This window comes from Lissotriton helveticus, chromosome 6 (genome assembly GCF_964261635.1).
Source record: "Lissotriton helveticus chromosome 6, aLisHel1.1, whole genome shotgun sequence".
In the NCBI taxonomy this organism is placed as follows: Eukaryota; Metazoa; Chordata; class Amphibia; order Caudata; family Salamandridae; genus Lissotriton; species Lissotriton helveticus.
In genome coordinates this window covers 2,101,784,108-2,101,928,286 of record NC_136067.1, presented here as the reverse complement: position 1 = coordinate 2,101,928,286, position 144,179 = coordinate 2,101,784,108, and the positions used below count along the sequence as shown (strand labels likewise).

The 144,179-nt window shown below is 47.1% G+C and overlaps 2 protein-coding genes across 4 annotated transcripts; both read right to left on the bottom strand.

Moving 5' to 3' along the window:
* Positions 1-17,098: 17,098 nt before the first annotated feature.
* On the bottom strand, positions 17,099-26,487 carry LOC144763058 (uncharacterized). Its single transcript, XM_078648363.1, has 4 exons — positions 24,996-26,487; positions 24,688-24,711; positions 20,332-20,345; positions 17,099-17,261 (listed from the first exon to the last, which is right to left on the bottom strand). Exons 1-4 carry the CDS (start codon positions 26,224-26,226, stop codon positions 17,172-17,174), a joined length of 1,359 nt encoding a protein of 452 aa, XP_078504489.1. The 5' UTR covers positions 26,227-26,487; the 3' UTR covers positions 17,099-17,171.
* Positions 26,488-80,299: 53,812 nt separating this feature from the next.
* LOC144764049 (uncharacterized) lies at positions 80,300-143,966 on the bottom strand. 3 transcript variants are annotated; one of them, XR_013596303.1, is made up of 3 exons: positions 143,811-143,958; positions 83,289-85,890; positions 80,300-81,581 (listed from the first exon to the last, which is right to left on the bottom strand). XR_013596303.1 is itself a non-coding variant. In XM_078650197.1 (2 exons), exon 2 carries the CDS (start codon positions 85,384-85,386, stop codon positions 83,662-83,664), a length of 1,725 nt encoding a protein of 574 aa, XP_078506323.1. In that variant the 5' UTR covers positions 85,387-85,890; positions 143,811-143,966; the 3' UTR covers positions 80,300-83,661. The 3 variants fall into 3 exon arrangements, 2 of the variants coding, with proteins under 2 accessions (XP_078506323.1, XP_078506324.1); XM_078650197.1 differs by having other exon boundaries at positions 80,300-85,890; positions 143,811-143,966; XM_078650198.1 differs by having other exon boundaries at positions 80,300-85,890; positions 143,761-143,888.
* Between the last annotated feature and the right edge of the window lie 213 nt (positions 143,967-144,179).

Here is a 144,179-nt window from a genome sequence, read left to right as displayed (position 1 = left end):
GACGACGAAGGCTGCTGGCGGACAAAAGACACAAACAAATGGTTACTACCTGATTCATACCTGATTCCCATACTGGCTATGGCACACTCCCCTGCCCACATAGGATCAGCCCCCATGATTGAACTCGTCTCCCGAGTTTGGCACAATGATAAAATCACAGATTCCGCCAAACGTCTGGTCCAACAATGCTTGATATGCCTGCAACACAACCCCGGGAAAGGAACTGTAGTGCCCCGGGGAGGATTTGGGGTCCCAAACCACCCATTTGAGGTCCTGCAAATGGACTACATCCAGCTAGACAGGTGCCAAGGCCTGAAGTATGTACTTGTCGTGGTGTGCGCCTTTAGCAAATGGGTGGAAGCATACCCAACCCGTGACAACACTGCTATGGCCACTGCAAAAGTACTATTAAAGGAGTTTTTCCCCCGTTACGGCCTTTGTCGTATTTTATGGAGCGATAACGGCCCCCACTTCATAGCCGAAGTCATCCAATTCATCTTACGGGGGTTGGGCATTAAACAGAAATTCCACGCAGTCTTTCACCCCCAGTCCGCTGGACTTGTTGAACGACACAATGCCACACTAAAACTTAAACTGGCCAAGATAGTAGCTACCACGGGTTTGAAGTGGCCAGATGCCCTCCCACTGTGATTGCTATCGATGCGTTCCACCCCCACCAGACATCACCTAACCCCTTATGAGGTTGTTTTTGGCCGACCCATGAGTATCTGGTCTGCACCAAAACCAACTTCCATTCATGACGTCCCAGACGTCCTAATGTCTGACTATCTGTATAAATTGACTGAAACTCTGTCTGTCATTCATCAGCAGGTGCAGCAGGCCATCCCCGATGCTTCCAGGGGTCCGGGTCACGCCATCCAACCTGGGGATTTCGTGCTGATCCGGAATTTTCAGCGGTCAAAGAGTTTGGAACCCCGGTGGACGGGCCCCTGGCAAGTGTTGATCACCACTCGGGCAGCTCTTCGAGTGGAGGGGAAGAAGCACTGGCTGCACGCCCATCACTGCAAAAAGGTCTCCTCAGCCCTGGCCACGACAGACAACGTCAGTACCCAAGAAGAGCTCCTTAACAAAGACCGACCAGCATTGAGCTGCTATCCCGACACAGAGACACTTGAACTTTCAAAACATTCTGATCCCACTGTGCCATCTCGAGAAGGGTATTTCCTGCGTCGAAAGGAGGGAGCTTCGGCTAAGTAGGCCACTGACTAGGTTAAAAAGTCTCAGAACGGTGACCCCAAAACTACCAAGGGTTACCTGGAGAGAAGCTAAACTAAGTCTGTGGTTCTGCCCACTACCGAGCACCTTGAAAATGAAGATGATGGAAGCGCCAGATAAGAAGATGATGGAAGCGCCAAATAAGAAGATGATGGAGGCAACAGGAAATACCCACTACAGAAACCCAAGTACAGACAGACTCCACAGCTCAAAGACAATTGCACTCTTCATCGCAATCCTTTTCTGCTTTCTCCTCATGACCACACTCTGGATTGTGGAAGAAAATGCACCTGCCCACGAAACATTCCTGACCACTGCTCAGCCTACCACCATGAAGGAACATTATCTGATTCGCTCTCTCCTCAGCTCAGAGAGAGACGAAAGGAGTTTTGGAATAACTCTTTCGTGCAGCTCCTTCACCAGCACAATCTCGCCACCAATGCCACCAACTGTTGGATCTGTGGGTTGTTACCCCACGCCACTGGACACTCTATACCATTCATCCCTTCACCCTTCTCAGTTCATGGCTCCTGCCTTGCTTGGCTGATCCTCCTGCAAGAAAGCTATAAGGACAATACCACCTCCAGCAAAACCGCAACGCATTTCTCCCACGGAGTCAGGCGAAACAAAACCAAAACACACTTCTGCCCGCAGACCTCCAACGACTCAGCCCAAATGGACATCCCTGCTAAAGAGCGAGTCGAAATGCAGGTGTTCAACAATCCAACCAGGCCCACCTTCTCCTACCTGCGGAAGCGAACGGCCGCCACCTTGACTGTAGCCCTGTCAGTCATCAACGTCACAGGCCACCTGTGCATAGAAGGACTTGGGACACAGCTGGTGGGCCACAGTGCTTGCCGTTTTACCTGAACTTTGGACTCCATGGATCCACCTTCCTTTGTATCGTCCCCGAACATGTATTTCGTCTGTGGCACAAAAGCCTACACCTGGCTCCCCAAAGGCTGGGGGGGCACTTGTTTAATCTCTTTCATCCTTCCTCCGACTTATGTGGCTCCAGCGAATCACCATAGACAAAGACGCGCCAAGGACATTAAGCAAGCCGACTCAACTGGGGCGCAGTTCCTCGATGCTATGAAGGGACTTGTTCCTCTCTTGGGCCCGATGGCGAACAGCCGTGCCATCCGACATCTAACCCAGGCAGTTGAGACAACAATGAACATCACGGCTGGTATCTTTGCTAACAACACCGCTGAACTCCAAGCAGTCCGCTTGGTGGCCCTTCAGAACCGCCTTGTCCTGGATGTGGTTCTTGCGGACCGTGGTGGAGCATGCCGCATTATTGGGTCCAGCTGCTGTACATACATTCTGGACAACTCGCCCTCAGTGTACAAGGCCATCGAACATCTTCACAGACTCTCTTCAGAAGTCCACCAGGAGCAGGAAGAGTGGTCGCTTGGTGGTTGGTTCTGGAACACTGTTAAGACCTGGGGCTGGAGACTGTTCACCATTATCCTGATTCCTGTAGTTGTAATATGTGGTCTATGCTTAGGAATCCAATGTCTGCCACCCCTGTGTTCATTATGCGCAAACTGTATTTGCCCTAAGACTGTGGGCTTTGGAAACGAACGCATGGGAGTTTTATATGACGCCGAGGTTAAGAATTTGATGAAGATTGACATTGAATAGACAAGTTGGCTAGATATGTTAAAGGGAGGACTGTGGAAAATTAATATGCTTTGGTAAACCTTATCTGCGCCATCTTGCCTTTTCCCCGGATGCCACACTTTTGTCGTGCGCGCCCGCCATTTTAGGTGCCTCGATCAGAACAACCCTTTTGCACGCCGCGGACCCCCGGCACAGCCCTCCTCCCTCACAAAGCCTGCGCTCTGACAAAAACCCCCCGCTCGCACATGCTTTGGGTCATAAACCCCTCTCCAACGCAGCTCTGCCTCAGAACCCCATCCTGTTCCCAGCGCGACACCTCCCTTCATTCCTTTCATGGTCCCAGATCCCTTGATGCAAAAACCCCCCTTTTCCTGTGCCCGTTTGTCTTCCTCGTTCCCAGGCCGACACCTAGCTCTGCCGATACTGTTTATTGCCCCTCCCGTACAGTAGGAAGCTCCCCCCATCAAAGGACCCTCGAGTGGATCAAAGCCCCCACCCTACGAGATCCGATCGAACCCCTCACATTCCGTGAATCGGCGGAATATCCAGCTGCGCGATAATTATCACCTGTTGTGACCGGGGTGGGACTTCAACTGTAAATGTGTGTGGGAACGGGCTTGGAGCGGGAATCCCGAGAATGTCTTTCCGTACATCAAAGCTTCGCCATGAATATGTAATATGTAATAAAGTAATAAAACTGGATATAAGAGGCCAGGCCTCAGGGATGCGGGTAGAGCACCTCATGACGATACCTGCTGTCTGATTTGTTGTGTTCTCCTCCGGAGAGAATAAACCTTGTTTCCTGCCTTCCAGTCTCCAGCGCCTGCCTCTTCATTGATTAATAGTTCGTGGGTTACAGAGGCAATACCGCCGGGCAAATATCGATTGTCCCCGACCTTAGTTTCTACATAGTCATAGAAGGAAAGAGAACTAATTACCGTAATGACTGGAGCATGGCCATGTGTCATAAGTTACAAAAAGAAACACAAATCCGCTGTTATGTATGAAACATCGCCTTACATCAAATAGCATGTTCAAACGTGCCCATCTCTTAGCAACTGTCAATTGTAACGGCCTGTAATCTTAATGAGTTCATGGCCAGTCCCAATGTCACTCCTCCAATCGTAAGCAAAGATTTACCTGATCTGAGACCTTGATCTTTGTCACCCTGGATGTAACCAGTTTGTATACGTGCATTAAAAAGGAGTTTGGTGTAAAGGGGCTACAATTCTATCTAGGACAAAGGACGGCAGATCATTATTCACATAATGAGGTCTTGCTGGAAATAACTGATTTTATTCTGTCAAAAACTTACTTTCTTCATGACTCTGCATGGTTTAATCAAATCCAGGGCACAGCAATGGGCTCTAGGTTTGCTCCCGCTTATGCCGGGCTCTTCATGGGCTGGTACGAGCGGGAGCACGCCTAGGGCCGCCATGCAGCGAGGTGGATGGAGCAAGTGATCTTCTGGGGCAGGTACATTGATGATGTTATCCTGCTCTGGGATGGACCTGCCCCAGAACTTTGGTAGTACCATGCTTATCTAAACGATAATACGTTTAATGTCAAGTTTACCATCAACTATAGTAATGAAAAAATTATTTTCCTAGATGTCACCTTCTTTATACAGGACAATCACATCCAAAGTCAAACACATAGGAAAAGCACTGCCTGTAATAGTACATTACATTTTCAGAGTGCTCATCCTCATCATCTGATTAATTACATCCCTGTTGGACTGGGCCCTTCTGGCAGGTCCACCCCTGAAGTTTTGCTTGTTAAATGTGACCTGGGGATGGTGATTCCCACTCTGAGTGCGTGTAGATGGGTGAGGACTGCCCTCCCATATGAATGCATGGGGAATGTGTGTGTCCCCGATAGTCCCTGGTGCGTGAGGGGTACAGGCTCGAGTCTGGTATGTATGGACTCGTGTGATTGAATGCTACAAGATGATGTATGCGGCGTGTGTGTGTCTAGAAGGGAAGTGCCACTTCTAGACATCGGTGTGTGTGTGCAGTAAGTATGCTGGCGCGTGATTGGCTGAAGCCAGCTGGGGAGCCTGACTCCAGGAGTCTGTGTGGGTCTGCCCCGGTTGTGAATGGAGAGATTAACATGCTGATGTGAGGGAGGGGCTGTGCTTGTGTCCTGTATGGGTCTGGGCTTTCCCCCACAATGCTGGCTCCACCCACCTGGGGTGCGTCTGGTGTCCTAGCCTGGCCAGTAACAGGAAATTCCTTATAACCAGTTCTAGCTGGTTCTCATCCTGCCTGCCCCTTTTTAGACAAAGGGATCTCATGTATAAAAGGAGGGTGTGCCCTCTTCTCGCTCGCTCTTGCCTGCTTGTCCTGACTGAATCCTGCCAGGGGCATGCTGCTGCTTGGGCTCAGGGGAAGGGCTTCCCTCCCTGAGCCCTGCCCTGCTCCTGGACTACTGGGATCCTGGACTTCCTTTGGACTCTGCTATCTATGGCCCTAGCGCTTGGGAGCGCTTTCCTGATATCCTAGCGCCTTGGGTCGCTTCATTCATGCTTCTAGTGCTTGGGAGCGCTTTCCTGCTGTCCTAGCGCCTTGGAGCGCTTCATCCCGGCTTCTAGCGCTTTCCTGCTGTCCTAGCGCCTTGGGGCGCTGCCTTCCTGCTCCTAGCGCTGGGAGCGCTATATTCTACAAGCCGGTGCCCACCCGGCATTTGCCCATTCGTGGGAGGGGGCCTGAGCCCCCAGCGAGTGCCTACCTCGCTTGCCCCGTCATTGCTGCCCTTATCGAGGGAGCCTGGCCCTCGTCAATTTCCCCCCGAGTTCACCGTCGCAGCCCGGGACCCCTCGTGAGGCCCGCCCCCGGGCCGCGCTCTGATTGGCTGCCGGCCTGGGCTGATGACGTCTCCCCGGGCCGCGCTCTGATTGGCCGGCGGCCCGGGGAGCTGTGGAGGCGGAGGAGTGAGAGCCGAGCAATGCAGGGGGCAGCGGGAGCCTACTCCGCGCCCCTGCGCCACCCCAGGAGAAGTGCCGCGTCCCCCCCGGGGCCCCCAGGAGCGAGAGGGAGTCCCGGAGAGCGAGGAGAGACCGGCACGGCCGCCGACCGGTGAGTGCTGCCGGAGGGGAGGCGGGGCGTCGGGGCACATTGACGGTGCCCGCCCCTCCCCTCCAGCGCGAGCACACATGTGCTTGAAGGCCCGTGGGGCCCCCAGTGATGCCGGGTCCCCCGAGGGGGGCCTCGCCTGGCCATACCTTGCCCCCTGAGCCCCGAGAGGCTCCATCTGCATTTCTGGCCTCTGAGCCCCGAGAGGCTCCATCTATATTTTATTCCCTGAGCCCCGAGAGGCTCTAGCTGCATTTTTAACCCCTGAGCCCGAGAGGCTCCATCTGTATTTGAGTCCCCGAGCCCCGAGGAGGCTCCCCCACGTGGCCCAGTGTCCCGAGCCCCGAGTGGCTCCACCACGTGGCACTTGCCCATTTCGAGCCCGCGAGGCTCCGCCCAGTTGTCTCGAGCCCGAGAGGCTCCCCCGTTTGGCGCCCTTTTTCTTCAGAGATTGCGAGGCTCCCACCATGGCCCCATCCTTGCTCTACAGCTGCCCAGCACTTCGTGGGCAGCTGCTACGTTTAGGTTTATTGTCCCTGGCTACCTGCAGCCGGCCCTGACATCGTGACATTGGGCGTCCTAGCCCCCGGAAGGCCCGTTGGCCTGTGAACGCTAATGGTTATTATTAATGTGATTGTGAGAGTTATTACGTGTTGCCCTTCTGATGATGCCTCTGTTGTGCTATGTACCTTGTCCTTCCTTCCCTCCTGAGTACCCGATGTCCCATGCATGTAATCCTGGGTAGAGTGAGTTCTACCGCTAGTTCCCTGAAGCTCCTGGGTGTAATGTGTTCTAGTGCTATTTCGAGGAAGCTCCCAGGGGTTATGTGTCCAAATGCCAGTTCAATCATGTGCATATCCCTGGCAGGGGCCCATGGCCCTGCCCTGTATATAGTCCCTTGTAAACCCTGCCCGTGCCCCTGGCACCTTGTAAGTTGTGTATTCCTGTCTAAGTGTGTTCTTCAATACAAAAGCTATTTTCATATATATCTTGTGTGGAGTCCTTTTGTGGGGGGGGCCGGGAGGTTGTTGCTGGGGGTGCGTGTGCAAATGCTTTACACATGACCTCCGAGATAGGCCTGACTGCTCGTGCCAAGCTACCAAGGGGGTGAGCAGGGGTTGTCTTGGTGGGTGACTTCCCTACCCTAACTAGAAATGGTGATTTCTGCCTGGCCTTGGCTCAAGCCTCGGCCAACCAGGGATCCCATTTCTAACATCCCCTATGGAGAAATGATTTGGCTGAGCCGTAATTGCAGCACTGAGGAGTCCTTCTTGCAGAATATCGTGGAGACAGAGAAGCGTTTCCTGAATAGATTGTATTCAAAAGTGACACTGAAAAAGCACATAAGAGAGTCATGAAATTCCCCAGGGTAAATACATTGACACTGAATTCGGTCAGTAGGGCCAAAAAAGCACCAATTTAATTTAACACGCAATACAATGACTGTAGTAGCAAGGTATATAATGTCCTGCAAAAAACACGGCACTTACTGACAGATATACCAAGTCTCCAAGGAATATTGGCTACTAAATCAAAGGTGACGTATAGAAGAGGACAGAACTTACGAAATATGTTATGTCCTAGCTATGTCACCACCCCTAAACCTCAAACCTGGCTCACGTCAGCTATGATGGGTTTCTTCACATGTAGTGAATGTAGTGTTTGTAGGCTGGGTAGGAGCAAGACGAAGACCTTCTGCTTCAATACTAATCGGAGATACAACATCAAACATTTGATTATCTGAAAAACTAAATATGTGACGTACATTTTGGGCTGCCCATGTGATAAGATCTACGTGGGCAGCACCAAAAGAGCACTGAAAATAAGAATTCAGGAGTACTTATGTGCACTTCGCAATGGGGATCTTAGATATCCGCTCACATTTCACATGTAGGAGAACCATGGAGACAATGAGGATCTCTGGTTCATGGGGATTGACCACATCCCGGACCACCCAAGAGGTGGGAACAGAGAGCTCTAAGAAAGATTGAAGCAGGGTGGATTTGCAGACTTCGGTATGTTGAATTGGGGCATAACAGCGATAATGAAATGCATTATTTCCTGTGAAATGATGGAATGTACCACCCTCCCACTCCCCCTCCCATTAAATATGTTTTTTTTTTAAATTCTGTATATGCTATAATTCCTCTGCATGTTAAGAATTCAGAGTACTTCTTGTCCCGTCAATATGCCCATAATCAAATATTGCCATTATATTACCTATATGATGTCACTATGCCAGCTGGCATAGTGACTTCATATAGGGATGGCCCTGAGGATGGGAATATATGTCTCTGAAAATATGGTTCTGAAAATACATTATGTTATGTTATGTTAGGGGGAGTCTTGTAAAGCGCTCAGCTACTCGGGCAGAGTGTCCCGGCACTATCAGACCTGTAGGGCAAAACCGTAGATTGCAGAGGCTACTGTCCGAACAGCCATGTTTTGAGCTCGTTCCTGAAAGAGAGCAGGTTGTCTAGCTTCCGAAGAGACAGAGGCAATTTGTTCCACAGTTGGGGTGCCAAATGTTTATATGAGCGTCCCCCAATGCGAGCTCGTTTCATAGCCGGGACAGTGGCCAACGCTAAGGAGGCAGATCGTAGGGATCTGGAAGGATGGTTAAAACCTACTCTTTTCCTTAAATAAAATACACAAGTGCCATGGAGAGCTTTAAATGCCATAGTGAGAGTCTTAAAGAAAATGCGTTTGCGCACCAGCAGCCAATGAAGTGATTTTAAAAGAGCAGAAGTCTTGGACCTACGACTGAGGCCAAAGATTGCTTGTGCAGCCGAGTTTTGAACCGATTGTAGACGGGTGAGAAGATACTAGCGAAGGCCCAGATATAATACATTGGCACAATCAAGCCGTGAACCAATCAAGTACTGTACCGTGATCCTCCTGTGGGCATGAGACAGAAAAGGAAGAAATTACCTCAGAGGTTTCAAAAGGCCGAAACATTGTCCAACTAGACCCAAAATCTGAGGTTTGAGAGTAAGCCCATTGTCAACATTAAAAACTAGACAGCACTAATTATGTCGTGATTGTTTGCCATCCCTGTACGTACTGAACTAGATGTGATCATGGTTGCCGGTATGTACTGTGTTTGATACCCTGACAATGCTGAGTTCCTTTCAAATGAGCGGGTCTGGTCCTTTCTCTCTTTCTTTTTATATCATTTTTCTCATGTCCCACTCTTCCATCCCTGGATTATTATTTTCCTTCCGATTGCCTCTTTTGAACCCCTGGTAATTAAACAGTATGTAACAATAATCCTACGCACTCATACAAGATAATACATCATGTGGATGAGTTTCAAAGCAAATGGAACGGATCCAGCGCTGAGGTCTTTGATCTGTTTAATCGGTCATCAAACACAATACACACAGCCAGCCGACACATGTTTCATCAGAGAAATTATTCCCCGAATCTTCAGGGCTCTATGGCTGTATCCAAAATCAGTAATATCCCCCAGCCGGTGATAATTCCAACCGGAGAGGTATTCTAGGTCTCAGCAGAATGCGTAAATTGAAGCAAATGCTTCCTGTTCAGTCCTGGTAATGCCCGAGTACGTGCTGTCCAATCCTTTAGTTACAAATCAAGGCTTGCATCCTGGCATATTCACTACAATCTGGGAATGTACGTGTTTTTCGCATTATCAATCTTACTAATTCCCGCTTTTTACTCGCACTGGCGTCAATCCTAATAGTACATTTGATTAGCTTGTTTTTTCACTTTTTGGTATACCTTCGTTCTGCTGAGATGACCGATTAAACAGATCAAAGACCTCAATGCTGGATCCGTTCCATTTGCTTTGAAACTCATCCACATGATGTATTAGCTTGTATGAGTACGCAGGATTATTGTTATATGTTATTGTGTTTGGTTTTCCATCACAGAGTGAAGGGTTTTAGGGTCTCCCGTCCCTAGCAGCACCATACCAAATTCTTTTTTCACTTACGAAGTAACGTAGATATTACTTGAGTGCCAACTCTTCCTGTCTACGAAAACCCTGTTCGATTAACCAACTAAACAGTATGGTTCTAGACTGTACAAAATATATATTGGTCCGAACTGCTAATATATACCGTTCGCAAAGCTTTGCTTACGATTGGAGGAGTGACATTGGGACTGGCTATGAACTCATTAAGATTACAGGCCGTTCCATTGACTGTTGCTTAGAGATGGGCACAGGGCCGGACTGGAAACCGAAACCGGCCCTGGCAAAGTGCTCGGCCGGCCCCCCTCCTCCCCCCAGGGGGTTGGGGGGTGCGACCGCGCTCTTTGCTAGGGCCGGTTTTCGGCCGATTTTGTTACAGTGCCGTTTTTGCAGCTATGCTGCAAAAAACGACCCTGTAACAAAACCGGCCCCCTGGGGCCCAAAACCGGCCCCCACCCTCGCAGCTGACCGGGGGATTGCCCGGTGCCTGCAACGGCCAGTCCGGGCCTGGATGGGCACATTCGCCAAGCTTTGCCTACGATTAGAGGAGTGACATTGGGACTGGCTATGAACTCTTTAAGATTACAGGCCGTTACAATTGACTGTTGCTTAAAGATGGGCACGTTTAAACATGCCATTTGATGTAAGGCGTTGTTTCATACATAACGGACGATTTGCTTTTCTTTTTTGTAAATTATGACACATGGCCATGCTCCAATCATTACGGCGATTTGTTTTCTTTCCTTCTATGAGTATGCTCATGATAAGATGGCCGCCACATAGTTGCTTGGACAGCTCTACCACAGCTGCCTGGTCCATTATAAATAAGCAAGTATCTAATGCGTTTTATGACATATGGCCCTCTCCTCTCCAAACCATCGGCTATTTTAGCATTTACATCGCGCATGTATTTGAAATAGGGGTAAGGGGGTTTGAATGCACAGGGTGTGGGACTCTATATGAGGTAGCCCGAGAGTGGGGAGAAATGGGTGCAAGCACGGGGGGACTGTCATCACAAGCAGTACCTGTGTTGACAGGACGTTGAGAACTTGCAGTGGAAGCTATGCCCGCCGGCTTCTGTACTTATTTTCCTCTTTACTTCATTTATAGGACGCTGGTCTCTTGCGCATTCTGTATAATACTTACTTGATGAGACACATTTTGGGACGCCGTTTCATGTTGGCATGGCCTTGGGTACGATGTTTGATGTGAGTATGAGAGCTTTGTACTGGGGCACGTTGGTAGATCTAAACTTAAGGTATTAATCTTAGGCAATAAAGGGCTAGATAAATGATTGATGGATAATTAAAGTGTCAATAAAAGTGTGTTCATTTTTCCTTGCTAAGTTGTAAAATGAGCACTACTGCAATACACATAGGAAATAAATAGCATTTAACAGCAATATGAAAATGCATGAGGCTACAACAATTGTAAAAGAAACTTACCTTAGATACCAGTGAAAACGGTGGTGAAGTAGGAGCAGCAAAAGAGGGACCTGGACAACGGTGTTCAAGCCAGAAACGGAAGTGGAAAACAGTACGTTTACACCTCATTTCCTTCTAATTCACCAACTCAAGGTAGGAGGTATCCCTGTCACAGTTGCCTCGATGGACAGGCACATCTTGATTAGCTCAGAAGCAATCCTTGCTGGACTTCCTCCGCTGACAGCCGCTTTTGACTATGATTCCGTCTATGCAGGCGAAAATTCCTGGTGGAGTCGGTGGGACTCGGACGGTCTTTAGTATATAGACCTGCCAAAATCTCAATACAGCGGGCAGACCGCCAAGTAGGTGGGCGGGCAATCTGACATCAGGACCATTGTTCCCAAGATCTAAATCAGGCATTTAATAGGAGTGCACAGTGTGTTCTATATGAATCTAGGACCCTAGTGTAATATTCCCGATTCATGCCCATATATAGGTATAAATCACCCTATCCTTATATAGGCATAGAAATCATAACCATATTTAGACTTAGCCTATGCAGTCCAAATACGGCATGGCTACTTCCACTAGTTCCGAGAATCCACAACGATTTCTTTGAAAAACCCGCCTTCAGCAGTCAGGGACTTCCCCTTGCTTGAATATTGATTTATCCAAGAACTCAAGGAGTTTTCAAAGAACTGAGTCTTTGATGACGTTATAATGTCCAACCTTAAGCCAATCTCTGCACCTTTAAGGTATAAATATGCCCAAACTTGCCCAGGCAAACACACAGTGGTTTGGAGCAGTTCGACTATCTACTTGCCCGACATAGCTCGCTGAAGCAAGTGCCGAAGGAAGCCGACCCTCCAGCAGATGCACTGAGAGAGACGCTGTCTTTTCTCCTGCCAAGAAATCCAGCTCCACTGTTTCCAGGCTACCCTTGGGAAACAAAGTTGTCATGTTTATGCGGTTATCAGAAACTAATCCCTTCTTGTCTATTGGAGAAAGTTTCTAGTGATCTCTGAGCTAGCTGGCACTCACAATTAAGTCTAGTATATTCGATAGAGACCTAGTAGACCTCAGTCCTACGTCAAATCTATAGGATATACTATTCCAATGCGCAGAGCCTGTTGGGAATATAGGAACTACACTACAAGTGGCTCCCTTTGAATGGTTCTAGCCATGCCCAGGTAACCCAATCTAGATACATAGGTTTACCCTTGGCAGGAATATATGCAGAGGCAGTGTAAAGCTCTGCTTAAAAATCTCTAAATTCCTGTAGAATTTCAATGGAGTGGGAGCTATACGCACCATACCGGGTTTCTATCGCAAACATGTCTGAAGCCACCCATGCTGGGCGAATGACATCGGGCAGTGTACAGCATAGGTATTCCCGCCCCCACATTGTCGCACCAGCGGGAAGAAGTATGCTTATCTAGAAATTTACCTTCACAATCCACCTTGCCCCAGAAATCCAGCCTTTTTAGATTTAATATAGCTTGGGTCATCGAAGTTTCGCCCATATGTATTATTCAATGTGATGTGTGTCGAACCTGACAACCCCTGCACATCCATGCACCGGCCCTCTCTATCACAGAACATGTCTAGAGGCCTGAACTGTAAGCCTCGTTTAACCAAGATGGCCACTCCCCTAGAAAAGGAGGAATAGGAAGAGTAACAGAGGTAGGAGCTCCAGCGTTTGGCATAAGAACTCCCACAGAAGCAGCATATGCCTCCTGAATTAACCCATCATCCACTTTAAGCCTATTCAGGTGTGTGGTTACCTGTCGGGCTTTGTGGTGGTCATTCACCCCTCTCACATTCCAGGCAAGCAAAGCAGCCTAATCTTACATCCAGGGCTTGCCCCAGTCATATGTGTTGTGTCTGCAGTTTCAACTCTCTCTTTCCTCTAAGCTTATCTGTCAGATCATAAGTATTTCTGTCATCAAACCACAGTGCCACCTGTGTTCTAGTAATAGTCGCCCAAACAACTCTTGCAGCAAACCCCTACCTACATTGCCTTATTAACCTTAGAAGAGCATTACGGTCTAGCCTGCAGGTGGCTAAACTGGCATCAATCACATTGATGACCAGACTAAAGTGATGCTCCGTAGTGTTAGATATACCAGTAGTGTTCGAAGCCTGTCCTTCTTGCATATCGATGAGAGATGTAACTTATCTTGAGTCTGTGGGTGGTTATTCGAGGATTAGTAGCTGGTGAATTGTGTCCAGGGGAGGCCTTTTCTAGCTCACACACGGAGTGCCTCCCTCTTTTACAATCTTTAAAGCATGAGAGCAAGCCTTGTTCACTGTGGAATTAACAACAGTTCGCCTTTCATACACGAGTGAAGAGAAGCCTCCAGTTTTTAATAGTCTCTATCCAAGTATCGATGTCTTCAGGATGGTGCAACAACGACCTATTAATTGCCCCCTTCTGTCCATTCAAGGACTGAGGATTTTTCTTCATATTTTTCCCACTAAATGAGCCCATTCACTTCAGTAATATAATTTTTTTTATCATTGTTATTATTGTTATTAGGTGGGAGCCCAGTCGGAGTCCAGGTTGGACGGGAGTGTGATACAACGCTTTTGCATTTGTCATGACGTTTTTTTATAGTCGCCCTGGAACAGGAAAAGGGCTTTGTCCAGCTGCTTCATGACCATTAGTCGGCTTTGTTAAAAGGACACATCACTGGATATCTATCCCGTCATCATTACCAGCAGTGACACTCTAGTCCACCTCAATCTAAGTACACGGGCATACAGTTCATAAAATTGATACAATATCTCTGTTGTGTTGGGTTGATGGTTTAAAAGTTGTATTACCCGTATGCATGTAACAGCACAATTTTTTCCCATGTACAGTGTTCTTATGATTTTCGGTCATGTTTGTGCTTTATAAGACCTTCTAAATAAAAAATAAACAAATAATTATCGAAAAGATCGTGATTGAATATAATGTCTGCCACATCAACATCATTGAAAATACCAAGGGGGGGAGGGGATACTAGAGCATGTACTAGTATCTGGTTTCTTACTACATTGGAAGAAACTACGTGGGTCCATCGACCAGGAACTCACATTTATAAGACTAAGGGGTAGGGTGAATAAAATTGATACTTGCATAGCGCACTACTCACCCGCAAGGGTCTCAAGGCGCTTGTACGAATACCGCTGTGGAACCCATCCTGGCTTTCCCTGTGAGGTGTCTACTCCTGGGCACCCCCAAGGTGGAGGCCAGGCATCCTTAGCGTTGTGGGGGCCGTTGTGGAGATTAAGCAAGCTATTGCCCAGAGTTGCAGAGTGGGACTCCATGATTGGAATAGGCACCGAGGCAAGAATTATCAGGTCCGTGGAATTTTTGAGCCCAAGACCCGCCGAGGCAGGGAATTGAACCCTGGTCCCGGGCTAGACCTCTGCATCAGGGTCTGCCGCTCTAACCATTGAGCCACACTTTTCCACACTACACATTGCTGACATTTTGAGTCCCTCTCCATGACCTCTTAACATAGATTCTCCATTTGAGTCTCCTCATTAACCCCCTCCCATTTTCCCCCCCAATGGTGGCCACAGAGTTTATCCTTTTGGAAGATGGTTCGCGGAGAGATAAGACCTTTGCTTTGTCTTGCCCTATTTAGTCAAACAGATTTATTTGTTTTCTTTCTATTGCACGGGCATAGCCTGAATGGACAATAGAGCACTTTAGAAAAGTAAATAACTATATACACTGTACGGTATAAGAACGTTTACTGTGTTCAAACATCTAGGATTGCAGTTGGCAATTTCAGCAGATGTTCATTTTATTCCAGATCAGCATGTTAAGAAGATAAACTGTACAGAAGTAGAAATAATACAATTGTTTCCTCCATGTGAGATATAAGATTGTAATCAATGCCCTAAGTAGAGACCTCTTATTCACAGGTTGTCCAGCAGACTGTCCTGCAATGTCTGTACATGTGGTAGCAGCTCCTGACAGCATGAAACCATAAACCTGATGCACATATACTTCGGGGGTTGCAAACCACTAAGACCAGTGGCATCTTACTTCCAACTGACCGCAAAACTCCACTTGTCCTCCCCCAACTAGTAGTGTTATAGATAGAAACAAAATATCAACGATAAACAGCAGGAACATAAGATCCTATGTAAAAAACTCGGAATTTTATAATCACCAATGCCAACAAATGTCTCAAAAACTGTGGACACGAACTCTAGAAGGTCTTACAGAACAAATCCCACATAACTGAATAAATAAGCAGAGCCAGGTTTTATTACGAGCCAGTCAAAATAGTCATTATTCCACAGTAGGCTGGGAACAGGGAAAGAAATCTAGCTGTTGCTTTCTGTAATATTTGTATTCTGTCAGAGTTTGATGCTCTCTGGAGTTTGTGCATTGTCACCTCTGTGGGAATGGGTTTGTTGGGACCTTTTCTGGACTAATCCTTTAGCACCTACAATGACTAACTATTTCTGTTCCTTTGTTCCACATTTTGTTCATGTATTCCATGACCCGATATCTGTGTACAAGCATGTGTGGATTATCTGACGTAGCAACCGACGACTTTTTCTAAATCAAGACTTCAATATCAGTATATCTTAAACCAGGGTGGCCTTTTCGATAACTCAACTTAGAGCGTTTGGTAGGAAATGCTTTTACACATTTATAATATTCAAATGGCTTCTCCCCAGAATATAATTTCTGATCAAGCATTAACTATTCCTTTGTAATGAATGTCTTGTTACACTGAAGACAAATGTTTTTCCCCTGGAATGCACATTAGGTTCCTCCTCTGAAAAAACCCTTTGCATGAAAAAGTTGTTTCTGCCAATACAGACTATCTGATCAGCACCTCGTCACATTTATTGCTTCAGTTATTCCTAGTCTGGATTTTCAGATGTTGCATTAACAGTCCCTTTGTAATGATGGCTCTGTCACATTCAGTACATTCCTGTGCAGGCCTAAAAAAATCATAAAAATGTTACTAGACCTGAAGGTTTGTTGACTTAAATAATCTACTCAACCTAATTGCAATGCTCTTGATACACAAAGTGGTTTCAAATGTGATCCTGGGCAAATATTTTAATTCACTGAGCCTCCATTTTATTCATTGCTAAATGTGAGAGCACCTTCGAAAACGCGAGTTCAGCGTGCATACTACACAAACAACTATTTTTATTGATTTATTAGGCTACACTTTTTCTTCAATATATAATGAAAATCTAGCCACAAACAGGATACAACAGACCCCTGACTTGCCTCTCTGTTCATTAACAGCATTATCACCCGAGCGGGGCCAGGAATGTTTCTCACATCATATTTAAAAACTATTACTTTTAATAAATAAATAACTAAAGCATGAAGTGCTAGCAAACTATCATTTGTAATCAGCAGATTCTCCATGGAATTGGTATAAAATTTCCCTCGAAATTAAGTTTCTGCAAATATTTATCAATTGTACATCACCAAGTAAAGTGTTCTGATTATTTTGCTCCAATTTAACTCTTTGTTTGCATCACACTTCTGAATTTAAAAAAAATGTTCTTTTGAAGTTCCTGATATATTTTTGAATATTTGTCTTATTCATTTGCTAGCTATTTAAATTTTGTGATAGAAAAAAAAACTGACATCCTACAGCCTTTTCTTTCACAATGATTGTTAGACAGTTCACTTGACAAAAAACTAACTAGTAAGAAAAAGACAAGTAAAGACAACTTTCCTGGATAGGCAGCATTTATTAGACAGACAAATTGACATTTGACCTCTGTCCTTGAACAGACAGCACATGTGTTAAGATAAGGGATTTAAAGGCATCTTTACAGCTCATTCACTTTCTGAATAAACAGAACATCTGTTTCTTTCCAGCTTAAGTTCATTCACCAGAACAAGACTAGTATGTAGTAAAAATAGCCCGACCTGATAAAATCTGACTCTTCATAGCGAGTGGGCGAGTGGATTTTAGAGCCCTGCTATGGTGTTGCTCCCAGCGTGGATTTGTTGATGGTTCTTTGTGTTGATGCTGCTTGCCTGGAGGTGTTTTGGCGCCTTGTCGCTCGTCGCTGGGCTCGGAGCCGCAGTGCTTGGTCCTTGGTGCGGCTGAATTCGGTTGACACAGCTGACACAGCAGGAACGCGGTCGGAGCGGCCGGAGCTGCAAGCCTTGTTTCTGCGCGCGACTCTGCTTGGGTGCGGCAGGGGCCGGGGGGCCGCCCTCCAGCGGGGCCAGAGCCGTGGGCCTTGTCTCAGCACGGCTGAAGCCGCAAACTTTGCTTGAACGCGGCCGCGAGCCGCCCTCCAACACGGCCGGAGCCGCAAATCTTGCCTCAGCGTGGCTGGAGCCGTGATTTTGCTTGGACACGGCGGGAGCACTGGAGCCCTCCCGTGTGGCTGTCTCAAACAGCAATGAGGGACTGTATTGACCCAGTCCACGTTTTGCAGAGTACCAAGACAGAGTTTGAGACCGAGACCACACGTGTGGCTTGTGGCTTTCCGGTCTCTGGTTCTCCGTTTTCCGTTGCCGGTTGCCAGGCTGGGCTGGGTGAGAGTCGCCCCCCATTCACGGAGCCCGAAGACGCAGAGCCCGGTGGTGAGCGTTGACGGGCAGGCGGCGTGGCGTGCAGCTTACGGAGGGCCTGCAACAGCAACAGTGAAAAGGAAAAGGAAACGGTGAGCAGAGACTGCGGCCATAGCCAAGGAGCCGCTGAATCACCGTGGAGCTTCCGTGGAGCCTCCGGGGGGGGACTGGACAGGCGACTGGAGACTGAAGTGTGGCTTTGGAGCTGCCGGGACAGTGGCCAGGTGAACTGTGACAGTGAGCATCACGGGGGGAGAGTGGGGGGAGAGTGTTATTTCTTTTGAGCCCCTGAGCCCCGAGCAGTGGGTCTGAGTTAAGGAGTAGAGGAGAACAGAGAATAGAGGGGGTGTGTATAGCCGGAGAACTGGTTGGAGAGGCTAATAGCCAACTGAATGGTCTGTGCAGAGCAACAAGTGGAATCACCCCAAAAACTCTAAATATCCTCTACTAGGAGATCCTGGAGGGATTGAGAGCGGGGAAGCCAAAAGCCAAAAATCACAGTTAACGATCCAGGTACAAAAATAGGAAAAGGGATCAGCAGTACCCAATATCTCGGAATAGAGGGGGAACTATGCGATCAGGTAAAGAGAGGACGTCCGGACCAATTACAAGACGTGCAAAGAAAATACAAATGCCGAAAGCGGTAAAAAAGGTAAAAGCTAACGCCGTAGGAGTAAATCAGTCACTAATATCACCGATTGCAATAATGTTTGAGAAATCGGGAAAAGTGCCAGATAAATTTCACTTCATGAAAGATCCAACCGGAGTTTTAATGACAATGCAAATAGATGCAGAAAAAATTAAATTACAAACACCAATCAAACCTATTAGTAGTGAAAAACCAAGTAACCAAGTCATACAATCCATTCAACAGGAAGAGGAGTGCAACTCACAAATTAAGATTGATGAAGTAAAGGATAACGAATTCCAACTTACAGATCAGGATGTACTAAGCGCAACTTCACCTTCACCTTTCAATGCAAATCAACAGGATAATCCAAAGGAAATGGATGTAACAGGTGTATTACATGATGATATAAATCACTACACAAGTTATACTGATGTTAATCAGAGCGGTATTAATGAAGGAAAACTGCCACCTAGGCCAATGGTACCTATAGAAGTAAACGTAGAAATCATGAAAAGACATCAGACAAGCACGGAGGAAAGAATGCCTAGTCAATTGATTAATCAAAACTGCAATTTAGGGAGTATCATTCATGAAAATGATGATCTTAATGGAACAAAGCAGTACAAACTAAACTGGGGGGATGTCTCAGGAAATAAAATAAAGGGAGGTACCAACTCAAAAATAAATAACATGGCCATGAATGAATATTCAACTTCATTAACCATTGAAGATCAAAATGGAGAGCCAACACAAGTTAATCGAACAGGAATAAAAGAACAAGACAAGTGGGACGATTTGGGATATTTTCTACCAAACCTCTACTCTGACGTTAGAAGCACTAGCATACCAATCTAATAAAATGGATATTCAAATAGATCTACTTATAGTGATGGCAAATGCAGTCGCGGGGATCGATAAAAAACTTGCCCAACTTAATGGCCTGATAGTTAGAGCTCAAAGTGACAGTGAAAAAATGGACACAGACTGCATTTGTACACCTATTATAGACAAGCTATCAACAATACCAGAGGTATTGTACACAATAATTGAAGATACTAAAAAGACCCTTCAAGGGAAGGAGAAAAAGATAATGGAAAAATGAAAGAAAAAACTAATTGCAATATGAAGACCGAGAAGGAATATACCACCTGCGTTGAAAGTATTGATGGACCAGAACAAACAACAGCAAGAAAGTTGCAGATAATCTCAAAACACAAGACGAAAGAATAACATCAATAGACTTCGAAACAATGGATCAGGCATGTGGTGAAATAACCAGTATAGAAATCAAAGACCAGATACCCACGGTTTTACCATGTCAAAACGTCATAGGAAAAAATTACGTAAAGCAAGAAAAAAGGCTAAACATCTTAATTGCGCAGTAATACAACCGGATGAAGTGTTGTTAACATCTATGGACACTCAAGGATATGAATCACGGAATGAACTACCAAGGGAAGAAAAAAAGAGCTCACCAATAACAAAGAGTATGAACAATAAATATTTTTCCATATTTGAAAAAGAATTATCTACTGAACAAATGAGTGCACAAAAGAATACAGCTAATATGACAGCCAAAGTGAGCCAGTTGGGGAAGGAAAATAAAAAAATAGAGGAAGGTAATAACCTGAGAAAAATAAAATCATCTGATAATGGGCTCAATATAGAGCAGGTGCCGGTGCTCATAAAAAGTAAACAGCTAGAAGAGTCAGCAAAACAAAGGATTACAGCAAGCCCACTAGAACCTAAAGACAACTTACTAGAAATAGAGGCGGAAGAACGTGATACCTGCCTGACCATCTATAGATCTCAGGTATGGAATGATAGCTCACCATTAAAAGCAAAACTATAAAAACAAGTCAACAACAAATTCAACATGTTGATGGAAAACTAGAAACACACAAGAGATATAATACAAATGTAGAGGACGGAAGAAATACATTAAACAAAAGCAGACCTAAAAACAAAATTGCCGGACTGGGATCAACTTGTTATCGAAAATCGTGATGGGGTAAAGCAGATTACCTTTAAGGCAAAACAAAATATGGAAACAGATAGATACGATGACCATCTATCTAATGAGAAGGTCCAACTTATTTTTAAACCAGAATTTGACTCGAGAGGCAAACAAGACATATTAAATAGAGGGAACATTCATCGACTATTTAAATCAATCCCGTCTCTAGCTAAAATCACGAGTGGAGATATCGACTCCATCTAATTTATGATTAATAAGGATGGTCTCCAGGCACCAACATTAATTACACTAAACTCAAGATTAATAGCAGAATAAGTTATAAATGAAATGAAAATATTTAATGCCTGGGGCATAGTTATTAGTAAGCCAGCACCAAAGGTCTACCCAACACCACTCATTAGTAAGGTAGATCAGGCACAGAAGGTAAAGTGTAACATGCTAAATTGTACCGTACTAAAAAATGCCCGGGGTGGATCTACCTATAATGTAGAAGCAACATCACCGTAAAGGAAAATGGAAAAAAATTCAGGAATAAATGAAAAATGGATTGCTCTGGCATTACATAGCAATAAGGATCTATGACGGAACATAATCACTGTCCCGACAAAGAACGGAAAAGATCTTGGAAAAATTATGATTTGTTCATGGAACATAAATGGAGTAGGAAGTAAGATCTATAATACTCACATAAATTCTATTCCACACCCATGCCAGATCATCCTATTACAGGAAACATGGGAAACCAATCCATTAATACTACAGGGCTACAAAAGTTACTTTGAATACGCAAATAAAATTCATAAATATGGCCGACCAAGTGGGGAGCTAGCAATATTTATCTCTAGTGACCTTCTGGCTGAACACAAGCAATTGGACTCAATTAGCCCTGACATTCTAATAGTCAAGCTGAAATACAAAACAAGTAATCAGAAAACAAAGACCTTAACTTTGATTAATGTATATATACATCCAATAAGAAGTAGTAGAAAATCATCGTGTGTAACACTTAATAACTTGTTGCTAGAACAAATGTTGGATGACCCAGTAGCAGACTACATGATGATGGGGGACTTTAACCTGAATTTATTAGCACCTTTTATCAGAGACGATATTACCCAATCACAAGATCATCAATGGGCAATTCCCCATCAGGATTTAGGAATGGAAACAAACTCCTCACGAGACAAAATCGGAACACAATTTGTCAAGGATATAGAAGCGATGGGTTTACGAATCCTTAATGGGAGATTTAAATCAGATACTCCTCCAGCATATACGTATCACTCGCACAATGCAAAGACAAGGATTGACTACACAATGGGATTACTTAACATCTTTCGTAATATCTCCTCATACCAACTGGAGAAGGTTTCAGACAGCGACCATTGCCAACAGATAATTATTACAAACATCAGGAGTAATACATACCAGCTATACCAAACTGTGTGAGGTCAGATTGGAACAATAAATCATAAGAAACTTATTTGGAGTGTCCTGAACAAGGACGAGATGAATGATCTAGTGCAGAAACTTATAGAGATTTGCTTTAATGATAGAACGTCAGAGTCGCCGATTGAACAGTGGGTACATTTCACACGGAAGCTGGTCAAGCCTCAAGCTCGCACACAAATACATAAGAGGAACCAAACTAAGCAAGGAGTCGAAATGAAGCTATATATAAATCTTCCATTTACAAGAACTAAATTGAAAAGAACTCGTAATAAGTTAAGAAGACAAATTACAAAATTTACGGATAATGACGAAATACTGAGTAAATTAAAAACTATAAATCAAAACTTGAAGAAACTAATATGGAATGGAAAAAATCAAGCTAAACAAGTGTTCTGGTCAAAACTATTTTTTGCAAGCTATCAAGCAAACTCAAGAGAATTCTGGAAAATTATAAATAGCCTAGTGCGACCAAATAAATTGGTGGTATCATCGACATTAACGGAGCAAGAATGGGTTAGTTTCCTTGATAAACATCTAAATCTAAAATAAAAAATAAAAACAAAGGACGAAACACAGCCTATAAATAGACCAGAGTATGAGATTGAAGATCAAATTGATATATCAAAAACTCAACTAATGAAATTAGTCAAGAAACAAAAAGACGGGGCACCAGGACCAAATGGAATTCCGTTTGCTCTCTATAAAGAAAATCCGGATCTATGGTCAGGATATCTTGTAAAAGTATTTAAAGAAATAGTACAGACAGGCGTTATTCCTGAATCATGGCGAGGATCCTTAATCTCGCCAATCTTTAAAAAAGGAGACTGGGCGCTCCCTGAAAATTATAGGCTTATCACCCTACAAGATACAGATGCTAAATTGTTTGCAGGGATTTTACTTATCAAATCTAAATGAATGGGCAATAGAAAATAAGGTATTGCCTCCGAACCAGACTGGCTTTATTAGAGGCCTCGGAACTACAACAAACATTCTAGCATTATCTCTATTAATCGACAAATCAATCAGAGCCAAACAGCCGTTGTATTTATGTGTTGTAGATTTTAAATCTGCCTTTGATTGCGTCCAAAGAAACCTCCTATAGAAGAAGCTGCAGCAAAAAAATATTCCACCACAATTAATAAAACTGATTCAACTTCTCTACAGTAAAACTTGGGTCAGAGCAAGGATGGGGGATGGCCAAACATTAACACAAGAAATCCCAAATGTAGGTCTTAAGCAGGGATGTGTATTGGCCCCCTACTTTTTAACTTGTTTCTAGCAGATCTGACAGTGCTCCAGGATGAAACAAACCCACACCTGCCGAAACTAGCCTGCAAATAAATTTCTAATCTATTATATGCAGATGATGCCATCCTTCTAAGCCAAACTAAAGTTGGATTACAGCGTCTAATTAATTGAATATCCATATACGCAAAGGAAAACAGAATGGTGATAAATGAAACTAAAATCATGGTGGTCCCTAACAATTTAAATTTAAGACACAAAAGCAAATGGTATATGGATAACACCCAACTTGAGTAAGTTGAAGTATATAGGTATTTGGGTGTATTATTCGACGAAAAGGGAAATTATCATCCACAAAAAATGGACATACAAAGGAAGGCAAATGCTTTGACAGCAGCATTCAGCATCCTGCAGAAATCACTTGGTAATCTCACATATCGTCCCCTTTTAAAGATTATAGCGGCAAAACTTCTTCCGACCCTTACATACGGTAGTGAGGCATTAATTGGGAAAGATTCGGTAATAATAAATAATGCTCTATCCAAAACATTTAAATCTCTTTTTTATCTTCCAAACAATGCCTCGCCTGCACAAATTAGACTAGAATTTGGGCTAAATAACCAGTACTATGCAAGAATGGGCCAATTTATCAAAACATGGAATCGGAAAAAAACGACTAGGAGAATCAGTTGTCACAGTTACTATGGCAAGAAATAAATAACAATGCAAAGTCACCAGCCTGGAATTATCTTAAAAAAGCGCTAGAAGAGTTTGCGGTAATGCCAATTTGGAACAACACAATAAGCAAAGCATCATTCAAAAAGATAATTAACCAAACAACAAACCAACTGTCGCTTGTAAATGACAAAGAAATGCTGGCAATAAGAAAACATGCATGGCCAATAATAAATGGATATACAAAAAAGAAGGTACAAGAGTATCTGGAAATACCTTGGTCAGAAAAAAATAAGCAAGTTCTTGTTAAAGCAAGATTTGGCATACTCCCGGGCCTTAGTCATCTTCCCCCGTGGAAAAAAATGGAGACGTGTACAGTTTGTAGATTGTGTAAAAATGGAGAGGAGAATATTGTCCACCTGCTATGTATCTGACCTGGGCTTCAGATTGAAAGAAAAACTTTACTGAAACCATCTTTTAATATACGAGGAATAAGGACATGAAGGCACGCACTGATAAGGTGTCTGCACTCCAACGATATAAGTATGAACTCTGCCTTCGTAAATTTTTTACTGAGAGTTAAGGCAAAATTGGGAGACGAAGTCCAAATTTGAGGCTTAGTAAGTTGTAATGTTTTTTTATGTAATTGTTTTTAATGTTTTTTAAGATTATAGTATATGTTTTGTATCGGTAATATTGTAAGATTTTAAGTAATCAAACAATAAAGAATAAAAATAAGTGTTGGTCTTCTTTCTGCACAACCATATCACATTCCATACATTGATATGGTTGCTTTGTCACATTCAGTACATTCATAGGGTTTCGCCCCGGTGTGGACTTTCTGATGTTGCATTAGATTTGACTTTTTAATAAATGTCTTGTCACATTGCGTGCAGTTGAATGTTCTCTTTCCAGGGTGGACTATTTGATGTCGCTTCAGCTCTTTATTTATTCTAAATACTGAATCACGTCCTGTACATTGATATGGTCTCTCTCGAGTGTGGATTTTCTGATGTTTCCTTAAATCTCCATTTTTTATAAATGCCTTGTCATATTCTGTACATTCATATGGTTTCTCCCCAGTGTGGATCATTTGATGCCGCCATAGATTAGTCTTCCATTTGAACACTTCACTACATTCTGTACATTCATATGGTCTCTCCCGAGTGTGAATTTTTTGATGTTGTTTTAGATGTCCATTTGTTATAAATGCTTTGTCACATGTTGTACATGGATATGGTTTCTCCCCTGTGTGGATTTTCTGATGTTGTTTTAGCACTTCATTTCTTATAAATGCTTTGTCACATTCTGTACATTGATATGGTTTCTCCCCAGTGTGGATTTTCTGATGTTGCTTCAGGGCCCCCTTTGTTATATATGCGTTGTCACACTCTGTACATTGATGTGGTTTCTCCCCAGTATGGATTTCCTGATGTTTCCTTAAATCTCCATTTGTTCTAAATGCCTTGTCACGTTCTGTACATTCATATGGTTTCTCACCAGTGTGGATCATTTGATGCCGCCATAGATTTGGCTTCCATGTGAACACTTTATTACATTCTGTACATTGATATGGTCTCCCCCCAGTGTGGATTTTCTGATGTTGTTTTAGCGTTCCATTTGTTATAAATGCTTTGTCACATGTTGTACATTTATATGGTTTCTCCCCTGTGTGGATTTTCTGATGTTGTTTTAGCACTCCGTTTGATATAAATGCTTTGTCACATTCTGTACATTTATATGGTTTCTCCCCAGTGTGGATTTTCTGATGTCTCTTCAGCAATCCATTTGTTATAAATGCTTTGTCGCGCTCTGTACATTGATATGGTCTCTCCCCGGTGTGGATTTTCTGATGACGTTTTAGATCTCTATTTCCTACAAATGCTTTGACGCACTCTGTACATTGATACAGTTTCTCCCCAGTGTGGAATTTCTGATGACGTTTTAGGTCTCCATTTTTCATAAATGCTTTGTCACACACTGTACATTTATATGGTTTCTCCCCAGTGTGGATTTTCTGATGTTGCTTTAGCTCTCTATTTGTTATAAATGCTTTGTCACATTCTGTACATTCATACGGTTTCTCACCAGTGTGGATCATTTGATGCTGCTTTAGAGTTTCCTTCCTTTGGAAAACTGTTTTACATTCTGTACATTGATATGGTTTCTCTCCAGTGTAGATTCTCCAATGTTGCTTTAGCTCTCCATTTGTTATAAATGCTTTGTCACATTCAGTGCATTTATATTTTTTCTCCCCAGTGTGCACTTTGTGATGTTTCATTAGGTCTTCTTTGGTAATAAATGCCTTATTACATTCTGTACATTTATAGGTTTTCTCCTCTACGTGGACACTCGGATGCTGCATTAGGGCTTTCATTGCAAGGGACACTTTTCCACAGTCAGTCCATCAATATGGTTTTTCTCCAGCATGAAGTTTCTTATGTCACACTTGCTCTTTCTCTCTCTGTCTAATAAATGTGTTGCCACATTCTAGATATTCATACGGTTCCTCTTCTGAGTGTTATTTCTGATACCAGGTTAGCTCTTCCTTCGTAATGAGCAGCTCAGTCTTGCTTTAGTATGTCAGTGTGTTATGTCTGCTGTGCATATCAGCTAATGCCTAACATCCAAGTACAGACCTCACTGGGCAGTTTGGGTTTTCTGCTGTAGAAAAAGACTTTGACGAGGCAGCCTTCAAGGGAAGATATTTCAAGGTATGCTGTTTTTAAATCACTTCCTACACGAGTGAGGTTTAATGCCTTTACCGTTTGTGTTTATTAAGGCATTTATTTCATCTGTTAAATTAAGAAAAAGAAACACTGAATAAGCAGAAATGCAGAGTCCAGCACAAAAATCTATTGCCATGTAGTGAAACATTTAAATCATCATATAGACATGTGTGTAGAAGCAATTCTAGATTACACTGTAAGTGTGAAGATGCAATAGGCAGAGTAAGGTCCCCTTCTATCAAGGAGTGTGGACTAAAGAGTAACCAAGACACCAGAGTAGATTCCTTGTTCAGCGAGTGAGACCCTCTCCCCACAACATACTACAATGTTAAAATCTTAGCGACAAGATGCCTCCTTTCTTATCCAGGGAATGCTTTCTATTATCACATAGCCTAACAAATAAGACAAGATGGAGCCTTTTCCAGTGACTGGACCATGCAAGACAGAGCATCACCATTATGGAGGGAAACATAGGCAACTGCTAAAAAGGGAGCCCTTAATACCATCAGACAACCTGGGATAGGACTTGGACAGGTAATCTGAGCATCTTCCACAAATTGTAACTCCAGAGAGCCGAGGCTCTGACCGGAGCTACACAAGGAACAGGAGGTTTACAACCATTTTGCAACAACAAAAGAGTTCCAGAGGGTCTATAGGTGCGGTGAGTTAACAGTGCAAGTAACCAGGAAGCACAGAAACCTACCAACTAACTGAGAAAGGTGGTAACCAAAGACACCCTGGTAGATGGTCTAAGGTACCCATCAGTCACCACTCGGAACCGCCCTTCATCATTTGGGATTCCTTTATGGCCATATACCCAGATGTACTATTCTCAGGAGAAAAGGTGACCAAGATGGTAAAATGGTCCCTTTAACTGAAATAGAGGGTAATATGGTCTTACACTTCCTTGTAGAGGTAAGTGGTAAATCGTACGGTGACCAACAGTGTGCAGCGCAAAAGGAAACAAATACAAAAGAATAAAAAAGTGCAATTAAAATTGGATGACGGAGTAATGAACAATTTTATTCAAGTGATACTCGCTCTACCAATGTTAAAAATTTTGCCAAGGCAGGTTGAAAAATAGCTGTCTAGAAGTGGTACCAGGTCGACATGTTTCAGCAATGGGGGACGTAGTTGTCCTTGCTTTTTTCAGGACCCAACAACAAATATTGCTACTGCAAAAACTAATAATAAGATGTAAGTGAAAAGTGATAGTAAGAAAACAAATATAAAGACAAGTATAGAGATCACCTGAAGGTTTCTAGGTGTCGATTCTTGTCTTATTCTTACAGGTCATGTGTTTTTCACTGGAAGGAGTCAGAGAGACGAAGGTAAGTGCCACATATATAATACCATCAGACAACCTGGGATAGGACCTGGACAGGTAATCTGAGCATCTTCCACAAATTGTAACTCCAGAGACAGAGAGCCGAGGCTCTGACCGGAGCTACACAAGGAACAGGAGGTTTACAACCATTTTGAACACACATTGGAAAGTCAGTAAGACTCACCTTTTAGATGTATAGGCTTTCCCAATGATGCATTACATCTAGAAAGAAAAATAAAAGGTGCAACCATGTGGCTACTGTTGCATCATTCTGTAGGCATGCAGATGTTTCTCCATAAATGTGCACACTTACAGAATGACATGGGCACCTTTTCCCATTTTTGGTCTTGTGTTGACCAAGATATTTTATTTTACACAAATGACATGTATACTATACTTACTTAATGGGACTTGAAGCTCCCCATCCATTGGTTAGTTCTGGTTCCATTCACATTTTGCTTCTGCCCACTACAGAATACAGCATGGGGCAGTGTGTCTGCCTACTTCAGCCACTGGCTAACTTCAATTTAAGTGACTGGATATTACTATTTCACAGGGAGGTAGTTCCCTTCAGTGCCAATGTTTTTGTTTGTACTTAATAATTACGTTAGCGTTGCCTCTGTGTTTAAAGCCTTATGTTATAGCAGGACACTTTCTACCAGCTCTTCACAACACAGGACACATTTCAGCTTTATCAGTTCCTGTCTCCTGGTAATGATCTTGTAAATTCCTTTAGAAACTGCCTTTGTTTATCTGATTGCTGCTATATCAGAGTATACCAGAAGGTGCACATATAAATCTATTCTTTATAAAGTAATTTACTTTTTAGAATGCACGCAATAAAATGCATTTATAACTGCACTCCTGCATGTATTTTAATTTTAAATCACTTCCTACAGGAGTGAGGTTTAATGCCTTTACCGTTTGTGTTTATTAAGGCATTTATTTCATCTGTTAAATTAAGAAAAAGAAACACTGAATAAGCAGAAATGCAGAGTCCAGAACAAAAATCTATTGCCATGTAGTGAAACATTTAAATCATCATATAGACATGTGTGTAGAAGCAATTCTAGATTACACTGTAAGTGTGAAGATGCAACAGGCAGAGTAAGGTCATACATCCCTCCATGATCCCGTTCCATCAAGGAGTGTGGACTAAAGAGTAACCAAGACACCAGAGAAGATTCCTTGTTCAGCGAGTGAGACCCTCTCCCCACAACATACTACAATGTTAAAATCTTAGCGACAAGATGCCTCCTTTCTTATCCAGGGAATGCTTACAAGACCACAGCTGGTCTTGTAAACCAACTTAGTCTGTATGTCCTGCTTGTATATCTTGCTAGTTTGCTTTCAGTGTTCTTATTTGTGCTGCTGATATAGATATTTAACTATTAAATTTCTAATTTAATCTGCACTGTGCCGTCAATCTATATTTGCAATCCTATCTATCTACCTCTGTGTGTGTGTGTCTGAAGATGTACGTGCCTACCTGTCCGTCTATGTCTGTATCTACCTATCTATCAACCCAACTATCTATTGTCCCTCTATCTACTTGTTTGACCCTATATCTATGCAACTTCTGTATTTGCAAATCTATAATTCTATCTAACAATCTATCTTTTCAAGTGTATCCATCTATTTCAGCACGGTTATCTCTATCAATCTATTCACCCAGCCGTCTGCCTGTCTTTGTGAGCCGCTCAATCTATGTTGCAAGCCTCTCCAGTTATCTATCTTTTCAACCTTGTCTATCTATTTGTAATAAAGATATACCATTAGCAAAGGCAAGAAGCTGGAAGCCAACACCAGATCAATCGGCTTGCTTAAGTTATTTGACCTTTTGATGTTACCAAATTTATGTAGAAAACATAGTTACTTATAGTGGCTTTCAGTCAGACGTCATCTATAAGTCTGTTCTGTCATTCACATTTTAGTAAGTTTTCTTTTACTTAATGTGTTTTAGATTGCTGAGGGCCCGGCAGCTTCCGCAACGATAACATTTTGCAAAGATGATAACAGAACAAATCAAGAATTACCAGAGTCAAAAAGCTGGCAGCCAACACCAGATCAGTTGGCTTGGACTGCAGCATTTATAGCACCATCCACTAGAGTGACAACGAAACACATCTTCATGCCTGGACTGCAGTAATCATAGCGCCATCCACTAGAGTGACAACGAAATACAGCTTCAGGCCTGGACTGCAGCAAGTTATAGTGCCATCCACTAGAGTGACAACGAAACACAGCTTCAGGCCTGGACTGCAGCGTTTATAGTGCCATCCACTAGAGTGAGAATGAAACATAGCTTCAGGCCTGGACTGCAGCAATCATAGCGCCATCCACTAGAGTGACAGCGAAACACAGCTTTAGGCCTGGACTGCAGCAAGTTATAGTGCCATCCACTAGAGTGACAACGAAACACAGCTTCAGGCCTGGACTGCAGCATTTATAGTGCTATCCACTAGAGTGAGAATGAAACATAGCTTCAGGCCTGGACTGCAGCATTTATAGCGCCATCCACTAGAGTGACAACGAAACACAGCTTCAGGCCTGGACTGCAGCAAGTTATAGCGCCATCCACTAGAGTGACCACGATACACAGCTTCAGGCCTGGACTGCAGCAATAATAGTGCCATCCACTAGAGTGACAACGAAACACAGCTTCAGGCCTGGACTTCAGCGTTTATACTGCCATCCACTAGAGTGAGAATGAAACATGGCTTCAGGCCTGGACTGCAGCATTTATAACACCATCCACTAGAGAACAGCTTTCCAAACTGTGTGGCACGACATGTTACTGTGTCGCGCCTCATGCGTAGGTGTGTCGCGCAATGACGTCAGGGGCCGATATTAGGGGAATGCGTTGTGCGACTCCAGCCTCACTCAGTGTTTGCGACGTGCAAGACGGAGCAAAAGCAGAGCAGGAGTGGAGCGGAGCCTCGTGGTCAGGAGCTCGATTCAGCGGCGGTCTCAGCGGCCTGGATACAGCGAGAGGCCAGTGGAAGTATGGACCTCCCCCCTCCACCTCCGGGAGTGCTACGACGCTGCTCAGGGCTCTGATGAATCTCCCTGTCTTACAGGCCTAAAGCTTGACCATGCACGAATATTTGGGCACATTCACTTCGACGCAGTTAGCATGAGTAAGGAAAACATGTCTGCAGTGATTAGTTACATTAATATGCATTTTTCACTGATAGTAAAAGGGCTAATGTTGGGTATTTGAAAAGTCAATCGAATCATCATTGTCCTCATCACTAGATGAATATGCCCGTCTAAAGACTGGTGCACATCTTCAGAGTTTTGTTCACTCTCCGTCCTGCAGTCAATCCCTTACTAGCCTGGATATAGTAGGGCAACCTGCCCGACTGTTCTGAGGTACCATGTCACACTGGCAAGGTAGAGAGCTACATAAATGTGGTGTTGTCGTGTTAGCCTCATCTTTTTTCCAAAATGATGTTCACTGCCCTCTCATTGACAAGCAGAAAGACAATAAGGTAGTCTGCCCCCATGTGCCACAGCACATCCCTTGGGGGTGGGTAAAAGGGGTAAGAAAGGAAAGTTAGAGCCAGAATGCTCTCTTCCCACCAGTCACCTGAGGTTAGACTCCACCTATACCTACCCAAGCTGTTTTGATCCACGCCACTACCTGCCTAGATGAAAAATCTAAATTCTAAGATTGCATGTACTTAGTACAGATAGAAAACACAATCAGACTCATATTTCTGAATTTTTATATGCGATGAACACCATCTGACTTGTACTTTGTTGTGTACATAATGTTGCTAAGGAGAGTGTTGTATGTATTTTGTTGGTGTAGGGTACATTTATACCTGGACCTTCAATTCCTAAAGAAGAGAAGAGGCCTTGCTCAGCCAGTTCTACGGATTTGGTGCAATGTTGGCTGCTGTGGCGTAGCAAGGTTGCCCAAGGTCCTAATACTAGCAAAGAATATGAGACCCTGTCCCCCACCCTGGGAGATAAAAGATAGCTACATTAAAGTTGGACTAGGCCCTTTGGTATTTCCTTGGTGTTCAATGGTTATAATGCGCAATGTTGATTTCCTGTCACTATTAACTCCTTGGTTCTGTACTGGAAGTGGATTATTTTCTGCGCTACGAACTTCAACTGTACTGTTTCACTGTGCCTTGGTTATTGCACAGAGCATAATATAAACATGTTTAGATAAAAATAGAAAGGACTGGGCCCCTTGCACCCCTGATAACCACAGTGGCATCGGAGCCGCCTCTACCCCACCATCCCAGCCACTCACTCTGTAAGTAAGTACTTGCTTACACTCAGTTTTGCCAGTCACTGTCTTTGTTAGAACAGATTAACAATTGCTTTGTTAACCTTCCTCCTTTCTCAAATTTGCTTGGAGATGCACCATTTGCCCAATACTTTTTCAAAAAGTGTCTCCCCTTAGGTGGTTCAGGCTCCTCCGCTGCGCTCGCTCGTGTTACCGTGTCCCTAAATTGTTTTTGCCTGAAAGGTGTGTCACCAACATGACAAGTTTGGAAAGCTGTGCACTAGAGTGACAACAAAACACAGCTTCAGACCTGGACTGCAGCATTTATACTGCCACCCACTAGAGGGGCAACAAAACGTGGCCTCAGGCTTAGACTGAAGCATTTATAGTGCCATCTACTAGAGTGGCAACGAAACCTGGCTTTAGGCCTGCCTATGTAGCCTGGTTGGAAGGGACAATGGAAAAGAAAAAGAAAAAAAACTACATATGGCCTCCGCACCCTTGAACAGTAATACCAGGGAGTGAGGGAGGGGGTCATTAGTTTTCTTAATAACTACATCTGGAGTTTGCTTTTGGAAAACAAGCAATATTATATGTTTAGTGAATGGCTGTCAAAACCAACAACAACTGGCTAAGAAACATTTTTTATATTGCGGGGAACTGCTGTGACTGTGATTTTTCTCAACATACTTGTTCACCATTTCAAACACAACAAAAATATTTTAAAACACTAACTTCTCAAAAGCTACTGAATAGATGTATACCAATCCAAGAAAAGTTCCTTGAGTGAAGTTCTATGTTCATGCAATGTGTTATGTAAATCCTTTAAAGTTTTGTTTCTGTATAGAGAGCAAAGGTTACTCTGGGAATTAAACTGGGAAAGACCACTTGTGTTCCCCACTTGAAGGGTCTGCACAATGCAGAACCCAAAATCGATGACCTTTTATAGGAAAGTTTTGTGCAGATTCGTTGACGGTATTACCCCTGCACTTGGGGGCTCCACATTATCATCCAGTAGGAAGATGTGCGTGTTTCAGAGCATTTCAAACAGAGCCTTTCGTGAGATGGACCAACCTTTTCACAATCTAAACTCAACCTGTGCACTCAAATAAAGACCCTCATTTCAAGAATGGTTCCGCTCATGGCACAAACTCTGCATTGGTGGGTGGTGTTTCTCTGTACAGACATACAACTCGTGGCGCAAACTTCCAAAGAAAATACGGACCATCAATACTGATCTAGATTTCAGAAAAGCAATAAAGACCTAGCTATACCTAAAATCATGGCATCTTTTTACAGCAAAATCAAAAACCGGGGGAGGCAGAGGGAATTGCTTGGTCCACCCTCCTGATGCAATAATAGACCTACAAAATCCGAGATATGGATAGGAACCTAGCAGAAAAAGGAAGGGTTTTTGCTTAATCTGAGTTAGAAAATCTGTTAGAAAGGAGAAATCTTCTTTGCTGAGTCCCGCACTCACCAGGGTTTCCCCACAGTGACATGCTTCATCATAGGGTCCATCTCAATCCGCTGCGGATTGAGACGTGCTACGACTTGCGACGTTACGTAGGAGCACTATATAGTGAGGAGCTATGTGTAGTGCAGTGGTGTCGTGGAGTGGAGCGAGTTAAAAGTACCTAACTAGTAGGCGAAATAACTTTGTTCTGGCTACTAGTTGGTATATTAAAAATGGGGTGAGTTTCTAGGGGGCCTATCTATAATGAGTTAGGGGTCCCTAGTCAGTATCAAAACAAAATACCCGTGCACACTCTAAAAATACGTTAGGCACAAGGAGGAGTCGAAAGGGCTGCAATGCCTCATGCCAGCTATGGCGCTGAAGCTGATTAACCAGGAGAAATTAATTTGGCAGCTATGGTGTCTTTGGGGAACTTTTGTTTTCTTGGTTTCCAGCTTTTGTTTGGCAAATGTTTCCTTTTCATTTGCATAGCATTCTTGTCTGAGCTCAGCTTAGCTGCAATGCTGTTTCTGTAAGCTGGGCTTTAAATCACAGTATTAGCTCCATCACATTTACAAGGCCCTTGCCCCACTAGTGTTTTATTTTTAATCCTTCCTCAGGCCAACTGCTGTGCTCGGTTCTGCTCTCCTTGCCGCTGGGACGGCCTCCAAACCTTCCTGGCCACGATTACTTCCTCGGGTCTGCCTGCCATGCTGAAGGTCCTCACGCCCTCTGCATATATATATATTTTTTAACTTTCCATCCTTGTTTAAGAAAGCTGCTGAGCTGGGAGCCCCCTCCAGCCCCACGCCAGTGCCATGGCATCGCCAGGAATGCCTCGGCCATGACCATATACAACAAAGGCATGAGCAGGAACTAAGAATAGACAGGGACGGGCGAGGCTCCCCTATGACATCCTAGCGTATTTTTAGCATTTCTGATTCAGTACAGAGCTGTGGGAGACCACTGTACTAGCCCCTGCTCCCTGTGAGCAGCGGTGATCACACCAGAGCACTCAGTTTGTATTGACACCATAGCTGCCAAATTAATTTCTCCTGGTTAATCAGTTTCAGCGCCATAGCTGGCATGAGGCATTGCAGCCCCTTCGACTCCTCCTTGTGCCTGGTGCTCCCGTCCCTCACCCATCTCACCATGTTACTGGTTTCATTAAGCAGTTGCTTCTAGAGCTTCCGCATCTTCACGGTGTATAAGAGGAACGCAAAACATTCCCAGAAGCATTGACTGACGTCAGAGCAGTATTCCTCCTCCCAGCGATCAAAAGAGCCTGGAAACTCATTTCTCAACTCAACACAATTAAACAACACACCACATACATCCGAATCACACCACAGAATTCCACATCATGCCACAAAATTCAACATCAGACCACATAATTAAACTCCACAACATACCACTCACAACACAAAATGCTATTCTGCATAATTACACTCTATGACATACAATCCCACTCCACATAATTCCAGTACACTCAATACCACATAATTATTATCCACATATTTCCACTGCACACCAAATCACATAATTCCACTACACACATCCACTCCACACTACACAATTCCACAGCTAACCATTCCAAACCAACCCACATAATTCCACTCCACACCACATACATCCACTCCAATCTATACGAGTAAAACACATTGTCATTTACAACACCAATACCTCTAACTCTCACAAATACACGTTCAAGACAAATTTGCATTGCAAATGCCTGTTTTTTTATTTGGCTTTAGATGTGCTTTATATGTTGATTGTAAGTTTGCTCCTGCAGCTCAGAATGGCCTAGAATGTAATTTAAATTGGCATTACAATTCTACAATAAGGGCTACTACCTTAAAAAGTAAACAATAATCTCTCCTTTGGCAGTCAGGTGAAATCCTTGACTACATTGACTTTCTTTGTTCTTAGAAAGAGTAAAAGAACCTTAAATTTCATTCACTCCCAAAGAACTGTAATATGGGCCTTGATTTTGGCTAGGATACATCACTGCAACAGTCTGTATATGAATATAGAGCAACAACACCTGAAGAAGTTACAGGTGCTGCAAAATGCTGCTGCAAGACTTCTGTTGCGCACCCCCAAATTTTGTTGAGTGAAAAATGTTATCCAAAAACCAGTGAGAAACAGGGTAAAGTTTAAAACGCTCTGCATTGCCTACAAGGTACTTCAAAACTTATCTTACTCAGAAGCTCAAATGGTATGTATCTAATAGGGCACTTCGGCTAGTGCTAAATCTTTGGTGGTAATTAGGTGTAAGCTTCTGCACAGGCACGATGAAGGCCTGGAATTAACTACCCTTAGCAATCCGCCCTGCCGCAAACAGGTTGGCCTTTAAAAAGGCCCTAAAAACCTGCCTCTTTCACAATTAAGATCTCAAGTAGGTCTTGATCAGAAAGCTAGTTAGAGGACATCCCAGGGTAACAGTGTGCTCTAAAAGTTCAATTAACATTTACATTAACAAGAGGAGCAGGGGAGTACACACTAGTGCAGGGGATCAGATGGAATTAATACCATGCGGCCAAGCCACCAATGTGGAGAATGCGCAAGAAAGCAGAAATAATTTTACAAAATTTACATTCACTATCTAATACTGGGGAAATTGGATATTGGGCCTATGCACTGCCCTCTTGGGAGGGCGGGAGATCAGAAACCAGGGCAAAACCTGCAATACAACGAAAGCCTAAGAGATTGTACACGCAAGCTAAGACAGGCAAAAAGCATCCACCAAAAAACCAGGCCCACTAGATTCTAGGAAAAGGTTAATAGAAAACGCTGTAACAAGAAATAAAAAAAGAAGTAAATCGAGGAGGAATGGATTAAAGTCTACAAACTATCCAAGAGCCATAAACATAAACAATCCTAAGAATATGTTGCCCGTTTAGAAAATGACAAACAACAACAGATGTATTTCCTTGACTGTTCAAGCACGGCTAACTCATGTAGCAAACATCTATACAGAAAACCACGTGGAGACCCAACAAGTTAAGAATAGATCTCCAGGTGGTGGAGCAGACGGTGATTACACCCCTCGGGTGGAAGAAGCAGGCTAAAAGCAGGAAGTACCCGCCGTTAGGAAAGTCATTTTAAACAAGCATTTGCAATGCAATAGGTGTCGCTATTGCGAGATTTTGGGCTACTGGCACTGTAAACGGCAATACCTTTTATTTATGTGTTTAAAAAACCAGCAATAGGAGGAGGAGCCACGCGCGGACCAAGATGGCCGTGTGAGACCTTAGCTCCGTAGAACCCGCTCCTCCATCAAGTTTATCCTGTCATAATCCTGCTACCTGAGAGTCGTACTCGACGCCCGAGTTGGTGGAGATACCGCCAGGCAAAAAAAGGAGCAAATTCCGACATTTCTACCCCTCAGGAGTGGCATCGGAAGTTTGGGCCCGACGTCTTCCGGGACCCGGGGCCGAGGTATAGAACTGAGACGGATACTAATGCAACAACAGGGGCTGGCCTCGACCGGAAGTACCGGCCCGGCCCCGACATCGACCTCATTTGCGTCCCTCTATAGTCCTGGAGCTGCGACGTCTGGCGCTGCATCACCATAACGGAATACGACGAGAGCACGCGGCAGAAGAGCGAACTACGGCTCAAGGTGTGATATTTGACTCTGACTCGTCTGAGAGCCGGCCATCACGAGACCACTCATGGCGTCAAAGCCCGACAACGAGAAGGCGCTGTCTTGGAGTCATAGAGTCATTAAAAATCTGCAAACTAACAAAATTGATAAATATGCCCAACCTAAAGGCTCGCCGACGGAACGGAATAGTCCCCCCCCACCTGGGGGACACTCCCCGGGAGGAACGGAGGCGCCGACGTTGGTAGATGTCATGGCAGCCATGAATAAAGTGCAGACGTCCATGGAGGAAAGGATGGACGCTCTCGATTCTAAATTGGACACAGTGAAGATTGAAATGAATCTACTGAGAGCGGACCATGCCAAGACAAGTGAGAAGGTTAAATCCTTAGACATCAAGACTTCTAGTCTGGTTGACGACGTGGCGGAGATGCAACGTGAGGTCCGGGCCCTGCAGGCGGCCCGGGAGGGCACGCGGCGGAAGCTGGATGAATATGAGGGACGCAATAGAAGGAACAACATCCGAATTCTTGGGGTTCCAGGGAAATCGGAGAATCAGGCTCCGGATCTGTTTGTGGAAGATCTTATTCTGAATCACCTGAAACCGAAAGGCCTCAGCAAAATTTTTAAAGTGGAGCGTGCTCATAGAGTGCCGGGGGGTCAGCCTAAACCCGGGGCACCTCCACGCCCCATGATAGCGAGAGTGCTGAACTATAGGGACAGAGACGCTATCCTGCAGGCGGCGCGGGCCGCTGACCCTCTCTGGTTTGAAAATGCTACTTTGTCCTTTTTTCCTGATTTCACCCAGGCTGTGCAACGACAGAGACAGAGCTTCCTTCCTGTCAAGCGGAGGTTGAGGGACAAGGGACTGCGGTACTCGATGCTCTTCCCAGCAAAACTTAGAGTGGAGGTGGACGGGAAGGCATGGTTTTTTGATCATCCGGAGGCTGCATCGGACTGGCTGGACAGTACCTCCCAGTCGCACCCTGAGAGAAGAACTGACGAAGAAGTAGCGGATGATCCCTGAGACGGAGATTGTCTAATTATTGGTTGTCACTGAGGGGACTGTGGCCTGCGAATTGTCGATGTGAGATTATGACTCGGGTAGGGCCATTTTGGGGTGGGGATCGGGGCTGGGGTTGGGGTTTCTCCTCGTCCTGTTTTTTGGGTACAAGGTTAGGGTAGGGCGACAGGCACGCTGCGAGTTGGGGTTGGGCATTGTCCTTATGCAGGGGTGCAGGGAGGGGGGGTGGTGTGAGTGGGGGGGGAGTTTTTTGTTTGTTCGTGGTAACGTCAATATGATTTGGTTTGCTCGTTGCATGTTTGAGTGTGTTTTTGACTCAGGTGACTTTCCATTTTTGTTTTTTGTTGCGAATGGGTTCGGAGGCACGTGATAAACGAGGATCGGGGATGAAAGTTCTGAGCTGGAACGTGAATGGTTTAGGTGATAAGATCAAAAGGGGTATGGTCAACCAACTCATTAGGAGACACTCCCCGGATGTAGTATTGTTGCAGGAAACCCATTTGATAGGCAACAAATGTATGGCTCTGCATCGAGGGTGATTCAAAATGGTGGTACATGCGGGCTTCACTTCCGGATCCAGGGGGGTGGGCATCCGGTTTAGGAACTCCTTCCCCTTTTCTGTGTAGAAGACTTGGATTGATCAGCGGGGTAGATACGCTGGGGTTGCGGGCCAGTTAGGGGGGCAATCGGTCACACTGTTGTCTGTTTATGTTTCACCGGCTCTTCAGCACGAGACCTTTCGAGACTTGAGAAATATTGTCCTTGCGTTCCCTCTGGGGAGGCTGGTGATCGGTGGGGATTTCAACTCGGTATTGGACGGAGAGTTAGATCGTCGACCTTCCCGGTTGTTGCCGCAATCCCAGAGGTGGCTTCCGGAGTTCTTGGACACGCTTGGCCTTGTTGATTGCTGGCGTGTGCGAAATCCGAGATCGATTCATTTCTCCCATGTTTCGGCTGCACACGGGTCCCGTCTAGACTATGTGGTTGTTCCTAAAACGGCGGTGTCTGCGATTTCGGAGGTCAAATATTTGGGCAGAGGTGTGTCTGACCACTCCCCGCTATGGCTCTGCCTGACGTTTGGCCTCCCTGTGGTGGGTAGGGTGGCCCCAATAAGTGCCTGGAGGCTGAGGGACCCGGTGGTGAGGAAGGAGGTTCTTAAGGTGGCTGACTGATATTTTGTGGAAAATGAAGGGTCAGTCTCGTCTGCCGGGACGCTCTGGGAGGCTTACAAAACCGTAGTGAGGGGCGAAGTACTGTCCGTCGTATCACGGCATTAGAGGGAAGGACTGGCAGAGATAACTGGTAAGGAGGACGAAGTTCTGAGTTTGGAAAAGCGCTGTGCGGAATCCCCGGAATCCGCGCATATCCATTTATTGAAACTCCGGGAAGAGGAATATAGGATCTCGGCCAGAGAGGGCGCCGTGGCTCAACACAATGTAACGCAAAGTCGCATATATGAGCACGGTGATAAGGCAGGGAAGCTTATTGCATGGTTGGAGAGAGGGGAGCGTGAGTCGCGGCTAGTCCCGGAATTACATAGTCAGGATCGTGGTGTGATTAGGGATCCACAGGCGGTGGCCGACGAATTTGGAGAGTATTTTCAGGGAGTTTATAAGGCCGGGAATGCCTATAGTGAACAGGAGAACGGGGCCATGATTAAAGATATTATAATGCCCTGCCTCTCGGAGGAGGACAGGCGCTTTCTGGACTCCGCCATTACGGTGGATGAAGTCGCACAGGCCATTAGACAGGTTAATTCTGGGAAGGCTACCGGCCCGAACGGAATACCTGTTGAGTTATATAAGCTGAATGCCAACAGGGTGGCGCCGTACCTCCGTGCTATGCTTCTCGAGAGCCGTGAGAAGGGAGAACTTCCTTATGATCAGCGGCTAGCTAACATAGTTAGCTAAACCCGAGACGAGTTGCTCCTCGGACAGACCCATCTCTCTCCTCTATGTGGAGCCAAAGGTTCTAGCCAAACTACTTGCTACCAGATTGGTGAAAGTGATCATGACCTTGATACACCCGGACCAGTCCGGTTTTATGCCCAACCAGAACACTGCGCTAAATTTACGACGGTTGCATGGTGTGCTCGGAGGGTCGTCGAGGATTGAGGAACCAGCGGTCCTTGTATCGCTGGATGCCACAATGGCATTCGAAAGAGTGGAGTGGCCATACTTGTTTGCGGTATTGACTAAACTGGGTTTTGGTGACGGTTTTATAATTTGGGTGGGTTTGTTGTATGCTGGGCCCCTGGCGAGAGTGGTTGTAAATAATCGTAAGTCTCGAGATTTTCTCCTTGGGAGAGGCACCAGGCAGGAGTGTCCTCTTTCGCCATTACTTTTTGCCTTGCACATGGAACCTTTAGCAGCTTGGGTACGATGGGACATTACTATACGTGGAATACGTTGGGCACCGGGGTGGGAGGATAAAGTGTCGCTATATGCTGATGATGTTTTGCTTTACCTCACCAGGCCGAAATCCTCCTTCCGTTGTTTTTTAGACGTTCTCGCTATTTTTGGGAGGTACTCTGGCTTAGCCATTAATTGGAGTAAATCTGTGCTTTATGTCTTGACTGGGGACCCGTCGGAGATCCCGCGTACCTGTCCTAGTCGTGTGGAAAAGGATGGCTTTAAATACTTGGGGATTTATGTTTCGCTTGACGTGACATGTCGCCACGATAATAACCTGGTAGTCCCCCTGGCTCGCTGTAGGGGTGATGTGGAACGTTGGAGAACTCTCCCGCTGTCTTTGTTGGGCAGGGCTACACTCTTCAAGATGCTGGCGTTGCCTAGATTCTTATATGCGCTGCAGAATGTGATGGACCCTGTACCGGCTGCCTATTTTAGGGAAATGGAAACCCTCCAGCGACAGCTTTTGTGGGACGGAGGGGCGCGTATAGCCTTTGGCAAGTTGACCCGTTCCTGGTACGATGGCGGAATTGGACTCCCATACCTGAAGAAGTACTATTGGTCTGCTCACTTGGCTGCGTTGAACCATATAGTGTATGGGATTCCCGGGGACCCGGGTTATGCAATGGATCGAGGCCAGGCCCCTGGAGGTAGAATAGAGAGAGCCTTATATTCTAAACTGGGCAAATTTCCTCTTACGGGGCCGGCGGCGCACACAGTACGGGTTTGGCATGCTGCTACTAGAAGCTTGGGATGGGAGGGTAGGCTTACACTAGCCACTCCATTGTTCGACACTGAGAAATTGGGCAACCTGTGGAAGTCCAAAGGGTTTGAAAGTTGGGATCTGATAGGCATCACCCAGGTTAAAGATGTGTGGGGGAAAGACACGATACACACGTTTGATTCACTGGCCAAGCAATGTAGCCTACACCGAAATGAATATTTCCGTTATTTACAGGTCCGTCACTCCTTATTGACTCACTTCCCGAAGGGCACGGTTCTCCCTGAGGCGTCCCCCCTGGAGGACCGGGTCCTGGATGGACATATCCCAGAAAAAACAATCTCTCTGATATACCGTAAATTGGTTAACAACGCGGAGGACCCACTGGTTAGACTCCGAGCGCAGTGGTGCGCGGATGGCCTTGATATGGATGATGAGGATTGGGTGGAAGCGTTGTCCTCCCCTAGAGTAGTGGCTATCTCGATGAGACTTCGATTGGTCCAATTGAAGATTCTTCATAGAGTGTATTTTACTGGGCCACGACTTGTGCGAATGGGTAGAGCGACTGGTGCTGAGTGTAAGCGAGAATGTGGAGAGGAGGGCACATTGATGCATACTCTTTGGCACTGCACATACATTCAGGCTTACTGGGCGAAGACCCACGAGAAGTTGAGAACAGTATTGGGTTCGGAAGTGCGAATGGAAGTACGGAGGTGCCTCTTGAATATATGGGAACCGACTGATCTAAATGATTATCAGAAGCAATGGGTGACGCTCTCCTGTATGGTCGCCAAACGTAATATAGCCCAGCTGTGGGGTGCCCATCAACCGCCCCGAATACGTAAATGGGAAGAAGATCTAGACTGGTGCATGATGAGGGAACGAGCGGTCTATGTAGCGCGGGACTTCCCCCGGAAGTGGACAAAGGTATGGGGGGCCTGGAATAACTATCGTGGCGACCTTTGTGAGGCCCCTATGGAGGACCCAGAAGTGTTAGCTCGGGCTTCCCCCTGATCCAAAGGTTTATTCTATTTGTTGACTGATCCTCTCATGTGCCAATGAATCGAATTGTTGTAATTTATGCATTCACCTGAGAAGTTATTGTTTCTTTGTATTGTTTACATAATAAAAAGATTTTTTTTAAAACCAGCAATAATAAAAGGCATTGTCAGTCACAATACCAATAGGTCAAAGTCTCTAAAATCCGAGACCTATTGCATTGCAAATACTTGTTTTCTTAGAGGCCCCTGTTTCAGTCTTGTCTGGGATCCTTACCACAATGAACCCCTTTTGGATGATTGCTGTGGTTTATAAACTCCTAAATTAGGCAAGATTACTCAAAAATGAAAAAATACACCAATATTTAAGAAGGGCTATGACATGGACCCAAAAAATCATATTAAAATAGTTATAGAAGGAAAAGTATATGCCAGCTCTCTACTAGCAGACCTAACTAATGGATCGAGGAAAAGGAGATGCTTCCCATCTACCAAACTGGGTTCCGTAAAGGTGTCTCAACATTTAAAAATATAGTTGCACTAGCCTATATAGCCCAGCAAGCAAACACAAAAAACAAAAGGTCGTGTTTGCCTGCTTTGTGGATTATTTGGCTGCACTCAATGCAGTCTCTCGTAATAAGTTGTGGAACAAGATAAGAAAATAAATCATTCCAGCCTCCATCCGGAAAGCAATCATTTCATTGTAAAGCATAACTTACGTAAGAATTAAACTGGCCGGGAAACGATTGAGGAAATTCTACACTGATCGGGGTCTAAAACAGGGCTGCGTCCTTGCCAACACTTTTTAATTTATACACGGCTAACTTGGGCAAGACGCTTCAAAATGCAAACCTAGCCATCCCGAAAACTGGACCAAACAAGGGCACTTACTACACCATGCGGATGACTTGGTATAACACCAAAATAGGACTACAAAGGGGACTGGATGCTCTTACCATCTATAATGAAAGTAACACGTTGGTTGTCAACCCAAACAAGACCACAGTGGTGGTTTTCAGACGTAATGTAAAAAAAGCTTTACTTAGGTGGAGATTGGGCGCCCAGACGAATAAAACTGCAAGAGCGTATTACTACCGCGGGGCATTCTCACACTGGGAAGCTAAGCTCAACCCAACAAAGAATGAAGTCTAAAGTTCAATCAACTATCTATGCTTTATGCAAATTCCAAGAGAAGCAGTACAGTCCAATGACGGCCCCAATAAGGAGGGTCATAAAAACCAAAATACTGGCAATAGCAGGTTATGCACAACAAGCGTTCCTAGGCCACGTGGACGTGTAGACATCCCAGTGTCAGGTGTACAAACGTATCGTCAAGATACCTATAACAGCCTGGTCCACATGGAGTTTGGACTTGTCCAGTAAAACTACGAATGTTTGGGAACGCAGGCGAAATACTATTACCAAGTCCTCAGAGCACCAGCAGAATTCCTAAAAGATGTGCTCTAAGCAATATACGAAGGAGCGGACAACCCCAGGAACAACCACATGCGAAAGCTTTGGAAGTGCTTGGCTTGGCAACAGAAAACTGGCTCAAGGAAGGTCTGAGCTTTGCAGCTATAAAGAAGGACATTAACACACAAACCTATCAGTTATCACGGGAATCAGATATAACCAAATCAGCAATGTTTTCCAGCACCTTGGTTGAGTGAACTAAAAGGGCCTGAAGGTGTCACTGTGGCAAGCATGACCAAACGGCAAGTACCCAAACACATGGCTGGACTTCCCTGGGAGGCGCAGAACTCCGTAGGCATCAAACACATGCACTTTAAAGTGTCCGAGGCACGGAAAGCACACTAACCGTTTAGAGGCCATGTTTTTAAGCTAGGAATCAACCACCTTTTTTCACTCACTACAATTAACATGCATGAGAATACGAAAAAAACGGAATGGTAAATGTATGTTGAACTGCTACTATACTTTTTAACTTTCTGTCTTAAAACTGTGAATTGTGTATAAGCGATAACTGCAGGTCCTACAACCTGTTTGCCTAATAAGTTTTTTGAATACTGTTTTTATTTCAGATACATATGATCGAATTATCTTACAACATTGCAATGGTTTTAAGTAATTGTGCAATAAAATGTGTTCATTCCTTTTCAGTATTGTACTTTGACGTACTTTTAAGATGTGTTCTTTTTTTAATCCTGATGATTTATTCCCCCCCCATACTTCCAGGATGTTGCAATACTTTGATTTATTCACAGTATACACAATGCTTTTATATCTAATCGAAACATATGTCATATCAAACCAGGATATATACTCAGTGTGAATGCAATTTTTGAGAATAAGAAAAAAAACCTCAGTTTAGTAATAAGTAACTTTGCTAATATTATATCAGTAACATACAGAATATAGATAACACGTTCCCTTTTTTTTATCAGATTAAAGAACATCTAAGAAGACATAGCATTGCACAGTATACTCTGTCACTATACATGCTAGCGAACACTGTCATACCAAGGGGAGGGCAGTCTGAAGGTCTCAGTTCTTTAGTAGAGTCTATTACACATTGTTATTACCCTGGGGAGTACTGTCATACAAGAGGTGAATGTGTTGATATATGCTACTATTTTCAGCTATCACCCTAGTAATGTTTCACACCGAGTAGGCTATACTCCTTACACACTCGACTAAACTATTCCTCCCTGTGTATTACTGTTACTTGCCCGGCTAGCCTCTCCTTACTCCGAGATTTCAACAGACGCTACTCTTGTAAGCAGTCTATAGAGAAAGGTAACCACAGTGTTATACACTACTACATAGCTGTTACCAGATGTCTTAGGTTTGACATCATAACTTGTATAGATTATACTACACACACTTCTGAGACAAGAGAGAGATTTTAGTAGACAGGTAAGTTCCTGCATGCAATCTACTACACAATAGCGATTGAAAAGAAGAGTTTGAGTAGACACAACACCCTTTCTACACCCCAGTACAGACTTTCAGCCTTGGACACAGGGGTGAGCACAGAGGTCACTCTCTTGTTATAGCCTACTACATACAGATTTCTTTAAGACGATAGGTCTTAATGGAGAGTCAGTTATGACGTATGATTGAATATTGGTAACGTGTATGTCCTCTAGCTCCCGCGGAAATCTCGCAGGAGTCAGTTTCGTTTTTGGAGAGGAGGTAATAATATGAACATGTTTGATAATGATATCAGAAGGTAGGTCTTCCAAAGCCTTTTTTTTACTTTTACATTTTCTAGGGATTTTTCAAAATGGTATGGGGTTTTGTACTTTTTTTGTTTTCTAGGGAAAAACAAGCATGGTGGTGTATCAAAAAACAGGAAATACAACTTGGGCAAAAAATACTTTTCCTGTTGGCATTTGTGCTCCTGAACCAGTTTGTCCCAAGCACAGTTGCACGGCTCAGAAAGAAAAGTTATTGTGCCTGCTGCATTCACTCTTAGATTTTTCTAGTCTCAGCGCTGCCTGGCTTCACAATCACTGCCTCTGATGACCACTTATTCCTATGGCTGGTGCAGCATCACCGACTTCTTCTTGCAGTCTCCATCTTTTACTCAATATGTTTTCATTCATCGTCCGCCTGTCCAACACTACCTGCGTCTTTAAAGCGGTTATGTTGACATCGCCACCCGGAGCAAGGATGCATTGCAGTGTCCTCTCCTGTCTCTATGCAGGAATCACAGGTCACTGTTCTGACACCCAACAGCATTCCTTCACAACTTACGGTTATATCGCTGGTTACGGTCTAATGTAATGTGAAATTGTGGTATTGCAAATTTGTTTGATTTATTGGATGCAACATTAATGTTATTTGTATTGGTTAACTTTTTGCAACATGTCTTATGGTAATTTTGTAATGTATTGTGAATAATTGTCAGTATTGTGTATTTTTTTCTTGCTATTTTGAAATAATTTTTGTATGAAACAATATAAGTAACAGGTAAAAATAAATATACCGGACCAGATTTGATTAAGTTTTATTTGGTTCCTCACTAAAAGTCAATTGGGAAGGGGGCAATCTTTTGTGTACTATTATAATAGGGTCCAGCCCTCCCCCAGCCCCGACAAGGACCTAACTCCTTTTTGTGTGTTATTCTTTTGCTGGCCCAGGCTGAAGTTACTGCTGAAGTTACTGCTGTCTTGCAAGCTGCTGATTTGTATGCTGTCGCTATATTTTTGTATATGTAGTTTGTGTATATTGTCTATTAAAAGATGCAATGTGCTGAAGGTTATAGATGCCAGTGCATTATCCATTGTGTATTTCGTTTCCCAATTAACACCCGAAAATGTTTAAATCTTAAGACCTAGTTTGATCATAGTTACTCGCGTAAACATGTCATTTGAAAACAACTTGGCACACAGATGGGATGCCCCGTCCTGTGAAACAAGTCTTTTCTCTTGCCAGCCTATTGTGGAACTTCTTCGCCCTAAAAACTCAACTAATCTCTTAGGAACAATGCGCATTTCCTCAACACCCCACCTACTTTTAAAACCAATGTTTCTGAACAATTTCACTATATAACGAGCGTGACTTTAACTTCCGTATGATTTGCGACGTCAGTGTAGCTGTTAAGTCACTAGTGATAAAGGAACAGATGGGTTATGATGGATGCTTACTTAACCAATAAACACTGAGATTTTAAGTTGCTGTGCTTGATAGCGATGAAGTAGGCAAATTGTTTTTCCTCACTGTGTACTGTACTTCCCCATGCCTTTACCTTCATATAGTCCCAGGCAGAGGCACAACTAGAGCCAGATTGCGGGTGGGGCTAATTCTTCCAGCAATAGGCAGAGTGGAGATGAAGGGGTGAAAAAACAACAAAGCCTTGTTAACATGCAAATGGTCTTTTAAAGACCTGTGAAGTACTCGGGTGCGGTTGCAATAAGCTCAAAAACTGCCTGTGTGTGTGCCCGGGAAGCTGTCTCAGCCGGGGCTGACACACACGGCGGGGGGGTGGGGGGGGTGGCTGAAGCCCTTTGAGCCCAATAGGCCTTACGGCCTAGTAATAATAATACGACATTTTCTAAAGCGCGAACAGCTACCTCACACGGAGGTGTCCCAGCGCTAGCCACAGGTCATTATTCTACCCTTCCCGTACTCTGACCCTACATATTACCACTCCCTGTATAATGCACACGTTGTTCAAAGCTGTACATTATTTGAAATAGGTACCGAGAGGTGCAGTATAAAAATTGAACAGTTGAGCGGCCGACCCCGCCCCGGTGTGCCCCTATAACATGAGAGTCAGTTGAGCACCGGCGTCATTATGGCTCCGTCTAACACAAGCAATATTTCTCACAGTCACTTTAATATTAATAACGACCCTCACTGTGAGGCACTTTCTGATGACTCATGATGCAGAGGACTCCTTGGTAGCCGGCTGCTGGTTTTGGGCCTGGTGGGCTGGGATCAGGTACTGCACCAGCCGTCGCGGCCCTTCATATGCCCGGTGTGCGGCTTAGAGCTATATTTGCTGCACCCACTCTGTCCACGCTGACTGGCCTGCCTCAGTGTCTCCGACTGAATCAGCCGCTTTGGGCCTGTGTAGAGGTGCGTGGGCAGGAATCCCATCCAGATTGGAATCCATTCTTTACCGACAGCAGCGGTGAGCACAGCTCTCGGCCTGGCTTGGGCCTGTGTAGAGGTGCGTGGGCAGGAATCCCATCCAGATTGGAATCCATTCTATACCGACAGCAGCGGTGAGCACAGCTCTCGGCCTGGCTTGGGCCTGTGTAGAGGTGCGTGGGCAGGAAGTGGAACCCCATCCAGATTGGAATCCATTCTTTACCGACAGCAGCGGTGAGCACAGCTCTTGGCCTGGCTTGGGCCTGTGTAGAGGTGCGTGGGCGGGAATCCCATCCAGATTGGAATCCATTCTATACCGACAGCAGCGGTGAGCACAGCTCTCGGCCTGGCTTGGGCCTGTGTAGAGGTGCGTGGGCAGGAAGTGGAACCCCATCCAGATTGGAATCCATTCTATACCGACAGCAGCGGTGAGCACAGCTCTCAGCCTGGCTTGGGCCTGTGTAGAGGTGCGTGGGCAGGAATCCCATCCAGATTGGAATCCATTCTATACCGCCAGCAGCGGTGAGCACAGCTCTCGGCCTGGCTTGGGCCTGTGTAGAGGTGCGTGGGCAGGAAGTGGAACCCCATCCAGATTGGAATCCATTCTATACCGACAGCAGCGGTGAGCACAGCTCTCAGCCTGGCTTGGGCCTGTGTAGAGGTGCGTGGGTGGGAATCCCATCCAGATTGGAATCCATTCTTTACCGACAGCAGCGGTGAGCACAGCTCTTGGCCTGGTTTGGGCCTGTGTAGAGGTGCGTGGGCAGGAAGTGGAACCCCATCCAGATTGGAATCCATTCTATACCGACAGCAGCGGTGAGCACAGCTCTCATCCTGGCTTGGGCCTGTGTAGAGGTGCGTGGGCAGGAATCCCATCCAGATTGGAATCCATTCTATACCGACCGCAGCGGTGAGCACAGCTCTCGGCCTGGCTTGGGCCTGTGTAGAGGTGCGTGGGCAGGAAGTGGAACCCCATCCAGATTGGAATCCATTCTATACCGACCGCAGCGGTGAGCACAGCTCTCGGCCTGGCTTGGGCCTGTGTAGAGGTGCGTGGGCAGGAAGTGGAACCCCATCCAGATTGGAATCCATTCTTTACCGACAGCAGCGGTGAGCACAGCTCTTGGCCTGGTTTGGGCCTGTGTAGAGGTGCGTGGGCAGGAATCCCATCCAGATTGGAATCCATTCTTTACCGACAGCAGCGGTGAGCACAGCTCTCGGCCTGGTTTGGGCCTGTGTAGAGGTGCGTGGGCAGGAATCCCATCCAGATTGGAATCCATTCTATACCGACAGCAGCGGTGAGCACAGCTCTCAGCCTGGTTTGCCCTGTACCAACCCAGCACGAAAACGACAGCAAGAGAGTCGGCGCTGGTGGGAGTCGATCCGACTAACTCATGAACCGCACGGTCCTATACTCGTCATGGTGCGAGCGGTGAGGTTGGACTGCAGCTGCGAATTTGACTTACCAAAAGGAAGCGCAGCCACACAAACTAACTTAATGAAATGTCAACAGCAGGACGGACCAGTGGCTCACTGACGGCACTAGCCTAAAACCGTATCTAAACTCACTCACTGTTTTCGTACTAGTTAAGTTATCAAGCCGCACTGAACGTGACAACAGGTTAAGTTTTGCATGTGTGCCGGCCTGGGGGAGTGTCTATGTTATTACAATATACATTCATTGTAACAATACTCTCAGAACAGCGAGCACTCAGTAGACCTTGAGCAGCCCCCTTAGCCTGCCGGGAGCAGCCCACACCGCACTCAGTCACAGCAGCTCAGTCCGCGTGCCGTTATAGCAGTGCTCCGCTTGACAGCTGAGGAGGCGCTCTAATGCATGTTTTCCATTTCAGTTCAGTGATGCGTTAGACTAACACCTGATGCGTGGTACTTGGCAGGGCTGCCCAAGGACACCAAAGGAAGCTTCACTGCTGCACCACTGCTGCCCGCGCTCCCATCACCTCCTGCCCCTCCCCACCTCATACACCGCTTTACTCTGCACCCCACACCTACTCCCCGGTCATCCACTCCCCAACTCTGAACACCCCATGCACAGCTTCAGCTCTGCACCACCCCTTCTGCTCCTCCTATCACCCCATGCCCCTCCCCTCCCCTCCCCAGCCCAGAGCCACATACACAGCTTCACCTCTGCACCCCTCCCCCCCCCATTTCACCCTCTGCACCCTGAGGTCACACACAGCTTTACCTCAGCACCGCCCCTCCTGCTCCCCAGATCACCCTCTGCACCTCGAGGTCACACACAGCTTTACCTCTGCACCGCCCCTCCTGCTCCCCAGATCACCCTCTGCCCCTCTCCACCCTGAGGTCACACACAGCTTTACCTCAGCACCGCCCCTCCTGCTCCCCAGATCACCCTCTGCACCTCTCCACCCTGAGGTCACACACAGCTTTACCTCAGCCCCGCCCCTCTTGCTCTTCCAATTACCCCTGTCCCTCCCCACCCCCAGAGCCTCATACACATCTTCAGCTCTGCACCGCCCCTCCTGTCCCTCCTCTTTATTCTTTTAACGCGCTGAAGATCACCATTGACTCGTTACAAACTGGGTCGGATTCACTCATTAGTGCTCGTGAAATCCCACACACACGGTGATATAACTCGTGCACTTACTCCTGCAGGGATTGGTCACACTGCGCATGCGCACACCCCTATAATCTCAGTCTCGAGCTCACCTATGAACCGAGGGCCCGCGCATGCGCAGCTTGTACCTTCCGGTCTCAGGTCATTCGCCGTTATAGTCTGGTTACACCCACAACCTGGCCTTAGCGCATGCGCATACTTTAACAAAGAAGCTCGCCTAAGCGCATGCGCAGATTTTAACTCTCACTCTACAATCTAACCCGATCTCCGCGCATGCGCAGATCTCCATCCACTGCCTCCAGTCAGTGTTCCCAGGTTGAGTGAAACCTGTCTCTTATTTGTCCGGGTTACAGCTCTCGTGTCAGGTGCTCAAATGTGGCCTTTATTTGCCGAGCCGTCAATCATTGGGAGCACAAAAGCGCTGACCTATGTATTTGTGCTGCTTGCGTAACTCTTGAAAATGTTTTTTTCTCATTGTTTAAATTGCAGCTTCCGCATCAAGATGCACAGCACTGTATTTCAGTGTTTCCTTTACATATTTTTATTACATGTGCAGCACCAAACACACAAGAATGATAGAAACAAAAGGAGAGTGAGGTGACGGGAAGCAGCGGTAAAAGTGTCAGTATGGACTAGAGTGGCAAGGGCAAGTCTGCGGGCTGACAGACAAAGACACCGCAGGGGACCCTCATAAGAGGGCGGTCCCTTTAGTGCCACAGGATGGCACACTGGGTAGCCTAGTGTCCAGAGACCCCTTTGGGGTCCCCTCGTCACTTCCGGCCGGGTTGGGATGGGGGGGAGCTATAAATTCCTCCCCCGCCCACCTGGCGGCCTCTTTGTCCCCTCACCCTGACGCCGTTTGGTTGTGCTGCGTGTGAGAAGTTGGCCTGATGTATGATGTCCACAGTTCTGTGGGCACCTTGTATCAGTCCAAACAATCCCTTCTGGTGATGGTTGTAAGTCAACCTTCTAGACAAGCTATCCTAGGGGTAGCATGGACTAAGCAGCCTTAAAGGCTTAACTCAAGAGGGCATGTGAAGCCAGCTGTTTTACCATATGCAATCCTGTAATACCAAATGAAAGGACACCACACAAGTTATATATTATAAAAATATATGTATTTATTCTCAGAATAATCCCCACTACTCTTCATGAGCAATGAAGCACAAGCGTTTAAACAAAAGCACAATATAACATATACAAGTTGCACGTTTTTGGATGAGGCCGGTGGCCAAGTCAAGTCAGAAATTTATATAGTGCACTACTCACCCAGAGGGTCTCAAAGCGCTTGAGGGAGGGGGGTTCGCTACTTATCAAATAGCCAAGTTTTGAGTTGTTTTCTGAAGGAGAGGTGATTCTGTGTGAGGCAGAGGTGGGTGGGGAGCGAATTCCAGGTCTTAGCCGCTAAGTAGGAGAATGATCTTCCTCCCATGGTGGCTTTTCGGATGCGTGGAATCGCGGCGAGGGCTTGATTGGACGATCGTAGTTGGCGGGTGGGGGTGTAAAAGGTCAGGCGCGTATTGAGGTATCTGGGTCCTAGGTCGTAGAGGGCCTTGTGTGCGTGGGTGAGGAGACGGAACGTTCTTCTCTTGTTGACGGGGAGCCAGTGAAGGTCTCTCAGGTGACCGGATATGTGATTGTGGCGGGGTATGTCTAGGATGATTCGGGCGGAGGCGTTTTGAATGCGTTGGAGATTTTTCTGTAATTTGGCTGTGGTTCCGGCATAGAGGGTGTTTCCATAGTCCAGTCGGCTTGTGACGAGTGCTTGGGTGACCGTCTTTCTTGTTTCGGTGGAGATCCATCGGAAGATCTTTCGGAGCATCCGTAAGATGTTAAAGCATGATGATGAGATGGCGTTGACTTGTCTGGTCATCGAGAGGGAGGAGTCTAGGATGAATCCCAAGTTGCGAGCATGGTCCGTTGGTTTGGGTGCGCTGCCCAGGGCTGGCGGCCACCATGAGTCGTCCCATACAGAGGGGGATGATCCTAGGATGAGGACTTCCGTCTTGTCTCAATTCAGTTTTAAACGGCTGTTCTTCATCCACTCGGCTACGTCTTTCATCCCTTCGTGTAAGTTGGTTTTGGCGGTGTTTGGGTCTTTGGTGAGGGAGAGGATCAGCTGTGTGTCGTCAGCGTAGGAGATGAAGTTGAGGTTGTGATGGCGTGCGATGGATGCGAGGGGGCTCATGTAGACGTTGAAGAGGGTGGGGCTGAGTGATGATCCTTGTGATACGCCGCAGATGACTTCGGTGGCCTCTGATCTGAAAGGGGGAGGCGGACTCTCTGGGTTCTTCCGGCGAGGAACGAGATGATCCAATCCAATGCTTTTCCTTGTATTCCGACGTTGCTGAGGCGTTTGACAAGGGTGCTATGACAGACTGTGTCAAACGCTGCGGAGAGGTCCAGGAGGATGAGGGCAACTGTTTCCCCGTTGTCGAGTAGTGTTCGGATGTCGTCTGTTGCTGCGATGAGGGCGGTCTCGGTGATGTGTTTGGCTCGGAAGCCGGACTGTGAGGGGTCGAGGGAGCCGTTATATTCGAGGAAGGTGGCAAGCTGGCTGTTGACGGTCCTCTCTATGACTTTGGCAGGGAATGGGAGGAGCGAGATGGGGCGGTAGTTCAGTGGGGTCTGCTGTAGGTTTTTTCAGGAGGGCGCTGAGTTCGGCATGTTTCCAGCTTTCCGGGAAGGTAGCGGTGTTTAGGGAGCAGTTGATGATATCTCGGAGTTGGGGTGCGATGATGGAGTCGGCCTTGTTGAAGATGTGGTGGGGGCATGGGTCGGTTGGCGATCCGGAGTAGATGGAGTTCATCAAGCGGATGGTGTCTTCGGTGCTGATCGGGTTCCAGGCGCTGAGGGTGGTGGTGGGGGGCTTCAGTTCGGAGGTAGGGGGAGTGGGCTGGTCGCTGAAGCTGTTATGTATGTCAGTGATTTTGCTGTGGAAGAACGATGCTAGAGAGTCGCAGAGGTCTTGGGAGGGAGTGATGTCGTTGGTGCCGGCGCTGGGATTGGTAAGCTCTTTGACGATGTTGAAGAGTTCCTTGCTGTTGTGGACGTTGTTGTCGAGTCGTTACTTGAATGCTGATTTCTTGGTGGATCGGATCAGCTGGTGGTGTTTGCGGGTGGCGTCCTTGAGGGCGGTCATGTTGTCTGTGGTTGGGTTTCTTCGCCAGGCTTTCTCGAGGGAGCGGCAGTTCTTTTTGGAGTTCTTGAGGTCGTCGTTGAACCAGGGGGCTTTTTTGCTTCCTGGCTTGTTGTGATGGTTTTTCAAGGGTGCTAATTCGTCAGCGCAGTGGGTGATCCATTGTGCGAGATTGATGGCTGCTAGATTTGGGTCCGATGGTCTGGCGGGAGGATTTTGGTTTAGCGATGTGGTGAGCTGGTCGGTGGTGATTTTGTTCCAGTTTCTGCGGGAGACTTGTTGTGGGTGGTGGTGGGTCGTGGACTTCCTGAAGTTGATTGAAGGAGACGTGCTTGCTGGAGGAGAAGATTGGCTCGAGCGTGTGTCCAGCGTAGTGGGTGGGGGTGTTTACCAGTTGTTTGAGTCCGAGATTGGCGAGGTTGTCCAGAAGGGTGGTGGTGTTGCTATCGTTGTCCATTTCCAGATGGAAGTTGAGGTCTCCTAGGAGAATGTAGTCCTCGGAGGGGAGGGCGTGTGGGCTGATAAAGTCAGTGATGTCTTCGCTGAATTGTGTGCGGGGTCCTGGGGGTCTGTAAATGAGGGTGCCTCTAAGTGTGGTCTTGGGGTCGGTGTGTATCTGGAAGTCAAGGTGTTCGGCTGCTTTGAGGGTGTCATCGGAGCTGGTCGAGATGCGGATGGTGTTCTTGTGGACGATGGCGATGCCTCCTCCTGTTTGGTTGATGCGGTCTTTTCGGACGATCTTGTAACCGTCCGGGATGGCTATGGCGATGTCGGGCGCTGATGAGGCGTTCATCCAGGTTTCTGTAAGAAAGGTGACGTCCGGTGTTATGGTGTCTAGTAGGTTCCATAGTTCAATGGCGTGTCTGTGGATCGACCGGGTGTTAAGCAGGATGCACTTCAGGTGGTTGTTGTTTGAGCTCAGTTTGGTGTTTGTGGTTGTAGTGTTGGTCCTGATGCAGCAGAACTTGCAGGATTGGCATGTGAAGGGTCCATGGGTACGTCCTGGGGCAGCTTGGTGGCACTCGGGGAGTCGGCCAGTGTTGAGTGCAGAGAGGGTTGCGGCATCGTATGTTAGGCGGGTGGAGAGGTTTTTGCGGGGGCCAGGGGGTCTGGCGCTTGGCGCGGTCCGGGCGTGGACGGGAGAAGACGGGCTTTCCTTTGGCGCGCCTTCAGCGCGCTTTGGGCGCGTCTGCTGCGCGTGAACGCTGCGCGCTAGAGCTTCTGTCATAAGTGGGGAGTGGAGGGGGGGTGAGGGAGGAGCAGCTGGGAGGCGGGAGCAGGGTGGCGCGTGGGGAAGGGATTGCTTGAGAATGCAGTAGGGAGCGGGGGTGGGGCCGCGGGGGAGCAGCGGCGGGGAGGAGAGATGGGCTGGGACACCAAATGGCAATAACAACAACAAAAGGCAATGCAGGGCGAGATCGGGGCACAGGCTGGCACAAATGCTTAAATAAGGCAGCAAAAACGATATCAGCAACAGAAAGAAATGTAAAGCTAGATCGGGGCACAGGCTGTCCCAGAAGCTTAACTTAGGCAGTGCATACGATACCAACAAGGCGCAAAGCGAGGTCGGGGCACAGGCTGTCACAGAAGCTTAATTTAGGCAGTGCATACGATACCAACAAGGCCCAAAGCGAGGTCGGGGCACAGGCTGGCAGGGCAAGGAGTAGGGGTGAGATGCCAGGACTGCCAGGAGCGGGTGGAGCGACCGGATCTGACTGGGCCACTCAAACCATATATCAAAAAAGTGGTATAACAATCACTAATCGATCGGGGGTAATGGCCTAGGGCCTTGGGAATCGCTTGGACTACAGTGGACTAACGATAGTTAGGACGGGAGTAGCCAGCGGGATTCGGGTGCAGTGCAGAAAGCACAAGCATGCACCAATGCAAAGTCAATGGTGCGTAAAAGTTATCGTAATACAGTTTTAAGAGTCTTCCGACTGGACTAGAAGGACAAAACTTTAGATTTAGACACTAGAGGTGTAAACCTCTACAGAAGCATCGGCGTTCAAGTGTTACCTCACCCACAGGAAGCAGGTGCACAGGTGCAAAGATGTGTCGGGTTTCGTCACGCAGTTCTATGGTGCCTGGAGATGAAGATGCTGCAGGCGTTCAGAAGAGAAGTGTCCGGTGCGATCCAAGAGTGGATCGAAGTTGAAGGGTACCTGAAAGCAGAGGGGACAGAGTCTGGGTCACTAGCCAGTGACCAGGAAGGAACCAGGCAATGTCTGGCGCAATCAGGTTGATGTCGTGTAGCTTCTCTCCGCTGCCACGTGGTCTCTGGGGCACCGAGGATGTCCTGGAGTAAATCACGAGCTGTCCCACGAAGGCTCTCGCTGTCGGCGGTGTCGGCTTCACGATCTGAGTCAACAAGCCTTGGCAAAGGCAACCCACGCAGGATTCGAAGATGGCTTAACACTCGGACCAGCAAGGTCTGAGCGGGTGCTCCTTTTCAGGGGAGCGAGGGCCAGTCTGGAGCAACCAGACTAGCTGTTCAAATTCAAAGGTTCGTTGGTTCTGGGGCCACTAGCCAACGGGCAAGCGACCGGACCAACGCGTCAAGCAGGAAAATGCAAAAGGGCCCCACGCAGCACTCGTCGAGTGTGGAGGGGTGAGCTTTGGTGCAAAAGCTGCTCGGGGCAGGAGCTTCTCACGCTCCAATGCACAGCTTCGAGGGAGCCTCGGATGCTGCACGGTCAGCGCTTCGTAGTTACTTCAAGATGGCCGCTCCCACGCATCAGGTCGCCTCCACGGGTCCCAACTCTGCATGGACTGTGGATCGGGCTGTTGGAAGTCAGGATAGCTGGCTCTTGTCGGTCTCTGTCGCTCGAGTTCCGGTGGGAACTGCAACAAAGCAAACGTCGAGGTGCTGGATGGTGCCTGTTTGCACAGGGTGGTCACTCCTTGACCACAAGGGAGATTCTTCAGTCTTCCACGTCGAGTGGGATGTCGAAGGGTCCAGAGTTTCGTTTCATAAGTTTCAGTCAGGATGATCTGATGTGCATTGGCACTGCTCCCACCTATATTCCAAATCTGGGGGCTAGATTACCTGCTAGGTCCCTCCTATGGGTGGGACCCAGGAAGGGGGTGGTTACACCCTTTTCCCTTTGTCCAGTTTGCCGCCAAGACTGGGGCTGGAGTGCCCCAGAACCGGTTTGACTGGAATCTGCCCAGGGACACCTTGTGCGCCCCAGGCAGTGTCTAGTTTCATTCAACCCTCCCTGCTACAATCCACTATCTCCTGTCTGGGGTGGTGTGACACCTCCCTGTGACAGGAAACCCTTTGTCCAAGCCTCCACTGCCAAGTTTCGGTCAGCAGCAGGAGGTCAGACATGTGTCTGTGGCAGCAGCATCCATTTTGTGATGCTGGGGCTCTGGTTAGGATTAACCGCATTTGCAGTAAGTAACATGTCTTCCCCTCCTAGAGGGGTGGGATGTTGCCCCCGTCGTCAGAATCGTCGAGGGGGTAGCATTCCACGTTGTATGACACCAAATACGACATGCTTTTAGAAAGCCAAACCGGAGTTGCAATAACCGTAAGGATTATAGTGCACTTAAGAGTATATGGTATGGCAGTATCATTGGAACATCTATAGGGAAATGGTCCCGCAAGCTGCAGACAGGCTCAGCTCATGCTAGAGCACCATCTCACATAAAACCAAGGACTCTGCCTCCAGGATTGTTAAGGCCTGCCATAGGAGTGTCTGATAGGTTTATATGTGTCCAAATACAGGTTTAGGCATAGGTATACTATACCTAAGCAAGGGGTGATTACACCACCTTGCCCCAGCTGAGTGATCAGCCAGTTGTGTCAATTTAAGAACCAGCCAGGGGTGGCAAAAGCTGTGCTTCAGCCCCTGGTAGGCCTTGGATGCCCCTATGCCCTGGGCACCTATAGTGCACTGTACAGGGGCTGACAAGGAGTCCAGTACCAATTTGGTTATGTACCTAAAGTACATGTCTGTGAATTTAGAGAGAGAACAGCAGGCTGTGGGTCTGATTAGCAGGCCCACAGCCACATTAAGTCGAAAACCAGTGAAGCAAAAAGCAAAAATTGGGGTGACCATAGGATAGCAGACCCTACTCTCCTACACTGCGAGACCGCTGTTGGGCTGAGTGACCACGAGGTTAGTCTTCTCTCTACCCTGCCCTCCTCCCCAGCTAAGTCCCACCACATGAGGGGGTGGTCCCAAGCATCTTTTCTAACCCGGGCCCTAATTAGATACGAGCATGCGAGCGTGTGGGTACCCGGAACAAACATGCACTAGATCCTGAGCTAAAAAGAGTTCAAGTAAGTTCGAAGTATCAAGTCCCAATATTTCAGGTGCTCTTCATTTTATTCTTCATAAAAAAAATTTCCTTTCATTCAAATGATAGAATCCAATCTTCATACATTAGGAAGAGAAACAACCGCTGCCAACACGTGTTTCGTCTAGGTCGTTAAGACCACTAGACTTCGTCAGGGCAAGAATTATCTACTGCAAAGTTCCAATAGGTAAGCGTGGGCGTATTGTTCTAACTATAGATTTAATCTCCAAAAGAAGGCGTCTTGCTCCAAGTAATTATCAAAGGGGAAAGGACATCCAGTCCTTACAGTCGTTTGTAATTATCCACCTTGTCCATAAAATGCTCGTAATATCACACGGTTTCCGACCAGGACCCTGTACTCGGAGGAGATATTACGAGCATTTTATGGACAAGGTGGATAATTACAAACGACTGTAAGGACTGGATGTCCTTTCCCCTTTGATAATTACTTGGAGCAAGATGCCTTCTTTTGGAGATTAAATCTATAGTTAAAACAATTCGCCCACGCTTACCTATTGGAACTTTGCAGTAGATAATTCTTGCCCTGATGAAGTCTAGTGGTCTTAACGACCTAGACGAAACACGTGTTGGCAGCGGTTGTTTCTCCTCCTAATGTATGAAGATTGGATTCTATCATTTGAATGAAAGGAATTTTTTTTTATGAAGAATAAAATGAAGAGCACCTGAAATATTGGGACTTGATACTTCGAACTTACTTGAACTCTTTTTAGCTCAGGATCTAGTGCATGTTTGTATCGATTAACTGTGGCCCCTTGGTGTCGCAGGCTTTGATTCTGGTGGGGTGACCAGAATCTGATCCTTTGAGCTTACCAAATATTGTGACTGTACTTATATTCTCTCTTCCCAGCGCAAATTATCCTCTCTCACCCTTTTCTGTTGCTGTGGGTACCCGGAGCTTGGGACTGGGAAGGGGCAGGGGAGGTGGGCACACCCGCAGTCGGAGCTTTCTCTTCGCACTTTTAGTTCCGCACAGGCGAGAAGGGGGCTGTAGGGCAATGAGGTTCCTCCGTGGGCCATGCCGGTTCGGAGGGTGTGCATGTCCGAGGTGATTATCCGGGCCTACTAAGGCGTGTAGGTCCCGGCATCAGTGCTTTAAATGGGCCGGTACTCACCGGTACTGAGTACCGGCACTTCCGAAATTTTGGGCCCTCAGTACCGGCACTTCTCTGTAGCACTGGGAGAGTACCGGTACTCTCATCGACAGCAGGCTCAGGCTAGGCATCTCCTCCAGGGCAGGGCAGGGCTTCCGAGCAGCTTGCAAGTAAATGAGCCGCGAAGTAGCCGCCCTTTCGCAGAGTTGCTGCTGAAGGTTAGAAGCGCCCATTTAATTGTTCCCACACTGCAGGGGTTTGAGTGGGCGCTCGGCACACAGTGATTAACAGGGCAGGGTCTCTAGACAGACCCTGCTCTGTCAATATGTTGTGCAGCCATGAAAGTGCCAAACTGGGGTGTGTTGCACGGGGAGCGTTTTGATTCTGGCCTCCGGTAATGTGCTTTGCAGGGGGTTGATTCACCCTTCATTAAACCCTGCTGTGTTGCCTGAATTAAGTCAGTCAGCACAGTAAGAGAATCTTTCAAACTGTTCTCTGTTCCTGGTATCTTGAGAGTGCCGGTGTGAAGGTGAGCATTCACAGCAAAGTGTAAATGTTCGTGCTCACCCGACCCTCTCTCAAAACCGGGACATTTGATCATTTTTGCAATAAGTGGCAGACACCGGGACATTTCCCGGAAAATCGGGACTGTCCTGGCAAATCCGGGACGTTCGGTCACTCTAAATTAGTGAGTACCGGCACTTTTAATTTTCTACTTAAAGCACTGCCCGGCATCACACAAGGGGTTTGTGGAGCGGGCCTAGATGTCGGGTGCCTCCACTAGCTACTGGGACGGGAGCCCCGCAATCGCTTACATCTGTGTTGGCTCGGCTGGTAGGCGCGAGATGGGCGAGTCAACAGGCCGGGGTGCCCGCTCCACGGGGCCGTGTCTGGTAACCCCCCCCACGCTTTTGGTAGCATCGAGGACAGAGGGGGGTCATGCCGGCATGCAAGGATCTTATGCCCAGAGCTAGGCACGCCGTCTTGGGAAACCATTTCTCAAATTTGACGTCTGGAATCACGTCGGGAGCCGCGTGGGGCAATTGTGTTAGGGGAGAAGGAGGTGAGTCAGTCTGTGCACTCCCGTCCCCTACTTAAGGCAGTATATCTGTCCCCCGCAACAGCTTTGCAGCAGTTTGCGTGCATTGAGGCAGAGAAGAGACGGCATTGGCGAACAGGGCAGGTGATGCGCGTTGTTTAAAATCACACGCAGTTGGCCGGTGCAATTCCTCCTCTCCTTGCGCACCCGCTGTCATCAGTTGGGTACCTGGTTTGGGGCAGTCAATAAATGTGTACGCTTCAACAGCTCTACAGCTGTCGCATTCGCTTGTACCGCGAAGAAGCGGCCTTGGGAGAAACGGGGGCGGGGGGGTCGCAGTCGAGGTTGGTTAGCTCCGCTGATAGAGCGTGGGCTAGTCACACCAAGGTCGTGGGTTCGATCCTTATACGGGCCAATGTACTCTTGTAGCTGCATTCATCCACGCCGTCGTGTCGGGTCCAGGAGCTGTATCTCTGGGTTAGGGTAGTCCATTTACTGCCACCCCTCCCTCAACGTTCAACTCGGCCACTGCATGGCCATTCCTGGGCTGGGGTCCGCGGTGGGGGAGGGGTGCAGCTCCCCGGTCCGGTGTTTTTTTTTCATTCGATTTCCTCCATGTATGTTACTGTTTTTCATATATAGAGTAATTTCAGTGATGACAGGGAACAGGCAGGGCCTCAGGTGTTTTTGTGCGGCTGCAAGGTGCGTTCTGGTTGCACTGTCGGTGATCCACGGCCGCCGCCGCGTTCAGGTGTGTCGTCTTTGATACTGCGGTGGCACTGGGTGCTGGGAGCCGTGTAAGGAAAACACAGGGAAGCACATCTCAAAGAACTAAATGATGACTGTATTTATGTTCTTGTCTTTTAAATGGGCGTTTAATTCTTTTTCCTTACCAGAAATAGCAGCAAAAGAGAGAGGTCGGGAGTTAGATTCACATCACAGGCAACTCTACCTTTGCTCTCGCAGTCAAAAAGAGATTGTGAGCGACTGTCAGGAAAGAGTCTCTTCTCTTCACACGTGTCAGTTTCTATTCAATTATTGACATTCTAATATGCCGAGAAATTTGCAAATGTGTATTCCGTTTGTACTGAGGCTTAAGTGCAACCAACTACGTAAAAAATGTTGCAGTGTTGGCTCACGAAGGAATTAAGAAATCATTGTTCATGCAGCCTAACGCACGCCTTCCGTTTTCTGCTAACGGTTTTGGTGTTGATTAGTCTCATAAGCAGTTGGCATTGTGGTAATTGTATTCATTCATACGATGCATTGTAGGGTGAACGATTTATAAATAGCAAATCGCTGCGGCGTTTGCCAGACTTTGAGATTTTCTGCCTGAGAACCGTGCCTGGGAACTTCATGATTGGCCTAAGTGAGTCACTGGCCTCATGTGGCTGAGGGCTGGGAAAGCGATGTTTGTATTGTCTTGGTGTCGCTGCAGGGTACTGGAGCCAGTTTCAGGTATAGTGGTTGGCTGTGTGGGCGCCAAAGGCTTCGTGAGAGTGCGGGGATCAAAAATTTGCTAGCATTCGTGCCAAGAATTTTCAATTCTATTAAGGACACGGAGGCGAGGATTATGCTTCTCTTATCTTTACTGCAAAACATCACAGCAGCCAATGAAAACACATATTTTCTTGTATAAACAACTACATTGCCCATGATGCACACATATAAGCCACGCCTCCATAGTCCATAAGAACCCTCTGCATGGTCCCATCATCCTCTTTCTTTGCAGAGAACGCAAGTCCAAACATCAACATGAATAAGTCCAAAACCTCCTCCAACGTGGAAGAATAAACAAGACTTCAAGCGCAAGCTCATGCCATCCATCGTCTTCTATTCAGACTTCTTGTCTGATCCTGAAATAAAGGAAATGAGACAACCGTAACCACTGTATAATCCAAAATGTCATCACAGTGAACATGGGCGGGAAAGCTTTTTTACTGTTAATAAAGCCGGGTGGGATAATCCTCGCCTCCGTGTCCTTAATAGAATTGAAAATTCTTGGCGCAAATGCTAGCAAATTTTTGATTCTATTACAGGACCCGAGGCTTCAGATTATGGTAGTTTAACGCTCACCACAAACCACAGAAGTAATGTCACCCACCGGCTTATAATAAAATGTTTTAAAAGTTGATTCAGAAGACCAAACTGCACAACGCATAATGTCCTAAATGTTAGAACCCAACATGTATGATTTTGACGCCATAGCGCCCCTTACAGAATGAGCACCAAACATCTGGATATCAATACCAGCCTCTTGCATTATAAATCGAAGCCATCTGGCAATGGTGGCAGCTGTTACTGGTTTAAACAGTTTCTGCAGCACAATCAGCAGCTGAGAACAACCTTGTGGTCTCAAGACTTTTGTACATTCTTCATACGTTTTTAAACATTGTACCACACATAATTTCTCATTTTCTGGGAAAGCATTGAAATCAATATGACGAGACAATGTTTTGGTACGTCCAGTAAAAGTAAAAGAAACCCCTTCTGGGGTAAATACTCTACCTGTAACGTCGAGGGTTCTCACATCCGATGAACGTCTGCACGACGACAGGCACAGCAACATAGCCAACTTGGCGGAAAACTGCTTCTTAGAGAGGAGGGCATTAACAGGCCAGCGATTGAACAAGGATATAACTAAGGAAACGTCCCACAGACCCGAATACTTGGGTTTAGGTGGGTTAGCGACCCTAATTCCTTTGAGCAGTGTGCATACAACCGGGTACATACCCAATGGTTTGCCATCCACCAGCGCATGCCCCGCCGAAATGGCCGATCGAAAATTGTTGACTGAGCGGTAAGCCAGGCCTTCCGCTGCTTTGTCTGACAGGAAATTTAACACGTGGGGTAATTCTGCCCCCACGGGATCCAAATGTCGTTCCAAGCACCAATCCACCCAGCTTTTCCAGGCTGAGGAATAGCACTTCAGGGTGGAAGGTACCCAGGCTTGCTTGATAAACTCAGAAGCCTTGTCTGAAACTCCTGGCAAGTGCCACTGTTCCCTGAAAGCCTCCATGACATCAGCGTTAGTCGCCCTTCCATATTCATGGGATGCCGGTCCTGAAGAGGGCCCAACAAAAACGAGATCGACTCGGGGAGCAACCTGGGAAGGTCGCAACTCCATTGTATCAACTTCGGAAACCACGGCTGAGACGTCCACCACGGTGTCACTAGGACTATCTCTGCCCGTTGCCTGATCACCTGTGTCATCACCCTGGGGATCAGCAAGAATAGGGGAAACGCATACTGAGTCGCGCCCGACCAATCCTGAAGGAAAGCATCGGGCTCCCGTGCCATCGGATCCGGCCTCCAGCTGAAAAACGGAGGAATCTGGCACGTGAGCCTGGATGCGAAGAGGTCCGTCTGAAATGGACCCCAAATTCTCTGAAGCCACCGAAACACTTTGGGAAGCAACTTTCAGTCGCTGTAGTCCCTGAGGTGTCTGGAATTCCAGTCCGCTACCTGATTGGACTGGCCCGGTATGTACTCCGCAATCTGGTGTGTGAGGCAGTAATGCCAAAAGTCCTTGGCTATTTCGACTAGAAGAGACGATCTCGTGCCGCCCAACTTGTTGACATACCACACTGCGGACACGTCCATGCGGAGAAGAATGCAACAGGAGGTCTGCCCCCGGGATAGTATCCGAATTGCGAAAGACCAGGCAAGCAGTTCTAGGCAGTTTATGTGCAATGACAACTCTTGCGGAGACCATCTTCCGCCAGTGGAGATGTCGCCGCAGCGCGCGCCCCAGCCCCAGCGGCTGGCGTCGGACTCGATAACCACTTCTGGTTGGGAACCGAAGATGGCCCTGCCATTCCAGGCGTCTACGTGGCCCAGCCACCACTGTAGTTCGGTCCTGACTTCCTGAGATAGTGGGATGTTGTCTGCGTAAGACAACCCTCTCTGAATGTGTTTGATCTTCAGACGTTGAAGGGCCCTGTAATGCAGAGGACCCGGAAATATTGCCTGAATCGATGAGGCAAGAATCCCCACTACTCTGGCAATAGCCCTGAGTGAGACCGTCTGCTTGCTCATTAAGGCAAGGATCTCCTTTTTGAGGTCCCTCAACTTCGCCTTTGGAAGGCAGAGCTGAGCCGCCCTGGAGTCTATCGTGAAACCGAGAAAGTCTATTAATTGCGTCGTGGAAACCACTGACTTCGCGAGGTTGATCACAAACCCCAAGCTCTGGAGCAGGTTCGTTGTAAGACGCAGATGCTGAAGGATCGTCGTTGGATTCTGTGCTATGATCAGAATATCGTCCTAATAGATTATTAGTCTTACCCCTCGCTCCCGAAGATGTGCGACCACTGGTTTCATCACCTTGGTGAAACACCAAGGAGCTGATGAGAGTCCAAAAGGAAGGGCCAAATATTCGTACCACTGACCGTCCCACTGGTATTGTAAGAAACGACGGTGCTGCAGGAAGATTGGAATTGAGAGATAGGCGTCCTTGAGGTCTAACCTGACCAGCCAATCCCCTTCTTGCAACAAGTCCACTAACAGATGGATCCCTTCCATCTTGAAATGGTTGATGGTGAGAAATTGATTGAAGTCTTTGAGATTCAGAACAAGTCTGTTCCCACCCCCTTTCTTCTGCACAATAAAGACGTTGCTGCAAAAACCGTGAGGCCCCTCGTTGCACGGCGCTATCGCGTGTTTCTGCAGCAACTCTGTAATTTCTTTGGTTATAAAACTGCGATCTTGTAGGGAAAAATGGAGATCTGCGGGAAGATCGCGCTTGAAAAGGAGGAGAATAAAATTCTAAGTGAAATCCTTTGACGGTTTGCAACACCCACGTATCCTGAGTCAGTTGCTGCCACTGCAGAAGGCAGTGTTGAGTACGACCCCCCCAAAGGAAGATGAGAGTGATCTGTAACACTCACCTGTGGAATGCTGGGCTTTGAAGTTTGCCCTGTTGTTGCCATCCTGGAATCGTCCCTTGTTGAATCTTCGGCGCAAAGGGTAGAATGTACCGCCACGTGTGGAGTCCCGCTCCCCTCTGCCGCGACCGAAGTCGCCTCTTTGGGAGCCTTGTTGGAAACCGCGGCTTGACGAGCGGCCCCCGCCTCGTCCAGCCCGGTTAAAAACACCTTGTTGAAAAACTCGCTTTATGCCAGTCTGCGCCTTATCCAAGGATGTAAAGGTGCCAATATATTTTGAAACATCCTTTACGAAACGCTCTCCGAAGAGCTGTCCGCCCGCCAGGGTGCCAGGTTTGGCGTCCGCCAGTTCAGTGAGGTTGCTATTCATACGGATGAGCAGCGATTTGCGTCGTTCCGCTGAAATCGCGCAATTGGCATTACCAATCAGGCATATGGCCCGCTAGGTCTAGCCCGCCAGGGTATCAGGGTCTACCGGAGTAGCACTCTCCTTGGCTGCCAGAGCCATCTCTAAGATCTTAGCTAAGGAGCCCACAACGTCCAGCATTTAATCTTGACAGCTGCGCCAGGCGCGGTCTATGCCTCGTTTGGGGTCCTTAGAGAACTTTTTTAAGAAGGTGAGGAGACTTGCATCTATTTCAGGTGTTTCCGCCACTTTGTCCGGCAGATCCGGGCGTGGGGATTCCGACCTCAGCCGGTTGTGAACTTCTCTGGAAAACCCTTTCCTGATATTCTCATGCAAGTAGTCAGAGACCGCGGGAGGCGGGGTCCAATCCGAGGACCGGGGGTGCATGATCTCTGAAGGATCAAACGTGAAGGGGGTATTCGGAAGATCCGAAGTCGACGGGAGAGAGATCTTCGCCTTCTTTAGAGGAGGAGGCTCCTCGGAAGTGTCGGTATTTGTATCAGTGCCCGTCGTGGTGGTGTCTGTATCAGTGTGCACTTTTTGTTTAGCCTTGGCCTTCGCACCTGAATAAGAATGGTCACCTGCTGCACTGCTGGGTAGGGTTGACAGTGCCTGTGCATGTGGACATTGCTTTGTGGTAACCGTGCCCTCACCAGAAGCCGAAGCTTCAGACTTCTTCCTCTGCGGCTCTCTGCCATAGCCATGATGCTTGGCGAAACTCTCCAATTGTTTTTTAATAGGACGAAGGGCTGCCGTCAGAGCTTGATGGACGGTCTGGGGAACCGTACTCTCTATTGACCTATTGACAGAGGATTGGACCAAGGCGTCCAGAGCCTTTACAAGGGAATCCTCCATAACAGCCTCCTGCTGCTCTTCATATACCTCCTCCTCATCCTCATTGGGATATTTCACCCAGTCATCCATAACTACAGGTGGAGTACTACTAAACACTTGTACAAACTGGAAATACTACCACCAGAAGGAGTAATGGGGGGGTGGGGGTCAGCCCACCTGCACACCAATCAATAAAATATAAAGTTTGCCAAATAAAGTTTGCCAAATAAACCCCCTCAGCAAAGCTGTAATCAAGAGGTCAGTGACCTGTGCCAATATAATGTATTCCAGGAGCGTGTGCGCACTCCAATGGCTCCGATTTTAACAACCTCGCAGGCGATTCTGAACAGACCGGTAAAACCGCTATGAGTGAGTGTCAGTTGAGCCTGGGAATTCGCAACGAGGCGCGCCGCCCAAACGCACCCAAGAGGAGCCCAAGAGCGGCCCAAATGCGTGCGTTGGGGAGCGCACGTCGGCCGAGAGCCACCCGGCGCTTGCGGCGTCAAGAAGGGTGATCAGGTAAGCCCAGGCGCCTGCGCATTGAGCGCGCCGATCGGGGAGAAGGAAAAACCGGGGACGAAGGCTCTCTGTGGAAGCCGGTTACCGATCTGCCCGGCCAAAGACCGTTGATACCAGCGACCTGCAGCGTTGCGTCTAGAGGTAGGAATCGGGAACCAACAAAAGCTCATTTAAACCCCAACACGGGGCCGTGCAACGCGCCAAAGTCGGAGCGCTCTCCCCTACAAAAACACAAGTCCCTGCCTGCAACCAAGCGACTACACATGTCAATACACAATAATAACAACAGGACTCGGCCCAAAGGGAAAATCAGTCAAACTCCAATAAATACATAGCAGAGTGAGAGTACATTAAAGGTGCACTTAAGAGGGTGATGGGACCATGCAGAGGGTTCTTATGGACTATGGAGGCGTGGCTTATATGTGTGCATCATGGGCAATGTAGTTGTTTATACAAGAAAATATGTGTTTTCATTGGCTGCTGTGTTTTGCAGTAAAGATAAGAGAAGCATAATCTGAAGCCTCCTGACCTGTAATTGAATGTGGGCGTTCACGGGGCCTTCGTTAGCTAGGTTTTGTTCATCTCAGTGAACTGGTCATCTAGCATAGAACCGTATTGCCATCATAACTGAGTTGGACAATGCAGGAAACATTCCCAAACAAGGAACTCGCCATATTTAAGATATTTGGACGTATGTCTAACTGTAATTAAGGAATATCGATCAAGGTCATTGTCTACTTTCTACCTAATGTCCGGGTCTTGCGGTCTGTAAGAACTGGGACCGCCAGTACTCGGGGGGGTAGCTTGGCTCAAGCAGGAAGGCAACCAGGGGCTTACGTGTAAAGTAGCTACTCAACACACTCATCCACTGTGGTTCCGTGAATTCTGAACCTGTTTTATAAATAGCATGGTTTCGTTACGAATTTGATAGTAGCAAACCGTAACTAGTGAGTTCGGCAAGTACGAGTTATCTCGTCATGCTAGACCTACAGATTCACTATGTATTTGGAGATTTCGTTCCGGACCATGGGTTCCATTTTGTGCATGGCAGCCATTTTTTGGTTGCCCTCACATAGGCCGTCGACTGCAGCCAAACGAGTCCTTGGTACACGTACACGTCGGCCCGAGTTCGTGCTGACTTTTGGATGAACCAAGTGAACTGACCTCGTTGCCTGAAGCTGACCTTGCTGAACCAGTTCCTTGCCCTTTAGCTGATCAAGATTAAGGATCAGAGCACAGGACATTGTACAGTTTGATAAATACACATGCATCCCTTATCTTGCTCTGTATCTGTTTCTTCCTTTATGGCCTCTTTTATGACATGGGTTGTGGTCCTTTTATTATGGGTACTGTCCGACTTATGTAAGAAGGAAGTTGGGCATTTCTGTATATTTGATGGTGGGCTGAACAACTGAAAAGTGGGTTTGTGATACCTTCTGTAATAATGCCTATGATTGGACAAATTGAAAATAATGGGTGTTTGTCCAGAATGTGGGTTTTTGGCATAAAAGGGATGACTCGTTTTTGCAAATTTGAGCAGTCTCCTACGAATATACGCGGTGTTGTCCTTCATGGACCTCTGTTTCTGGTTGCAGCCAATAAATTCGATCTTTGACGCCACCAAGAAGTATCTCGTGTCTCTGTATTCTAAGACAGGTGAACCCGAAGACTTTGGGCGTGCCCCTGGCGCCGCTGGGTACTAAAAAGCCCGGTTCTTCACCACTGAGACAATAAGTGGGTGCAATAATGGAGACCACACCATTACTTTTGATCAAAAATCAATATCTTTTATATAGAATTCAAGTCAGGGTAATCAATTCATCAACATTTCCTAGAATATTTCATTAAAGCATTTTCATCATGTGAGCAACCGTAGCAAATCATCAAATAACACAGCCTGCGGCAATAAACCATTCAGCAGGCAAAGAGGTACTTTCATGAACCATGAGCGGGCATTTCAGGAAGCAGTCATGAACATTTCATCTTGCAAATATAAACCGTTCTATACAGGTAACCATTTCATTGAAATAGCGAAGGGGTAAACCAATCAGTAACATAGCACATCCCCATAGATACTCACAGAAGCCCGCCCCTGCAAGAAATTCAGTACAGGGCAATAATCCACAGCTCAATTAGCAGGCTTAAAGCAGGTAAACAGACGTGCACCGTTAATCTAGAATGAGCCTGACTTCAGGCATGCACAGTCAATCTGCACTGAGTAAGCTTGAAGTTTAACCGAGGCCTCACAGTCATGAGAGGCACATTGGGGCCAACGGGGCCCAGTCTCAGTTCTCCCCAGGGAAGGGGCGAACTCTGGGCCTTGTCCGGCCTTCCGCCCTCCTCCCCGGGGGTTACCTGCTGTCTTCAGCCCTCCGGGGCCCTTGTGTGGACTCTGGGGCGGGGGTAGGGGCTCCAGCCCTCCCGGGGCCTCACTCGGCCTAGCGCGGTGCAGGAACGGCTGTGGAGCACCGGCGCCAGGGGCGAGGCAGGACCAGCGTTTGGGGGCAGATCGGAGGGGGCTCTTGTGCTCCGCGGCCCCCTCCGCGACGAGTCGAGGCTTCCCCGGGTGCCGGGCCTCGATGCAGAAGGCACGGTGTGGGCGGCCATTGGCTGCGCGGCTTTGGCGGGGGCGTGGCCGGTGACGCGGCGGCGCTCCCCGTCACGTGATACGGGCAGGGGATGGCTTCAGGCCCAGCACGGCCTAGTGTGCTTGGTGCGGCGGCCCTCTCCTGGCATACGGGGGCCGCCGTGGGGGGCAAGATGATGGCGTAGGCTTCACTGGAGCGCCAAGGCCCAGGATACGCCGGAAAACAGCGCCTTCTCGTCCTCACTCCTCCAGATGCAAGGGCGGCCCTCTCCTGGCACTGGGGGCCGCCCGGGGGCAAAGTACCGCACCCACCGTGCCCAGTCAGGTGAGCGCTCGAGGTGGGCGTTACAGCGCTCTCCCAAGGGGTCTAGCGTCAGGGGTTTTCAAAGCGCTACTGGGGCAGTTTTAGTCAGCGTTCCCACGGGGCATCAGCGTGAGGGCAGTCAAGCGCTTGAGGGGCACTTTACAGCAGTTCTTGACAGGGCAGGTAGTCTCTGATACAGCGCTAGACAAGGGGACAAGTTACAGTGCTTTTCAAGCTATGCAGCAAGTAGTGCAGGCAGGATGGAAAGCAGAGCAAGTCAGTCAGGGGGAGACAGGCAGGGCAAAATAGGCCCAGATGGAGGCAGGGAGTGCGCAGGGCAGCACAGTCCAGTACCTGGTCGATCCCCCAGTAGTCTCTGGTTGAAGGGCAAGTAGTCTTCTCGGCGCTTGGATGGGTCTGCGCCCTTATGAGGTGATTTCTTGAAGAGGGGGGGGCTTGAGTTGGAGGCTGGTTAAGTTTCCTCAGGTCACTGATGATGGACCCTGGGGTCCCCTACCGCTGGGCCAGATCAGGGGGCTAGTCTAGGATACCTCACTCAGCTTAAGAGGCGGCACCTAAATCCTGTCACTCCCAGTGGCATAAGTTCCTGACTAGGCCCTCCCGCCTAAATCTCCTGCGTGGGTTCCCCAGGCCAGTGATCCCCCAACTGACTAAAATAAGTTCCCTCCCTTGCTTAAGTATGCCCAGGTCAGGTGACCACTCTCTAAGGCGGCAAAAATAGGCTCCGCCTTTCTCCTGGAAGGTACCAGGAGCATCCCCACTCTGCCTATGGACAGGGGATGGCAGGCTGGCATTGCAACAATGTATGGGGTCCCAGCCAGCTCCTGGCAACTAGGGTGCTACACTAAAAGACCACGCTGCAGTAGCAGGGGCCAGTGGCAGCCATGTTTGTAGTAGAGAGCACCTGCACCCTAACATGGATTAGCCATGAAAAGGTGCCCGAAGACCTAAGGGCCAACAACAAAAGATGGGAAAAATGAGGCAAGGGCGAAAAAAATAGGGAAAGACCACCCTAGGGCTGACAGGCCTAACATGCGTCCCCCCCAGCCGAAAGAGGGGAGAGCTACCCAACCTCTAGGGAGTTCTCGTCGCTAAGGCGGAAAAACCGGGAGAGACCGTCAGCATTGGCGTGGTCAGCTCCGGGCCGATGTTCCACCCTAAAGTCCATCCCCTGTAGGGAAATGGACCACCTTAGCAACTTGGGATTTTCGCCTCTCATCTGCATGAGCCAGCGAAGGGGACAGTGGCCGGTTTGAATTAGGAAGTGAGAGCCAAAAAGGCATGGCCTCAGCTTCTTCAAGGCCCAGACCACAGCGAAGGCTTCTCGCTCGATGGTACTCCATCGCTGTTCCCGAGGGAGGAGTCTTCGGGAGATGAAGGCCACAGGTTGGTCTTGGCCATCATCGTTGAGTTGCGATAGCACGGCGCCTACGCCATGCTGTGAGGCATCTGTCTGCACGATGAATTCTTTTTGGAAGTCCGGAGTGGCCAGCACCGGAGCGGTGCATATCGCGCGCTTCAGTGTTTCAAATGCCTCCTGGCAAGCAGCCGTCCAGATCACCTTGTGTGGCTGCTTTTTGGACGTCAACTCGGTTAAGGGGGCCACGATGGTGCCATATCCCTTGACGAACCTGCGGTAGTAGCCAGTGAGGCCGAGGAAAGCTCGGACCTCAGTCTGAGTCTTGGGGGGCTCCCGGGCCATGATGGTCTCAATTTTGGCCTGGAAGGGCTGCACCTTACCCCCGCCCACCAGGTGTCCCAGGTAGACGACAGATCCCTGTCCAATCTGGCCCTTGCTAGCCTTGATGGTGAGGCCAGCACGTTGCAAAGCCTGCAGCACCTCCTGGAGATACTGCAGATGGTCCTCCCAGGTGCTACTAAAGACAGCTATGTCATCCAGGTACGCCGCTGAGAAGGACTCCAGGCCAGATAGCACCTGGTTCACCAACCGCTGGAAGGTGGCTGGAGCATTCTTGAGCCCAAAGGGCATCACTCGAAATTGGAAGTGGCCCTCGGGGGTGGAGAACGCTGTTTTCTCCTTCGCTCCATCGGCCATGGCAATCTGCCAGTACCCGGATGTCAAGTCGATGGTACTGAGGTACTTGGCTGCTCCCAGCCGGTCAATCAGCTCGTCTGCCCATGGGATCGGGTGAGCATCTGTCTAGGTGACAGAGTTCAACCCCCGATAGTCCACACAGAACCGAAGTTCTGGTGTGGTGCCCGGTGGGGCCGCTTTCGGCACCAGCACGACCGGACTTGCCCACGGCTGCTGGAGGGTTCGATCACCCCCAGCTCCAGCATTTTGGTCACCTCACCCTGGATGCTGTTTTTCACTTTCTCGGACAGCCGGTAAGACTTGGTTTTTACTGGCGGACTGTCCCCTGTGTCCACATCATGGGTACACAGATGTGTAATTGCAGGCGTGAGGGAGAACAACGAGGCGTGCTGCGCCAATACCTGGCGGCAGTCCCTCTGTTGTTCTGGGGTCAAGGATGGGGAGAGGACAACTCCCTCCACTGAACCATCCTTCTCCTGAGCCGCAAGAAGGTCAGGAAGAGGCTCACTCTCCTCCTCCTCGCTCCCATCCGTCACCATAAGGAGAGCAAGCTCCGATCGCTCATGGTGAGGCTTCACGCGGTTGACGTGGAGCACCCGATGGGGCTGACGGGGGTCTTCAAGTCAACGACGTAGGTGGTCTGGCCTTGACGCTCCACAATCTCGTACGGACCAGTCCACCGGTCCTGGAGGGCGCTAAGCTCCCCAGGCTCCATGACCCACACCTTCTGTCCAGCGTCCAACTCCAGCGTCTGAGCGTTGCGGTCATACCACTCCTTCATGACGGCTTGGCTAGCCTCTAAGTTGTCTGAGGCTTCCTTCCACAGCTTGGCCATCTGGCTGCGGAATGCCAGCATGTAGCTGACAACATCACGGGGAAGCTTCTTCGAAGTCTTCTCCCACCCCTCTTTGACAAGACTGAGGGGTCCCCTAACGGGGTGGCCATAGAGCAGTTCGAAGGGCTGAACCCAACTCCCTTCTGGGGTACCTCGCGGTACGGAAACAGCAAGCAAGGGAGGAGGATGTCCCATTTCCGCCTCAAGTCTTCTGGCAGGCTCCGGATCATCCCCTTCAAGGTCTTGTTGAAGCGCTCTACGAGCCCGTTAGTCTGGGGGTGGTAAGGAGTAGAGAACCGATAGGTCACTCCGCACTCCTTCCACATGGCCTGCATGTAGGCCGACATGAAATTTGTGCCCCTGTCCGACACCACGACCTTGGGCAATCCCACTCGGGTAAATATCCCCATCAGGGCCCGCGCCACCACAGGTGCAGTCACGATCCTCAGAGGAATAGCCTCTGAGTACCGAGTGGCGTGGTCCACTAACACCAAAATGAACCGGTGTCCCGCAGAGGTCGGAGGGTCCAACGGCCCAACGATGTCGATACCGACCCGCTCAAAAGGGGTCCTGACAACCGGGAGCGGTTCCAATGGGGCCTTCACTTTGGTCCCCGTCTTGCCACTTGCCTGGCAAGTCTTGCAGGTCTTGCAATATGTGTCAGAGGCAACTCTCATCCTGGGCCAATAAAAATGTGGGACTAGCCTCGCAAAGGTCTTGTCCTGACCCAGGTGTCCGGCTAAGGGTATCTCATGCGCCAATTCCAACAAAAAGGCCCGGTAGCACTGGGGGACCACTAAGGCCCTCGAGGATCCATGCACCGGAACCTTTGGCTCACTGTACAGGAGGCCATCCTCTCAATACACGTGATAACTGCCGGTCTCTTGGTTGACCGCTTGGGCTTCGGCCTGTCGCCGCATGCCTTCAAGCGTGGGGCATTCCTTCTGCGCCCGACAGAATTCCTCCAGGGTAGGCGCTCCTTCCACATGCCACTCGGCAAGGGTCGGCAAGTCCCCCACGGGAACGACATCCTCCCCCACGGGAACGACATCCACCTCCATGGACTCCGGGGGTACCTCCGCGGGCTCCCCATCCATCACACGGGGTGTGTCCTCCACAACACTCTCCTCTCCAGGACCAGCATTGGGTTGGGCCGTTGTCTCAGTCTCCAACCCGGGTTGAGCTTCCTGCCGGGCAGCCATGGACCGCGTGACCACGCAAGTCCACCCTGGTAACCCCAGCATCTCAGTGTGGGCCTTAAACTCCACTTCCTTCCAGGCGGTATGTTCCAGGTCATTACCTAGCAGACAGTCCACAGGCAAGGCAGGGCTTATCGCAACTCTCAACGGGCCTGACACTCCTCCCCACTCAAAGGGAACTTGAGCCACGGGATAGTAGCTCATACTGCCGTCAGCCAACACGGCCGGATGGAACACATCAGGTACTACCTGCTCAGGGGACACCAGCTGCCTCACTATGGTGGTCATGCTGGCTCCTGTGTCCCTCAGAGCGTCCACCTCCTCCCCATTGACCTTCACCCTCTGCTGGTACTTAGCAGTATTCAATGGTAAGGGCGTCACTGGGACCATCTCTCTATTCCCAAGTGAAACCAGGGTCAGGCCTGCCACTCCCCTTCCCTATCTAGGGGCAGCTCCAACCCAAGCGCTACACTAGCCACCCCGGGACTCTTGCCACAAGTGGGGGCTGGGGGTCGTTTGCGACACTGGGCATCTCCCTTGTAGTGTCCGACCTCTCCGCACTCATAGCACCGGACCACTTTTGGCTGCTGACTCTTGTCAGGGTAAGTGGGTTTTGGGGAACGAGATTGAGGTGGGGTACCTACTCCTCTCCCAAACTGTCTAGTTTGTGGGCCTCGTGAGAACTCCGTTCTTTTATCTCCACCCTCTTTCTTCTGGGGGGCGCCCTGTCTGCCTTTCGGGCCATCTCCCCCGGGGCCCTTGTGCGACACCCGGGTGCTAACCCAGGTATCCGCCTCCTCCGCAAGCTCACGGGGGTCAGTAAGCTTGCGGTCCACTAGATGTTGGCGCAGCTCCGGAAAACACTTATCCAAGAGGTGCTCTCTCAAAAAAAGATTGTACAGGCCCTCATATTCACGCACCTCGCTGCCACGCACCCAACCTTCCAGAGCCTTACGGGCATACTCAAAAAAATCCACCCAATTCTGCGTGGACAGCTTATGGCTGCCACGGAACCTCTGGCGGTACCTTTCGGGGTTGAGGCCAAAATCTTTAATGAGCGCCTCCTTCATGGGGGAATACCTGAACTGTTCGGCTTTATCCAAATACAGGAGGGATTACTAAACTTTACATGAGTGGGCCAATGTAGTTCCTCATCTGTGTGCTTACCCAGTCCTTCTCTCTAACATCCTGAGTGTGTGTTAAGTGTGTTTGCATGAGTGCCGAGTATAGCACATGAATGCTGTGCATGAGTATGTCTGAGCTAGTGACTGGAATGCGTGCTGTATCCAGTGAGCCCATTCCCTGCAAGTTTGACCCGGTGTCTGGACTGTCTGTCATCTCCTGTGCTCCCATTCCCTGCATCTCTGAACTGGTGTTTGGAATGAATGTTGTATCCTATGCTCCCATTCCCAGTATGTCTGAACAGATGTCTGAAATGCTGAGAGTGAAGAATGTAATAAAACGTTGTTGTGAGGAAATGGGGTGCCTTATATGTTGTGGTTGTGCGACTTCACCGTGCAATACACTTGCCAATTTTTTTAGGATTAGTAGGTTTTGTTTGTACAACATTAACTCAACCCTGTGTAGCTGTGGCTCTGAGCACCAAGATTTACACAAATGAACAAATTTAATGGATTTAAAAAAGGGAAGAAATAACTTGGACACTCAAGAAATCTGACATCAATTTATAAAAATAAAACAGATTTTATATATTTCTAGACACCACAATGAAAAAGATCCACCAGAGGGTTCCAGACTTCTGGAATTTGCAAGTTATTAGTAAATCAGAACATTTCACTCAACTGCAAAAAAGCACTGGCAAATTTAACAAATTTGGCACTTAGAAACCTTTTCACCAACAAGTTGGACTAGTTGTAATGCAGTTATTTAGTTACTTCGGGCAACTAACTCCGGCAGGGAGCCAGTAAGGGGGACCGGCAAGGCTCTAAGACACAGTTACCTGCACAGAAGAAGCAGTCTTTCTACAGTTCCAGCCGCTTTACCCTCATTGCAATGGATTCCTATGGAAGTGGTCCTGATGCTGAAGATGCTGAGAGGTGGTGTTGATGCAAAGTGGTTGAAGGAGGTCTTACTGCAGCTGCTCTTCGGTCCACTGGCCTAGTTAGGTGATCCTGGATACAGGGTTCGCAGTCCCTCAACGTCTTCTTGGGTCTGGCAGAAGTTTAGCTGCCACTGAACTACCAGTCGTCTGATGTGACAGTCACAGCCAAAACCTTCTCTGGGCAGTAGCTTTCCTTCTGAGCAACCAAGTTGCACTCCGACAACCCTTCGAGGTACAGCAGACTTGGGTGTAACGTCTGACAGGCGGGTCCTGGTCCTGTACAGCGATAAGGATCAGTGGTTCAGAAATATGGGCTACCTATCGTCCTTAACAAAGTTCTTCATCTGTTGTGTCCCTGTGTCTGACAGAGGAGACAGAGGAGAGAGAGGAAGTACCAAAGGGGGAGGGGGAGGTAGTGCAAGAGTGAGAGAGACAGAGAGAGGAAGTACCAAAGGGGAGAGAGAAAGAGAGACAGATGAGAGAAAGAACTAAGGGAGAGAGAGAGAGAGAAGAGGGAGGTTGGAGGTAGAGAGTCCTTGTCGATAATTCTGGTGGCTTATAACTTGGCCAACTCCTTTTCGACCAAGGGTCTTAGATGAAAAGCAATGCACCGGTGTCACAGGGCTACGGTCTGCACGGTGGGGTCTATGTGCAGATGTATTTCCTTCCCCTTTAGTCCTTCCTCCGCAATGTAGATCTGTGTCACTATGGGGCGAGAGCCAAACGAGAGGGGTTCTGAATTTTCCTCACATTACCAGTGGCTGATCTAGGCCATATGCAAATACTTTAATGTTTGCAGCGTTCAAGGGTGGATCTTGCTTCAGATTCTCATACGCTTCTGCTGACATGATGTTGAGGGTCGCTCCGGTGTCAATGACGGCGGTGGTGTCTTGTTCTCCAAATCGCACTTGCCATTGTGTGAGTCGACGCGAGGATTGGGCAGTGCTGCTTATGGTGAACACCAAATGGACAGTGTGCTCTTCTGCTTCATCATCATTCATGTCACTGTTTTCACTCCTGACTTCAGAGATCATGTTTACTGTGGGCCGTGGCATGATAACTTTGGGATCGGCATACTCGCACAAAGTGGTTTGGCTTGCCGCATCCGTGCATCTCCTCCCGTGCGCTGGTCATTCCGTGGAACCGTGAGGGTTTCCTCTGCAATATCCATACATCCGGGTGTTTACGTTGTCCTTCCGGCTTGGTTTGGTCATGGGCCTGTCATGACAGCGTTGACTGGTTCCGTCTTCACTGGAACCTGTAGAGCCACCTCCATTTGGGCAGCTCTGGCTCGTGACAGCTCCTTAGTCCGACCTACCATCAGAATGTCTGCCAGTAGTTTTCCGGACTCTTCCAGTATTCTCTCTCGGAACTTGGCCGAGGCACACCCTTGGATGATTTGTCCTTATATCTCTTCCATTTCATTGTGAAATCCACAGGTGATTGCTAGATCTTAAAAGTGAACAAGGAAAGCGTCAATGGACTCATCAGAGTGTTGACGTGCCTGACGAAACACAAAGCGTTCATAGTCTTGATTTGCCATGGGCTCGAAGTGTGCCGAGAGAGCGGTTATAAGTGTACAACGTGCCTTGGGGCTGCTTCAGTGATGGACTTAAAAATCTTACACATGTCCTTTCTCCCTAGGTGTAGGAGCATGGCTCTCCTCTGATCGCGGACTACCTTGGTGGCTTCATGGAATAGAAGAAGTCTCTCTACCCATTCATTCCATCTAGGCACTTGTGCTGACGGGGCTCACGCTACTAGGAATAGCTCACTGGGCAGCATGGTGGCCATTACGTCTCCTTCGTGCACTGCTCAGGTAAGCAGTTTTTTCTTTTCCTTTGTGAGGCTGCACTCTCCAGCGTCTGAATGTGTGTTCTCCAGTCTGTTGGAGGTCTGGAGCTCGGGTGGGAGCTAAGCTGTGTGCTCTGGGCCAGGACGGCGCTCTGATGTTGCCAGTGTGAGTAAAAAGAGTCAGTCTATGGAATCAAAAGCCTTGGCTGTGTCTAAAAACACTGCGACTACCTCAATATCGGAGTTGATTTGGTATGCACCCGCAAAAAGTGTGCTCAGGTTATGTGCGTTTGATCGCCCCAGAATGAAACATGACTGTTCTGGCAGCACCAGGCAAGGCCAAAGGGAAAGTAACCTGTTAGCAATAATTTTAACTAGTATTTTATTGTCAAGAGTTTTGTGACAATGGGGGGGATGATGTGCAGTGGCTTATCAGGTTTTAGTAATGTATTCATAATGGCTTCTCACATGGTTGAGGGTAGCGTATCCCCCACCTACCTTGCAATGGTCAAAGCCATCAGCACTGGAGAATGATCAGAGTTCTTTATAAATGTGTTATAGTTTTAATCCAGTCCATCTCATCACTAGATTCTTACCAGTAATCGATCCTGGAACATTTTCCATGTACCATTGAATGGAATGTATGCACTATGGAATTGAGGCATTCATCATGGCACAAGTCTAGCAGTTTGAACTGTTGCATATTATCCCATAGATCTTCCTGTGCTTGGGTGTGTCAGCTGGACAGGCTGTCAAAGCTATCCAACTCAGCTTGCAGCAATAAAATATTCTCCACATATTACAAAGTGAGGGAAAGAGGTCACAAGCTTGTTTCTAACTTTAGTGAAAGAAAAAAAAAGCAGGATCATCAAAGTTCGGTCCATATGTATTGATCAATGTAATGTATGCCCAACCCATCCACGCACCGGCCCTCTCCATCACAGAGGCCTGAACCTTAAGCCTGGTTTAACCAATAGGGATACTTCACTGACGGCTGAGGAATAGAAATAGAGGGATGGGCTCCAGATTTTGAAAAAATGATTAACAGAAGTAGCATGCATCTCCTGAACAAAAGCAACAGCCACCTTAGGCCTATTGAGGAATGCAGTCACCAATCAGACCTTGTGGTGGTCATTCACCCCTCTCCCATTATAGGCGAGCAGCCTAATTTTACATCCGGGGCTTGCCCCACGCTTATGTGTTGTGTCTGCAGTTTTGACCCCCTGCTTTCTGCCATCAAAACTCAGTGCCACCTTTGTTCTAGTAATAGTCACCCAAAGAGCCCACCCAACAAACCCCTAACCACATTGCATGAGTAACCTTAGCAGAACATTACAGTCTAGTCTTGGGGTGCCTAAACTGGCGTCAATCACATTGTTGCCCCGACTCATGCGATGCTCCGAAGTGTTAGATATAACAGTATTGTTAGAAACCTGTCTTTCTTGCATATCAATGAGATGTAACTTGTCTTGAGACTGTAAGTGGTTAATTGAGGATTAGTAGTTGGCAAATTGTAGGCGAGTGGGGACCTTTTCTAGCTCACTCACTGTTTAGAGTGTCTTCCCTCTTTTACAATCTTTAAGCACGAGAGCAAGCCTTGTTTACTGTGGAATTAACAACAGTTCACCTTTCATAAACAAGTGAAGAGAAGTTTCCAGTTTTTTTGAGTCTCTATCCAAGTATCAAAGTCTTCAAGATGGTGAAACAACGACCTATCAACTTCCGCTTCTGTCCATTAGAAGACTGAGGATTAATGTTCAAATTCTTCCCACAGTGCCTCTTCGGTCACCATATAGGCCCATACGGTTCAGTAATATTATGCTTTTTATTATTGTTGCTACATGGGAGCCCAGCGGGAGACAAGGTCAGACGGGAGTGTGGTACTGCTCCGTTGCATTTGTTATTACAGTTTATTATATTTGGCTCTGGAACAGAAATCAGGTCTTTGTCAAACTGCTTAGTGACCATAAGCCAGCTTTGTAAATAGCACACCTTACTGTATGTCTCATCCAGTCACCATAACCAGTAGTGACATTGTAGATTACCTCAATCCAAGCATGTGGGCATAGAGCTGCTAAAATTGATACAATGTCTCTTTTGCGTTGGGTTGAAAGTGCTATTGTGTTTATATATGTAACCAACACGATCTTTTCCTATGTACAGTGCTCTGATTCTTCAGGGTCATGTTTGTGCTTTATAAAAACCTCTAAATAAAATTAATTAAAGACACGATCAGGATTTAATGAATTTCTTTCACATTCACTTCATTGGAAGACACTGAGGGGGTACTAGGCCATTTACTCACATTGGAAGAAACTAAGGGTGTTTATTTTCTAGGTGCTCACATTTTATGTGACTAAGGGTTGGGTAAACATTGCTGACATCTCTAGTCCCTCTCCATGGCCTCTAAACATAATCATCCATTTGATTCCCTGTCCCATTTTTCTCCCCAATGGTGGCCATGAAGCTTATCCTTTTGGGATAAGGCTCAAGGAGAGATAAGACCTTTGCTTTGTCTTCCCCAATTCAGGAAAACAGATTAATTTATTTGTTTTTTCATATTGCACGGGCAAAACCTCAATGGACATTAGAACGCTTTAGAAAAGTAAATAACTATGTACCCTCTACAGTGTGAGAAAGTTTAGTGTTAAAACATCTAGGATTGCAGTAGGTACTTTCAGCAGATGTTCATTTTATTACAGATGAGCTTGTTAAAAAAATACGCTGTACAGAAGTAGAAAGAATACAATTGTTGCCTACACGTGACATAGGAGATTGTAAGCACTGCTCTAAGTAGAGGCCTCCTATTCACAGGTTGTCCAGAAAACGGTCCTGTAATGTCTGTACAAATAATGGCAGCTCTGGTCCCACATAATACCATAAACCTGATCCACACGTCCTCCGGGGGCTGCAAACCTCTAAGGCCAGTGGCATCTGACTTCTATCTGACCAGAAAACTCCACTTGTCCTCTCCCGGGCAGCAGTGTTAATGAAACAAACAAATGTCAAAGATAAACGATAATGATAAACTCTGAATGTTATTACCACAAATACTCCCGTAACTGTGGATAAGAACCCTGGATAGCCATACTAATCAAATCTCACATGAGTAAATAGGCAGAGCCAGGTCTTAGCACTAGGTAGCCAAAACAGTCCTAATACCAGAGTAGGCTGGGAACAGGGAAATACATCTATGTATTGCCTTCCTGTAACATTTGCATTCTGTCGAAGTTTGATGCTTGCTGGAGTCTGCATATTGTCACCTTTGTGGGAAAGGGATAAGTTGGGATCTTTTCTAGACTAATCCTTCTGCGCTTACGATGCTTGCCACTGTTTCTGTTCCTTTGTTCCTTATTTTGTTCATGTATTGTGTCCTTCTATATCAGTGAGCAGGTGACTGTTTCAAATGAAAGACTTCACAATCAGTACATCTTAAATCCGGGTGGCCTTTTTGCTGAATCATCAGAGAGCGTTTGGTAGCAAATGTTCTTTCACGTTTATAATACTCAAATGGCTTCTCCAGCCGTGTATAATTTCTGATCATGAGTTAGCTATTCCTTTGTAATGAGGGCCTTGTCATACTGAAGACAGAGTTTCTCCCTTGAAGGCATGATGACACATTAGTTTCCTGTTGTGAAAAGCGCTTTGCAACAAAACGTTGTTTCTGCCAATATGGACTCTTGGATCAGCACCTGCTTTCATTAATTTCCAGTGTGAATTTTGAGATGTTGCGTTAATAGTCCCTTTGTAATAATTGCTTTGTCACATTTGTTATATTCCTACGGTGTCGCTCCTGAGTGGAGGACAGGTGTCCCACTAGTAATGACTTTCTGATGTTGCATTAGTTTTGCCTTTGTAAAGGATGCCTTGCCACAGTGAGTGCAGTGATAAGCATTCTCCACCATCACAACTTTCTCCTCTGTGTTGAAGTACTGTTATTGTATTATCTGTGCCCTGCAAAAAAATGAATTGTCACTTCAATATATTTATATGGTTTCTTCCGAGGGTGGACTGTTTGATGTTGCATTAGGTCTTTCTTTTTTGACAAATGCATGGACACAGTTGTTGTGATATGGTTGTTCATGTCATGTCTTTCTACCCTGTGTGATACACTAGGTATGCCTTTGTAAATAAATGCTTTGTTACATTCAGTTCATGCATTCGTATAATTTATTTCCTGTGTGAACTTTCTGATGTCTTCTTAGCTAGCTTTTTTTAGAACATGGCTTGGCACAGTAAGTGCACTGATATGGTATCTACAATGTGTGGACTTTCTGAAGGGACTGTCCTGTGCCCTTCTATTAAATCAAAAAGGTTCTTGGGTTCAAAGGGGGATCTGCGAAAGCCAGAGGGTACTGATCCCACTAGAGAATTACTACACACACAAAAGTCTGTCTGGCTATGCATCAACAAGAAAGAAGGCAAAGGAAAATAGAGTTACCTAATTAGGAACACTTCATCACATTCTGTACATTCATACATATTTTCCTCAATGATAACTTTATGCAGATTCTTAAACCAACCTGGAATAGGCTTAATAAACTCAATGCAGTTGTTTTCAGAGGGGGAAACTTCAAACGCATGCAATACTATTCAAAATGGTTGATATATAGAACACCCTCTTTTCTTCACAATATATATCCGCAAATAGAAGACAAATGTTTTTGCTGTGCAGACAAAGGAACCTGGTCGCATATCATTTGGGAGTGCCCAAATATCCAGAGCTTCTGGGTGGAGATCGAGAAATATCTTAAATTTATAATTGATCCCCTTATCTCATTTGATAAATCTACGGCAGTCTTTGGCTGCTCTCCGGCTACCTCTACACACGAGGAAGGCTTGTTTATTGCAGCTTTAATAGCAAGATCTTTAATTCTGCAATTGTGGAGGTCAGAGAAGGTACCTACCTTTTATGCGTGAAAGGCAAAATTGTTCAGAATACAGGAATTGGAAAAGAAATATGCAATAAGATCAGGAGCAATAAGAAAGTATGAGAAGTATTGGAGTGCGTTTGAAACATAAGATAACATCTTGTTGATGATTTAAAAGGATAACATATATGTATAGGTATCTGGTCGGATTTAGCACTTCGCACTTTAACTTAAATTGTTTTTATTTTTTCTCTCATTTGGTATAAAAAGGTAGAACATATTTGTAAATATATGCCCTGATTTAGTACTTTTCACTTTAACTTACTAGGATCTTTCTCTGTATTATGGATGTTTTACGATTGCACCACTGTGTATTTTGAAACGTTCATTTATAAGATTGTAATATTTTGTATTTTGGAGTCTAAGCAATCCCTTCATCTCTCAATATTTTGGAATATGTATCTGAATGTGATAATATTGTATGTTATTAAGTCAATGAACTCTCAATAAAAATATAATTTTAAAAAATGGTAACTTTGATGTTGTTTTAACTCTCCATTGCTAATACATGCCTTGCCACATTCAGTACTATTTTCAGTGTAGATATTTGATGTTACATTAGCTCTCCATTTTTTATGAATACATTTTCACATTCAATACATTTATATAGTTTCTTGCCTGTGTGAACATTATGATGTCCTATACAATTTTGTTTAGTAATACATCCCTTGTTGTATTCTGTACATTAATAAGGTTTCTCCCTACGGTAGGTTTGTTGATGCTGCATTACCTTATTCTTCCTGCAGAAGACTTTATTATGTTCTGTACATACATAGGATTTCTCTCCACATGGATTTTCTGATGTTGCTTCAGCTCTTCATTTGCCATGAATGCTTTGTGACATTTATTACAGTGAGAACTGTCTCTCTCCTGTACATACTTTCTGATGTTGTATTAAATGTTGCTTTGTAATAAATCTGTCACCTTCGGTACATTCATATTGTTTCTCTCCAGTGTGGACTTTCTGATGTTTCTTTACCTCTCCATTTTTTTTAAATGCTTTGCCACATTCTGTAAATGTATATGATTTCTCTCCTGTGTGAACTTGCTGATGTATTTTTAAACTTTAATTTGCAATAAATGTCTTGTCACTTTCTGTATATTCATGTTTTGTGGAATTTCTGATGTTGCGTTACATTTCTATTTGTAATAGATGCCTTGTCACATGAATTACATTTATACAGTTTCGCCCCAGAGTGGACTTTCTGATGTTGTATTAGACGTGACTTTCTAATAAATCCCTTGTCACATTCAGTGCAGTTGAATGGTCTCTCTCCAGTATGGACTTTTAGATGTTGCATCAGCTCTCTATTTCTTATAAATGCTTTGTCACATTCTGTACATTGAAATGGTTTCTCCCCAGTGTGGATTCTCTGATGTTGCTTTAGCACTGTATTTGTTATAAATGCTTTGTCACACTCTGTACATTTATATGGCTTCTCACCAGAGTGGCTTATCTGATGTTTCATTAGATGTGACTTTTTAAGAAATGCCTTGTCACATTCTGAACATTGATATGGTTTCTCCCCAGTATGAATTTTCTGATGTTGCTTTAGCTCTCCATTTGTTATAAATGCTTTGTCACACTCTGTACATTGATATGGTCTCTCCCCAGTGTGGACTCTCTGATGTCGTATTAACCTTTGCCCTGTAATAAATGCCTTGTTGCATTCTATGCATTCATAGGGTTTCACCCCGGTGTGGACTTTTTGATGTTGCTTAAGGTCTCCATTTGTTATAAATGCTTTGTCACATTCAGAACATTTATATGGTTTATCCCCAGTGTGGATCTTATGATGGTTCTTCAGCTCTCTATTTGTTATGAATGCTTTGTCACACTCTGTACATTGATATGGCTTCTTCCCAGTGTGGATATTCCTATGTTGCTTTAGCTCTCCATTTGTTAGAAATGCTCTGTGACATTCAATACATTGATATGGTTTCTCTCCCGTGTGAACTTTCCAATGTCGAACTAAATTTTGCCTTACAATAAATGCCTTGTCACATTCTGTACACTGATATGGCTTCTCCCCAGTGTGGCTATTCTGATGTTGTTTCAGCTCTCTATTTGTTATAAATGCTTTGTCACATTCAGTACAGTGAAATGGTTTCTCCCCAGTGTGGATTCTCCGATGTTGCTTCAGTTCTCCATTTCTTATAAATGCTTTGTCACACTCTGTACATTGATATGGTTTCTCACCAGTGTGGATTTTCTGATGCCGTTTTAGGTCTCCGTTTGTTATAAATGCTTTGTCACATTCAGTGCATTCATATGGTTTCTCCCCAGTGTGGACTTTCTGATGTTTCATTAGGTCTCCACTGGTAATAAATCCCTTTTCACATTCTGTACATTCATACGGTTTCTCACCAGTATGAATTTGTTGATGCTGCTTTAGATTTTTCTTCCTTTGGAACACTTTATTACATTCTGTACATTTATATGGTCTTTCCTCAATGTGGATTTTTTGATGTCGCTTTAAATCTCTATATGTTATAAATGCATTGTCACATTCTGTACATTTATATGATTTCTCCCTAGTGTGGATTTTCTGATGTCGCTTTAAATCTCCATTTGCTATAAATGCTTTGCCACATTCTGTACATTCATAACGTTTTTCACCAGTGTGGATTTTCTGATGCTGTTTTAGCTTTGCATTGGTTATAAATGCTTTGTCACATTCAGTGCATTCATATGGTTTCTCCCCAGTGTGGATCTTCTGATGTTTTCTTAGGTTTCCATTGGTAATAAATGTCTTGTTGCATTCTAAACATTCATACGGTTTTCCCCAGTGGGGATTTGTTGATGCAGCTTTAGGTTTTGCTTCCATCCGAACACTTTAGTACATTTGATACATTGATATGTTTTCTTCTCTATGTGGATAGTCTGATGCAGCGTCAGGTCTTTCATTGCGAAGCACACTTTTTCACAGTCAGTCCATCAATATGTCTTTTTTCTCCAGTATGAAGTTTCTGATGTCACACTCCCTCTTTCTCCGCCTAATAAATGTTTTGTCACATTCTAGATACTTATACAGTTTCTCTCCTGTGTGTTCTTTCTGATACTAGGGTATAGCTCTTCCTTCGTAATGAGCACCTCATCAGACTTGCTTCGGTATGTCAGTGTGTTATATCTTCAATATATATCAGCTGATGCCTAAGAGCAAAGTACAGACGTCATTGGACAGTATGGGTTTTTTGCTGTAGAAAAAGACTTTGGAGAGGCATTAGCCTGCACAGGAACAGAATTGGAGGTATACTGTTTATACATCACCTCCTACACAAGTGATGTTTAATGGCTTCACCTTTTTCATTCAACCCTGCATTTATTTCACCTGTTGGATTAAGGAAAAAAACACTAAATAAGTGAAATGTAGAGTTCATCACAAAAATCTATTGGTATTTGAGAGAGAGAGAGAGAGAGAGAGATAGAAGAAAACGTTGTTCGATGTTTCAAGAAAATCACAAAATTATGCACAATAAAACTGTACAAACAGAAAACTATAAGAAGGTCTAAAGCACAGCCACCACAGTTTATAATAGGCAAGTTGAAAATGCATCTGCTTTGCAATAAAGATCTAAAAGGGATCTAGTGTCATTTAATGAGACATTTCATTGTTCATATAGACAAGTGTGCTGAAGAGATTCTAGATTACACTTTCAGTATAAAGATGCAATAGGCAGAGTAAGGGCATATGATCCTTACGTGATCCCTTTTTATCAAGGAGTGTGGACTCAAAGAGTAACCAAAACACCAGAGAAGGTTCCTTGTTCAGTGAGTGAGACCCTCTCCCAGTGACACACATTGTTAAATCGACAGTGACAAGAAGCCTCCCTTCTTATCCAGGGCATGCTTCCCATTATCATACAGTCTAACAAATAATACAAGATGGAGCCTTTTCCTGTGACTGAACCATGCAACACAGGGCATCAAAATAATTGGGGAAAACATAAGCAATTGCGACAAGGGAGTTTGTTAGACCTGGTATCATTGGCGTGAGTCTCCCTTCCATTTTTTCTGATTGCCTCCTCTATTTTTGATATGTTTTGCTGGTTAGATGCTTCGGGCACTGTGCAACTGCTATTCAGTGCCACAGTGCAAGTGCTCCCTATGTTAAATTGTTGTACTAATTGGTGTCTCCATGATTGGATTATTTGGTTTCACGTGTCAGACCCTAGTACAGTGCGCCATGTGTGCCCAGGGCTTGTAAATCAAATGCTGCTGGTGGGCTTGCAGCACTGGTTGTGCCACCCACCGAAGCAGCTTGTAAAGTGTGTCTCAGGCCTGCCATTGCAGAGCCTGTGTGCAGTCTGTGACTGCCATGTCGAATTGGCAAGTGCACCCACTTGCCAGTCCCTAAACCTTCCCTTTTTGTCATGTCAGACACCCCTATGGTAGGCCTGCATTGTAAGGTGGGTGCATTGTAAGTATGAGGTAGAACATGCCCTGGTGTGTGAGGCATGTCCTAATAGTGAATTACAGCCATTTTTGTTTTTCACTATTGCAAGGCTATGTGTTCCCATAGGCCACAATGGGCAGTTTGATTATTAGAACTTATAATCCTAACTGACCCAGGAAAAATGGTAGAAATTCGAGTTTAGTATGCCTGAACTCAGAATGAAAAAATACATCTTTTAGTGAAGTTGGTATTTTCTTGCCTAACTATCCAAGCCTGCCTCTGCTAGGTTGTGTATTCCGTGTCTGAAGTTTGAGTGACAGGGGCTGGAGGATTCCAGGAGACAGGGTGAGTCAGTCCAGCGCTGAATAGAGAGATCTGCTTCTAGATGGGAGAGAAGAGTTGCACCTGGGACCTGAAAAGGGCTGGGCCTTCCCTCTACAATGCTGGCTCCACCTCCTGTGGTGTGTCTATTGTCCCTAGACTACACTGTGGAAATAAAGAAGCAGTCTTGTCAACAAGTGCTCCAGGACAGACCAGAACTGGTTTGGCCTCTCTGCGTTCAGAGAACAAAGAGAAAAGTAGTATAAATATGGGGATCCAGACCCCAAGACTTTAGATCACTTCTGGGAACAAGACAAACCTTTTGCCAAGGAGAACCAAGGAAGCTGCTGGAGTTTGGACTGCCCCTCTGCCAGTGTGCTGTTTGCTGAGTTGGCCTGCCGTAGTCTCTTCATTACCAAGGAAAGGAGAAGGAACTTTTTAAGGACTTCATCATCTTGCAGAATATTACTCCAAGGGCTTGATTTGAGCTTGCCTCCTGACCGAAGTCTCAGGGATACCAGACTTCACCCCCTTCTGTTTGCCTGCATCTGAAACTTGCTGTTCTAGTGCTACATAGGGAATCTGCAACACCGACGCCGGCGAAAGACGCCGTTATCTGCAACAACGTCGTGAGAGCTGCTCCGACTTGCGACGTGGACCCAACCCCAGTCGCCGTGCCACATCGATGCCAGAGACGACTTCATAAGCCTGCCATAGCCGTGAGCGCTGCTCAGACTTGCGACGCCGGCCTAATGCCTGTTGCTGTGCCACAGCGACTCCGAACACAACATCATCGCGGAGCCGATCGTCGTCGTGGGTAGTCAAGAATCCATCAACATTGTGACATCGTACAGAACCGTGGTTTCGGCGCCATTGTGATGTCATCTCCTCTCCGGTCCGGAACCGACGCCTCCCCTGCCTGCGCAAGCATCCAAGACCTGATGCCTCATCTCCCCAGAAGTGTTGTCCCAGAACCTAGTTGACAGTAAGTTGACTGACCTCTGGAAGCTTGCTGGGGCGATGGACCTCTGGGCCAGTACCAGAGTGTCCAAGAAGGTACCTGGTAGTGACCCCAAGAAGGGTGTTGCGGGTTCCCTCCAGCAGAGTTTGGGGGAGGTTAAAGATGACCCAGACAAGTCCCAGAGTAAGGAGAAAGGAAAGGGTACCCATGCCCCATCTGAGAAATGGGGTGGTTCTGGTGAACAGTCACTCAGGGCACCCCATTTTCAATTCTACTGCCTTGAGTGATCCCAGTTTGGGTGACTGCTTGCCCAAGGAAAGCACACACTGGTGGGCCCTCTACAGGAGTGGCCAATAGGCCTTAGGGGCAAGTAGTCCCCAGTGGCAGGTCATATGCCATTTCCATCAAAACAGTAGGCAGTTCCTAAGGATACAGGAAGAGAGAATTGGAGGATCAGTCGGTAGATATACATGTCCAAAGGTTGGTGCCGGAGTCTCCTCCTTTTTGAACTAGGTCCCTCACACACCTGGCTGGGTGTCATGCTTCGTCATAGGGCTTGCTCCTCGTCGAGCCGTTGCTGCTATGCCTGATGGACATGCTTTAAGAGGCTCTTTACCAGAGATCTTTTGTTTCCAAGCAGTAATGTGAAATGCGAGTGTAGGGCCGTGGAGTGAAGATGAGTGTATCAAGTGTGTGAATGGGTTAAGGAAAATAAAAAAGGAGATGAAGTAGTTTGTAGTTTTAATCTGTGGGTCTACTAGTTCAGTTAAAATCAGGGTTCACACCCCACGGACATGATGTTTAGTGGTTGCTAATACAAAAAAAAGGTCAACAGCCGGATGATTATCTGGGTGTCATCAGCATAGTTGTACACTAAGCAATCCATCCTATTCAGGAGTGCTATTAGAGGCTGCAGGTATACATTAAAGAGTAGGGGTGACAGGGCGGAGCCCTGTGGAACCCCACAAGTAATAGAGGAGGAAGTGGAAAGCAAATCCCCCAACTGTACTCTCTGTGTCCTGCCCTGCAGGAATGAAGTGAGCCATGCATGCGCTGTACCCCTGATACCAAAGGACCTCAACCGCGACAGTAGTTGTTCGTGACACACGGTATCAAATGCCGCGGAGAGATCCAATAGTACCAGGGCACTCGATGTTTTTATATCGGCGCGACTCCTCAGTTCATCCAAAATAGAGAGCATAACTAGTTCCGTGCTATGATCAGCACGGAACCCTGCCTGGTTGGACTCCAGCAGGTTGTTGCTCTCCAGATGTCCCGAGAGCTGGGCCAGCACATGCTGCTCAATAACTTTAGCCAGAAAAGGCAGCTGGGAGATAGGACGGAAATTCTTTAAACACTTCGTGTCTGATCCAGGTTTCTTTATTAAAGGGATCAGGCGAGCCTCTTTGAAAGCTAAAGGCACCTGTCCTGTGAGAAGAGAGGCATTCAGCAGATGTAGAACTTCATTCTCAATGCCTGGCAGTGCCAATTTGAACACATCCGGAGGGCAAAGATCGACCTTAGAGCCAGATTTAACCCGATCCATGATCGTACGTAGCTCCTGTTTTGCCATTGGGAGGAACTCAACCAACGGTAAGGTGTCCAATGGGATGGGGGGAACGGGTGGACAAGGACAATCGAGGGGTATAGTTGCGGCAATTTCTCCCAGGATGTTGGAGATCTTATTCACAAAAAAGTCCTGGAACCTCTGACAGTCCACCTGGGTGAACTCAGTGCTTTGCCCTTCATTTGTCCTGAGCTCAGCAAGGACCCGAAAGATTTCCTTCTGCGGATTTCTAGCCGCAACTATTCTTTCCTCAAAGAACACAGCCTTCCTAGATTGAATGGCTAATTTATACGTCGACAAGGAAGAAATATATTCTTTCTTGGCAATGGCGTCATACTCCTTCCATTATAACAACTACTCGTAGGGGAGGGTCAGAGGGAAATTATTTAACGACAAAACAGGTAAATACCCCCAGTATGAATGCACAAACAACAAGAAACCTGTAAGTCGAAAAGTACAGAGAAAGATACGCTGGCATTGGAAGAATTGCACAGAGAGAGTAATTAAACTAGCTATCAACAAAAGCTGTTAAAGTCCTATCAGACCACCCAAATGGCGGAGCCTCATCACGTAGGACTCCTAGACCTTGGTTTGTGTGCAAGTGCCCAGACGTATTTTGGCATTGCATCACTCAGCCATGGTCTAGTCACCAAAGTTGTTCATGTGGATGGTGTGTCTGACATGTGCAGTGCAAAAAATCAAGTGGTGTGTATAAAATGGCTGAACAAGCAAACAAATAAACTTTAATGGCGTTTGCCTGAACGTCAGGTTAAAAATTAGTGAGGTGACAGTGTGACAAAATCACTGTCTAACTTGCTTGGTAAAGATCAAAAATTAGGGCCAACATGTTTCTGCCATAACGTGAAAGTCCACTGGCATTCTTCAGGGCCAAGCTGGAATGCTACTGCAAGTACACTACTAATTGTGTTCTAATTAATTGTGGGAAAGAAAATTTTTCTACCAAAATCAAATCAAATTGGTCATACAAGACCGTCCTACCGCATCTTCTTATGTAGTCCACAAGATGCAGTTGGTCTTCCCCATCAATTTTTGGGAAGTGAGCCTCACCTCACCCGGCAACTGCTCGGAATGATAAGGCCCCGCTCTGTCCGTCGGTACCTCACGGCGGGAACTCGAGCCGAAGGTACCGACGGACAGAGCGGGGCCTTATCATTCCGAGCAGTTGCCGGGTGAGGTGAGGCTCACTTCCCAAAAATTGATGGGGAAGACCAACTGCATCTTGTGGACTACATAAGAAGATGCGGTAGGACGGTCTTGTATGACCAATTTGATTTGATTTTGGTAGAAAAATTTTCTTTCCCACAATTAATTAGAACACAATTAGTAGTGTACTTGCAGTAGCATTCCAGCTTGGCCCTGAAGAATGGTAGAAAAATTTTGGTAGAAAAATTTTCTTTCCCACAATTAATTAGAACACAATTAGTAGTGTACTTGCAGTAGCATTCCAGCTTGGCCCTGAAGAATGCCAGTGGACTTTCACGTTATGGCAGAAACATGTTGGCCCTAATTTTTGATCTTTACCAAGCAAGTTAGACAGTGATTTTGTCACACTGTCACCTCACTAATTTTTAACCTGACGTTCAGGCAAACGCCATTAAAGTTTATTTGTTTGCTTGTTCAGCCATTTTATACACACCACTTGATTTTTTGCACTGCACATGTCAGACACACCATCCACATGAACAACTTTGGTGACTAGACCATGGCTGAGTGATGCAATGCCAAAATACGTCTGGGCACTTGCACACAAACCAAGGTCTAGGAGTCCTACGTGATGAGGCTCCGCCATTTGGGTGGTCTGATAGGACTTTACCAGCTTTTGTTGATAGCTAGTTTAATTACTCTCTCTGTGCAATTCTTCCAATGCCAGCGTATCTTTCTCTGTACTTTTCGACTTACAGGTTTCTTGTCATACTCCTTCCGCCATGCTCGTTCCTTCCTTCTCACCGCACGTTTCAAATCCCGTAAGGTATCATTATACCACGGAGCACCAGCTCCTCTCTCCACCTTCTTCATCCTCCGAAGGGGTGCCACCAAATCAATGGCTCTCCCCAGTCTCTGCTGAAGTTGTCCACTAAGAGCATCGATATTGCCCTCCTGCTCCATCGCTGGGGGGGATTCTTCCAGGATGTGTCTATCTACATAGTGGTTGGAGTCCTAGTTAGTATAAGGGGTTGCCCAGAAATATTTATCCTGGAATTAGATCATAGGGTCCGCCATTTTCTTATTTTATTCTGTTTGAACCGCTTACCTTAAATGACTTAACGGCAAGTTGGTCTTCCCATGCGAGCACAGGAAGATATTGTGTCTTATGTTATCTGGGCCCTCAGACTATTGATCATATTTAGTTTGTATGCCCAGTCCTACTACCTTATCACCTATGCTAATTACGTCCTTTGTTCATACAGAATAGTATTAAAACTGTAGCTACAGCCCATGAGTTTCTCCTTTTCCCTAAGAAAATCTTCAAGTTTACGGTGTTTTAAAACTTGTTGCTTTTGACAAGGGGTATGGGAGCAATCGTTTTATTCATATTTAATCATATTGCCTCCTACCTCCGGGTCCAACTACTAGATTATATGCCACTTATTCTATTTTGGTACTCAATTAAATTGTGTACTCAAATAATTCTATTCATTTGTTGCAGTAAAGGAACTATACTGTATCCAATTCATTATGTTATTGTTCGTTATTTCCCCTTCATTTCTAAAGTGTTCCTAAATTAATTCTGGAACTCTGAACTGTTGCTGCCAGATTGAATAAAGTTTTTCTATTGCTGGCTTGACTAATTACATACTTTTCATTTTTTTTTTCTTGTATTGTTTGTATAGTGTGCATAATTAGTCCACATATTCGATGTGGTAAAGGAACTATAACTGTATTTTATAAACCAATCTCATTGTGATATTTGTCTTCTTCTCTAATGTCGTTTTACTAGTATCTTTTTATTAACTGCAAAACTGTGCACTTAATTATTGCTGCTTGGTCGAAGGATGTTCTTCTGTATAACAATATAAGCTCTTTTTTCTCTCTTTTTCTAGCTATATCTTCTGTTGATTATATGGTTGTGATTTAATCTGTACAAATTTGTACTCATGAAATGCTGCTATACTTTTTATCACTCTAAAAGTGAGTGACTTTTTTTCTTTTGACTTATACAAATACTATTTTATGGTAAAGGTCTTTATTTGCACAATGCAAATTGTATTCTTATCGTGTGATTCAATTGTAATTTTTAAGTGGACCTCTTTTTGAGTTCCATACCTTAATAAATTGAATATCAAGTTTGTCTGAAATGACTTTAGGGACCTGGTTTAATAACTCCTCTACCCCACTGTTATCTCATGCTACAGTTAGCTGTTCAGTGGTTCCTGTACATAAGATCATGCCAAACAGTCCTTGATGAAACCATCTCAAAATGTTTAGGTCTTTAACTGCCACATACACTTTACCATAGATCTTCCTTCCTTGATATCTTCAAAATAACCTTGCAACTCAATCTTTCTTCTGCCATATGATACCTATTTGGTGGCAACAATTTACGCTCACCCCACTTCTGTTGAAATGATTCTTGTGTGGGCATAGTCATTTTGGCACCGGAGTCTACTAACAACTTTGCCTCCTAGCTGAATATCGACATAAGGATCCACACAATGCTTAGGATCTGTAGGACCTCATTATAAGACACGCCAAAGACCATGTCTTGCATTTCTTCCATCAAATACTGAACATTGTAAAACAAATACTTTCAACCTCCCATTTCTCGCCAAAGTGCTTGAAAGGGTAATGAACACCCAGATGGCTGATTATCTCGAGCAAAACAAACTGCTGGATGACACGCAGTTCGGGTTTTGTAAGCTCCACGGCACTGAGACGGCTCTCATTAAAGCTGCAGATGACATTAGATCAATCAGAGATCATGGAGGGACAGCTATCCTTATAATGCTGGATTTATCGGCCGCCTTCGACACGGTCAATCATTCCATCCTGATTGACCGTGTCGGAAATTTGGACATCCGATCCAGCGCTAAGGAACTGCTCACCTTGTTCCTTTCGAGCAGAACTCAAGCAGTTACGCTAGGACCTTTCAAGACACCAGAGCTTGCCTTACCTTGTGGAGTTCCCCAGGGCTCATCGCTAAGTCCAACACTGTTTAATATCTACGTGTTGGACTTGGCGAGAGTGATTAAATCCTATCACATGAGCCTTACCTCCTACGCTGACGATACCCAGCTGGTGCTCGCTATCAACAATGATGGGGAGCAGGTAGCGGCATTGTTTCAAGAGGGTATGTTGGCCATCAAAGAATGGATGCAGGCCAACTGCTTGAGGTTGAACTCTGAAAAGACGGAGGTAGTCATTTTTGGTAAGATCACCCCGCAATGGTCCCCCGAGTGGTGGCCTCCATCGTTGGGAACTCTACCTACACCGTCAGTTAAGGTCAGAAACTTGGGTATAGTTTTTGATGAAAAACTTAACTTTGCAGCACATGCCAACCAGACAGTAGCAAATGCCCACCACAAACTCAGACTCATAAGGAAAATTATCCCATTTCTCTCTGATAGTGCAGGCAAAACAGTAGTGAGCACACTTGTGCTCTCCTCCCTGGACTACTGTAATGGTTTATTTGCCAATGCACAATCCCGGGTAATTTCCAAACTCCAAATGATCCAAAATGCGGCTGCCAGATTACTATCAAGGACTCCAAAATTTAAATCAGTCAGTCACATAATTAGGAACTACCACTGGCTGACAATTAAAAACCGCATCAGATTCAAATCACTCTGTTTAACTTTTAAGGCTACTCATAACCTAGGCCCAAGGTTTCTGCAAGAGCAGCTTTCCATCTACTGCCCGTCCAGACAACTGAGATCGATGCAGTTACGACAGTTAGCAGTACCCCTTACCAGAACGGTCACTTGGGGAGACAGGCGTTTCACAGTGTCTGCAGCCAGACTCTGGAACTCGCTCCCGTTAACCATTCGATCGGCGCGCTCTCTGCTCCAGTCCTGGAAACTGGTGAAGACATGGCTGTTTAACCAGTAACACTCCTTGGCCTAAACGCTTTCATCACTCAGAGACTCTTTATAGTAATCTTAGCGCCAAGACCCCCACGGGCAAACGTATGCGCTCTATAAATTGTATTAATTAATAAATAAATAAATAAATAATAAATAATAAATGAACAAAGTCAAATACAACACACAAACAAAACACACAGTTGTTCTCCTCCCGAATCTAATTCCCTTTAGGAGTGTCTTGTACTGCCCAATCCCATGTTTCCCTCCTAGATTAACTAATACATTCTATACAAATAAATTACTGAACAAAATAGCACTGTGCTGGGGTGTCACTAGAGAGGGTGCAGCTAGGAAAGTAAACCATATACTCTGTACACTCAGAGAAAAGATTGTTGCACAGGGGTGAGTTTGTCAGTAAAGCCTTTCCCAGCCAACGTGGACGCTGTAGAGGGATGTCAGTGAAGAAGCCATATTGCCAGAAAACAGAAGCATTTACTCAACATAGAGATGTAAGGAAAGGAGAAAGTCTCTCATGAATTTATACCATAGAGAATCTTCAAGCTGTTCTAATGCAATAACACAAGTCTTAATATTTCTGTAAAATCTTGCACAGAGAGCTTTAACTGTGGTGAGGGGTGAGTAGTGAAGGTGCAGTTATAGAGTACTGTCAGATAGAATCACTGGTTCATCCATCTCTACCACTGCTAATGCACAGAACACTGACAACTGAAATATTCAATGTGATTCTACTTATAAGAGAAAGCTTTCCTACCAAACTCTACCATACATAGAGATTCTGCACCTTGTGGATATGTGATTGAACAGGTTTTACTATAGAGCATGCTGTCACGAAATGTATTCATATACTCCATGCACTTAGATATAACAAGGGGAGGTGTTTCATTAAACTGTACCATTCAAATTGTGCATGTAGTTAAATTGTGGTGGCACAGGGCTATGTGTTTTTCTGAAATCTTGTACACAGCCCTTTACGCTGTTCAGACATGTTATTATGGCATTTGCTATTCATTAGCCCATTTACACACCATGTTCACCCAGACAAAAGGTGTTTCTAGAGGGGTGGTGCCTCACTAAAGTCTTCTACACTCAGAAGCTACGCTGTGGACAGGTGCCAGCAAAGAGGGCATGTTGTAAAAAAAACACAAGGATTCACTTAATATACACTTTAAAACAAGCATTTGCAACATAATAGGTCTCACATTTGTTGTAGTTGGAGCTATTGGCATTGTAAATGGCAATGTTTTTATTTTTGTTTTTTTGTTTGCAATGGAGTGATTTACTGAAAAAATGAATGCTATACCATATAAGCTTTTATCGCAACACTACAGTAAATCTATAGCTATGTTAACATAAAGGGGTATGAATGAAAATACAAAAAAAGATGTTAAAATGCAGGATGGAATGTATAGCAGGTGACAGGGACTACCTACTATTTAATAAAAATACATAGACAAAAAAACACACTTAGACTGTGAAACCTGCAAACTCCAGGAAAGTGTCAGGCATCAGCGTGTATTTGCGGTACATATACATGCAAATACACCATGACATGTTGTCCATTTTTTTTCGGTGCGTCGGACGTCCGGAACTGTCTGCCGCACCAGTGCTTATGCCCATCAGACGGCTCCCGGCTGTCTGCGCACATGGCACAGGAAAGGCCAAAACACCCTTCGGAGCTGGGGAAGAGCTTCCCCGGCTACCAAGTGTGTTCTGAAATGACGATCAACGACATTTCGGAGAAACAGAAAATCAGTTTCAGTGCCTCTGTGCTCAGGGGGCTATCTCAGCACCCTGAGCACCGAGGCAGATGGGAGGGGGTACCATTAGAAAGGGGAGACTCTCCCCTTTCCAAAGGTACCCATCCCTAGTGGATCCCTTCTTGGGGATCGCCTCAGGAGGGTTATCCCCAAGCAGGGGTCCACCCACTAGGCACCAGGAAGGGGTGAGGTGCCCCTTGGGCAAGGGCTTTTGCTCCCCCCATTATTTTGGGCACATTCAGTCTTTCTGCCCTCCCCCAGGAGGCATAGGTGGGCAATAGCCTCCAATCTGCCCCTCCCCCCCCAGAGGGGCAGAAAGCACACTAGGCACCAGGGATGTTTTATTTTTATGTATATAGGGTTGGGAGCTGCCCAAAATGGGCATGGCACTGCCCATGCCCCCCCTCCGAATTCCAGTTTTTTGCCCTCCCCCAGGAGGCAGATAGGAGCATTAGCACCCAAGCTGCCCTCCGGGCGGCAGGAAGCGCACTAGGCACCAGGGATGTTTTATTTTTATGTATATAGGGTTGGGGGCTGCCCAAAATGGGCATGGCAATGCCCTCCTCCCCAAATTCCACAGTCTTTCTGCACCCCCCTTCCCGGGAGGCATATGGGGCATTAGCCCCGATCAAAGCACACTGGGAACCAGGGATTTTTTTATAGTGAATATAGGGGTGGAAGCTGCCCAAAATAGGCATGCTAATGCCTCCACCCCTCAAAAAACATTCCACAGTATTTCTGCCCTCCCCCCCCCCCCCCCCAGGAGGGCAGAAAGCCCACTATGCACCAGGGATTGTCTTTTTAAAAATATATGTATGGGGTGGGGACTGCCCAAAATGGGCATGCCAATGCCCCCCCCCCCAAAATGCCACAGTCTTACTGCCCACCCCCAGAAGGCAGATCGGAGCAATAGCCCCTTTTCTGCCCCTCCGGGCAGGGCAGAAAGCCCACTAGGAACCAGAGATATATTTATGGGCATGTCGGGGAGGAGCCCAGTAGGCACGGGTTGCTCCCCTTTTTTTAGACACACATTTTGGTTGTTTCAATTATATTTTTAGTCTCATCTACCCCCAAGAGGAGGTCTCAAAACCACTAGGAAACAGGGAGAGTTGGTGTGTATGAACTGGAGTTTGGCTTACGGTCTGCGTGTACTGACCTTTGGCTGGCATTTTACTTGCGGTGTGTGTGGCTTGCACTTGGCTAATGGTGTGTGTGTGTGTGGACTTGCACTTGATGACGGTGTGTGTAGATTGGCGCTTGCCTGGTGGTGTGGCACTTGGCTGGCAGTTAACGTGGACTGCTGTTTGGCCGACAGTGTGCATGTATGGCGCTTGGCGGGCGGAGTGCGGAGATGGCGCTTGGCTGGTGGAGTGCAGGGATGGCGCTTGGCTGGCGGAGTGAGGGATTGGCACTTGGCTGGCAGAGTGCGGGGATGGCGCTTGGCTGGAGGAGTGCGGGGATGGCGCTTGGCTGGAGGAGTGCGGGGATGGGGCTTGGCTGGAGGAGTCAGGGAATGGCACTTGGCTGGAGGAGTCAGGGATTGGCGCTTGTCTGGAGGAGTCAGGGATTGGCGCTTGGCTGGCGGTGTGCATGGATGGTGCTTGGCTGGCGGTGTGCATGGATGGCGCTTGGCTGGCAGTGTGCGTGGATGGTGCTTGGCTGGCAGTGTGCATGGATGGCGCTTGGCTGGCGGTGTGCATGGATGTTGCTTGGCTGGCGGTGTGCATGGATGGTGCTTGGCTGGCGGTGTGCATGGATGGCGCTTGGCTGGCGGTGTGCATGGATGGTGCTTGGCTGGTGGTGTGCATGGATGGCGCTTGGCAGAAGGAGTCAGAGAATGGCGCTTGTCTGGAGGAGTCAGGGAATGGCGCTTGGCTGGAGGAGTCAGGTATTGGTGCTTGGCTGGCGGTGTGCATGGATGGCGCTTGGCTGGCAGTGTGTGTGGATGGTGGTGTACGTGTACTGACTCTTGGCTGGCGGTGTGGCTTGCACGGATCCCCCAGCATTTTCTTACCCAGAATCTTCCACAAACCTCCAATTTACTTACAAAGTCACATTTTCCTCACATTTCTGTGTGGGTAAGTTGTAGAATCACAGCACACGCACAACTTTCCTCCCACCCAGCCTTCCCCCGAGGTCTGGCGAGAAAAATTATACCTCACTTGGCCCAGCTACACAAGTATGGTATTATTTTTATCGGGAGAATGAGGGAAACGCTGAGTGGTAGGAAATGTGTGCTGTGCAGTGACCCCACAACTTTCCCACACAGGTATTAGAGGAAAATGTGACTTTTTAGCTAAATTTGAGGTTTGCAATGGAATCTGGGAAGGAAAATGTTGAGGGATCAACGCAAACCACACCTCCCTGGACCCCCACGGGTATCTAGTTTTCAGAAATGTCTGGGTTTGTTAGATTCCCCTAGATGTCTTCAAGCCCGGGACCAAAAACACAGGTATCCACATATCTATCACAAAACTACCTGGTTTTGCGAGGGAGTCATCTGCGTTTTGGCCATCTTGGGAAACCTAGCAAACCCAAACATTTCTGAAAACTAGAAACCGAGTGGAGTCCAGGGAGGTGCAGCTCACCTGGATCTTTCTACATTTTCCTTCCTAGAATCCCCTGCAAACCTCAAATTTAGCTAAAATAAATCATGTTTTCCTCACTTTTCTGTGTGGGAAAGTTGTAAGATCACAAAAGTATCTGGTGCGTTGTCACGCCCCATGGTCAAGCTGCAGAGTTTTGCAAAAAATTACAACAAACAAGAAACCAATATTTTTACTCCATAGTCTTTGATAATCAGTTTTCTCCATGTGTTTTACCATTCATAGTAGGAACAGCATAACTCCTATCTTTACATGTCAAGAAATGCCAATCCAGGCAGTTTTTCATGGCATATTGGAATGCACTGTACATCCTGGGTAACCCAATGCATTTTGGGCGTGTTTGGCCCTTTGTCAGGGGTAGGTAAAACGGAAGGAGAGCCCATCAAAAGTTGTAAGAGACTACATGCAACAAGACCATGACTCACGTTACAAATTGGTAAAACTACGAAAAAGTGATTGCCTGACTCAGTGTCCACATTGCTGTAAATTTTTCGAATCCTAAACACATGCTCCATTCATTCAAATTGTGCTCTGGGAATAAATCAAGAAACCATGAGACAGAAACAGATAAAGGAATAAAAAGTGGAAGTAAAAAACGGAAATAAAAAATCAAACTCACTAGTGCTCTATGAGTAAGTGCCTAAAATACTGCGACTTCGTGTCAAACAGGGCCCCAAATCACGTCTGGTGAATCATGCTCAAAAAGAAAAAGATCAGTTTGCTTGAACAAACTTAAATGTAACCCTTTGCTCTCCGTGTGCCTGCATATTTCAAATGTATCTGTGCCGATGGCAGCCCCATGGCTGCTGTTATCAGCTCCCGTGAAGTCAATGAACTTGTGCTCACAGCGAACTTATCGGAAAATAAACCTGGAAAGACGCCATAAGTGAACCAGTGCCTTCTGTAATGTCCGTGCACTGCGGGTTAGCAGTCCAGTTGATCGCGCACGCAGACGTGCGCATATGCGGGTGTGATACGTCACACCGCGTATCATATAAAAATAAAGGAGGCATGGCCCAAGGTTAGTTCGGACCACGCGGACCAGCAAATTGGTGTCCCAGGTCCTTATGTCAAGCGCAGCGCTAGCGACCCTGCGCACGTGCGACACAAGGCACGACAATGGCGACGAGGGTCTGAACGGACCCATGCTCAACCCCGCCAAGCCGCTCCAGTCTGCCCTACGGCGGCGCGCTGATGCGCATACATCGTTGGAGGCCCTGTGTGCTGTGGGCCTGATCAGGACTGTCTGTCCCGATCGCGAGAGTCAGCGCATGGCGGCGCATTTTACCGGCAGCCCCCGCAGCAGTGCCCGGACATGGGAGAGTGGCGGCGAGTGAAGCCCTCGGAAGGCGGGGAGGACAGAGTCTGGGCTCTCAACAAGCTAAACAGGGTAAGGGCAAGCGCGGCCGACAGCTGGCCTGAGAAGCCCCCGCACCCCGTCCGCCCATTTCAGAGAGCGCATCACCCTATCTGTGGCCGAGTCATCGCCGGCCTGCTCTTGCTCCAGAGCGTTTAAGCGACCCATCGGTGAGGGGAGTCAGAAAGGCTCCGCCACCAGCGCCACTGCTCCAGCATCCCCATTGAGGTGCAGGAAGACCCCACGTGCTGAAAATGGCGGCAATTCCCCCCATCGAGCCATTTATGGTTGACGGCGCACCGGCGTCCCTGGCGCCACGATGGAAGGACTGGACGGAGCGGTTGCAATTCTATTTCGAGGGCGCTGGAACGGCGAGAGAAAGGCGCAGGGCACTTCTCCTTCATCTCGGTGGGAAGGACATACACAGAATTTACAAGACCCTGGTAGAGGCCACTCCACATACCTACGTCACGCTCCTCAACGTGCTCAACGCGCACTTCGAACCGATGGCCAGTAAGGATTATGAGCGTTTCATCTTCAAGCAGGCGCGACAAAAAGCTGAAGAATCGCTTGACGCATTCCACGGCAGGCTCAAGGAACTCGCCAGCACCTGTGGTTTCCGCGACGAGCAAGAGGAGATACGTGGCCAGATAATACAGGGATGCTACTCCTCCAACCTGAGGGTAAAGATCCTCCAAGAAGACGGAAAACCGTTAGCGGACATTTTGAAACTAGGGCGATCCAAAGAACTGTCACAAGCGAGAGCGTCACACATGGAAGCGGCACTCCATAGACCAGTCAAAGCGGAGCAAGTAAACACGGCCGAACAGATCAACGTTGTCCGACCGAAACAACGCCAGTTTGGAGGAAGAAAACCACAAGAGCGCCGAAAAGAATGAGGATACTGCGGAGGCACGCCCCATCATGCTCAAGACTGTCCAGCGCGGGGGAGGAAATGCGGCTCGTGTGGGCGAATGAACCATTTTGCAACAGTTTGCAGGTCATCCAAGCAGAAACCCGAAGCAGCCCATGCCATCAGAGAAAGCCCAGACAGTGAAGATATGGACGACGACTCCAATGACTACCCAGTCCACTACGTATTTGCCATCGACCAGCTACTGAGGAAAAAGAGGCGTCTCCCAAAGTGCCGCATAAGAATACGCAACCAAGAGGTGAGGGCCACGATCGAAACAGGAGCCTCGATTGAGCTCATGGCGGCAAATGTCTACAACCAACTGCGAGAAAAGCCGGCTCTGAAGACGGCCAAGATCCGAGTCTTCGCATACGGACAAAATACCCCAATTCCTCTAATCGGATGCTTCCAAACTGAACTACAGCACCAGGACCGGAAGGTCCCCACAACCGTCTACGTAACCACAGAGGGCAGCGGCATGCTCCTCAGTGGACAGGCTGCTGAAGATCTACAACTGATATCATTCGCGATGGTCGTGCTGGAAGAGGAATTGGACACAATTCTCGAAGAATTCGGAGACACGTTCCAAGGTATTGGGTGTCTAAAAGGCAAAGAGGTGACTCTCCATATTGACCCATCCATCCAACCGGTAGCCCTCAGGCACCGGAGAATAGCGTTCCACCTGAGGAAGAAGGTGGAACAAGAACTCGAAGCTCTCGAGCGACAGGGCATCAACGAGAAGGTCAGCGGGCCCACCCCGTGGGTATCGCCAATAGTGGTGGCGCGAAAACCCAAACAGCCGGGACAGGTCCGCATCTGTGTCGATATGCGCCTGACCAAAGCAGCAGTAAAGAGGGAACGACATTTGACGCCCACCATCGACGACATTCTGGGAGAGTTGAAGGAAGCGAAGTGGTTCTCCAAAATGGACCTCCGGTCAGGGTATCATCAGCTGCCCCTGCACTCGGACTCCCGATACATAACCACCTTCTCCACCCATGTGAGTCTCCGACGATACCGACGACTCAACTTCGGGATCTCGAGCGCCGCTGAAGTCTTCCAAAACACCATCAGGGAAGTCCTGAGCAGGCTCCCCGGAGTCCTAAACGTCAGAGATGACCTGCTCATCTACGCGAACACAGTCGAGGAACATCACCAAAGACTGAGGGGCGTGCTGCAGAGAATCAAGGAATCAGGCCTAACGTTACACTGCGAGAAGTGCCAATTCCTCCAAAATAAAATCAGTTTCTTTGGATACACCTTCTCAGACCAGGGGATCGCTCTGGACCCGGACAAAGTGAAGGACATGCAAGCGACCCCAGCGCCGACAAACATATCGGAGGTACGAAGCTTCCTCGGCATGGTAAACTTCTGCGGGAGATTCATCCCAGACTTGTCCAACCTCACCAGGCCCCTCCGGGAACTCACCAAGTCCACCACCCCCTGGCAGTGGGGAGAAGAACAAAACATTGCATTCCAGAACACCAAGGCAGCACTGTCGGCGGATAAGACGCTGTCGTACTTCAACCCGGCTAAACCGACCAACATAGCCGTGGATGCCAGCCCGTACGGCCTGGGAGCGGTACTGACACAGCGCCAAGGAGATGAAGACTGGGCACCCATTGCCTATGCCAGCTGGTCACTGACAGAGACTGAACAACGGTACTCCCAGATCGAGAGAGAGGCGATTGCAATACATTGGGCCTGCAGGCACTTTCATGTATACGTGTATGGACATCCATTCACCGTTTCCACAGATCACAAGCCTCTAATCCCTCTAATCCGAGGGTCTGTCTCCAAACCATCACCCAGAATAGAGAAATGGATCTTGCAACTCCAGGAGTTCGACTACCAGCTGGAATTCAAACCGGGAGCGACGAACCCGGCAGACTACCTCTCGAGGCATCCCACAGCAGCAACTAGCAAGGAAAAGGAAGACGCTGAAGAGACGGAGGAATACGTACAGGTGGTACTGGAAAGATCAAGGCCCCTACCCATGAGCATAGACATGATCATCGAAGCAACCCGCAGCGATGAAGTCCTCCAACTAGTGCTACACGCGGTACAGGCCAGCGAGTGGAAAGCTCTCCAGGCATCGTTAAGTAAGAGAACACCCCAGGCGAAGAGTGCCCTAGAGACCCTTCTAAAGGTACGGGAGGAACTGTCCGTGGACAGCCAAGGGTGCCTACTGAGGGGACCACGGATCGTGATGCCAACGAGCCTGACCCAACAAGCAATTGAGCTGGCTCACCGCGGGCACCAAGGGATGGTGAAAACCAAGAGCAGACTTCGTGCAAAAGTGTGGTTTCCGGACATGGACACCCGGGTAGAACAAACTGTCAAAGAATGCCAATGGTGCCAAGCGGCCGGGCAACCCGAATGCCCGCCCCCAGTAATCACCGAGGACAACCCGCAGAGGCCATGGGAACAAGTCAGCGCAGACTTTGGGCACCTTCCAGATGGTAGATATATGCTCGTCATAATTGACGACTTCACCAAGTACCCGGAGGTAGAAATTGTAACAACGCTCACCGCCAAAGAAGTCGTAGCAAATTTTGAGAAAATCATCGCCACACACGGCATCTTTGAGCGAGTCAAGACCGACAATGGACCGCCATTCCAGGGACAAGAGTTTGCAGACTACCTCAAGGAGTGGGGAATTCAACACCGGAAGGTGACCCCCGGTGGCCTCAAGCCAATGGGGAAGTCGAGAGGTTTATGCGCACTCTCAATAAAGTCCTCCGGATCGCCCACGCTGAAGAAGCCCCGTTGGAGAGGGCTATCTACACGTTCCTGAGAGAGTACCGGCTCACGCCTCATCGCACTACTGAAGCCGCCCCAGGCCCGTCAGCAATGGGAAGGATAGTCCGAGACACACTCCCCAACGATCATACCTGGACTCCAAACAAAGTAAGCCCCCGACGGACTCTGATCAATAGGAGGCGATTAAATGACTACGCCAGCTTCCGACGCAGAGCCAAAGAACCCTCTGTTGGACAGGCCACATGAAGGGCCGCTCTCCCCCGGCCCAACCAGGCCCGAACCAGCCCCGCAAGTACCACACACCACCATTACACGTCCACCGTCCCCGCAGGGACCCCTACACTCGAACCTGTTGACCACGTAGGCCGACCCACTACCGGCCTGCGCGCCCATCCTGGGCGCCATCTTGGACACTCCACCACGAGGCCGCCTGGCCCCCGATCGACCTCAACCCTGGGCCTGGCCAGGCCTCAGACATTCCGGCACCAACATCCACCCAGGAGGTGAGCGGGCTACTTGGTCAGTCAATGGGAGCAAGAGGTGTCGATGGCTCTCCCCCGCCAAGTACCGCTCGCCCATCGCCTCCCCGGGCGCTGGCTCCACCCCCCTGCTGGGTGTCTGAACCCCCTCATCCCGGACCTCCCGACCTCCAAGTGCGAGGGTCCGGACATCAAAGCACACCAGCCCTATAACTGGGGCAGCTCCAGAGCCGGACGGGAGTTGTATCTTGGAGTCGAGAGACGCAAAGAAGAACTCATCCTTGACGGACTACTGGCGCTGCCGTAGCTCTGTCTTGTGCACCCTCATCTTGCCTGCTGGCGCTGCCGCGGCTTTGGGAACCACCCTATCCTTCATCGTCGTCGGGACCTGCTGGCGTGGCCGTGGACCGTTTGTAACCACCACCTTCATCGGGACCTGCTGGCTCTGCCGCGGACCGTCGTCTTCCTTCATCCATCTCGGGACCTGCTGGCTCCGCCGCGGCCCGTTCATCTACACCACCGAGCTCGAGGATTGAGAGCTATTTCCATCTCTTTGGTAACAAGACTGTCCCGCTACCCTTTTCCCAAACAGAGACCAGAATAGAGGGGACCCCTGAGTCCAGACCTCCTTGTACCATTCTACCGTACTTGAAGAATTGCCTATAAAGTATCGTTGAACTTTATCATTGTGTGGTGTCCGTCTGTGGGGGGGGAGTTACTTGTCTGTACGATTCACTGGAGACGGCTCTCCCCGGAGACCTCTCCCCTTATCCTCGGCCGACCCTCCCGGTCCGTCTAACATTGGTGGCCAGCGACGGGATCCGAATCACCGCATAAACCGTACAGAGAGTAGCTCACCCCACGGCGAATCACGATGTCAACTAAAGACAGCGGATCAACGGAGAAATTCCAGATGGAGAAATTGGACGAGTACAGCCATCGTGAACTTAAACAGTTCTGTATCGAATTAGGTATCGCTACCACCGGACTAAATATCAAAGATGACTTTAAGCAGGCCCTGGAATCTTGGGCAGAAACCGGGGCTGCCGGAACCCCCGATCAAGACATCGCAGCACAAACCCCCATGGCCCCTGAAGAACGAAGAACGGGTCTCTCGCCAGACGAGATCCAGGAACGAGAAAGAACCCGACTACACGAGCTGGAAATGGCCCGGCTCAAAATGGACGTTGAACTAAAGTTGGCCGAACAGAAAATCAACTTAGAGCACCTGCGTCTCCGAGAAGAAAGAGAGGAGAAACAGAGACAAAGGGAGCTCGAGGAAAAGAAACTGGCATATGAACATGAGCGGAAATTAGCTGAAATCGACCTACGCAAACAGAATAAAGAAGCAGGGGTGCCCGAGCAACCCCACACTCCAGGGGCAACAGAAAAGAAGGTACACATCCCCAAGGATGTCGTTCGAGAATACTTCCGAGAGGACGACATCCAGCAATGGTTTAAGGCCTATGAAATCGCTATGACTGCACACCGGATCGATAGAAGCGATTGGGGGGCCGGTCTGTGGGGGAGATTCCTCAATGAGGGCCGCGACGCCCTGCTGCAACTCCCGGACCACCAGATGACCTCCTATGACCATATGAAAGCTGCACTCCTCACCCGCTATGGCCTCACACCCGAGATGTACCGTCAGAGGTTCCGAGACTGCACCCGCATCCCAGGTACAACTTGGGTGGACTATGTCAATTACTTTAGCCGAGCCTTCGAGGGCTGGATCAAAGGAAGCAAGGTCACAACCTACGAACAACTGTTCAATCTTATGGTATGGGAGCATCTGTCGAACAATTGCTTCATTGAACTTCGTCAGCACCTCCTCGACAGCAAGTTAACGGATCCCCGGCAGCTCGCAGCCGAAGCAGACCGGTGGGAGATCACCAGAGTGAGTCGAAATGGGTCCTCCGAACAGAACCGGAACAACAATGGTCAGCACCGTCCCCGAGGAGGTGGAGGCCAAGGACGCGGAAGAAGCAACGCTCCGGTCACCCTCACTACCAGCCCCACCCCCCCGGCCAACCAGGGCAGCACCCCAGCGCGACCGGGACATCGAGCCAATGTTACCTGCCATCGATGCCAACGAGTCGGACACTATGCAAACGACCCAAACTGCCCCCAGTACCAGAGCCCAAGACCCCGCCAAGTAGCCGCTGCTGCTCTGGGGGAGGAACAGATCTCAGAGGAACAAGAAGAATATGAACAGGAACACCAAGAATGGGAGCCAGCCGCCATGGCTCTCGCCTGCCTAGGGGGGAGAGACATGGTCCCGCGGGTCCCCCTACCCGCTAATACCCAGAAGTACAGCCAATGGGTGGGCATCAATGGACGCCGGGCTGAAGCCCTTCGTGACACTGGGGCCAGTGTAACAGCCGTCCGCTGTCACCTGGTGACCCCCGAACAATACTTACCAAACATTCTCTGCCCTGTACGTTCAGCCGATAACTCAGAAAGTCTGTGTCGGATGGCCTGCGTCCCCTTCGAATGGGGAGGGGTCTCCGGCATGTTGAAGGTGACGGTCCGAGATGATGCCCCCGTAGACTGCCTCCTGGGTAATGACCTGGAAAGCTCTCCATGGGCAGCAGTCGAACGAAAAGAGCACCTGGGGATGCTGGGCGTCCCGGACTGGGCGTGCGTCACCACCCGGTCCATGACCGCCCGTGCCAACACCCGCCCAGAGGAACTCGAATGGCCGGCGCCACCGCCTCCGGTCGCCCCCGCCGAAACCACCGACCGTGACGTCCCCCCCGAACCAGCTCAACCTCCAGACCTCGCTAACCTCGACCAGTGGCCTCAAGAGGGGGGGCCCACGCAAGAACAATTTCGCCAAGAACAAAAGACCTGTCCCTCCCTCGAGGGACTCCGCCAGCAAGCGCTAGCCCAAAGCGCAGGGGATACCTCCGGAACTCACTGGGTCTACTGGGACAATGATCTGCTGTACAGTGAGCAAAGAATCGCGGAGCTGGGGGCCAGCCGAGTCCTAGTGGTACCCCTCCGTTTTAGAGACTTTCTGCTAAACCTGGCCCACGATGTCCCCCTGGCAGGACACTTGGGTCAAGACAAAACCTATAGCCGCCTGGTGACCCACTTCTTCTGGCCCAAAATGAGGGACAATGTACACCAGCATTGCCGATCTTGCCCCACGTGCCAAGCCAGTGGGAAGAGCGGCCGCAAACTGAAAGCCCCCCTGCAACCTTTTCCCGTGGTCACCACCCCGTTCGAGAGGGTCGGAATCGATATCGTAGGGCCCCTGGACCCGCGCACAAAACAAGGCCATCGATTCATCCTGGTGCTAGTGGACCACGCCACCCGCTACCCGGAGGCTGTTCCCCTGCGGACTGTGACAGCCCCGGTAGTCGGCCGGGCTCTGATGGGGATCTTCTCCCGGGTGGGCTTCCCCCGGGAGGTCGTCAGTGACAGAGGCACGAACTTTATTTCGAAATATATGAAATCTCTCTGGCAACAGTGCGGGGTTACCTACCGGTTCACGACCCCCTATCACCCTCAAGGAAACGGCCTCGTTGAGCGGTTCAACCGCACGCTCAAAGGGATGATCGGGGGGTTGGAAGAGCCCCTCCGTCGCCAGTGGGATGTGCTGCTGCCGTGCCTCCTCTTCGCATATCGAGAGGTTCCCCAGAAGTCCCTGGGCTTCAGCCCATTTGAACTGCTATATGGACACCCCGTACGCGGGCCGCTCAGCCTAGTTAAGGAAGGCTGGGAGATGCCCCCTCTAAAGAACCCACCAGATGTTTTCCGCTACCTCCTAACACTCCGCAACCAGACCCGGCGATTCCGAGGACTAGCAAAAGCCAACCTAGAGGCCAGTCAAGAGGACATGAAAAGGTGGTATGACCGGAATGCCTCCTCCATCGAATTTGAACCTGGGCAACAGGTATGGGTGATGTCCCCCACCGAACCCTGCGCCCTACAAGACAAGTGGACAGGGCCCTTCAAAGTGGTCGAGCGCAAGGGTCCGGCTACCTATCTCATCGACTTGGAATCTTCCCGGAACCCCCTCCGGGTCCTCCACGCTAACAGACTGAAACCGCACTTTGTACGGACAGAACTCAGCCTCCTGATGGCCACAGACAATGGGGCTGAAGAGGACTCCGAGCCCCTCCCGGACCTCCTACGAACGTGGGAGAAAGATGGTTCCGTAGAGGGGGTCCGACTCTCAGAGGCCCTCACCCGAGAGCAACGCCAGGAGTGCCAAGTTCTCCTGTCACAATTCGCCAGCCTGTTCTCCCTCACCCCAGGTGTCACTTCCTGGTGTACGCACGATGTGGACACGGGGGACAGCCCCCCTATCCGCCACCGGGCCTACCGCGTGCCAGATCGGGTACGGGCCTGCATCCAGGAGGAAGTAGCCAAAATGCTCACGCTCGGGGTCATCGAGCCCTCAGACAGCCCCTGGGCCAGCCCTGTAGTACTGGTCCCCAAAGCAGCTGCCCCCGGCACCACACCAGAACTCCGGTTCTGCGTCGACTACCGGGGCTTGAATGCGGTCACCAGGACAGACGCACATCCCATCCCCCGGGCAGATGAACTAATCGACCGCATGGGAGCTGCCCGCTACCTCAGTATCTTCGACCTGACGGCGGGCTACTGGCAAATCGGCCTCACACCCCGGGCACAAGAACGTTCTGCCTTTTCCACTCCCGATGGCCATTACCATTTCACAGTCATGCCCTTCGGCATGAAGAATGCCCCAGCAACATTCCAACGGCTCGTCAATCAGGTCCTGGCGGGGCTCGAAGGATTCAGCGCCGCCTACCTAGACGACATCGCTGTATACAGCAACCAGTGGTCCGAGCACCTCCACCACCTCCGAGCAGTGCTGCACGCCCTTCAGCAAGCTGGCCTCACGATCAAGGCCAGCAAATGTCAAATTGGGCAAGGGTCTGTAACCTACCTCGGGCACCAGGTGGGAAGCGGCCTGGTGGCCCCTCTGCAGCTAAAAATTGCCGCCATCCAGTCCTGGCAGCCCCCCATTACCCAGACCGAGGTACGAGCCTTCCTGGGCCTCACGGGCTATTACCGAAGGTTCGTGAAAGACTATGGTACTATCGTGAGGCCCCTCACAGAGCTCACGTCAAAAAATCAGCCCCAGAAAGTCAACTGGACCCCAGAGTGTCAAGCTGCATTTGAACAATTGAAAGCCGCCATGTGCTCCGCCCCTGTGCTCCAGGCCCCCGACTACAGCCGGGAGTTCATCGTCCAGACGGATGCCTCCGACCATGGCATTGGGGCAGTCCTGTCTCAAATGAACACCGAAGGCCGTGATCAGCCGGTGGCCTTCATCAGCCGGCGACTCCTACCACGGGAACAACGCTGGAGCCCCATAGAGAGGGAGGCCTTCGCGGTGGTATGGGCCCTCAAGAAGCTCCGGCCCTACCTTTTTGGCACACCCTTTCGGGTACAGACCGACCACCGACCCCTGCAGTGGCTGATGCAGATGCGGGGGGAAAACCCGAAGTTACTACGCTGGTCCATCTCCCTACAAGGGATGGACTTCACAGTTGAACATCGGCCTGGGCCAGATCACGCCAACGCAGATGGCCTGTCCCGGTTCTTCCGCCTCGACGAGAAGAGTCCCCAAGAGAATGGGTAACTCTCCCCGCCTTCAGCTGGGGGGGACGCATGTTGGACAGGCCACATGAAGGGCCGCTCTCCCCCGGCCCAACCAGGCCCGAACCAGCCCCGCAAGTACCACACACCACCATTACACGTCCACCGTCCCCGCAGGGACCCCTACACTCGAACCTGTTGACCACGTAGGCCGACCCACTACCGGCCTGCGCGCCCATCCTGGGCGCCATCTTGGACACTCCACCACGAGGCCGCCTGGCCCCCGATCGACCTCAACCCTGGGCCTGGCCAGGCCTCAGACATTCCGGCACCAACATCCACCCAGGAGGTGAGCGGGCTACTTGGTCAGTCAATGGGAGCAAGAGGTGTCGATGGCTCTCCCCCGCCAAGTACCGCTCGCCCATCGCCTCCCCGGGCGCTGGCTCCACCCCCCTGCTGGGTGTCTGAACCCCCTCATCCCGGACCTCCCGACCTCCAAGTGCGAGGGTCCGGACATCAAAGCACACCAGCCCTATAACTGGGGCAGCTCCAGAGCCGGACGGGAGTTGTATCTTGGAGTCGAGAGACGCAAAGAAGAACTCATCCTTGACGGACTACTGGCGCTGCCGTAGCTCTGTCTTGTGCACCCTCATCTTGCCTGCTGGCGCTGCCGCGGCTTTGGGAACCACCCTATCCTTCATCGTCGTCGGGACCTGCTGGCGTGGCCGCGGACCGTTTGTAACCACCACCTTCATCGGGACCTGCTGGCTCTGCCGCGGACCGTCGTCTTCCTTCATCCATCTCGGGACCTGCTGGCTCCGCCGCGGCCCGTTCATCTACACCACCGAGCTCGAGGATTGAGAGCTATTTCCATCTCTTTGGTAACAAGACTGTCCCGCTACCCTTATCCCAAACAGAGACCAGAATAGAGGGGACCCCTGAGTCCAGACCTCCTTGTACCATTCTACCGTACTTGAAGAATTGCCTATAAAGTATCGTTGAACTTTATCATTGTGTGGTGTCCGTCTGTGGGGGGGGAGTTACTTGTCTGTACGATTCACTGGAGACGGCTCTCCCCGGAGACCTCTCCCCTTATCCTCGGCCGACCCTCCCGGTCCGTCTAACACCCTCCATTCGGGAAAGAGATCAAGATACCCTGGGAGCAAGTTCAGGCTCCCATTCGAACCGAGGCCCTCGACAGTCACGCGACGGACCGGCGCCATGGTGACAGCTCAAAGGAGTGGAGAAACCGTCACGGGAAACGTCTCTTTCTTCAAGAAAGCCGCCCTTCCACCAGGGGATCACCCATACCAAGAGCAAGACCAAGAGCTACCTAATTCACCGGAAGGAAACAACAGTCTGCCAGGAAGCGAGCACGGAACCCAAGCGAACAGCCCACCAGCGGGTCCCCTGGCCGTGGGGACACCAACAACCACCGGCCCCCACTTCCCTACGGGGCCCCAGCCTGCTGGAACACCACAACAAGAGGCCTCGCGGAGAGCACTATTCCGCGGAGAAGCAGCAGGCTATGGACTGAGAAGGAACCCGGCCCCATCTTCACAACTGGCGGACTTTGCTGTGGACTGAGGCCAGGATGACCAGCCACCGGACTGGTAACAGGCCGCACGGCCCTTGTTTATTTTATCAGTATAACTCTGCATAATGAATCTCATGCGACATTTGTATTTTGTTCAAATAAAGGTTAAAAGGAATGTAATGTCCGTGGACTGCGGGTTAGCAGTCCAGTTGATCGCGCACGCAGACGTGCGCATACGCGGGTGTGATACGTCACACCGCGTATCATATAAAAATAAAGGAGGCGTGGCCCGAGGTTAGTTCGGACCACGCGGACCAGCAAATTGGTGCCCCGGGTCCTTATGTCAAGCGCAGCGCTAGCGGCTCTGCGCACGTGCGACACAAGGCACGACACCTGTGGAAAAGTAAATGTTGTCATGTTCCTACGTGTTCCCCACCTTATGTTATATGTGCATGATTAATATGCATATGTATTCCCTTATGATCGATTAAAGACGCAATTCTAGTTGTGTCCAACTCTAGTATGCCAGTTTCCATTTCTCGTGAAAGCTACGAGTATTAGGCCTATGTAAAGTTATGTTGCCACGTTTCACAGTGTGCACGTTAATTCAGTAAAAGTCCCCGTTTCTAGGCCTCAAAAGGGCCTGGACACCAGATTCAGCTCCTGTCTCCTGAACCCTCGCTGAGGAGCGATACAGCCCCCACCTGCATCCATGACCCTTCACTTACTTCCTGCCTCTCAGTGCCCGGCACGGCCTGGCTCTGCCTGCCAGTCTGCCAAGAGTATGTTATGATTCTAGTTATCAGTCCAGCTCTCCTTCTCTGCATTCCTAAGCTACTGAATCGCATCAATAGTTTCAGTCATCGTCTAGCCTTTACGTCTCCATGTAAGAGAAATACTGTATTAATGGTCATTTAATATTCCTCAACACACACTACATGTAGAATAATGCATGCACCAGTCTTAGTGTCTGTTAGCCTTTGCCCTGATAACTTTTGGATTCTATCAACGTGTTCTCTAAACATCAGATACTAGATAGTGTTTAGGTACATGTCGCCCTGACTCTCCAGACTTTCGTCTCCTCTTCTAGCGCAGAAGTCATAGCCCCCAGCTTCTCCTAGTAACACGTCACTGCCAGTTTGCGCGCACCTCTAGGTCAGAGGTCCCGGCTCCTCAGGTAGCCCCCTCCATGTTTCCGCCCCATTTTATGACATATTCTGTTACGTTTGCATCACATGTCTATGTACACGCCTCTTGTTACACCTACTTTCAGCCTTATCTTTCGCGACTGCTACAGGCCCTGCCCACTGCTACGCATATTGTATTGAATACCATGTATTTTGTTCAACTATATATGCTTGTGTACTGTTATTAAAAGTTAGCGCGCTCATCCCAGATCCTGCCCGGCAGCTGTCGGGCCCCCCTGCCGGGCCCTGCCATCCTGTTCCCGTGCAGGTTGTCCTGTTCCTGTCCTTTATGCTGTATTAAACCTGCAAACTCCAGCTACCTCGAATCTTGACTCTTATTTTATTGAGCTATCTGGTATTGTATATCCAGTCAAAAATAGAGGTATTATTTATTTATTTACCACATTGTGGTAAATAAATAAATAATACCCTATTTTTGAGTGCATGAATGAATAAATAACAGATAGCTCAATAAATAAGAGTCAAGGTTCGAGGTAGTAGGAGTTTTGCAGGTTTATTACAGCATAAGGACAGGATCAGGACAACCTGCATAGGATGAGCAGAACGACAGGGCCCAGCAGGACAACTGGGACCCAGTAGGGGAAAAAGATGCCCAGCAGCTGCTGGGGCTTGGTCTGGGATGAGCGCGCTAACATTCAATAACATAACATTGATATATATATACATAGCGCAAACACATAGCATTACATTGCAGTAGGCGTGACAGTGGGTGGAATAGAAGGCGTGACGTGTAACAGTCGCGAGAGATAACAGTAAAAGTGGGTGTAACTGGGAGTTTACATAGACATGTGATGCAAACGTAACAGAATATGTCATGAATGGGCGGAAACATAGGAGGGGGCTACCTAAGGAGCCGGGACCTCTAACCTAATGGTGCGCGAAAACTGGCAATGACGTGTTACTAGGAGAAGTTGGGGCTACGAACTCTGTGCTAGGAGCAGAGACTAGAGTCTGGAGGGTCGGAGCGACATGTACCTAAACCCTATCTGGTATCTAATGTTTAGGGAACATGTTGATGAAAAGCTAACCTGATTCTAAGACTGGACCATGCATTATTCTACATGTAGTACGTGAAGAATATTAAATGACCATTAAATACAGTATTTCTCTAACGTGGAGCCGAGAAGGCTAGACAATGACGGAAACTATTGATGCAGTTCAGTAGCTTAGGAATGCAGAAGAGGAGGACTGAACTGATAGCAGGAACTTATAACATACTTTTGGCAGACTCAGAGGCAGAGCCGGGCTGCACCGGGCACTGCTAGGCAGGAAGTAAGTGAAGGGTCGAGGATACAGGTGGGGGCTGTATCGCTCCTCAGCGAGGCTTTTCAGGAGACAGGAGCTGAATCTGTGGTCCGGGCCCTTTTGAGGCCTAGAAACGGGGACTTTATAATTGAATAACGTGCACACTGAGAAACGTGGCAACATTACTTACATAGGCCTGATATTCGTAGTATTCACGAGGACTGGAAAATAGCATACCAGAGGTGGACACAACTGTAATTGCGTCTTTAATCAGAAATGGGGAATAACATATGCATATTGGTCATGCATACATAACATATGATGGATGAGGCGTAGGGACACAGAACATGGCAAAATTTACTTTTCCACATTCCCTCCTTGTCACTACGTTTCCATCAGGAAACATCAATATTCATGATACCGTCTATCATTTCATACAGTACCATTTGTTCGTCTCGAATTGTCTTGGAACGGGATTTAGAACGGGGCTTGGGACTAGGAATACAAGAGGTAGCACACATGCTGCAAATCGCAGGGCCACATTGTATACAGAGGCAGCAGCTAAATATGATCGCTACTGCAATACCTAGGAAGGACAGGACTTTCCATCCCCATGCGGAAATTATATTCCAGAACCAACCAGACCATGTCCAGGTGCCTGGATCTTGATGTAACAGATGGGCAATTTTATGAAGTCTGGTTATAGCTGAATAAACAGACGGCGCGTTATTTGGAATGAAAATGCAACAACTAGATCCGAGAATTCTACAGGCCCCGCCCCTATCGGCCAGTATGACGTCAAGGACGAGACGATTTTGCAAAACGACAAATCTCATAGCAGATTGTTCTTCGGTTAGGTTACCTAGAGCAGAGGCAGTCTCATTTACTACAGCTTCAAGGGTTCTTGTTAACCTACGGATTAGTTTACTATTCTGGACAGGTCCTATAAAGAAAAAGAAACCTTTATTGAAATCTGTATACTGTTCTAGAGCAGTTTCAGTATAATCGACAATTGGGGACTCCCTTCTATGTCTAATGTGTACTAAGAAAGAATTCCTATGATAATCAGGTGGGGCTAGAAAAACAGGTGGCAGTAGGAAGGCAATGTAACATGTTCCCTCCCAATCGAGGGGCAGACGAACATATGCGGCTTGACCACAAATAAAATAAGAATGACGTGAAGCTTTGAAAATAGATTTCCCACTGTCACCATACTTGACAACAGTAGTACATTCACTATGACCTATATGTACAGAACCATAACTACGGATACATAATTCGCCTTTGACTGGTAGTACTGAAATAGCAGGTAAGTCTGGAGTAGTATCAGACTGAACATTCAGAACCATGAAATTCGACGAATAATTTCCTAAATTATATACCTCATTTTCTAAATCTAAACCTGTTCTGTGGGGAAAACCTTGCTTGTCTGGAAAACATGTACTGTTAAGAAAAGACATATCTGTTGAGGATGACGTTAACGTGGACCATGCTCCACACGAACCATTGTGTGAGAATGGATAAGGAAAGAGTGGCAGAACTCCCTTCGATGTCTGGAAAGGGGGGAGTCGACCACACACCCAACAATTAGTGGCATTGCTGGTCTGGTGTGAATAATGTAACATACGGATGAATGTGTTATTACGCATGGCAAGGCGGTATGCATATTCGTGAGGAGGCAGATCACTAAACGTGTGCTCTACTGTAGCATTAGCAGACATATTTACATGAGGAACTGGTAAATACAGAAAAAATGCGTAGCTGGTGCAGGAAATCATTAGGCTGAGAAATAATATGAAACTCAGAAAAACGATGCATTGTAGTGAACTGCGACTGACTCTCTCACTATGGGGGTCTATTTTATACATGTCAGAAACAGTCTAACCGTTTCACCTAGGGGAGGACTTATACAATCAAACTGGCTGACTTATTAGACCTGAGCTTTAACTTATACTCCTGTTGCGGAGTTTTCTCTAACAAGGGAGGGGTTGTAACAAAGTCTGGTGCGGGACAGTCCTTTAAAACAATGTTCTGGCAATCCTTCGAATCCTGGGAAATGTTCTTGGCAATGTCTTTGACGACTGGCTTTGGTCCTTTAAAAAGTTTTACATGAGAAAGGTGGACCCACCCCTTCCTGCCTTCTAACTTGACGGCAGTTCGGGTGGTCAAGAGGACTTGACGTGGCTCTTTCCAACGTGGTTCCAGCGGACTTGATCTGTCAAAGTTGCGGATCATCACCAACGACCCTGGAACGATCTCGTGCGGTGCCACCTCGGTATTGTCTGGAAATGCGGCGGCAACCTGTGAACGACATGAGTTGAGGGCAGACATCAAGGAAGCTAGGTAATCTGTCAGCATATTACATGAAACATCGGTAATACATCGGGGTCTAGGAGTACCCCACATGTTAGGGGGGCGGCCGAAAACGACCTCATACGGGGACAGACCTGATCTGGAATGTGCGACCATACGCATGTAAAACAGAGCGACTGGCAAAGCTACTAACCAGTCCACACCCTTGTCTTTACAGATTTTTGCTATACGGATTTTCAGAGTCTGATTATGTCTTTCTACTAGTCCAGCTGCTTCTGGATGGCGTACACAATGGAACTTCCACTGGTACCCTAACAACAGGGAAACGTGTCTCATGAGTTCGGATGAGAATGGCTGACCGTTATCAGAATATACGACTCTAGGGAGTCCGTATCTAGGGAAAAATTCACGAACCAACTGTTTGGCAGTGGTCGCGGCTGTGTAATCTGGGACTGGATATGCTTCTGTCCACCTGGACAAAGCGCATACTACTACAAGGACATACTTGAAACCTCGACATCGCTCCATCTGAATATAATCCATCTGGAGGACCTCAAAAGGGTGGTCAGGGGGCTGGAAACCACCTTGTTCCACCGGGACACTTTTACCTGGATTGAACTGACAACATATCATACAGGTACGGACTTTCTGCTTGGCTGCAGCTCGTAAATGCTTGTTGAACCAAATGTTCTGGATACTGTCTAACATAGCTTTTTCTCCTAAATGTGCTGGACTATGTGCGGTATTGATAATGACTTGAACCATAGAATCGGGGAGAAACCATGTGGCTCTACCCTTCGTTAACCATCCTTGATCTGTCTGGACCCCTCCTTGTACAGACCATTTCTTGATTTCATCGGGAGTAGCATGTAACTGGATATCTATGACATCTTGTGTAGGGTCCTTAACTGTCATGCATGTAATCAGATCTGGAGTATGTGTTTGATTAACTGGAATGTCTGGAGTCTGTGCTGTAAGCTTGGCTGTGCGGTCTGCTAGATCATTACCTTGGGAAATAATGTCAGTAACTTTCGTATGTGCTTTGCACTTCATGATAGCAATAGATGTCGGTAAATGTATGGCATCTAACAGGGCTTGAATAAGGAGACCATGCTGAATCTTGGTTCCATGAGAAGTCATAAAACCTCTCTCCTGCCAGAGCACTCCGAAGTCGTGTACAACTCCGAATGCGTAACGTGAATCTGTGTAGACATTAACCTTCAGGTTCTTGGCATGTATACAGGCTTGTGTCAGAGCAACTAGCTCTGCTGCTTGAGCGGACAGAGTATCAATACGGTGTGTTTCAATAACTTCAGTGTCAGTAGTCACTGCATACGCGGCGACTAGTTCTCCTGTACTAGTTCTCATACATGAACCATCCACATAAAGTGTCAGGTCAGGATCTAGTAACGGAATGTCTGTCAGGTCTTGTCTGGGCTTTGTCGTAATGTTAACTACTTCCACACAATCATGTGGGTCTGGATTTGAATTGACTGATGGTAACAGTGTAGCAGGATTCAGGACGTTGCAGCGTCTAATTTCTATGTGTGGCTGGAACAGTGTCAGTTCATAACCTGTTAAACGTGCAATTGTCAAGTGCTGAGTCTGTGTTCGGTTTAAAAGAACTTCTACTGAATGTGGAACTTGTACTGTCAGGGAATGTCCTAAAACTATGGAATCACTTTGTCTGATAGCTAGTGCTGTGGCTGCAACTGACTTGAGGCACGCAGGCAACGCCTGGGCGACTGGATCTAATGTGCTCGAAAAATAAGCACAGGGCTTGTATTGACCTGCTTGATCTTGTGTGAGAACAGATAATGCTGTACCTTCGCGTTCTGTAACGAAAAGTGTAAAAGGCTTACTGTAGTTCGGTGTAGCTAGAACTGGAGCTTGACATAGGGCTTTCTTTAACTCGTTGAAACTAAGTGTATGTTCAGATGTCCAAGGGAGGACAGTCGATACGGCTGCCTCCTGTGTCGTTAACTGTATCAATGGCTTGGCTAGAAATGCATACTGGGGAATCCATTGTCTACAATAGGAAGTAAGGCCGATAAAGGCACGTACCTCCTTCTGGGTTCTGGGCTGGGGAAGACTCGCTATTAACTGGATACGGTCGGGTGTCAACTGCCTACCCCTCTTGGACAGCAAGTGTCCTAAGTATACCACTTGCTGGACACAGAATTGAAGCTTCGAAGGTGACACCTTGTGCCCCATCTCGGCTAGGAAATACAAAACTGTAAGTGATGCTCGCTCGCAAGCACGTTCAGAACGGGCTGTGATCAGTAGATCATCGACATACTGGAGCAGGGCAGTGTCAGTTGGCATGTGAATGTTGTCTAGTTGTCTCTTGAGTGCTTGACTGTAAATACTAGGGCTTTCTGTGAAACCTTGAGGAGCGCGTGTAAACATATAGCTCCTTCCGTTTAAACAAAATCCGAAAAGAAACTGGCTGTCTGGATGAATTGGAACACTAAAAAATGCATTCTTGAGGTCAATAACAGTGAAAAACATGGCTTCGGAATCAATGGCAGTTAACAGAGAAGAAATGTCTGGAACAACTGGGTACTGAGGAATAATACATTTGTTAAGCTCTCGTAAATCAATCACTAATCGATATACTGGGGGTGCATTCGGATCAGTACGTTTCATGACTGGAATGATCGGAGAATTGCATACATTGGAGTCAGTTTCTACAACTACCCCTTGAGCCATGAGCTCGTCAATAATTTTGGATAAGGCTGCTACAGCCTCAGGTGGCAATCTGTACTGTCTGATTCGGGGTAACACTACACCTGGTTTGAGAGTCACACGATAGGGTGTGATTTGCATGTAACCTACATCAGTTGGACCTTGCGCCCATAACTGCTGCGGAACATTAGACAATCTTGAATCAAAATCTCGTAATACATAGTGACCCTTAAAGTCACGTAGGAACAGACGTATTCCCTCTGGGGAACAACAAATAATTGCACCTAATTCTTTCAATGTCTTAATACCCAATAGATTTTCTGGACATGACTTAGTAAGTAACAGATCAGTAGTACGGGACAATGGACCTACTTCTAGAGTAACTGGCTGAGATATTTCATTAACTATGGGTTTTCCTGAAAATCCAAGGGAAACATTTCTTGAGCCTGAGAGCGGAGCCCCTGGAACTTCGGCATGACTAATTGTGGTCCTACTTGCCCCTGTATCGATCAAAAACTTTCTGTCTTTCCCTAATACTTGACTATGAACATAGGGACCTTCTTGGTCTACAGGTATCTCGATGAGAGGCAAGCCTACCTCCCTCTCTAGGCTGTTTCATGAATATGACTGGTACTCTGGATACTCAGACTGTGCATACTGGTACATCTGCGATGTAACGTGCTGTGTTGCAGCAATAGGCTGCGGTACTGTAACTGTCTGTGGTGCATTCTGTGACTGAGGAGCCTGTGAAACTTGTTCTTGTCTAGGCGGACGTGGTCTTTCTTTAGTCTTACCAGTAGCTATGTTGTGCTTCAGAACTGCACACTCGTTTATAAAATGACCTGGCTGTTTACAATAATTGCAGTTCCCTTTAACGGGAGCTGCAGGATGACTGGCTTGATTCGGACCCCTCTTCTGACTGTCTTGGGGAATAGATTGTGCAACTAGCACTTTCATTTTCGTGTCTTTCATACGTTTTCTCTCGTGTTCTTGCTCTTCTCTGATTCTATTCTGGTGGTACTGGAGCATCTGGAGCATCTGGGACGGACTATTTGCTTGCCAGGTGCTTTCGACTTTCAAAACTCGGTTTTTAATCTGTGGACTTGAATTCTCGACCAATTTGGTAACGAAAAGATGAGGGTATGACTCACTACTTGTCTTGAGACCACTGTTAATACTGAAACATTTCTCGAATCTAGAATAAAAATCACTAATATCTTCTTCTTGTTTCTGTTTGCAGGCTGAGATTGCATCCCAGTCTTCTTTCCTAGTTGTCAATAATCTGGGTAAAACTTGAATCAATAATTCTGGTAATTCTTTACATTTATCTCCAAGACCGGTACCTGGTACTCGTGCCTTGTCTTCAGCTTCTAGAGCTGTCCAATCGATCTTTTTCTCTCCCACCTCCCATTCTTTTTCCTTTAACTTTTCATACACCCCTGCGGGTAGCAGAACCTTTAACATTTTAATGATATCTGGGTAGGTGTATTCTCCCATACGGAGCATGTCTTTTAATTCTCGATGGAACCCTGCTGGATCTTTGTCATGACAGGGAATTAATTTCTTCATCTCGAGGAGTTCCATCTTTGATATCGGAGTGTATACAAACACTCGTTGCATGTCGCCACCCGCCCCTTGGACTGGGTGGACTTCTCGTAACGGATTCTGTCTGTCTATGTAAAACGGTTTACTTTCTGGGGGTGAGACATGAACAAAATGCGGGTTCAGGAACGTTCTATACTTGTGGCGCTGTTCTAGAATGACACTAATTAAATCGGTACCTAGACCTCTCCATCTATACTGGAGTAACTCGTTCAGGATATCATGTAACGGACCTGGATCAGAATGTTGACCCTCATACAGGGTAATGAGGTGCTGGATCATATACATACCCACCAGTCGTTGCTCGGCTGGGGGCAGTTTCAGAAACATTTGTGCCACTATTTCGTCTGGAAAAGTGGTAGAATCAGTAATCCATCGGACTGCTGATCGGGCTAGTTCTTGTTCGTGCATAGTACTTAGTTCGCTATAACCGACTCGTGATTTCAGAATGTGATCGGTAGCTTGAAATACTTGTTCTAGAGAGCGCGGCTCTCGTGCTGGATGATGAAAAATAGACTTAGGTTCTGGACGTAAATGGCGATCTGGAAATCTGGATTTTCCTACATACGCTATTCTGACGGGATTCTCGTCTTCCTCTTCAGGATCAGAGGCACTTTCTTTCTCGCTTACTTGTGCTGCTTTACGCTGTTCGTGTAACTTTATTATTTCTTTACGAATTTTCTTGTACATACTTTCCATGGCACTAATGGTCTTGTGCTTACCCTCGGCTATATTATCACTCCACCTTGTTAGGATTCTCATGTCGGCGGGATCTTTAGTCGGGTAATCTTGTTCTCTTATTAGACAATTGATCAGGAACTTTAATATCATGAGCTGAATCTCGGCTTTCCTTTGGGACATAATCTCGCCAATACTTTCTGGATCATCCCCTGTACGGATGAAACGATATATTCTGTCTAGATCTTCTTTCATATTCGGCAAGGTGACTAGATACTCGGTCACTCTTCTTACACGCAAGGAATATAAAACCATAGTATTTTCGCCTGGAACTGGATCATAACTACATTCGTTAAGGGCTTGCCTGATTTCTGCGACAGACTTATTACTCTTGGGAGTACGCTGTGATGCTTGAGCATGTAATTCGAGTGCTGATAAACGCTTGCGTGGCGGCGGGGTTTGAGGAGGACCTCCTCCTGCGGCCCCTAGACTAGAATCGTCAACTGACATTCTTCGTGCTTGCAGGGTCGGTAATTGTAACGTGGGCTGAACTTGTATGGCGGGCTGACCCGGGGGTACCGTAACAGGTACTCCGGTGCCTGGAAGAGCGGGAAGTGCCTGATTTACAGGGACAGGTGGAGCGCGAACTGGATTTGCATATTCTGGGACTGTGTCATCCAAATAGGACGAAATGAAAATATCAGCTGCGGTCGGTTTGTGACGTAGCTTGGTCGGAACTAATGGTGGCGGGAAATTACTGGATGCCTCCGGGGTCGCTTTTGGCACACCTTCGGCAAGAAGAGGATACATACCCTTAATAAGGGCATGCCTCTGTCTGTCTGACTGTTCGGCTTTGACTTGTTCACCTATCTCGATTAATTCTCTTTCTTGGGCTCGTTCTTGGGATTCTCTACTTAACTCTGACTTTCTGACTTCCTTTTCCGTTCTTCTATGCGCTTCCTTACGCCATAACTCGATGGCATCTTTCTGTGACTGTCTGGCTTTCTTTTTCCATAATGCTTCTTCTACTCGCATGATACATTCGGCATCCCATGTACCCGATACGGGCCATCTATACTTTTCTTCTAACTGTTTGGTATACTCTACCCATAAATCTAAATACAATATGGCGCTTATGCCATGTTTCTGATACATAAAGTGACCTGGACTGTCCCTTGGCGGAACAGGAACTGCTGCTTCCAGCAGACCCTTTCTAGTTTTTAACTGACGTAACTTTGAAAAGAGCGGCATTCTAAACTTAAATCGGAACACAATACAATACACGAAAAACAATAACAATTGGGAAAACAATTCAGGCATACCACGACATTGAAAATACATTAAACAACATCATAAATAACAGTTCGAACAGAATACTACCTGAAAAATACTGAAAACAGAAACAGAACAGAATTCTCGAGAACGGAACAGACTAGAGTTACTGGATGCACTGCTGTAACAGTACGGAACATACCGGTCCCATAAAGGAACACATCAAGACCCGTATCCACCTAGGTGAACACTTCGTTTGCGGGCTTGGGTACCACCAACCCACGGACCAGAGTCAATTTAGACTGACCCTGTCTAGACACTACCCCAGCAATGGTACTCACCGGGCAGCACGGAACGGAAGGCCTCGGACGGGACTGGACTACGACGACGAACTTCGGACTTCGGACTTCAGTTACGGGTGGACCTCCGGATACCTCGGACCTTGGACTCTCGGCTTGGGCTCTGGTCGGGACTCGCCGCGTTCCTCCACCGTCTCGTTCGGATGCTGGACCGCCTCCTCCGTCTCCTCCGTGGGCCTGAGGGATACTTGAAGCAGAAATATCTGCACTTGGCCAGAAGAGTTCCGTCACGACTGCAGGGGTCAGGGGGTCGGCGTGGCTTCACCGACGCGTGGGGAAAGGGCAAGTCCCTGTTCGGGCGCCATTATGTGGTAAATAAATAAATAATACCCTATTTTTGAGTGCATGAATGAATAAATAACAGATAGCTCAATAAATAAGAGTCAAGGTTCGAGGTAGTAGGAGTTTTGCAGGTTTATTACAGCATAAGGACAGGATCAGGACAACCTGCATAGGATGAGCAGAACGACAGGGCCCAGCAGGACAACTGGGACCCAGTAGGGGAAAAAGATGCCCAGCAGCTGCTGGGGCTTGGTCTGGGATGAGCGCGCTAACATTCAATAACATAACATTGATATATATATACATAGCGCAAACACATAGCATTACATTGCAGTAGGCGTGACAGTGGGTGGAATAGAAGGCGTGACGTGTAACAGTCGCGAGAGATAACAGTAAAAGTGGGTGTAACTGGGAGTTTACATAGACATGTGATGCAAACGTAACAGAATATGTCATGAATGGGCGGAAACATAGGAGGGGGCTACCTAAGGAGCCGGGACCTCTAACCTAATGGTGCGCGAAAACTGGCAATGACGTGTTACTAGGAGAAGTTGGGGCTACGAACTCTGTGCTAGGAGCAGAGACTAGAGTCTGGAGGGTCGGAGCGACATGTACCTAAACCCTATCTGGTATCTAATGTTTAGGGAACATGTTGATGAAAAGCTAACCTGATTCTAAGACTGGACCATGCATTATTCTACATGTAGTACGTGAAGAATATTAAATGACCATTAAATACAGTATTTCTCTAACGTGGAGCCGAGAAGGCTAGACAATGACGGAAACTATTGATGCAGTTCAGTAGCTTAGGAATGCAGAAGAGGAGGACTGAACTGATAGCAGGAACTTATAACATACTTTTGGCAGACTCAGAGGCAGAGCCGGGCTGCACCGGGCACTGCTAGGCAGGAAGTAAGTGAAGGGTCGAGGATACAGGTGGGGGCTGTATCGCTCCTCAGCGAGGCTTTTCAGGAGACAGGAGCTGAATCTGTGGTCCGGGCCCTTTTGAGGCCTAGAAACGGGGACTTTATAATTGAATAACGTGCACACTGAGAAACGTGGCAACATTACTTACATAGGCCTGATATTCGTAGTATTCACGAGGACTGGAAAATAGCATACCAGAGGTGGACACAACTGTAATTGCGTCTTTAATCAGAAATGGGGAATAACATATGCATATTGGTCATGCATACATAACATATGATGGATGAGGCGTAGGGACACAGAACATGGCAAAATTTACTTTTCCACAACATAATGGCGCCCGAACAGGAACTTGCCCTTTCCCCACGCGCCGGAGAAGCCACGCCAGCCCCCTGACCCTCTGCAGCCGTGACGGAACCATACCATGCACGTGCAGATATTTCTGCTTCAAGTATCCCTCAGGCCCACGGAGGAGACGGAGGTTGCGGTCCAGCATCCAGACGAGGCGGTGGAGGAACGCGGCGAGTCCCGACCAGAGCCCAAGCCGAGAGTCCAAGGTCCGAGGTATCCGGAGGCCCACCTGTAACTGAAGTCCGAAGTTCGTAGTCCGTCGTCGTAGCAGTCCAGTCCAGTCCGAGGCCTTCCGTTCTTGCTGCCCGGTGAGTACCGTTGCTGGGGTAGTATCTAGACAGGGTCAATTTAATTGTCTCTGGTCCGTGGGTTTGGGTACACAGATCCAACACGAAGTGTCCACTTAGGTGGGTGCGGGTCCTGACGTGTCTCTTTATGAGACCGGTAAGTTTCGTACTGTTTCAGCAGTGCATCTAGTAATTCTAGGCAGTTCTGTTCTCGAGAAAATTCATGTGTTCTGTTCTCAGTATTTCAGGTAGTATCTTGTCCGAACTGTTATTTTTAAATGTTATTTCATGTGTTTTTCAGTGTCGTGGTATGAATGCTTCGTATTCAAGTAATTATTGTGTTCATTGTGTATTGTATTGTGTCCGAACTCCAGCCTAGTTATGCCTTTGTTCTCGAAATTACGTCAGTTAAAAACTAGAAAAGGTCTGCTCGAAGAAGCAGTTCCTGTCCCGCCTAGGGACAGTCCAGGTCATTTTATGTATCACAAGCATGGCATAAGTGCCATATTGTATCTAGATTTATGGGTCGAGTATACCAAGGAATTAGAAGAAAAATATAGATGGCCTGTATCAGGCACATGGGATGCCGAGTGCATCATGCGAGTAGAAGAAGTATTATGGAAAAAGAAAGCCAGACAGTCACAGAAAGATGCCATCGAGTTATGGCGCAAAGAATCTCATAAAAGAACAGAAAAAGAAATCAGAAAGTCAGAATTAAGTAGAGAATCCTCAGAAAGAGCCCAAGAAAAGGAATTAATTGAAATAGGTGAACGAGTTAAAACCGAACAGTCAGACAGACAGAGGAATGCCCTTATCAAGGGTATGTACCCTCTTCTTGCCGAGGGCTTGCCAAAAGCAACCCCGGAGGCATCCAGTAATTTTCCGCCACCATTAGTTCCGACCAAGCTACGTCACAAACCAACCGCAGCTGATATTTTTCTCTCGTCCTACTTGGACGACACAGTCCCAGAATATGCAAATCCTGTTCCGCCAGCTCCTGTAAATAATGCAATTCCTGCTCCTCCAGTCACCGGGGCACCCGTTACAGTACCCGTTACGGTACCCCCGCTCCAGCCTATATTACAAGTACCCGCTACATCGGTCACTCTGCCAGCACGAAGAGTATCAGTCGACGATTCCAGTTTAGGGGCCGCGGGAGGAGGACCCCCGGGAACCCCGCCGCCACACAAACGTGTAACGTCAGTCGAGTTACATGAACGTGCGTTACAGCGTACGCCCAAATATCAGTCCATTGCAGAAATCAGGCGTGCTCTTACCGAATGCTGTTATGATCCAGTCCCAGGCGAGGATAGTATGGTTATATATTCCGTACGTATAAGGCAGGTGTCCGAGTATTTGGTCACCCTACCGAATATGAAAGAAGATCTAGACAGAATGTATCGTTTTATTCGTACAGGAACAGATCCAGAAAGTATTGGCGAAGCCATGTCTCAAAGGAAAGCCGAGATTCAGCTCATGTTATTAAAGTTTCTAATTAATTGTCTAATAAGGGAACAAGATTCTCCGACTAAAGATCAGACCGAAATGAAAGTTCTGACAAGGTGGAGTGATAATATAGCCGAGGGTAAACACAGAACCATCAGTAGTATAGAGAGTATGTACAAGAAAATTCGTAAAGAGATAATAAGGTTACACGACAAACGCAAAGAAGCACTAGTAAGCGAGAAAGAAAGTAACTCTGATACCGAAGAGGTAGACGACGAGAATCCCACCAGAATAGCGTATGTAGGTAGAACTAGACTTTCCGACCGACATTCACGTCTAGACTACAAGAAAACTGTTCCTCTTCCAGCACCAGAACAAGGTTCTCTAGAACAAGTATTTCAAGCTACCGATCACATTCTGAAATCACGAATCGGTTATAGTGAACTTAGTACTATGCATGAACAAGAACTAGCCCGATCAGCAGTCCGATGGGCTACTGATTCTACCACTTTTCCAGACGAAATAGTGGCACAAATGTTTCTGAAACTACCCCCAGCCGAGCAGCGACTGGTGGGTATGTATATGATCCAGCACCTCATTACTCTGTATGAGGGTCAGCATTCCGATCCAGGTCCGTTACATGATGTCCTGAACGAGTTACTCCAGTATAGATGGAAAGGTCTAGGTACCGATTTAGTTAGTGTCATTCTAGAACAGCGCCACAAATATAGAACGTTTCTGAACCCGCATTTTGTTCACGTCTCACCCCCAGAAAGTAAACCGTTTTACATAGACAGACAGCATCCGTTACGAGAAGTACACCCAGTCAGGACACCGGGTGGTGAAATGCAACGAGTATTTGTTTACACCCCGATTACAAAGATGGAACTCTTAGAGATGAAGAAATTAATTCCCTGTCATGATAAAGATCCAGCAGGCTTCCACCGTGAATTAAAAGACATGCTCCGTATGGGAGAATACACGTATCCAGATATAATTAAAATGTTAAAGGTTCTGTTGCCTGCGGGCACATATGAAAAACTCAAGGAAAAAGAATGGGAGGTGGGAGAGAAAAAGATAGATTGGGCAGCTTTAGAAGCTGAAGATAATATACGTGTACCAGGTACCGGTCTAGGAGACAAATGTAAGGAATTGCCCGAACTGTTAATTCAAGTTTTGCCAAGGTTACTAGCCACGAAAAAGGAAGACTGGGATGCAATCTCAGCCTGTAAACAGAAACCAGACGAAGATACTAGTGATTTTTATTCTAGGTTCGAGAAATGCTTTAGCATTAACAGTGGTCTCAAGACGAGTAGTGAGTCATACCCTCATCTTTTTGTTACTAAACTAGTCGAGAATTCAAGTCCACAAGTTAAAAACAGAGTTTTGAAAGTCGAAAGTACCTGGCAAGCTAATACTCCGTCCCAAATGCTTCAGATGCTTCAGTATCACCAGAATAGAATCAGAGAAGAGCAAGACCATGAAAGGAAACGTATGAAAGACACGAAAATGAAAGTATTAGTTGCACAATCTGTTCCTCAAGACAGTCAGAAGAGGGGTACGAATCAAGCCAGTCATCCTGCAGTTCCTGTTAAAGGGACCTGCAATTATTGTAAGCAACCAGGTCATTTTATAAACGAGTGTGCAGTTCTGAAACACAACATAGCTACCGGTAAGACTAAAGAAAGACCACGTCCGCCTAGACAAGAACAAGTTTCACAGACTTCTCAGTCACCACAGAATGCACAACAGACAGTTACAGCACCGCAGCCTATTGCTGCAACACAGCATGTTACACAGCAGATGTACCAGTATGCACAGTCCGAGTATCCAGAGTACCAGCAGTATTCATGAAACAGCCTAGAGAGGGAGGTAGGCTTGCCTCTCATCGAGATACCTGTAGATCAAGAGGGTCCCTATGTTCACAGTCAAGTACTAGGGAAAGACAGAAAGTTTCTGATTGATACAGGGGCAAGTAGGACTACCATAAGTCACGACGAGGTTCCAGGGGCTCCGCTCTCAGGCTCAAGAAATGTTTCCCTTGGATTTTCAGGAAAGCCTATTGTAAACGAGATTTCTAAACCAGTTACTCTAGAAGTAGGTCCATTGTCCCGAACTACTGACCTGTTACTTACGAAATCATGTCCAGAAAATTTGTTAGGTATTAAGACACTGAAAGAATTAGGTGCAGTCATATGTTGTTCCCCAGAGGGAATACGTTTGTTTTTACGTGACTTTAAGGGTCACTATGTATTACGTGATTTTGATCCAAGACTATTGAATGTCCCGCAGCACCTATGGGCACAAGGTCCAACTGATATTGGTTTTATGCAAATCACACCCCATCGTGTGACTCTCAAGCCAGGTGTATGTTACCACGAATCAGACAGTACAGATTGCCACCCGAGGCTGTAGCAGCCTTATCCAAAATTATTGACGAGCTCATTGCTCAAGGAGTGGTTGTAGAAACTGACTCCAATGTATGTAATTCTCCTATCATTCCAGTCATGAAGCGTACTGATCCAAATGCACCTCCAGTATATCGATTAGTGATTGACCTTCGAGAACTTAATAAATGTATCATTCCCCAGTACCCAGTTGTTCCAGATATTTCTTCCTTATTGACAGCCATTGATTCTGAAGCTACGTTTTTCACAGTCATAGACCTTAAAAATGCATTTTTCAGTGTCCCCATTCATCCAGACAGCCAGTTCCTTTTCGGATTCTGTTTAAATGGAAGGAGCTATAAATTCACACAAGCTCCTCAAGGTTTCACAGAAAGTCCTAGCATTTACAGTCAAGCACTTAAAAGACAACTAGACAATATTCACATGCCAACTGACACTGCCCTGCTCCAGTATGTCGATGATCTACTGATCACAGCCCGTTCTGAACGTGACTGCGAGCGAGCGTCACTTACAGTTTTGTATTTCCTAGCCGAGATGGGGCACAAGGTGTCCCCTTCGAAGCTTCAATTCTGTGTCCAGCAAGTGATCTATTTAGGCCACTTACTGTCCAAGAGGGGTAGGCAGTTGACACCTGATCGTATCCAGTTAATAGCGAGTCTTCCTCAGCCCAAGACCCAGAAGGAGGTACGAGCTTTTATCGGCCTCACTTCTTATTGCAGACAATGGATTCCCCAGTATGCATTTCTAGCCAAGCCACTGATACAGTTAACGACACAGGAGGCAGCCGTATCGACTGTCCTCCCTTGGACATCTGAACATACACTTGCTTTTAATGAATTAAAGAAAGCCCTATGTCAAGCACCTGTTCTAGCTACACCGAACTACAGTAAGCCTTTTACACTTTTCGTCACAGAACGCGAAGGTACAGCATTATCAGTTCTCACACAAGATCAAGCAGGACAATACAAGCCTTGTGCTTATTTTTCGAGCACACTAGATCCAGTAGCCCAGGCTCTGCCTGCGTGCCTCAAGTCAGTTGCAGCCACAGCACTAGCTATTAGACAAAGTGATTCCATAGTATTAGGACATTCCCTGACAGTACAAGTTCCACACTCCGTGGAAGTTCTTTTAAACCGAACACAGACTCAGCACTTGACAATTGCACGTTTAACAGGTTATAAATTGACACTGTTCCAGCCACACATAGAAATCAGACGCTGCAACGTTTTAAATCCTGCTACACTGTTACCGTCAGTTACTTCAAATCCTGCCACACATGACTGTGTGGAAGTAGTTAACACCATGACAAAGCCAAGACAAGACTTGACAGATATTCCATTACCAGATCCCGACCTGACACTTTATGTGGATGGTTCATGTATGAGAACAAGTACAGGAGATCTAGTAGCCGCGTATGCAGTGACTACTGACACTGAAGTTGTAGAGACACACCGTATTGACACTCTGTCCGCTCAAGCAGCAGAGCTAGTCGCTCTGACCCAAGCCTGCATACGTGCCAAGAACCTGAAGGTTAATATATACACAGATTCACGTTACGCATTCGGAGTCGTACACGACTTTGGAGTGCTCTGGCAGGAAAGAGGTTTTATGACCTCTCATGGAACCAAGATTCAGCATGGTCTCCTCATTCAAGCTCTGTTAGATGCAATACATTTACCGACAGCTATCGCTATCATGAAGTGCAAAGCCCATACGAAAGTTACTGACATTATTTCCCAAGGTAATGATCTAGCAGACCAAACAGCCAAGCTCACAGCCCAGACTCCAGACATTCCAGTTAACAGGACACAGACATCCACTCCAGATCAGACTAAATGTATGACAGTTAAGGACCCCACTCAAGATGTCATAGATATCCAGTCACATGCTACTCCCGATGAAATTAAGAAATGGTCCGAACAAGGAGGGGTCCAGACAGATCAAGGATGGTTGACGAAGGGAAAAGCCACATGGTTTCTCCCCGACTCAATTGTTCAAGTCATTATCAATACCGCACATAGTCCTGCACATTTAGGAGAAAAAGCCATGTTAGACAGTATCCAGAACATTTGGTTCAACAAGCATTTACGAGCTGCAGCCAAGCAGAAAGTCCGTACCTGTATGATATGTTGTCAGTTCAATCCAGGTAAAAGTGTCCCGGTGGAACAAGGGGGATTCCAGCCTCCTGACCACCCTTTTGAAGTCCTCCAAATGGATTACATTCAGATGGAGCGATGTCGAGGTTTCAAATATGTCCTTGTAGTTGTATGCGCTTTGTCCAGGTGGACAGAGGCATATCCAGTCCCAGATTATACAGCCGCGACCACTGCCAAGCAGCTGGTTCGTGAATTCTTCCCCCGCTATGGACTTCCTAGGGTCGTGTATTCAGACAACGGCCAGCCGTTCTCATCAGAGATAATGAAGCACGTTTCCCTTCTGTTAGGGTACCAGTGGAAGTTTAATTGTGTACGCCATCCTGAAGCAGCAGGTCTCGTAGAGAGACATAATCAGACCCTGAAAATCCGCATTGCAAAAGTCTGTAAAGAGAAAGGTGTAGACTGGCTAGTAGCTCTGCCGGTCGCCCTATTCTATATGTGCATGGTTGCACATTCCAGATCAGGTCTGTCCCCGTACGAGGTCGTATTCGGCCGCCCCCCTAATATGTGGGGTACACCTAGACCCCGAAGTATTACAGATGTTTCCAGTAATATGCTGACAGATTACCTAGCTTCCTTGATGTCTGCCCTCCACTCTTGTCGTTCACAGGTTGCCGCCGCATTTCCAGACAATACCGAGGTGAAACCGCATGAAATCGTTCCAGGAAGTTTGGTCCTTGTGAGAAATTTCGATCGTTCAAGTCCGCTGGAGCCTCGTTGGAAGGAACCGAAGCAAGTCCTTCTGACCACCCGTACGGCCGTGAAGTTGGAGGGCCGTAAGGGGTGGGTCCATCTGTCTCACGTCAAGAAGTTCCATGGAGTCAAACCTAAAACTTTTGCCAAGGACTACATTTTATCTAAAGACTGCCAAAATACTATTCTCAAGGACTGTCCCGCAAATGACATTGATACCAAGCCCTCCCTGTTAGAGGAAACTCCGCAACAGGAGTATAAAAAGAAGCTCCGGTCTAGTAAAATAAGTCAGCCAGTTTAATTGTCTAAGTCCTCCCCTAGGTGAAACGGTTAGACAGGTTTCTGACATGTATAAGATAGACCCCCATAGTGAGAGAGTTAGTCAAAACTCTATCAGATGTATCATTATTTTATGTTTTCTTCTATTTTTGAGTTTGATGATTACCTGCACTAGTTATGCATTGCATTTATGTTTTCCAATTTCTCATGTAAATAAGTCTTCTAATGTTACAGTAGAGCACACCTTTAGTGATCTGCCTCCTCACGAGCTATCCTATCGTCTTGCTATGCGAAACAATACATTTATAAGAATGTTGCACTATTCACACCAGACCAGCAATGCCACTAATTGTTGGGTGTGTGGTCGACTCCCCCCTTTCCAGACACCGAAGGGAGTTCTGCCACTCTTTCCTTATCCATTCTCACATAATGGTTCGTGTGGAGCATGGTCCACGTTAACGTCATCCTCAACTGATATGTCCCTTCTAAACAGTACATGTTTTCCAGACAAGCAAGGTCTTTCCCATAGAACCGGGTTAGATCTAGAAAATGAAGTTTATAATTTAGGTAATTATTCTTCGAATTTTATGGTCCTGAATGTTCAGTCTGATACTACTCCAGATTTACCTGCAATTTCAGTACTACCAGTCAAAGGCGAATTATGTGTCCGAAAGAATGGTTCTGCACATGTAGGACATAGTGATTGTACTACTATTGTCAAGTATAGTGACAGTAGGGAATCTATTTTCAAAGCTTCACGTCATTCATATTTTGTTTGTGGTCAGACCGCATATGTTCGTCTGCCCCTCGATTGGGATGGAACCTGTTACATTGCCTTCCTACTGCCACCAGTTTTTCTAGCCCCATCCGATTATCATAGAAACACCCATCTAGTACACATTAGACATAGAAGGGAGATCGAGTCCCCGATTGTCGATCAAACTGAAACTACTCTAGAACAGTCTCAAGATTTTAATAAAGGATTCTTCTTCTTTTTAGGCCCCGTCCAGAATAGTAAGCTAATCCGTAGGTTAACCAGAACCCTTGAAGCAGTAGTGAATGAGACTACTTCTGCTCTAGGTAACTTAACCGAAGAGCAATCTGCTATGAGATTTGTAGTTTTGCAAAATCGTCTCGTCCTTGACGTCATACTGGCCGATAGGGGCGGGGCATGTAGAGTCATCGGATCTAGTTGCTGCATTTTCATTCCTAATAACGCGCCGTCTGTTTATTCAGCTATAACCAGACTTCATAAAATTGCCCATCTGTTACACCAGAATCCAGGCACCTGGACATGGTCCGGTTGGCTCTGGAGTATAATTTCTGCCTGGGGAAGGAAAGTATTGTCATTCCTAGGTATAGCAGTAATGATCATTTTCAGTTGCTGCCTCTGTTTACAATGTGGCCCTGCGATTTGCGGCATTTGTGCTACATCCTGTATTCCAAGTCCCCGTCCTAAGTCCCGTTCCAAGACAATTCGAGACGAGCAAATGATACTGTATGAAATGATAGATGGTATCATGAATATTGATGTTTCCTGATGGAAACGTAGTGACAAGGAGGGAATGTGGAAAAGTAAATTTTGCCATGTTCTGTGTCCCTACGTGTTCCCCACCTTATGTTATATGTGCATGATTAATATGCATATGTATTCCCTTATGATCGATTAAAGACGCAATTCTAGTTGTGTCCAACTCTAGTATGCCAGTTTCCATTTCTCGTGAAAGCTACGAGTATTAGGCCTATGTAAAGTTATGTTGCCACGTTTCACAGTGTGCACGTTAATTCAGTAAAAGTCCCCGTTTCTAGGCCTCAAAAGGGCCTGGACACCAGATTCAGCTCCTGTCTCCTGAACCCTCGCTGAGGAGCGATACAGCCCCCACCTGCATCCATGACCCTTCACTTACTTCCTGCCTCTCAGTGCCCGGCACGGCCTGGCTCTGCCTGCCAGTCTGCCAAGAGTATGTTATGATTCTAGTTATCAGTCCAGCTCTCCTTCTCTGCATTCCTAAGCTACTGAATCGCATCAATAGTTTCAGTCATCGTCTAGCCTTTACGTCTCCATGTAAGAGAAATACTGTATTAATGGTCATTTAATATTCCTCAACACACACTACATGTAGAATAATGCATGCACCAGTCTTAGTGTCTGTTAGCCTTAGCCCTGATAACTTTTGGATTCTATCAACGTGTTCTCTAAACATCAGATACTAGATAGTGTTTAGGTACATGTCGCCCTGACTCTCCAGACTTTCGTCTCCTCTTCTAGCGCAGAAGTCATAGCCCCCAGCTTCTCCTAGTAACACGTCACTGCCAGTTTGCGCGCACCTCTAGGTCAGAGGTCCCGGCTCCTCAGGTAGCCCCCTCCATGTTTCCGCCCCATTTTATGACATATTCTGTTACGTTTGCATCACATGTCTATGTACACGCCTCTTGTTACACCTACTTTCAGCCTTATCTTTCGCGACTGCTACAGGCCCTGCCCACTGCTACGCATATTGTATTGAATACCATGTATTTTGTTCAACTATATATGCTTGTGTACTGTTATTAAAAGTTAGCACGCTCATCCCAGATCCTGCCCGGCAGCTGTCGGGCCCCCCTGCCGGGCCCTGCCATCCTGTTCCCGTGCAGGTTGTCCTGTTCCTGTCCTTTATGCTGTATTAAACCTGCAAACTCCAGCTACCTCGAATCTTGACTCTTATTTTATTGAGCTATCTGTTATTGTATATCCAGTCAAAAATAGAGGTATTATTTATTTATTTACCACACACCTTCTAATGTAGCACGTGACCTTAAGTACCCCACCCAAACGTAAACACAAAAGAAATACTACAACCATGCTAGTGTGCCATTAATACTGCAACAAAACCAAATGCAGATAAATACAAATATCATAACTCCCATCACTGCTTGAATACACAACGTGCAATTATGAACAGGATATACCATTTCACATTTCATATCTGTGTGAACACAGTCTGCTAACATTGCCGCTATTGCAAAACTGTCAAAATACAATAAATTGTATGTCAAAGTACATGGTTGTACCCCAAATATATTGTCTTTGTGTAGAAACAAACGTCCTCTGATGACAATACAGTATGTTGGTGATACAAGATGACTCTCTCTGGAAATCCCAGGAATCCTACAAGATGGTATTTTTCTTTGTAATCCATTTTCATTGGGTGCAAATTATCTTTTGGGACAGCTTTAATAAAATAACGTGACAAGAAAGGCTCCAAGAACAGTTCAGTGAAGCAGGAGCGGGCCCCAGATCACCCAGCAGCCAACCTCTGTCCCCTGAATCCCAAGAGTCTCCATCCAGCCCCATAACACTGCAGGGGAGAGGGCGACTAGGATCTACAACATACTGAGGGCAAGAGTGGTTCCTAGATCACCCCAGGGCAGCCAGTTCCTGTTCCCCAAATCCCCAGACACTCCATTGCTATCCTTTCTGTCTCATAACACTGCAGAGGAGAGGGAAGCTTAGGCCCCCACAACACGCAGAGCAAGAGAAGCCACACGACATGGCTAAACCTCTGCAAGCAATTGCCAACTTTCCATTCTCACGTCACACAACACTTTGGGAGTCTGCAGTCACAGCGAGTATGCATTGGCACTTTGCATGTGCTGAGACATCAGAAAATGTTTGTTGCGCAGCGGGTGGCCCGCGGTCATGGAGCTCATTTTTGAGTATTTTTTATTCAAAATTTCCCCTCCTGTAAATCAGTCATTAAACAGACATAGCTCAGCTGGAGTTAATGGAGTCTGATTACTCTGCACTGTATTTTCCACTTCCTAGAGTAAGTCTTGGCTGTAATGGAGTCTGATTACTCTGCAGTGTATTTACCACTTCCTAGAGTAAGTCTTGGCTGTTAATGGAGTCTGATTACTCTGCACTGTATTTACCACTTCCTAGAGTACGTCTTGGCTGTTAATGGAGTCTGATTACTCTGCACTGTATTTACCACTTCCTAGAGTAAGTCTAGGCTGTTAATGGAGTTTGATTACTCTGCAGTGTATTTACCACTTCCTAGAGTAAGTCTTGGCTGTTAATGGAGTCTGATTACTCTGCACTGTATTTACCACTTCCTAGAGTAAGTCTTGGCTGTTAATGGAGTCTGATTACTCTGCACTGTATTTACCACTTCCTAGAGTAAGTCTTGGCTGTTAATGGAGTCTGATAACTCTGCACTGTATTTACCACTTCCTAGAGTAAGTCTTGGCTGTTAATGGAGTCTGATTACTCTGCACTGTATTTACCTCTTCCTAGAGTAAGTCTTGGCTGTTAATGGAGTCTGATTACTCTGCACTGTAATTACCACTTCCTAGAGTAAGTCTTGGCTGTTAATGGAATCTGATTACTCTGCACTGTATTTACCACTTCCTAGAGTAAGTCTTGGATGTTAATGGAGTTTGATTACCCTGCACTGTAGTTACCACTTCCTAGAGTAAGTCTTGGCTGTTAATGGAGTCTGATTACTCTGCACTGTATTTACCACTTCCTAGAGTAAGTCTTGGCTGTTAATGGAGTCTGATTACTCTGCACTGTAGTTACCACTTCCTAGAGTAAGTCTTGGCCGTTAATGGAGTCTGATTACTCTGCACTGTAGTTACCACTTCCTAGAGTAAGTCTTGGCTGTTAATGGAGTCTGATTACTCTGCAGTGTATTTACCACTTCCTAGAGTACGTCTTGGCTGTTAATGGAGTCTGATTACTCTGCACTGTATTTACCACTTCCTAGAGTAAGTCTTGGCTGTTAATGGAGTCTGATTACCCTGCACTGTAGTTACCACTTCCTAGAGTAAGTCTTGGCTGTTAATGGAGTCTGATTACCCTGCACTGTATTTACCACTTCCTAGAGTAAGTCTTGGCTGTTAATGGAGTCTGATTACTCTGCACTCTATTTACCACTTCCTAGAGTAAGTCTTGGCTGTTAATGGAGTCTGATTACTCTGCACTGTATTTACCACTTCCTAGAGTAAGTCTTGGCTGTTAATGGAATCTGATTACTCTGCACTGTATTTACCACTTCCTAGAGTAAGTCTTGGCTGTTAATGGAGTCTGATTACCCTGCACTGTAGTTACCACTTCCTAGAGTAAGTCTTGGCTGTTAATGGAGTCTGATTACTCTGCACTGTATTTACCACTTCCTAGAGTAAGTCTTGGACGTTAATGGAGTCTGATTACTCTGCACTGTAGTTACCACTTCCTAGAGTAAGTCTTGGCTGTTAATAGAGTCTGATTACTCTGCAGTGTATTTACCACTTCCTAGAGTAGGTCTTGGCTGTTAATGGAGTCTGATTACTCTGCACTGTATTTACCACTTCCTAGAGTAAGTCTTGGCTGTTAATGGAGTCTGATTACCCTGCACTGTAGTTACCACTTCCTAGAGTAAGTCTTGGCTGTTAATGGAGTCTGATTACTCTGCACTGTAGTTACCACTTCCTAGAGTAAGTATTGGCTGTTAATGGAGTCTGATTACTCTGCACTGTAGTTACCACTTCCTAGAGTAAGTCTTGGCTGTTAATGGAGTCTGATTACTCTGCACTCTATTTACCACTTCCTACAGTAAGTCTTGGCTGTTAATGGAGTCTGATTACCCTGCACTGTAGTTACCACTTCCTAGAGTAAGTCTTGGCTGTTAATGGAGTCTGATTACTCTGCACTGTATTTACCACTTCCTAGAGTAAGTCTTGGCCGTTAATGGAGTCTGATTACTCTGCACTGTAGTTACCACTTCCTAGAGTAAGTCGTGGCCGTTAATGGAGTCTGGTTACTCTGCACTGTATTTACCACTTCCTAGAGTAAGTCTTGGCTGTTAATGGAGTCTGATTACCCTGCACTGTAGTTACCACTTCCTAGAGTAAGTCTTGGCTGTTAATGGAGTCTGATTACTCTGCACTGTATTTACCACTTCCTAGAGTAAGTCTTGGCCGTTAATGGAGTCTGATTACTCTGCACTGTAGTTACCACTTCCTAGAGTAAGTCTTGGCTGTTAATGGAGTCTGATTACCCTGCACTGTAGTTACCACTTCCTAGAGTAAGTCTTGGCTGTTAATGGAGTCTGATTACTCTGCACTGTATTTACCACTTCCTAGAGTAAGTCTTGGCCGTTAATGGAGTCTGATTACTCTGCACTGTAGTTACCACTTCCTAGAGTAAGTCTTGGCTGTTAATGGAGTCTGATTACTCTGCACTGTAGTTACCACTTCCTAGAGTAAGTCTTGGCTGTTAATGGAATCTGATTACTCTGCACTGTATTTACCACTTCCTAGAGTAAGTCTTGGATGTTAATGGAGTCTGATTACCCTGCACTGTAGTTACCACTTCCTAGAGTAAGTCTTGGCTGTTAATGGAGTCTGATTACTCTGCACTGTATTTACCACTTCCTAGAGTAAGTCTTGGCCGTTAATGGTGTCTGATTACCCTGCACTGTATTTACCTCTTCCTAGAGTAAGTCTTGGCTGTTAATGGAGTCTGATTACTCTGCAGTGTATTTACCACTTCCTAGAGAAAGTCTTGGCTGTTAATGGAGTCTGATTACTCTGCACTGTATTTACCACTTCCTAGAGTAAGTCTTGGCTGTTAATGGAGTCTAATTACCCTGCACTGTAGTTACCACTTCCTAGAGTAAGTCTTGGCCGTTAATGGAGTCTGATTACTCTGCACTGTATTTACCACTTACTAGAGTAAGTCTTGGCTTTTAATGGAGTCTGATTACCCTGCACTGTAGTTACCACTTCCTAGAGTAAGTCTTGGCTGTTAATGGAGTCTGATTACTCTGCACTGTATTTACCACTTCCTAGAGTAAGTCTTGGCTGTTAATGGAGTCTGATTACTCTGCACTGTAGTTACCACTTCCTAGAGTAAGTCTTGGCTGTTAATGGAGTCTGATTACTCTGCACTGTAGTTACCACTTCCTAGAGTAAGTCTTGGCTGTTAATGGAGTCTGATTACTCTGCAGTGTATTTACCACTTCCTAGAGTAAGTCTTGGCTGTTAATGGAGTCTGATTACTCTGCACTGTATTTACCACTTCCTAGAGTAAGTCTTGGCTGTTAATGGAGTCTGATTACTCTGCACTGTAGTTACCACTTTCTAGAGTAAGTCTTGGCTGTTAATGGAATCTGATTACCCTGCACTGTAGTTACCACTTCCTAGAGTAAGTCTTGGCTGTTAATGGAGTCTGATTACCCTGCACTGTAGTTACCACTTCCTAGAGTAAGTCTTGGCTGTTAATGGAGTCTGATTACTCTGCACTGTATTTACCACTTCCTAGAGTAAGTCTTGGCCGTTAATGGAGTCTGATTACTCTGCACTGTAGTTACCACTTCCTAGAGTAAGTCTTGGCTGTTAATAGAGTCTGATTACTCTGCACTGTAGTTACCACTTCCTAGAGTAAGTCTTGGCTGTTAATAGAGTCTGATTACTCTGCAGTGTATTTACCACTTCCTAGAGTAGGTCTTGGTTGTTAATGGAGTCTGATTACTCTGCACTGTATTTACCACTTCCTAGAGTAAGTCTTGGCTGTTAATGGAGTCTGATTACTCTGCACTGTAGTTACCACTTCCTAGAATAAGTATTGGCTGTTAATGGAGTCTGATTACTCTGCACTGTAGTTACCACTTCCTAGAGTAAGTCTTGGCTGTTAATGGAGTCTGATTACTCTGCACTCTATTTACCACTTCCTACAGTAAGTCTTGGCTGTTAATGGAGTCTGATTACCCTGCACTGTAGTTACCACTTCCTAGAGTAAGTCTTGGCTGTTAATGGAGTCTGATTACTCTGCACTGTATTTACCACTTCCTAGAGTAAGTCTTGGCTGTTAATGGAGTCTGATTACTCTGCACTGTATTTACCACTTCCTAGAGTAAGTCTTGGCTGTTAATGGAGTCTGATTACTCTGCAGTGTATTTACCACTTCCTAGAGTAAGTCTTGGCTGTTAATGGAGTCTGATTACTCTGCACTGTATTTACCACTTCCTAGAGTAAGTCTTGGCTGTTAATGGAGTCTGATTACTCTGCACTGTAGTTACCACTTCCTAGAGTAAGTCTTGGCTGTTAATGGAATCTGATTACCCTGCACTGTAGTTACCACTTCCTAGAGTAAGTCTTGGTTGTTAATGGAGTCTGATTACTCTGCACTGTAGTTACCACTTCCTAGAGTAAGTCTTGGCTGTTAATGGAGTCTGATTACTCTGCACTGTAGTTACCACTTCCTAGAGTAAGTCTTGGCCGTTAATGGAGTCTGATTACTCTGCACTCTATTTACCACTTCCTAGAGTAAGTCTTGGCTGTTAATGGAGTCCGATTACTCTGCAGTGTATTTACCACTTCCTAGAGTAAGTCTTGGCTGTTAATGGAGTCTGATTACTCTGCACTGTATTTACCACTTCCTAGAGTAAGTCTTGGCTGTTTGCTATTTCGAGAGACAATAAACAAAATGACAACTCTGGTATCCAAGTGGAATAAAATAGTCTTAAGCTTCGAAATACCAATGTAAAGTATTATGTACTATGATTCTGTCCAGTAACCACTTACTGCCACAGGATCTGGTCCACTGAGTATGTTTCAGCGAGGGGTAATCTCAGCTTTCCAATTTCATCAACTATGCTTGAAACAAACACTGTATTCTAAAGTTGGCCAGGCCCACCACACTGACATTCCCTAGGGCAGTGGTTCCCAAACTTTTGACTCCTAAGGACCCCCATTGAGTCACCACTGGAAGCCGGGGACCCCCAAGCAATTTGTAGGAATTACATCTCAAACATTAAAACAGTAATTCGGAAAAAAATTAACACACATGTGCACACAAAACAAATACTCAAATTACTAATGATTCTAGGGGCATATTTACAAACCCCTATCACCATGGGAACATCACTTTTTGAGACGTTCCCGTGGCGATAGAGGCTTTTCCTTATTTACAAGGCAACGTTAAGCCACTGAACGCGGCTTAACAGTTCCTTATAAATAAGACCCCCTTTTACACAATGCTTAGCGTGAAAGCGGTGGACAGTGGGTGTTGCGGTGGGCGTTTCCCCGGTAACACCCATTGATTTTGACACTGCCCCCTATTTACAAGAGCAGCATAAATGGGAAGCAGCGCCAAAATTAAGACCAGGGAAAACCTGGTCTTAACTTGGAGAAACAAGGAGAAATGCTTCATTTCTCCTCATTTTTGCAAAAACGCTTTGGATTGTTTATGTTCAGGAAGGCGACCCTTCCTGCACCTCAACAATCTTTAAAAAAATGGCATTTTGTAACATCCATGTGTGATGCATTAAGCAGCACACATAGAAGTGACAAAATGACATTTCAAGATTGTTTATGTGCAGGAAGGGGGATCTTCCTGTACATAAACAATCTTCCCCTGTTAAGTGTAGCGCCAGCGCAGGGGAAACGCAGGGCTGCACCATATTCTTGTAAATATGGTGCAGCCCTGCTTTTCTGAAGTAGTGGAGTGTGTTGTTAAGCCGAGGAGGCTGGTCTGGAGAAGCACAAACTCAGGATTCAGGACATAACACAGTGATTAGCATTGACTTTAACAATAAAAATGTATTTAAACCTTTTTAGAAGCATCAGGATACTGAAAGACTGAAAAAAACATAAGTCACTAACTTGTACCTTGCAGTTTGCAAGCAGCTGTTTGATGACAGTTTTTTTATCACTGTGCTAGATTACGATTGTCACTTATGAACAGCACTGTAACAAAATAATCTCTCTGACGAAAGCAGTAACCCACTGACCTATGCATATCAAATACTGTTTTTTAAAACGCATGGTACAGGTTCTTTGCAGTAGGCATTTTAACCCTCTGTGCTACATCATTTAGTTCAGTCACAGCTGCCACTGGACACAACTCTCATGTCTCTCCAGAGAGGGAAATTAATCACTGTTGTTATCTTGACACTTTTATTGTTCTTTGAAAACTGCTAATTAAACAAGATACTTTGCAGTGCTTTTAAAACTGCTGCCTGCGGACCCCCTGGGAATGTGTCAGGGACCCCTGGGGGTCCGCGGACTACAGTTTGGGAAACACTGCCCTAGGGAAAGGAAGCACTTTAGCTTTACCATCAGAATCATTGCCACTCTAATTGTGGGCTAGTGGACTAGTTGGAAAGTTGGAACCAGAAGACAAAGTTCAAATCCTGGCCTCCCATTTGGCCAAATGGCATGCTCTAGGATAAGCAATGTTTAAGCATATATTTCTCTGCTTCCTTATTGACAAAATAAAGAGTATTTAGAAGCAAAGTAAAAACCACTAGTAGGCATGTGATGAAAAATGGACTCGATGTTACATGGTGGAATGGAGAAGTGCCCTGTCTTGTGGTATATTCATCAAAATGCAATATAATGGTAAAAGTGTAGCCTTTGCAGCAAGTAGTATAGTCTCAGGTCTAGTAATTTGAATAGTATAACTAGCACCCCTGACGAGAGCCTGAGGTGTAATAAACTGTGTGATCCTGTGCAGCTCGTGCTCTTCCTCTGCCTCAGTTCACAGATACCACAGTGCGCCAGCATTTTGCAACAAGCCTAAACGAAGCAATACACACAGAGGGCAAAAGCCCATGACAGGGACCCAGCGCGGTATTCATTCACACATTCAGGACGGTTGATCACCGTGCCCTCACCACTCTGAGAACTCCATGCACAGCTTCACCTCTGCACCACCCCTGCCTGCTCTTCCAGTTACCCCTGCCCTCCCCACACCCAAGGCCCAATACACAGCTCCACCTCTGCATCCCTCCCAGGTGCTCCATCACCCCCTGCCCCTCCCCGAGGAGCCCACACACAGCTTCACCTCTGCACCAGCCTAGCCTGCTTCTCTAGTTACCCCTGCCCTCCCCACACCCAAGGCCCAATACACAGCTCCACCTCTGCACCGGCCTAGCCTGCTCCTCTAGTTACCCCTGCCCTCCCCACACCCAAGGCCCAATACACAGCTCCAAGTCTGCACCAGCCTAGCCTGCTCCTCTAGTTACCCCTGCCCTCCCCACACCCAAGGCCCAATACACAGCTTCACCTCTGCACCAGCCTAGCCTGCTCCTCTAGTTACCCCCGCCCTCCCCCCACCCAAGGCCCAATACACAGCTTCACCTCTGCACCAGCCTAGCCTGCTCCTCTAGTTACCCCTGCCCTCCCCACACCCAAGGCCCAATACACAGCTCCACCTCTGCACCAGCCTAGCCTGCTCCTCTAGTTACCCCTGCCCTCCCCACACCCAAGGCCCAATACACAGCTCCACCTCTGCACCGGCCTAGCCTGCTCCTCTAGTTACCCCTGCCCTCCCCACACCCAAGGCCCAATACACAGCTCCACCTCTGCACCGGCCTAGCCTGCTCCTCTAGTTACACCTGCCCTCCCCGCACCCAAGGCCCAATACACAGCTCCACCTCTGCACCGGCCTAGCCTGCTTCTCTAGTTACCCCTGCCCTCCCCACCCAAGGCCCAATACACAGCTTTACCTCTGCACCAGCCTAGCCTGCTCCTCTAGTTACCCCTGCCCTCCCCACACCCAAGGCCCAATACACAGCTCCACCTCTGCATCACTCCCAGGTGCTCCATCACCCCCTGCCCCTCCCCGAGGAGCCCACACACAGCTTTACCTCTGCACCCCCACCCCCTCCTCTTAATTATTTCTTTTTAACGCATTCTATGTAACCAGTGACTCCCCTCAGTCTGGGTCTGGTTCAGAACTCACTGGTGCTCGTGAAATCCCATCAACACAAACAGTGATGACGCTGCACTCACCCCTGACCCGGGGATCCTGCTTGTCACTGTCTGCAGCACAGCCCTGGAGTCAGGGGTCAGGGGTCAGCTGTCCTCGCGGCAGCCTCGTCACCACGCTCAGATCCTTCGGTTTGTTTGGGGCTGAGGTGCAGGATCCGCGCATGCGCGGAGGATCCGGTGCTCCTGTTTGGGTCCGGGGTGCTGCCGTCCACCGCACATGCGCACAGGGCCAAACACTAGGTGAGGCGGCCGCGCATGCGCAGTGTGAGTGATCGTGGCGTGGATCGCTGACCCAGGGTTTGCTGCAGACACTGCAGAGCCGGTGTTCTAACTAGATTTCCACCCCCGTCGTTTTGTACACCCCCTACGTCGGAGGGGTGCTGATTCATG

What these genes read in the sequence shown, in the direction of transcription:
- LOC144763058 (XM_078648363.1), bottom strand. Translation starts at nt 26,226, where the DNA reads ATGAAAGCCCTAATGCAGCATCCGAGTGTCCACGTAGAGGAGAAAACC. An exon ending in TCGGGAGAGACCATATGAAT is followed by an intron (nt 24,712 to 24,995) that starts GTACAGAATGTA and finishes TTTATTAAAAAG; the next exon opens with TCAAATCTAATGCAACATCA.
- LOC144764049 (XM_078650197.1), bottom strand. Translation starts at nt 85,386, where the DNA reads ATGGAAGCAAAACCTAAAGCTGCATCAACAAATCCCCACTGGGGAAAA.